The sequence below is a fragment of the Lacerta agilis genome, chromosome 15 (genome assembly GCF_009819535.1).
Source record: "Lacerta agilis isolate rLacAgi1 chromosome 15, rLacAgi1.pri, whole genome shotgun sequence".
NCBI lineage: Eukaryota > Metazoa > Chordata > Lepidosauria > Squamata > Lacertidae > Lacerta > Lacerta agilis.
The window spans coordinates 35476721-35619383 of record NC_046326.1 but is presented as its reverse complement, the minus strand read 5'-3'; the positions used below and the strand labels follow the sequence as shown (position 1 = coordinate 35619383).

At 43.7% G+C, this 142663-nt stretch overlaps 5 protein-coding genes, 1 non-coding gene and 1 pseudogene across 9 annotated transcripts in view; 4 read left to right on the top strand and 3 right to left on the bottom strand.

Annotated features, from left to right (window-relative positions):
• Positions 1-553: 553 nt before the first annotated feature.
• LYRM9 (LYR motif containing 9) lies at positions 554-8392 on the bottom strand. 2 transcript variants are annotated; one of them, XM_033172460.1, is made up of 4 exons: positions 8187-8392; positions 4049-4194; positions 1582-1674; positions 554-1074 (listed from the first exon to the last, which is right to left on the bottom strand). In XM_033172460.1, exons 2-4 carry the CDS (start codon positions 4172-4174, stop codon positions 1057-1059), a joined length of 237 nt encoding a protein of 78 aa, XP_033028351.1. In that variant the 5' UTR covers positions 4175-4194; positions 8187-8392; the 3' UTR covers positions 554-1056. The 2 variants fall into 2 exon arrangements, with proteins under 2 accessions (XP_033028351.1, XP_033028350.1); XM_033172459.1 differs by lacking the exon at positions 8187-8392 and adding an exon at positions 6923-6994.
• Positions 8393-20504: 12112 nt separating this feature from the next.
• Positions 20505-21039, bottom strand: LOC117060360 (annotated as a pseudogene).
• Positions 21040-30790: 9751 nt separating this feature from the next.
• NLK (nemo like kinase) lies at positions 30791-118744 on the top strand. Of its 2 annotated transcripts, none has more exons than XM_033172413.1 (11): positions 30791-32307; positions 78673-78802; positions 83127-83182; positions 99890-99996; positions 101283-101368; positions 102668-102877; positions 106717-106818; positions 112940-113026; positions 116130-116328; positions 117033-117126; positions 118204-118744. In XM_033172413.1, the coding sequence occupies exons 1-11, from the start codon at positions 31853-31855 to the stop codon at positions 118256-118258; spliced, it is 1581 nt and encodes a 526-aa protein (XP_033028304.1). In that variant the 5' UTR covers positions 30791-31852; the 3' UTR covers positions 118259-118744. The 2 variants fall into 2 exon arrangements, with proteins under 2 accessions (XP_033028304.1, XP_033028305.1); XM_033172414.1 differs by having other exon boundaries at positions 117033-117132.
• On the top strand, positions 44537-44610 carry TRNAN-GUU. Its single transcript has one exon. It is a non-coding gene; the product is annotated as a tRNA-Asn (tRNA).
• Positions 118745-122198: 3454 nt separating the features above from the next.
• TMEM97 (transmembrane protein 97) lies at positions 122199-126559 on the top strand. Its single transcript, XM_033172401.1, has 3 exons — positions 122199-122362; positions 123892-124036; positions 126212-126559. The coding sequence occupies exons 1-3, from the start codon at positions 122237-122239 to the stop codon at positions 126460-126462; spliced, it is 522 nt and encodes a 173-aa protein (XP_033028292.1). The 5' UTR covers positions 122199-122236; the 3' UTR covers positions 126463-126559.
• A 2376-nt stretch (positions 126560-128935) lies between these two features.
• On the bottom strand, positions 128936-134140 carry IFT20 (intraflagellar transport 20). Of its 2 annotated transcripts, XM_033171701.1 has the most exons (6): positions 134040-134140; positions 132400-132429; positions 132205-132321; positions 131858-131943; positions 130740-130843; positions 128936-129055 (listed from the first exon to the last, which is right to left on the bottom strand). In XM_033171701.1, exons 2-6 carry the CDS (start codon positions 132407-132409, stop codon positions 128974-128976), a joined length of 399 nt encoding a protein of 132 aa, XP_033027592.1. In that variant the 5' UTR covers positions 132410-132429; positions 134040-134140; the 3' UTR covers positions 128936-128973. The 2 variants fall into 2 exon arrangements, with proteins under 2 accessions (XP_033027592.1, XP_033027591.1); XM_033171700.1 differs by lacking the exon at positions 132400-132429 and having other exon boundaries at positions 132205-132351; positions 134040-134137.
• A 604-nt stretch (positions 134141-134744) lies between these two features.
• Positions 134745-142663, top strand: part of TNFAIP1 (TNF alpha induced protein 1) — a 14254-nt gene continuing 6335 nt past the window's right edge. Inside the window, exons 1-5 of the mRNA XM_033171699.1 lie at positions 134745-135009; positions 139075-139433; positions 140214-140383; positions 141400-141489; positions 142638-142663. The exon at positions 142638-142663 is cut by the window's right edge and continues 27 nt beyond it. Of these exons, the coding sequence (XP_033027590.1) occupies positions 139220-139433; positions 140214-140383; positions 141400-141489; positions 142638-142663 (500 nt within the window). The 5' untranslated portion in view covers positions 134745-135009; positions 139075-139219. The remainder of the gene's footprint in view (positions 135010-139074; positions 139434-140213; positions 140384-141399; positions 141490-142637) is intronic.

Sequence of the window (142663 nt, the reverse complement as noted above, 5' to 3'; positions counted from 1 at the left end):
CCACCCTAAATATTTTGTAGAAAACTGGAGTAAAAAAAGAAATAAATTACTCCCTCTAACAGCAAACTTGGGGGGGGGGGTGAGCGCCGACAGAAATGGGAGTCAAGGGGACACTGGGGAACATGCTCAGGAGAATCTTGTGGTTTGCAGAGTCACAAAAGAAAACACCCTTACTTTTAAAAACAACTTAGGAAACAAACCTCCCAGCCCAAAAAGGATTAAGGGAGATGGTGGACTCTGTTTTTAAACAGAGGTCAGGGATTCTTTAGCTGTGATTCTGGCATTGCAGGGGGTTGGACTAGATGACTCTTGGGGTTCCTACGTTTTATTCTTCAATGTTTTAGATCTTTGTAGGACACTTTGAGGCGCAGATGAAATGAAAAGCGAGGCATATCATTTTAAAGTAAATACGAATTCCTTGCCCTTTGGCTACCAAAAAACGCAATATCATGGAATGTAATCTGGCACACTTTATTAAGACTAAATTACAAATGGCACATACATTTTTTTGTGCAGCCTGTGGGTGTTTTAACTGAAATCAGCAAAGAGATCCTGAACGGCACCTGATTTATTGGTCGCAAGCAGAAGTGTGGCTACCATGCACTTGTTTTTAATGAAGATTTCAAAGCAAGCAGCAGTCTCCAATCCAAGGATGTCTCGTTTATCTGAATTCCAGCAAAACACAGCGACGTTCGTTATTCAGCCCTAAGCAGAATCCTGCAGACACAACTTTCCATCCTGAGATCTCAAATGGCTCCTTTTTTGAGATTCGATCATTCCCCATATTTCAGCTAAAAGCCTTGACTCCATTGTTAAGGGAGTTCAGCATTTAAGTCTGAATCCGAAATCTGGTAAATCGCGACAGCATCCTGCTTGTCTATGCCAATGGATGATCACTGAAAGCAAAGAGCTCAACTCTGGGAGGCCGAGGTAAGAGTTTGCCATCGTACATTTTGCAACCGGAGAAAGACGAGGGCTGCCGATCCACTTTGGTCCTCTCAAACCCAAATTGATTCAAGAAACGAGGTGTCTTCTCTCCATCTAACTCTTTCGTTTCTACTTTCGTTTCTTATACTAAAAGGGAAAGAGGGAAACAGGCAGGAATTAAGCAAAGCTTCTGGGACACAGGCTGGTTACCTGTGCTGGATGGGGTCGCAGCCCCTCTGAAGGAGCCAGTGCGTAGCTTGGGGGTGCTGCCAGATACGTCTTTGTCCCCATGGGCCCAATTGTCCTCTGTGGCTAGGAGTGACTTTGGCCAGCTTTGTCTCTCCTCAACTGGGAAGAGAGTAGAGTCCGGAATGGAGCGCGCTGGAAAAGGGCAAAGCTGGCTGGCTGGCATCCTGAACAGGAACAACCCTCCCCCCCCCCCCCGCCCATTGTAAGTCTTTGGTTGCAGGTCCTCCTTAGAATCCAGGCAGAAGAAGCCACCTTCAGACAGCTGTGGCTTACCCCCAAAGAATTATGGGAGCTGTAGTTTTAAGGGTGCCGAGAGTTGTGTTCTTCTCAGAGAGCTACAATTCCCAGACTGGTTTGGCAATCGGTCCCTCTTCACAGAACCAGAAAATTGCAAGGAATACTCACTTTTTCCATCACCCAATCAGCATCTTCAATGGACCTGTTGATGATCTGCCGGATCCGCTCCGGGTTATCTTCATCAGCATGGACTTGGAAACTCTGCGAAAACGATTTGCAGGGGAAGCGACCCGTTCAGTTAAGGACATTAGAGTACTCAGTCCATAGCACATTTACTAGAAAATAAGTATCTCTTAACGCCCAGTTCAGGCCTAATGATCTTCGTCCCTAGCTCAATCCCCGGTGGGGCCAGGAACGCTCCTTATCCGAAGTACCCTTATCGGAGAGATGCTGCCAGCCAGTATTGGCAATACTGAGCTAGAGGGACAAAGAGTCTGACTCTGTTTAAAGCAGCCTCCTCTGTTTCCCCAATGGCAGCTCTCAATGGCCTTGTAGCTGCTCTCAGCCAAGGTCTAGGTTAAGAATTCCTTACCAACAGTCTGACTCAGTACATAATAATAAGAAATAATAATAATAATAAATTTTTATTTATACCCCGCCCTTCCCCGCCAAACCGGGCTCAGGGTGGCTAACACCAATAAAATCACAACAAAAACATAAAACAATTCATTAAAATACAGATTAAAATACAATTTAAAATTTAATTTATACTGCAGCCTCATTTTTAAGTAGCCCACCAATCACCCCAAAAGAACGAAACATCAGGCTTTAACTAAAACCAACCCAAAGGCTAGGTGGAACAGCTCCGTCTTGCAGGCCCTGCGGAAAGATGCCAAATCCCGCAGGGCCCTGGTCTCTTGTGCCAGACCGTTCCACCAAGTCGGGGCCAGTACTGAGAAGGCCCTGGCCCTAGTTGAAGCCAACCTAGCATCCTTGTGGCTCGGGACCTCCAACAAATTATTATTTGAGGACCTTAAGGTCCTACCCGGGACATACCAGGAGAGGCGGTCCCTTAGGTATGAGGGTCCATGCACACAGGAAGCATCCAATCTTGCAAATTTCTCCACAAGCTGCACAAAGACCACCCAAAGTTTATAAGGAAACCAGTGGGATAAGCCCTTGAAGGAGGCTCGTGCAAGGCAAAACGTGTCAGGATAACATCATATCGGACACCCATCTTTTCCAGCCCCTCTGAGACACGCTGCTCCCTTTTACTGCTGACTCTGAATAAGACCGTTTCCTAGGTTCTTATTTAATCCAGTCCTTTATCTCGAGGCATGAGGACTAGAGCCTTGGAGTTGCATCCAACTAGGAGGAGACCCGCTGGAACTACGGGAGCCAAGTTAGCCCTATCCGAGATTTTCAATGGGTCTACTCCGAGTTGGACGGCAGCCCTGACTTTACGTTTAGGTGACAGGGCGATCAGGTTGGGCGTGTTCCCGGCCTGAAATCCTGGAGAGCTGCTGTGATACTGAGCTGGACTTGGTACAAATCAAGCTCCCCTCATTCAGCGTCCCGGGGAGACTTGCTGGGATAGCTCAGTCTGTAGGGATGACCCTTGCCTGGCCTGGGTAGGCCACAGCCTGTCCAGTGCTCCACACTCACGTTTGTGACCTTTACTGCCTTTGCAGAGGCATGGCTCGTTTTCCACCGGGTAGGAACATGACGTGGCGGAGCAGGTCTCGCAAATGTCAGAGGAAACATACGTGTCTGCTCATGATGTAAACTTGCTAAAGGTCAAAGTGTTCCTAAACGTGTGCATATTCTTGCTAATAAAAAGAATCAGCTTGCTCTGCCACAGCTCACCTGCAGCTGCTCCTAAGCGTGTCTCCACTTCATCAGTCAGTACAGCATGAGATGCTTAACCTCAGGGTCATCATGGGTTCGAGACCCACATTGAGCGAAAGATTCCTGCTGCATTGCAGGGCATTGGACTAGATAAGCCTCGTCCGCATAGCTGTCAAGTTTTGGATTTGAAAATAAGGGATCAGCAGTCTCACCTATCCCGGGGACAGTCACATGTCAGTGGTGGGCGGAGCCAGAAGCAAAAGTGGGAGGAGCAGCAATGTAAACTCCAAGTGGCCTCAGGCTCGGAGCGGAGCATAGAGGAGGGCAGCCAGCAAAGAGGAGGGCAGCCATGTGCTCTGCGCAATGGAGCCCCACCGTCTTCTTGTCTGATCCCATCAAAACAGGACAGGAAGCAGCAGCCGGGCTCCGCCCGCCAGCTAACCCTATTGGCCGGCTGAGGGGCTTGGCGGCAACTGATAGGGGCTGATGCAGGGGGAGGAATACACCCCCCTGTAAGCACGGGAAACAGCTCCCACTTGCTTTGAGGGCTGAGGCTTTTCTCTCCAAGTAGGCGAGGTCTTCCCACCCAGTCCCTGGCCAGCAGGGGAGGAGCTGCTTCCATTAAAAACGGGAAATTTAAGGGAAATAAAAAATAAGGGAGAGCAGCGGGAAACTGCTTGAAATAAGGGAGAATCCCGGGGGGAACGGGATACTTGACAGCACTGGCCTTGTGACCCCTTCCAACTCTACAAATCTATTAATCCTAGGTCTAAGTCTTCCTCCTTACCTGTCGGATTGCGTGCTTGTAGTGTTCCTGGACGTTCTTCCCTGGCAGCAACTTGCAGCAACGCAGCAGGTATCGGTACAGCTGCAAAGGGCTCCTCACCAGCTCCGCTCCCGGGAGGGGAGCCATCGCCTGAGATTGATCAACCCCTCAAAGAAAGCGCGGCAGAATTGCGGAAGTGTTAGTCAGGTTGCACAAGCGACCCCAAAGTCAAAGTTTGCATCCTTGAAGCGACAGCTAAAACAGTTGTCATTCAGCCTGCAATTTAGTCATTCATTAGCCTCGGCCCAGTATACCTGAAGGAGCGTCTCCACCCCCATCGTTCAGCCCGGACACTGAGGACCAGCTCCGAGGAGGGCCTTCTGGCGGTTCCCTCACCCTGAGAAGTGAGGTTACAGGGAACCAGGCAGAGGGCCTTCTCAGTAGCGGCGCCCACCCTGTGGAACGCCCTCCCATCAGATGTCAAGGAAATAAACATCTATCTGACTTTTAGAAGACATCTGAAGGCAGCCCTGTTTAGGGAACTTTTTAGTGTTTGGTGTTTTTAATATTCTGTTGGGAGCCGCCCAGAGTGGCTGGGGAAACCCAGCCGGTATACATACATACATAATTATTATTCATACATTTTCATATTCATGAGAATCAGCCACAAATTCGAGGACTTTCGACTGTGTGGCAGGAGCTGTCCTGTCCTTTTTGCCAGGACACTGTAAACAGCTCTGCTCCTGGATCTGATCTTAGAGGAGCTGCAGTTTTAAAAGCAAAATATTTACTCAGAGGTAAGTCCCACTGAGTTGCAGAGGCCTCGCTCCCTAGTAAAAGAGCACTTCGGATATGGTTCATTTCAGAAGGGTCAGCAATATCAGAGCAAAAAGAAATGGTGTCTTTGGCTGCTGATAGGAAACCTTTTGCAAAAATGTAGATATTGACTACACCACCACCTACGAATGAATGGATAGAAAGCTTTTGAGATTTCACAGCAGTGGCTAAACTGACTCACTACATTAGGGATTTATTTATTTTTTATTTTGTGCTAAAATGAGAACATTTTTATTGAGTACTGTACAGTAAAAATTTAAGCTTGATACTGGAAATAAATTCTTGGTTTATAATGCTCTGAATATAAGTATAGTGTTCTTTAAGAAAATATTGTCTTTAATTCAAAATACAATTGTGGTATTTATTATGGTATAAGTGGTTTTAATCATGCATCTCTAATCGAAAGGTGGAGGTGACTCCTTGTTTATGTATACCTCTATATCAATTTCTAAGATGTGTTACATTATGTATAACTGATTGATTAAAAGCTGTTTTATTTATATTTATGTACCGTATTTTCTGGCGTATGAGACGACTGGGCATATAAGGCGACCCCCAACTTTTACAGTTAAAATATAGAGTTTGAGATATACTTGACCGCAGATTCTCCACCCGGTGTATAAGACGACCCTCGACTTTTGAGAAGATTTTCCTGGATTAAAAAGTAGTCTTATACGCCAGAATATACAGTATTTAATAAAACTATTTGTACACTGCCCACTCATAAATTATCAGGGCGGGGTACAACAATACAAAAGCATGCTTATAAAATGATTAAAAGCAGTAGAAAATGATCATTGAAATGTCTGGTTATACAAGAACAGTTTAGACAACTGCAGTTGCGGCTGGTGGCCACTGAGACTGGTAGGGTGGAAGGGAAGGAGCCGGACAGTAGGTGGCGCCAGAGTCAATGACAAGCAGAGCCAACTAAATGACAGGCAAAGCCAATTCCTTTATTCCCCATCCTGTCCCTTGCTGAGTTCTACCAGGACAACACTGATGACATGGAGGAAGACGCCTGTTGGACAAAACAGCCTGCAAAACACATTCCAACTCTAAATGTATATGAATCCTGGAAAACAATAATTGTGAAATTCAAGATGTCCTGCAAACAAATAGCGTAAGTCCTGAGACATATGAGCTTCTGCTCTCTCTCTCCCACCTGTAGAAATCAGACGCACATATCTGCTGGGACTTGGAAGGGCTTACTTTCACCTAAAAAGCACCGATCAAAGCTTTAAATTTACCGCTTGGATTGCCACCTAAAAATTAATACATCAGTGAAGGCAGTTTTGTTTACGAGTCGCTCCGCCAATAAATCAGGAAAGCATGGAGGAGGAATGTTGGACACGGGGCCACAGGCTTGCACATGCTCACATTCCACGATGGTTGTTTACTGCACCTTGGGGCAATTCTGTGCGCTTCCATGCGCAATCTGCCTCCCGTGGTCCATGCTGCCTGAGGTTAAATTTGCCGTGCTGTTCTCACACCTTGAAACCGCAAGTCCAAAGGTGTGTTCCCACCCAAAGCCTCCCTCCACCCCCACCCCCAGGCAGCTGCGTTGCGCCCACCCGGCAGAGACACCCACCCGCACGTGTCAGGTTTGCAACCCCCACCCCTGCCTCCAGCATCGCTCAGTGGTTCTCAAGAGCATCAGCCTGGGAGACCCGAATTCAGATCCCTGCAAGGCCATGAAGCTAACGGGCTGACCTATTGCTCCCACTTTCTTGGACTCGCCCACCTCACAGGGTTGTTGTGCACCTGCAAGTAAGCAGGGAGCACTCTTTACACAGCCTCGTGCTCTCTGGAGTAAGAGAGGGGTAGAAACGCGCTCAGCCCGCATTGCCTTAACTTGGGGGCTGCCTCTGCCGTTTTGCACCATGTTAGAGACCCCCCTCTTGCATTCTGGGGTTTGCAACCTTTGCATTGCATTCCACCCTCTCCTTCACCTCCCGATCTGTTTTACAGGCCTTCCATAGTATACAGTCCTGTGCACGAAGCACCCCAGATCCCGCCCCACGCATATATGCACATTCCCTGTTGCAAAAGCTCCCTTACCAAGAAGCTGACCTCCTCCTGGCGCATGCGTAGTCCCTTTTCCCAGGACACCTCTGCCGTGAGTTCTCCGGGCAACGTAGAGATAAAATTTATAGAGGGACACATCCTATTTGCTGGATACGAAGCTTCCGGGTTCTCATTGGAAGCCGCCCTGCGCAGCACACGTTTACTCAGGAGTAACTGTGTTAAGCGTGGATTAATTCTAGGGAAGTGGGGTTAGACTGTTTTATCCTAACAAATCCGCAGCGTATATGTAAATCTTATTCAACACACATTCCAAGCAGAAAACCGGCAAAGAATCCAGGAACTGTAGTTTGCGAAGGGTGCTGAGGATTGTAGTTCTATAAGAAAGAGAGAGGACGACCATTTGATTATTGGAGGGAAATTGTGAGCTCTAAATGGATGCAGGAAAGCTTCCTACGCAGATCACTAAAGATATTCAGAATTTACAGTAGCTAATTGGGTTTGGGTCCCAGGCACCCATCAGCAATTACAGAATTATAGAATTGTACAGTTGGAAGGGACCACGAGGGTCATCTAGTCCAACCCTCTGCCACGCAGGAATCTCAACTAATGCATGCATGACGGAGGCCCAGCCAACCTCTGCTTTAAGTCGAGCCTGATTGTGGATAAAATATTATCATTATTATTATTATTATTATTATCCAGAATTAATTCTTTCTAACTCAGGTTTTATTTTGTATGGAATCATAATCACCATCAGTATTAATAATAATTAATATTATAGTAGTATTATTAATTATATTATTATTATTATTATTATTATTATTATTAACAGCAAAAACAACAAAATTCTTTCCAACGGGCCTTGTTTTGTATGGAAAAATTATTGCTATGATTATCATTCTGCAAAACAAAACCTTGCTTTTTGTATTGATTATTTATTGTGCATTCATGAAAGAAAGAAAGAAAGAAAAGAGAAATAGGTACACATAGAAGGGGTTAAGCAAAACAAAACCACCTGCTTCCTGCTATGTTTTTTGTTGTGGGTGGGTTGCAAAAGAAGTAACCGCTCCCATGCTGTTAACACACTGACTGCGCATTGCAGGAGTTTGGACCAGACGACCCCGTTCCAACTTTACAATTCTAAGATTCTGTTATCTATGATTCACTCAATGAGTTCGCATCATCAGCGAATGATCATGCTTACTCCGTGCAACGAAAAGCTTCGCCTCAATCACACCGAAATATTGGATGAAAATCCTCACTTCAACACGAATTTCAGTCCGCGCGTGACTCTAACCTTTTTCTATCTCTGTGGTACATAATCAGCGACGGGGAGATTGACGCAGGCGTGCTTCAGGCAGTGAAAGGGCGCCCTCTGGCGAGCAAGACGCAGGCCTTCTCCTGACAGCAGTTTCTGCAGGAAAATCCCGTGCTCTCTTGCTGCCACACCAAGGCTGTGTGATAAGCGGTAATCCAACAGGTGCAGTTTTTCCAGTAAAGCTTTGTCTGTTGGATATCTGCCTGCAATGCCATAGAAAAGGGACCTGTGAAATAGCAACTCCTGCTTTAATCCTATATGTGATGGGCAAAAGGCCCTCTAATATGGGATTCTATTGAGATATCTCAGTCAGTAGAGCACAAGACTCTTAATTTCAGGGTGATGAATTCAAGCCCCACATTGGGCAAAAGATTCCTGCATTGCACGGGGTTGGACTTGATGACCTTCAGGGTCCCTTCCAACCCTACAGTTCTATGATTCTATGTATTAGGAGGCTGTATGCATTAATTGGGTGTTCTTATTTCCCCTTTCTCTACAACAGAGCTTTCCAAACTTTTCATGCTGGTGACACACTTTTTAGACATACATCATTTCACGACATAGTAATGACACAGTTTGGAAAGCTCTGCTCTACAAGTTATGTGTTTTGTCAACACTCTTAAATTTGGGGATCAGTGACAAAATCTTGCAGTGCACTGGAGCAGAGCTCTTTTTTCTGAGATTGGTGGCCCGAAAACGAGCATTTTCTGCTGTTGCTCCTGATTTGTAATTTCCGATACGATACGCAACCCCGAAACTGGGCGCTGCTTCATGAATTTCAGCTTCTGGCCCGCAGCCCTTAGTTTGGGGAAGCCTGCAGTGGAGTGTCAGACTGTGATCTGGGAGAGACCAAGGTTCGAATCTCCACTCAGCCATGAAGTTTACTGCGTGGCCTTGTGCCCCGTCACTGCCTCTCAGCCTAACCTCTACCTCATAGGGTTGTTGTGGGGATTAAATGGGGAGGGTGCAATCCACGTACGCCTTCTTGAGCTCCTTGGAGAAATAGGTGGAGGCAGAAATGCAATAAATAAACAAAAAATTTTCTGTCTCAAAAGGCTCACTTGGGTCTAGCGCATAGCTGTCAACTTTCCCTCTTTTTTGGCGGGAAATTCCCTTATTCCAGCGCCGTTTCCCACTGCAAAAAAAGGGAAGGTTGACAGCTATGGCAACTCTAGCGGCAGCTTGTGCAGTTAACAGAGAACTCCATGGCTCCTGTTAATATAAACCAAGCAGGTTAATGATCCACACAGACTCGCCAATGATTAATTCGCATGATTTTGTGATTAAGAACGGCTATTCTAAAAATTAAGGACATTTCTGCTTCTTCCTTCCTTTCTAATGGTGCAAAACACCCCGATATAAGGTGGTGTGTGGATGGCATACCCTCCAACATTTCTCCGATGAAAATAGAGATGTCCTGAGGAAAAGCAGGACGTTCCGGGATTAAATCGGAAACTGAGACGGCTTCTATAAATCTGGGACTGTCCCTGGAAATAGGGAGACTCAGGTGGGTCCCACTCAGATGAAGAACATGGGGTCCATGTTGGTTCGTGTGGGGACAGGCAGTCGTTGAGGTATTCAGGTCCTGAGCTTCATAGGTCAAAACCAGCAGTTTGAATTGGGCCCAGAAACTAATTGTAAGCCAGTGTGGATGGGCTAGAATTTGTGTTATGTGCTCAGGCTGTCTTGCCCCGGTGAGCAACTAGGTTTCTGAATTCTGCGCCACCTGCAGGTTCCAAACTGTCTTCAATGGCAGCCCCATGTGTAACACACTGCAGTAATCTAGCCTAGAGGTTAGCAGAGCCTAGGCGACAGAAGTCAAGCTACCAAGGTCTCCTAACAATAGGGAATCCACTAAATAATAAAAAAGTAATCACTGGGGGTGGGGGTGGGGGGATAATCTGCCTGCATGTCATGTTCTAGTGACACAAGTTTCCTCGCTCCGACTAAAATAGCATTTGCACAGCGCCAAAGAACTTCCTAAGCAAAGCTCAGTAGACTCAGAGATTTTCTTTTTTAAAAAGAAAGAAAGAAATCTGCTAATTGCGCAGCTTGTGGAATAGATGACTGTATAATGATGCCCTCATCAGAGAGCTCAGATCACATTTGCATTTAGATAAAGAGCTCCTGATTCTTTTCTTTAGAGAGGCAGTAATGAAGGGAGCCAAGCTCTGGCTATTGCAACGCTCTTCTGCCTACTTCCATAGCAGTGTGCGCCCCTGATAAGGGATGCTCGGGGAGGGGCGCCAGGGAAAGCCTTGCCCAATTAATCTCCGCACGCTCTCAAGAGTTTGTCAATTGGCCGATTCAGGCCCAAGCGCAGGCAATGTGAGGGAGAGATGACATCGCATGACACCTCAGCTATCAGATGCTCTTGGGATTCATTCCTCTCCTCCAGCTGCGCCTGTTTTGCAGCCAAACAATCCCACCCTCCACCCCCAATTTCACAGTTTCATCTGAAAACACTTTCAACACTCTCACTTCAGTTGCCATTCAAATTCCTCTAGATGCTGAGCTCTTCAGAGATTTCACTTGTTGTAAGAATTTCAAGGTCTTTCATATATATAATAATAATTGTTATTAATTTACCAAACAAATAAGGCCACATGTCTGAAAACAGCACAGAAAGACAGGCCTCACTCCATTTTGACTCCTAGCTGGCCAAGTGTTTTCATCTGCAGGGAGGAGGTGAGAAGTCTCTGCCTGAGTGCCAGATATGGGCCATTTCCCTCACAAAGGACAGCCATTAGCCCTACCGGTCAGGGAGGAAACCTTTTGTTTTGCAGAAATGTGTGTCTGGGAGGGGTCAAGGAGAGATGGCACAGGTGTGGGAAATTCCCAAGTTACCTCCTCTGACCCTCCCCAATTTGTGATGTAGCTCTGATGTATGGGGGGTGGTTTTGGGTTACACCTCTTCTGTTGATTGGATGCTGTTTCTGGGGGTGGGCTAGACTCCAGGAGGGATTTTGAAATGTCTTTATAAGAGCATGCTTGCTTTGTTCTGGGTCTTTCCCCCTGAAAATCACCGCTGTTGCAACAGCTTCAATAAAGATCAAGCTTACTAGCTGCTTTGCTTCTCAATCTTCTCTGGTTGGCCTCTGTGTTTTTTTACTCCTACCAATGGAGAACCTGCAAAGGACTTTGCAAGGGCTCTTGTGTACCCCATAAGGGAATAAGGGCAGATTTTTCCTATTACAGTACACACTCAATGCAAAATTTTGGGTGCCAGATCTGCAGCCAAAAGCGAAGCTGGGTTGTTGTTGTTGTTGTTGCTGTTGCTGTTGTTGTTGTTGTTGTTGTTCTCCTCCTTTATTAAAAAATGGGAAAGGCCCCCAAATCCAATTCTCTCTGAGCAGGAAACCAGGAATCCCAACCACTTCGTTGGCAAGCCTTCTCCGCTCATAGCTTATAACACCAAAATTAAACTTGGCAAGCTAAATAATTGGGTTGGTCAGATTGGACAAGGAATCTCTCTCTTTTTGCAGGATTCTCTTGGGTTCAGGAAGGTAATGGTGAAGGAACAAACGGCCTGGTAGAAGAAACAAGTTCTTGCCAAATTGCCCCTGAAATCTGATCTATTGGCTGGGCTGGATTTTGTAGTTTTCTATCCACTGTTGAGCTGCATAAAAAAAAGCAAGGGCCCCTCCAAACCGGTGTCATACCCTCCAACATTTGTCTGGTGAAAATAGGGACGTCCCATTTCATAATAATAATTTTACTATTTATACCCCGCCCATCTGACTGGGTTGCCCCAGCCATTCTGGGCAGCTTCCAACATATATAAAAACACAATAAAACATCAAACATTGAAAAACCTTCCCTATACAGGGCTGCCTTCAGACAGCTCGGGGGTCGGATAACTCCATACCCCTCAACATTTCTCCAAAGAAAATAGGGACATCACAAGGAAAAGCGGAACGTTCTGGGATCAAATCAGAAACTTGGATGACTTTTGTAAATCTGGGACTGTCCCTGGAAAATAGGGGCTGTTGGAGGGTCTGGGGGTGTTTGCAGGTGTAGTCTCATCCCTATTTTCATCAGAGGGTTTGGAGTTATACAAGCTTTAGAGGACACCTGAAGGCAGCCCTGTATAGGGAAGTCTTTTTTTAAAGTTTAATGTTTTTTAATGGTTTATATATGTTGGAAGCCGCCCAGAGTGGCTGGGGCAACCCAGTCAGATGGGTGGGATATAAAAATTATCATTATCATTATTAAAACAAGACATCCCCTATTTTCATCAGAGAAATGTTGGGAGGGTGTGTAGTCTGCAAGATGTAACCAACACAGTAATCCTCTGCATTTGTGGTGGATTTATACAGGACCACCCGCACATCATTCAGCTTTATTAACAGTTCTGCAATACCTCCCAAATGTGACCACATTATTCCCCTCTCATACCCTCTGAGTGTCCCAATTTTCCAGGGATAGTCCCAGAATTTTTTATCCCGGAATGTCCCCGTTTTCTTTTTTTTCCTCCCCTCCACGTCTCGGAGAACAATTAAAAGTGGTGTGTGTGTGTGTGTGTGTGATTAAGTGCAAAAATTGAGTTCTGCACCCAATGAAGGAAATGGTGAAGCTGGGATCCGAAGGAAAAGGTCACCGATCCACTTTAATTACTTAAATTGTGATGCTTCAGCAGCCAGCCATTTCTTAGGGAACATGTGGAGTGTTTACTTCTTTATTGCAGATGGAGCCTTACACTGTCTACTGAGAAGTACGGCCCACTGTATTAAATGGAGGTTAGTCCCAAGTAAAGACTGTGCAGCCTTACACTGCAATCTGAAGCATTTTTACTTACTGGTGTGTTCCTGTTCAACCCCACAGTCTCCTCCTCCTCTCCTCCTCCTCCTCCTCCTCCTCCTCCTCCTCCTCCTCTTCTTCTTCTTCTTCTGTTGTTTCCCACCTTTTCCCCTGAAAGGGAACTTCAAGGCGGCTTACTGCTGAAATTTTATTCCATTCCATTATCTGCGGAAGGTGTTGTACATGATCCTTTCCCTCACACATTTTTTCCTTTACAACAATCCTGTGAGGTAGGATATGCTGAGAGGTTGTTGTGGGAATGTTCAGGGTGGCAGGAGAGGATATATTGTTTATTAATATCCTTCCTAACTTGCGCTAGCAAGTTCCTTCATGTAGCAGAGTTACATTCCCCTTTCTTACATGCACACAGCAGATAGCTGGTTGCAGGCTCGTGTAAGCCTTTCACTATTATACAATTCAGTCTGTGTCAGATTGAATTGTACGTTGCTGGTAAATCCAGTTTAATCCCTCTTAAAAGAATAAAGACACGACAATCTCATTTAAAGTCAATAAAAGAAGTTTACTGGCATCAGTTCACAGTTGGATTCCTGAAGGCAGACTTAGTTACAAATATGTGGATCTACCCCATATGGGGGAATAATCCCAGTGCTTCTGCTAGCTGAGAGCTAGCAGAGCATTCCTAGCTAAGAAGCTGGTCAAACGAAGAAGGAAGTGAAAAAGAGAGAGTGTGCTCCATGACTCGTCCTTTTGTTACGTGGAGAGGAAAGGTCACATCCACCTCTAGTCACATGCAAGGGGACGATGCTCCAGCTCAGGAGGAACAGGAAGTTTCAACTGGCTGGACCAACATCCCCTTGCATGTCCACTCTAGGAAAACAAGGAATGTTGCATTTGACTGCTCCCAGTGGATTACATCCCGCAGTTGCAAGTGGCTCAAGGCGACAGATGAAGATGCATATATGACATTTATGTGTGTGGGAGATCAATCATGGGAGATGTTTCCTGATGCAGAAAAGGATGTCCCTATTTTCATTGGACACTCTTGTGCTACAGCGCATTAAAAGCAGGGCAAAAGCAACGACCCAAAACATTCGCGGTCTGAAAAGTTACAGGATGCGTAGGAAGCATTGCGCTCATGTAGATCCTAATAAAAACTGGCAATTATGCTATGAATGTATTTTGCCGTGTGCGTATAATAATGGATCGACACAACCGCCTACATTTTTGGGTGCTTATGGGGGGGGCGTGGTTACGAAATCTGCTTGTGGGGGTGTGTGGCTATGGGAACTGTATTGAGGAACGTTTGCCCTTCCAAAGGTTTGCCACTATTCAGCTGCTGTTAACGTGGTGGCAGTTCGGCTTTCGGTTGTGGGGAGATCAGAAAGGGAGACAATTGAGCCTCAGAGAGTATAGAGATTCTAATTTCACACCCGGATATGCAAACAAGATGCATAACATTGACTTTAGCACTGCGACAATGTCATTGTGCTGTTTCCTAGGAGTGCATTTAAATGAAGAACTATCCTTGCCACATTCTCCCCTGTTGCCAAACGCTTCCCCCCCCCTTTCTTTAACCTTGCCTCCCTGCACAGTGAAACGTAAATGTTGTTACTGATATAGAGACATCTCCTCTTTTCACATTGAGAAACTCTTTTGCAAGAAAGGCATTTAAAGGAAAAGCGTTTGTGACGGAACTTCTGTCGGCTCTCAAAGGAGGGGGAGCTAAAAAAGACCAAAAGCAAAATCCGAAATAAAATCTGACATTGGGATGCAGTTTAATTAACTGGAGTTCTTGCAGAGCGGCAAATTCCAAAAGGGAACAGGGTGATGGAAACAGGAGTGGAAAGATCAGAATCTACACAGTCTGCAAAGTTGACGGCGGTAGGGGTATCTCCCAAAGAAGCGCATGAGGTTGCTAGAAAAGAACACAAACTTCTTTTTAACACACACAGTGTGCCTGGGTTTTGAAAACAGAGAGAGGGCTTGTTCTCATAATAGGTAAAGGTAAAGGACCCCTGGACGGTTAAGTCCAGTCAAAGGCGACTATGGGGTTGGGGCGCTCATCTTGCTTTTCAGTCCGAGCGAGCCGGTGTTTGTCCACAGACAGCTTTCTGGGTCATGTGGCCAGCATGACTAAACTGCTTCTGGTGCAACGGGACACTGTGATGGAAACCAGGGCACATGAAAACAGCGTTTTCCTTCCGCAACAGTCGTACCTCTTTGTCTACTTGCACTGGCGTGCTTTCAAGCTGCTAGGTTGGCAGAAGCTGGGACTGAGCAACGGAAACTCACCCCATTGTGGGGATTCGAACCGCCAGACTTCTGATTGGCAAGCCCAAGAGGCTCAGTGGTTTAGACCACAGTGCCACCCGTGTCCCTTTTCATAATACTAGAACCCAGGGGAGTCATCCATTGAAGCCAAATGCTGGAAGCAGTAGTGTACGGTCAGTGGACTAGGGGGACTAAGAGCCGGTGTGGTGTAGTAGTTAAGAGCGGTAGGCTCGTAATCCGGTGAACCGGGTTCGTGTCTCCGCTCCTCCACATGCAGCTGCTGGGTGACCTTGGGCTAGTCACACTTCTTTGAAGTCTCTCAGCCCCACTCACCTCACAGAGTGTTTGTTGTGAGGGAGGGAGGGAAAGGAGAATGTTAGCCGCTTTGAGACTCCTTCAGGTAGTGATAAAGCGGGATATCAAATCCAAACTCTTCTTCTTCCTCTTCCGTAATTGTTCCCCTGTTGCCTCCTTCCCAAATCCCGGGAAACTTGTGCCCAGCTTAAGGAGGGAGGCTTGATGCTCCAATGGGCCCAAGAGCTCCCCCACCACCTTCCCAAAGCCTGTCTGGCATAGGAAAGGGGGCACGATGTCCACGCAGTGCCGCCTCCCCATTGCCCTTGCAAGCTAGCGCCTCTGACCCGAACTGTTCCCCTTTGAAAAATTTCACCGCATGCCACTGGTTGGAAGATTTGGGACAGGGGGAAAAAGGAAGGAAGCCTTCACACAGCTCAGAGTTAAACTATGGGATCTGCTTCCGGAAGATGCGGGGAGGAGGACAGCTTGAAAAGAGGATTAAACAAATTCATGGGGGATAAGGCTCTCCATGGCATCTCATCGCGATGGTTATAGATTAGCTCAGAGGCAGTAGACCGGAGAAGTCGAGCAGGGAAGTGCCTAGTTGGACATTCTGAGAAACAGTCTCATGATCGGGTAGGGCTGCCATATTTCAAAAAGTAAAAACCAGCATTTTTTTTAAAGGAAACCCCCAAAATTGTTCAGTGTTGTGTTTTTTTTCTTTTTCTTTTTTACAATAATGCCCAAAGAAACACGATTTTTTGATTGACTTGGGTAAGTGCCACATTTCAGAAATAACACCCCCGCACCGTCAATTCTACCTTTGAAATCCCAGACGTATGGCATCCCTAGATCAGGCCAAGAGGGTGGTAGCATAAAAATGTATTTTGCCAGCATATTATCATTGACAATGGCCAGACCAAAATGTTCCATTGGATCCATCATCCTGCCTCCCCTCGTGGCAGCCCAGGTTTGCAATTGGAGTGTGAAGTCCATGGAGTTTTTGGTATGTACGTGGCAGCGGAGTTCAGAAACAAATAGGCTGGTAAGACTGCCGGTTGAAAGAATAAAGAAGCTTAAGGTTGATTACTCCTGGCGGACAACATTGTCTTGCAAGAAGGCATGACTGGGTGACACACTGAACAAGAGCATTCTGCACTGCAGCATTTTGTTGCAGCTCAAATTGCTACAGCATAAAGTCGACTTGTGGCTAACACAGACCCTCCCAGTGTCCTTGTTTTCCAGTGGTAGTCCCGGATTTACAGAAGTCGTCCCGGTTTCTGATTTGATACTGGAATGTTCCGCTTTTCCTTAGGACGTCCCTATTTTCATCAGAGAAATGTTGGAAGGTATGCCGTTATGCAAACCACCCCCCCCCCCACCGAGCCAAGGAGATAAGTAACTATACAACCTTTAGAAGACATCTGAAGGCAGCCCTGCACAGGGAAGTTTTTTAAATGTTTAATGTTTTATTATGTTTTTATATATGTTGGAAGCCGCCCACAGTGGCTAAGCTTGTTGTTGTTGTTGTTGAATAGGATGCTGCTATTTTCATCAGAGAAATGTCGAAGGCTATGCAAACATTAGCTTAGTTTTGCATAACCTATAACTGGGGCTGGTTTGGCAGAAACCAGCTAGGGACCTAAGAATCCTGAATTTAGGCATTGGGAGCTTGCACCTTGTACTGCAAAGTTGTTCCAGGAAAAAAAGTGTGGGCCTATGCCCCATAATCAAAAGGCACACAGTCATAAAGCACACTGCTGGGTAATTTGGCCAAGTGACATGTTCTTTTTACGATGTGGTAGGAGGGTCTCCATTTCAGATAAAAACAACAGGGGTTGTATGGGCGGAATAGCTCTCTCCTCAAGATCCAAGGTTCCACCTGCTTTACGACTCCATAATACTCACCTGAATTCCCTCCACCTTTTTATTAATTCGGTTCATAATGCGCTGCTATATAACATTTCATACTCTGTGTGCATGTTTGTACTTCTGGGAGTTTTATTATGAGAGATGTGCAAGAAAAGGCAGGTCTTTGCCTCGTCTCTGTCTTTCAAAGGAAGACCTCTGAATAGAACCAGCCGAGGTTCATTTTGAAAATCTAATGTCCCCATCTTGTCTGCTCTACCATAAGAACGGCATGCCATGTTGGACAACCCCACACCTTGGGCAACAAACCATATTTGCAATCACTTAAAAAAACAACACACACACAATAACATCTGTAGCACTATCCAATGCCTGTGTTCATTGGAACTTACTCCTAGGGAAGCATGCATAGGATTGCAACTAGTTGGGCACAAATATCCTCTTCTCTTTCTCCCTTCATGGGTGATGGAAATGGCCCGAAATCCCAATGACTCTTCACCTCGTCTGCACTTTGCATCTAAAGCGGTAAAGGTAGGGACCCCTAACCGTTAGGTTGCGGGCGACTCTGGGGTTACGGCGATCATCTCGCTTTACTGGCCGAGGGAGCCGGCGTACAGCTTCCGGGTCATGTGGCCAGCATGACTAAGCTGCTTCTGGCAAACCAGAGCAACGCACGGAAATGCTGTTTACCTTCCCGCCAGAGTGGTACCTATTTATCTACTTGCACTTTGACATGCTTTCGAACTGCTAGGTTGGCACGAGCAGGGACTGAGCAACAGGAGCTCACCCCGTCGCGGGGATTTGAACTGCCAACCTTCTGATCGGTAAGCCCTAGGCTCTGTGGTTTAGACCACAGTGCCACCCGCGTTATCACCCCACTTTAAACAACCATGGCTTCCCACAAAGCGTCCTGGAAACTGTAGGATGCTGAGAGTTGTTCGGAGATTTCTGTTCCCCTCCAACAGCTACAATTCCCAGAGTTCCCCCGCAAAGAGGGATTGGTTGTTAAAACCACTCCGGGAACTGTAGCTTTGAGGGGGGAACAGGAGTCTCCTAACACCTCTCAGCAGCCTTATGAAACCACACTTCCCAAAATTCTTTGGGGGAAGCCACAACTCTTTAAAGTGCTATCATGTTGCTTCCATTGCGTGGAACGGATGTGGCCAATATCTGCGGTGTGTTTGGGACAGACCGGGACCTGAGTATGCCGCTCAAAGCCAGGTGATCATTTTCAAAATGGATGCTAACCTTTCCCTCTTATTTCCTTGTGTGTGCAGGAGGGGGTGCACACCCACCAGCCGAGGATAGCTTTGACGCCTTTGTTTGCTGAACAAAGGCCTTGAAGAATAGGACTCTCGACAGGACCAAAAGTCCTCAGGAATAACAACAACCCAGCCACCGCCACCCTTGGCGCGTGGCAGATGGTTTCGGAGACAATCCTCGAGAGCCAGGATTAAAAAGCAATTTCCAGCAACTTCAAAATGGGTCTCCATATTTGGGTCACCAAATTAACTCTTTCGAGGGGAGGACAAGAGGACTTCTGCATTGGATTCCCCTGCCCTGCAGCCTCAGTCTGTTTAAAGCAGGAGGTATAAGAAACAGAGGCTGGTTCACCAGGGCAAATGGGGCTGTGCCCCACCAATCTGAGAGAGCTCAGGGACAGCCTCTCCTCTGCTTGCCTACTTACATCCAGCCCAAAGAGCTGCTGGTCAGCTTGCTCCTCCTTGGCCTCAGTACTGGACTTGTAGAGTTTAGCAGGGAGGAGAAGAAGAAGAAGAAGAAGAAGAAGAAGAAGAAGAAGAAGAAGAAGAAGAGTTTGGATTTGATATCCCACTTTTCACTACCCGAAGGAGTCTCAAAGCGGCTAACATTCTCCTTTCCCTTCCTCCCCCACAACAAACACTCTGTGAGGTGAGTGGGGCTGAGAGACTTCAGAGAAGTGTAACTAGCCCAAGGTCACCCAGCAGCTGCATGTGGAGGAGCGGAGACGCGAACCCGGTTCACCAGATTACGAGTCTACCACTCTTAACCACTACACCACACTAGAGGAGGAGGATGGGGACAAAACTAGGATCAGTTGCCTCTGCCTGTTGTTGGCTGTGGTGCCCCCCAGGCTGTTGGGCTCTCCACCTTCTTCCCAACCAGTCCTCAATGGGTGCTAGTCACCACATCCTAGTCTGGATGGATGCAGAGAAGTGGTGGGAGGCACCAGATGGGGAACCCCCAAGGGACACCCCAGGGGAAGATGGCTCAGAGCCAGGAGATTGGTGGTGGGAGGGTGATGCAGTGGGAGAAGAGGGGGGCAGACTGGGAGGAGGAGGTGTCAGAAGCTGAAGAGGCAACAGGGTTTAGTGAGCAGGAAGAGGCTGAGGCAGAGAGCAGTCCAGACTCAGGGGCAGAAGAGGAGGCTGAAGAGGACAAGGGCCAAAAGGCAGAGGTGAGGTTGGCTGCTGAAGAATCCAGGGAGTCTGCTCCTGCTGCTGCAACCAGCTCCCCTCCACCCTGAGCTCCCAGAACCAGAAGAGGTATGAAGAGGGTGGAGCAAAGAGAGACAAGACAAAGGAGCCTGAGATAGCTTGGGAAAGAGGGAGGACCTTCAGTTCTAGCATCTACCTCCTTGGAGCAAGATCTACTGGGAAGCGTTGCTGGGATCACTAGGCCTGCACTGTTCTGGTTTCTTTGAATAAAGAGTTAATTTCACTAACACCAGTGTTTTTGAATATCTTTCTTCTGTTGTTGTTTTTTAAAGCACAGCAGCATTTAATTTAAACGGATTAAAGAGACAGTAACATTTCCTCTGTCTTCATATAAGAATAGTTGTAAAATAAAATTCTTTAAAAGGTACCGCTTCCAATGTCTTTATTTTCCATAACCTTGTGAAATTAATCGCACGAAGCTACAAAATTAGCAAATGCTTTGAAATCTGTATACAAAATGTAAATGACCTCTACTTTTAAACTCAGGGTTTTTTTGTGCGCAACTTATAAACTTTTAAAAGTGGCACCCAAAATAGCCATACGCCATTCTAAAAAAAAGGGAAACTGTTCCTTTAATACCATACCCTCCCGCTTCTCCCAACACTCAGATCCCAATACACAACTAGTCGTTGTGTTCACAGACATTTCCAAGGTGAGATTTCATGTTCTGATCCTGTAACTTCTGGTTGTCAGAATACCCATGTTGATTTCCTTTGTTGAAAGAATCTGGTCCTCCTGAAATTGGGAGCATCCCTTCCAATGTTCATCATGTGCATTTTAGCTTCTGGTGGCCTCGCTATCTTCATCTCCGTTGAAGATTGCTGCTACAAAAAGTGTTTTTGGAGCTAGGCTTGGAGTAGGCTCTTCAAGTTCATTTGCTCCGAGCTTGATGGATATTGCAGGCAGTTGGTTCCTTCGAAACCTGTGTGCCAATGGCAAAACAGAACTCGGACATTTTGGCAGGAGCAGGCTTTGCGTCGAGGTCGTCAGTTCCTTCATCAGCTGCCGGCTTCTCCACACTGTGGCTCAAACTTTCCCCTCCATTACTGGAAGAAACATTCTTAGTTTTCACAGGTTTTTCTGCCTCCTTCTTCGGGTCTTCCGTCAAGAAGCGGCCGCTTCAGCTTCATTTCGCCTCCTTTGCCGTTCCGCCACATTGCCTCCAATGTTTTTTATTTCTGACCTTCACCCGATTCCGGCTCCTGACATCATACTTTCAGCTTTGTTGGCTCAGCTGTGAATTGAGCTTTGGGGCTACTACTATGTAGGCCAGGGGTTCCCAAACTAAGACCCGGGGGCCGGATGTGGCCCAATCACCTTCTCAATCCAGCCCGCGAACAGTCCGGGAATCAGCATGTTTTCACATGAGTAGAATGTGTCCCTTTATTTAAAATGCATCTCTGGGTTATTTGTGGGGCATAGGAATTAGTTCATTCCCCCCCCATATAGTCCAGCCCCCCCACAAGGTCTGAGGGACAGTGGACTGGCCCCCTGCTGAAAAAGTTTGCTGACCCCTGATGTAGGCTTTCATTATGTCACACTGATTTGCAGTGCCCTTCTATTGGTGGGCTAGGGGTGTTGTCAAGGCTGTTCTGAGTCCAGGTCTGTCCACACCCCATTTTTAACCTTTGGGGAAACCCACAGCTTTGTGTCCGTCTCAAGTTGATGTACCTATATACCCGAGTATAAGCCAACCCAAATATAAACCAAGGCACCTAATTTTCCTACAAAAACCTGGGAAAGCTTATTGACTCGAGTATAAGCCGGTTCACCTTTGCCGCTGTGGAGGAGGAGGAGGAACGAGCAGCCCGAAAGCAAACCCTTTGGGCTGCTCCTTCCTGTTCCTCCTTTGCCAAGTTTGTATTTATGCGAGCAGTTCAGGAATGGAACAAGCTGCCTGGGGAGAGTAAAGAACCGCTGTTCTTGTACGCTTCTTAAGGAATGGTTGACTGGGGAGAGCGGGTGGCGGCACGAGCGGAGAGAAAGGGCTTCTTTCTCGCCGCCCCCCACCGCCCGCCTCACTCAAGTATAAGCCGAGGGTAACTTTTTCAGCACAAAAAATGTGCTGAAAAACTAGGCTTATACTCAAGTATATACAGTAAGCATTTCCTTCTGGGGAATAGTCATGTGTCACATGACAACAGGGCCAGGGGCAAAGGTAGGTGGAGCAACACATCTATATTTTTATATTTTTATTGCAGGCTGGTTTCTATAAAAACACACACACACCCTCCAGCCAGCCATGTAGCCTCTCCAGCCAGGTGAAAACACCCAAGCTGGGTATAAAGTGTGGCTGGTGATCTGGGGAAGGTGTTCAGCATGGGGAGAACCCTGAAGGTCAGGAACAGGCTGGGGGAGGCACATTTGGCGACACCCACAAGGGCTGAGGTTCCTGGTTTCCAGTTTGTGGCTGGACCCACTGCCATCTTCACTGGCCCAGAAGCAAAATTTGTACCCAAGTAGAAATGGGTGAGAAATTCGATTCAACTTGCATTTAATGGCAGGTCTAACCTAAGAGGAAACGCCAGAAAAAAACAGAGAAAAAAAACAGAGAAAAATACAGCAAAACTTCTTCTAAGACGCTATATCCTCTTAGGAATCAAAGAAACAGACACCATTTTTATTTTTCACACACTTCTACCATAAAAAAACAAGCTGAAGAAGGCATCCATGCCGAAACGGGGCCCTGTCCTGGTCTCCCTGGTTTACACCTGACACGCATTGGAGAAGCCCTGACATCCATCTCTAAAAGACTTTAAGGAAAATTTTCATATGAAACTATTTGTTGTTTAAGACTGTAATTCTTTACAGAATTGATAATACGTTTGGAATTACTTATGAGTAAACGTATGTTTTTGTGTTAAAACTTTTGGCCAGAGTTCTTATTTGGATTCATTACAAGGTCTAACCTAAGCGGCACTTTCTGAAACAACACGCCGACCGAAACGCAGCCCTCATTCTAGATCTGCTCTTCCTGAGTTTTCCAGTGCAGTTCTCCTGTCTGCTAACGTGCACAAAAATGCACGCGCGAGGGCAAAGTGCGTGTATAAAAATACCTCTGTGGATGAAAATAACATGCAAAAAGGCAATGATTGGGGGAAATGGCTTGCAAAAAATGTGCAAAATTGCATATAAGCATTTGCATGTGAGGAGAGATTCACACTAAAGTCCTGATGAATTTTCATGAGGACAGGGTGGTGTGTGTGTGTGTGTGTGTGTGTTTTTAGCAAAAAGCAAAAATATATGAAAAGACGGAGAACAGAACTCGAGGCTGGAAAAATGAGAAACCGAGAGACACCAAACCTGATAGATTTGCCCCCCCCCCCCGCAACTATCAAGCAGTTCCCCCTTAATCAGACCCAGAAACAGACATATCTCATAACAGGAGAAAGGACATACATTTTAAAAATGCCCGTGCTGATTCCACCCCCCCCCCCCAATGTTGAAAACAAATTGTGTATGAGATGATTATGGAACGAAGGAGGCTGTTAAAGCAAAATGACAGAGTAGCTTCAATCTGGATGAAAGCTGAAAGAGCTGGTAATTTGCCATTGATTTCCAAGGCACATCCGCCTAATGACTTTTTTTTTTTTTGCATTAAAAGCAACACATCTGCTGGGTGCTGCCCGACCCCCACATCTGCTATTTGTTGAAACAAAATCATGTCCTCATCATACATTCGCCCCGCATTCTCCCAACATCTGCATGGATGTGTGTGCCCCTCCCTACCTTTGTCAGGGTCATTCTTTTCCCAGCATCAGTTGGTTTGTGTGTTGCAGGAGATGGGATTTGGGGCTGGTAGCTTATTTTCGTAGTTTGATTTTATCTCCAGCGGATGGGGGAGATGACTCCAGTGGGAAGCCTTAGAGCGAACAAGCAACCTCTGAAACTCCACTTCAACCACACCAACACACCACAAAGACGTAACTGGCTGTATCAAAATAATATTCATGCAATATATTTCTCTCTGTATCAAGAGTTCTTCACAGACATAGTCTACATGTGGAGATCAACAAAGTTCAGCAAAGTAACGTAATAGCAAAATGAATAAAAGTCCCAATGAACGATATCGATCACAAAGTCCCAGATACGAACTTATCCACATATGTCTCTGTGTTTGTGTGGTCCAAACAAAAGCTTGCACAATTCACAAGAAGAGCTTGCACAGTTCACAGACAAGGTTTTCCGGAATAGTAACCCTGTTTCGCCCTCCTGGGCTTCATCAGAGGTGCATGCTTCTAAATAATACAAATACAATATGGTAATACAACATCTGTGCACACAAAATCTAAATAATACAAATATAGACAATTGTAGTAGTAGTATACATACCATATAATGTGTATCAAAATATATGTGACTCTCGTGACATAGTGGTTTCTTGCATAAAGTAACAATAGTAAACTCAGGTTATATAGCTAGATACAATAATCGTTTTTGTACAGGTGATGGCAATCTACAGTTTCAAAGTTGCTTTCTTAAAGTGATCCACACTGCGCAAATAATGTAAAACAAACTTCAACCAGCAGCTGTGGCTAGGGCTACTATAGGAGGCCAGAGTATGTCAGGTGTCCTCCATGAGCATGGGTAGGCAAACTAAGGCCTAGGGGCTGGATCTGACCCAATCGCCTTCTGAATCCGGCCCCTGGACGGTCCAGGAATCAGCATGTTTTTTACATGAGTAGAATGTGTCCTTTTATTTAAAATGCATCTCTGAGTTATTTGTGGGGCCTGCCTGGTGCTTTTACATCAGTAGAATGTGTGCTTTTATTTAAAATGCACCTCTGGGTTATTTGTGGGGCATAGGAATTCATTCATCTCCCCCCCCCCCAAAAAAAATAAAGTCCGGCCCCCCACAAGGTCTGAGGGACAGTGGACCGGCCCCCCTGCTGAAAAAGTTTGCTGACCCCTGTCCTAGAGCCTTCTAATGCTTGGAAGCAACTCAGATCTTTTGAGTCGGGCATCCTTGGAAGAGAAATGGCAATGTGGGTAGAAAGAACTTTTGCTGAGCCTTTTGCGCTTGAAATTCATTGTACAATGAAAGTGCCTGGAGGAAATTAGAAGTTTATAGCCTTTCACCAGCGATGGGGGGAAAAGGAGTCCGGCCATTGGTCTACCTAGCAAAGTATTGCTTGCAATTTGTAGCAGCTCTCTAGGGTTTATGGCATGGGATACTTCTCAATGCTACCTGGAGATGCCGGGGATTGAGCCTGGGACCAGACAGATGCTTCAGCACTGAGCTATGAGCCTTCTCTTGCTCTCTCTTCCCCCTTAAAGCTGCATGCATAAGTTTGTGGCAGCTGAAGTTGGCATGAGGGCATCAGACGTAATCCATTAACTGATCCCGAGCTGACAGGTGGTGCAAAACCCAAGTGCATTGAAAAACATATATAATCTTTTTTTCCAGCAGGTGTCTTTTTGTCAAGATTCCTTCCTGTGTACAAAAACAAATTGGAACAAAAATGCAAATGAGCCGGTTATTTTTGTCAGTGACTGAAAGGCTGCTATCTTCTCAGACATTTGCGTTCTGCGTGATCATGATTATCACTGACGACGGCGGCTTTGCAAATAGGCTTTAAAAACAAAACAAAACAAAAAAACCTCTCCCCCTTTCCCTCCCTCCAACACCTCTTCATTTCCCATTCAGCATAATGGATTGTTCTGGGTACTTTGGCCATCTTCTATTTTATTTGTTGAATTCTTATTGAGAAAACCTGTAACGGAGAAAATTTGTAATAGAGAAAAATGGTAATAGAACAGCACAGTTCTTGCTTTTCAAAACAACCATCAGAGAAAATCTGGGTCAATTGCAATATGATCACATACTTTGAACAGGCCAGCAGCAAGGAACCTCGAAGCCCAAGGCTGAATGTGGCCCTCAAAGCCCCCCTATCTGGCCCTCTGAAATCTTCCCAGACCACACCCCTTGGGGGCCTCTTCTCTGAGCTAAAGTGTTAAACGTAATCTGGAACATGAACTTTGATAGTGCCTCTTGCTTGTCTGGTTGGAGGTTACAGAGGGCTGCATGTAGAAAGTAGAATAATAGAGTCATGGAGTGGGAGGGGAGACCCCTGAGGGTCATCTAGTCCAACCCCCTGCAATGCAGGAATCTCAACTAAAGCATCCCTGACAGATGGCCAACCAACCTCTGCTTTGAAGCCTCCAAGGAAGGAGAGCCCACCACCTCCCAAGGGAGACCGTTCCACTGGGAGGCAACACTACGAAGTAGCCAATCGTACAAAGGTTACATCAGCTGCCCCGCCCACTTTTGCCTCTGGCCCCGCCCACCAGTTTCATGTGACCCACGGGAGGTTACCCAGAGGGAAAAAGAAGACATTAGGGTGACAAAGGCCCCTCTCCCCTGGAACAGATGATATAGGGTGAGGGGCAATTGGTCAAGGAGGCAAAGGATGGGTTCGAAAGAAGATCCGACAAATTCATGGGGCAGAAGGCTGTTATTGGCAGCTACTAACCCTGATATGATTTTCATACCCTCCAACATTTCTCTGATGAAAATAGCGACATTCTAAACAGCAACAACAACAACACCTTGCCCATCTGGCTGGGTTTCCCCAGCCACTCTGGGCGGATTCCAACATATATGAAAACATAATAAAACATTAAAAATTAAAAACATGGCTCAGTGGTTGGATAACTCCATACAACATTTATCCAATGAAAATAAGAATGTCCTAAGGAAAAGTGGGACATTCCGGGATGAAATCAGAAACCAGGACAGCTTTGGTATATCTGGGACTATCCCTGGAAAATAGTCGGAGGTAGGAAATGCTTCTGAATTCCAGTTGCTGGAAACCACAAGAGCAGTGCTGTCAAGTATCCCGTTTTCCCTGTGATTTTCCCTTATTTCAAGCAGTTTCCCGCTGCTCTCCCTTATTTTTTATTTCCCTTAAATTTCCCGTTTTTAATGGAAGCAGTTCCTCCCCTGCTGGCCAGGGACTGGGTGGGAAGACCTTGCCTACTTGGAGAGAAAAGCCTCAGCCCGCAAAGCAAGGTGGAGCCGTTTCCCGTGCTTACAGGGGGGTGTATTCCTCCCCCTGCATCAGCCCCTATCCGTTGCCACCGAGCCCCTCAGCCGGCCAATAGGGTTAGCTGGCGGGCGGAGCCTGGCTGCCTTTGAGCAGCTGCTGCTTCCTGTCCTGTTTTGATGGGATCAGACAAGAAGACGATGGGGCTCCATTGCGTGGAGCACATGGCTGCCCTCCTCTTTGCTCCACTCCAAGCCTGAGCCCACTTGGAGTTTACATTGCTGCTCCGCCCACTTTTGCTTCTGGCTCCGCCCACCACTGACATGTGACTGTCCCCGGGATAGGTGAGACTGCTGATCCCTTATTTTCAAATCCGAAACTTGACAGCTATGCACAAGAGTGGAGAGTGCCACTCAAATCCTGCTTGTGGGCATCCCATAGACATCTGGCTGCTCGCAGCAATAGGAGCTTTGGGGAGTGGGTGGTGGTGTTTCTTTATATACTTCCAGGGAGGCTGATATTGATTTGGCTCCTGCGACTGACTTAACCCAGAAAGCATGCATGCAGAAATATTAGGCCCATTCATGACCGGCGGGAGGTCTCTCAATGCCACCCTTGGGATGTTTATAACGGCACCCGCATTTATGAATAAAATATGACCGAGGCATTTGAATGCCTGGATGCTGTGCTGTTTTGAAAAGAGAGGCTTGCTGGGAGGGGACGGGACAGCAGCCTCATGGTCCTCAAACACACACACACACACACACCGCCCCTGGCCAATCAATGGGTCCTGCTCAGCACACATTCTTGGTGTGACTTTTCTGTTCCTCTGCTCATCTGGCAAGTCTGCTTTTGTTTGCTTGCACATTATTAAAACATTGAGCTGGAAGCCCTGGTCAGAAAGAGTCAGTAGGCACCAGCAGTTTAAAAGGGCGCTCACTGCAGCTCGGATCTGAGAAGGTATTCTGGTCAAACCTTTGCTCTCATGACCAGTGGTTAAATTGCTCCCTGCCCCCATGCCCAGGGCTGTGGTGTAGTGGTTAGAGCAGAGGAGTTGTTGGTGAGAAACTTGTGGCCCACAAAGTGTCATTTCACTCCATCTTCCATCATCCCCTGCCAGATAGGACAATAGTTGGGAGGACCATTTATTTAATCGTTTTACAGCTCATCCTTCCTTCTTCAGCAAACACGTGACATCAATAATAAAAAGTGTTCTAGAAACACTTTAAAATATTAGACACATATACATACATACAGAGTACACACACACACACATACACTCTGTCCTAATCAGTGGTCTAAATCACAGGTTCAATGTAGCTTTGTGGTAGGAGGTAAAACAGCACCAGGTACTAATCAAGTGCAAAACAAACATATCAGTTCAACTGCCTGTCATGCTATGATACTTCAAATTACCGGTAAATGACAATCAGGCCAAAAATAAAAGGGTTTATTCTAAGGTTTTCCTTATATTTTATAGTAAAATATCTAAATATCTTTTCATATATAAAATATTCAAACCATTTTTAAAAACTGAAGAGCAGACCATGAATTAACAAGTTCTATAAATAAATAGGTCAAACCCACAAACCATTTTAAAAACCCAATAAAATAATATCTTGCTTATTCCTCTAAGGTGCATTAAAATTGAACCTTTTCTTTCCCACACAAACCTCTCCTCAATGAGGCCCTTCGCCTTGCCAAGCCTTCCTTCGCTGTCTCACTTAAACCTTAAGTCCCTCCTACGTTCGGAGACCCGAAGTTGACCCCCATCTCCTTCTTCCCCATTCATCCTGCAGTGTCCTCGTCTCACCCCGCCCCCATCACTTTTATTGGCTTCCTTCTCCGTTCATCAGGTCACAGTCCCGCCCTCTAATTAGTCAATTATCGGAATTCTGGTCCCTGTGGAAGACCGCTTCTCGATAGAGCCGCCTTTACGGTCGGAGATTGACCTTCCAATTCGTCAACTTGGCTGTCTATCTTCGCTTAGTGACCAATTGCCAGCCTCCCTCACCCTGCCGGTATTACGCTTTCTAAAGTCTTCGAGCACATTTTAAAAATTCTTCACTCATTAACTCGGAGACGAGAGAGCGACAGATTCGAAGCGTGTTCGTTCTTTGTGCGTGTTTAAAATTAAAAACAAAAACGAAACATGATTTCGAGCCCTACAAGAGCCGCGCTACCTAATTGGCTAGTGCCTTTTAAATCGCGGCGGTGCCAGCCAATCAGATCGATTGCTACCCGCCCCTTTTCCACCGGCTGAATATGTAGGTGAAGGTTGCGTGAGGTGAGAGAGTCTCGCGGGGTCTCATCGGCAAAAAAATAATAAAAAGGCGGGACCAGGGGCGGGGCAGAATCCTACAGGAGCGTTTGATTGGCCGGTGGGTGGTGCCTACTACCCCACCCACCAACCCACCCTCTTTGATCTCTTCAGAGGAGCGAGAGAGGAGTCGAATCCCAAGTCCCGCTTGTGGGCTGGGCGCTGCTCTGCTATTGGCCGCCGCGGCCTTCGAGGGGATGGGTCCCATTGGTTGGGGAGGAAGAGACGACGGGACGGAGAGGATGAGCGCGAGCGTGTTTCTGTGTATGAGAGTGTGCGAGTGAGTGAGAGAGAAAAAGAGAGAGAGGGAGGCGCGCGCGCACACACACACACACGGCCCCCGCCCGGCTATGGGAAGGCGGGTGAGAAAAAAAGAGTAAAGCGAAAGCAGGCCGGGGGTGCGCGCATGCGCGCCTCCGTCGCCGCCGCTCTTTCGCTCTGCGCTCCGCTCTGGGGCTCCCGTGAGGAGAAGGCGGAGGAGGTGGCGGCGGCGGCAAGGAGTCGCGGCCGGTCCGGCGGCCTGAGGGGACGACGGAGGAAGACGAGGAGGCGGCCACGGCTGCCGGAGGAGGAGGAGGAGGAAGAGGAGTGGGGGGGCGCCGTCGTCGTCGTCGACGTGGAGCGGCGCTGTGGGGCCTGAGTGACCCCCCCACCCGACCTCTCCCCTCATCCCTCCCGCCCCCCATCGGAAGAGACCCCGCCGAGGCGCCCCACACGCGACTCCCTCCCCCGGCCGTCGCCCGCCCCCCATCCCTCCTCATCTCTATCCCGCCTGTGGCTTCTCCACATTGCGGGGCGGGGGGGCCCTGTAGCTGCCGCCGCCGCCAACCCTGTACCTCCCCACCCCGCCCCGGTCCCTCAGCTTGCCTCGCCTTTCCCCCCCCCCCCCGTCCTCCCTCCCTATCTGTCTCTCTCTTCACCCCCCGCCCGCTCTGGGTCAGGCTGTCAAGGCAAGGGCGCCCACCTCAGACCCACCCAGGGAAGCAGTGGGGGTTGAGGAGTGGGTGGGAAGCGAACTGAAGCTGGCTGACTTGGCTCGCTAGCGTTGCTGCCTGCTGTCCCCCTTCACCGCCACCTTCCGCGTTCCCTTATTTTATCTCTTTTTCTATCACCTTCCATAGCCTCTCTCTCGTTTCTTGGCACCTGCCACATTCTCTCTCTTCATTCGACCTCCCTTATTCTCTCTTCTCGCTCTCTACCACATTCTCTTTCTCCCTCACTCCCAGCTTTTGCAGTCCTTACTCCTGCATCTTTTAATTATCTATTTGATAAATAAGTTTCACCCCCCCACACACACCTTTCAGTTCAGTTCCTCCTTTAGCTTTTCCTGTCAACACCCATTGGCATTTTTCTCTCTTCCAGAAACTCTTGTACATTAGTTGCTCCGTCTCTCCCTCTGTTTCTCTCATCATCCTTCATCTCAGCTTCCATAATCTTTTTAATTTAAGGGGGGGCGGGAGAACCCTTCACTTTGACACATTCACTCTTTATTTTGCTTCTTATTTCTTAACTTTTTATCGATCTACCCACAGTGTTTTCCTTTTTGTAAAATAAAAATATTCACATCCTTAAGCACTTTCCCCACTTTTTTAGGGCTCTCTCCACATTTATACGTTTGCTTTCCATCCTTACAGGAAAAGCATCCATTTCTTTCATTTACTGCTACGTGTTTGGATTCTCTCATCTCCTGTTTGTGGCTTGATCACACTTTTATTCTTTCCCCCGTATTGAAGTATCATTTCCAGCCCTGTTTTCATTCTTTCTCCATGTTCTTTCTCCTAATTTCCATATTCTTCTCCCTTAACTGCATTATTTTTAGCCTTCCCAGATTTTTTCTCCTTTAAACTACTTTTTCCTACCCCATTCTTCGCTTGATTATCTCTGCTTTCATTCTTCTTTTGTTTTTGTTTTTTCCCCTTCCAGAAGTTCTTGAAACCTTTTATTCCTTGTCCTTGATAACTTCTGTTACCTGACTGTTACCTGCACATCATTTTTAAGTCTCTTCTGTGAGCTTCATTTGTTCTTTTTTCACTCCCCCTCCCTGCCTCATTTTGAATATCGTTCACTGACTCTTCCTCCCACTTCCATCCCATCTTTTTCATCCTTTTTTCAATTTTTGGACTTATTCTCATTTTCCATTTATACAACTTTCCTTGATTTATATAGCCACTTTCCTTCCCCTTATAGTGGAGGTTGCTGATATCCACGTTTAATATTAAAGGTGGATGGATATATACACAGAACAGAGAGTAGAGTTGTAGAAGGCTTTGAAGACCTTCCTACACATTTTGAAGAGATAAATGAAAAGGATGTGGGAATGGAAGGGGTGGGGTTGTCAGTACTCCTAACATTTTCTAGGGGGGTGAAGTTGCATCCTTTTTCTGGGGGGGAAGGGGACTGACAAATTTCAAGGCTGGCACAGAGGAAACATAAGAAGGATGGCGTTCTAGTACCAGCTACACTGGCCATCTTGGGGGGTAGGGGGTTTATTGCATGCTCACATGCGCACTCCATTTTTCTTGACTTGATGAAGACATAAAGGCCTGTTGAGCTCCATGTTTTTGAAGGTGGGCAACTTGCTTGTGGTAGTGTAGCAAACTTCATTTTTTGTGGCCAAATGACAGCTTGACCCAGTTGTTATCCAACGAGAGGGCATCACCTTGAATGTCTCTTTGTAGTGCCACAGCCAGCGCAAAAATGATGGCGGCTTACAATGGCGGTACATCTGCAGCAGCAGCAGGTCACCACCACCACCACCACCACCACCTTCCTCATCTCCCCCCTCCTCATCTCCATCACCACCACCACTCTCAGCACCACTTGCACCCAGGCTCTGCGGCTGCAGTACATCCCGTACAGCAACATGCTTCTTCGGCTGCTGCAGCAGCCGCAGCTGCGGCTGCTGCAGCCATGTTAAACCCAGGTCAGCAGCAGCCATATTTTCCATCACCGGCACCAGGTCAAGCCCCTGGACCAGCAGCAGCAGCCCCAGCTCAGGTACAAGCTGCAGCAGCTGCTGCAGTCAAAGCGCACCATCATCAGCACTCACATCATCCACAACAGCAACTGGATATTGAACCAGACAGGCCTATTGGATATGGAGCCTTTGGTGTAGTTTGGTGAGTATGGGGAGCAAACAGCTCTTGCACTCTGGTGGCTTCCAAGCCACAGCATATTCCTGTTGCCATTTGAACTTGAATGCCAACACGCTGCTTTTCAACAGGTGCCTGTTCAAGTCTGTAGCAGATGGTGTCCACCCCCACCAGAAAAAGGAGATTAGAAAGTGCATTAGAAATGTATGAGCTGCGGAGCTTCAACTTGTTTGTGTGTTTAGTGGCAAATAGTTAACATGAATGAAATGTTTCTGTTATTGTGGCGGGTATCAAAACAAAATGTTGCCACCTTTTTGCTGTAATGATTGACATAAGGTCACTTGTGTACCTTGAAAAAATGGATCAGTTCCTGGAGAAATAGTAAGGTGAATTTGCACATCTGTATTTCATAACCTTAATTAATTTGGATTTCTTGGATTTTTACCATTTAGGGCCTTGTCTACATTTCCAAACTTTATTCCCCTCATCTTCTCCCCTATTGGAGGGCAAAAAAACTTATTTAAAAAGTGGAAGCTGGTATTCTTGGTACTTGCAGGTCCTTACCTACTCCTGTGCGGTAGGTGGTTTGCTCTTGCTTCTTCTATAGCTGCTGCTCAACAGTGCAATTCTATGCAAGTCAGTCCCATTGCATTCAGTGGGACTTATTTGCAGCCCCAGGTGAGTGAGTGTAAAATTGCAACCTAAATTGGCTTGGATTATGTCTGACATCATTACCTTGAGAAAATACAACCTGCTTAGATTTTCCAAAGCATTCTGTTGCTACTGCCGAAGCATTTATTACCTGTTTTAGAGGTCAGTAGCTTGGATTGCATCAGAATGCCATATAGTAATAGAATTTCATTCATGTGTGTCTTAAATGCAAATGGAGAAAAGTTGGTTTCTGAATCCAGCGACTGGAGTTAGAAGCAATTTCTTTTGGACACTTGGTTCTGGCAGGTGACTAGAGTCTGCATTTCTTCTGCAGTAGCGCACAATGTATTTCCTAAAAGTTATCTTAGGACTTTGAACTTCATTCAGATTTCCCCCCCCCCCATCTTGCTTTGCTTTGGCATGGGCCGTCACAGCTACAAAACCCTAGGAGCCTTGCGTAGGAAACAAAACGCTTTAATGACTCTGCTTGGCCTTTTTAAGAATGGCTTTAAAAGAGGGAAATTCTCCCTGTCTTGGTATCGAAGCAGAATGTTAACCAAAAATCTATGTAGACATTTATAAAATGGGTTTGGATTGTATTTGTAACTTTTCTTGCATTGAGCTAAACAGTCACGTGGCCCATTGAATGTAAGAGGCACAAAATGTATAAGGGGGAGTTTTTCATGTGTAGGAAATTGATCCAATAAAAAGCTACCCCCTGTTTGCATTGTATTCTTACCACCAGGATAACAATTCTTGAATCAGCAAAAAATCCTCTTTTGTACTTTAAGGAATGGTTTGCTTGCCTCAGCTGTCATGCTGTAGTTTTCACTTAGCTGAACTAAAATCATTGCATGTATTAATGCTATGATTCACTGGATTAATATGTGCCGTAATAGAGTGCTGTGGAGTAGAGTGGTTTTGACAGCTAAGGCACAGTTGGATTTAGACTGGTAACTGATAGTATCATACAAATGTATTGCTTAAACAGGTTTCAGCATAGAAGTGTTACTTAAGCAGGGAACGGCTAAGGGCCTAAGATGAATCTTTTTGTAATTAGTGAATGCTTCCAAATTAATGATTTGATTTCTGTCAAGTGTACATTCTGTGTTTCTTATACCACTTCTGGAATTAAAAATTAAGATTTATAGCTGTCTATCCTCTTCTTGGATTTACTGCAGATTATTTAATAAATGCTGTGAATGAGAATCTTAACAGTGAATCCTAGGGATGTCTGGTTGGAAGTAGCTCTCATTGAATTTAGTAAGACTTACTACCTGTGAATTGCATTTTTGCAGTTCTAGTTATATGCTATTTATTGAAAAAACATGATTGTATTATTTTTAGTGTAGATGCTTTGGGCAGGATCAAAATCTAGAATAATTGGCAAGGAGTGTGTTCAGGTTGACAGCAACAGAAATAAAACATTTTCAAATTGACGGGCTTTTCTTATAAGAGAGAATGATATAAAAATTACAGCAGCTCATTCATAGCATAATTCTAAGAAAGAAGTACTGAGTTGAATGGAACTTTAAATCTATTTAGGTTGCAGCCTTAGTTACACTTTCAGTCAGCACTTGGTTAAGGTAAAGTAATTGATGGAGGAGTGGAAGCCCATAAAAGATGTCTTGGTGGCTTTTTAAAAAATGCAGTGAATTTTCTTAAATGCAAAGTTAACACCACCAGTTTTTAAAATAAGTTATAAAAGGCCCTCATTATCTTACCGAGCATCTTTTCAGAGGCACAACACATGCTAAATCTTGAAGTGTATGTGGCTAGAAACTTGTAACTGAAATGCTGTGTAAGTGATAATTCTGAACTCTGTTGAGGTCTGTCATTTAAATTACTGGTAGATCTGAACACTGAAAGTTCAGCTGCAAAGATGTAAAGTTGGCTTGTTCATGTAAGCAAACAATTTTTGATGCTGGAAATTTCTGATCCAGTGTAGCCCACCCATGTAGAATGGTGTTTAAAAGGATATAACTGGTGAATCTGTCTGTTGCAGAATGTTATTTTATAGTGTAGAATTGTGGTAATTCTAAGCCAAATGAAGGGGTGCCAATTTATGCAGATACTTGGTCCATGCTGAATGCTTACTGTCTTATTAAGGAGTTTTGGAATGCCCAATATGATGCAAATTGTCTTTTTTCTTTGCTTCTTCCATTCTGCTACCAATTGGGGGAAGTGGAAATGTGGAAAATTAAATGAGAGGCTTGAGGGAATGTTCTTCCCCAATGAGCGATTTTAGGAAAATGTTGAACCCAACTAGGTATTTAGAATGTGGTCTGAGTGCTGGTATCCCTATTGTAGCCTTTTAGGTTGCAGTTGAAATGGCTGGTGTTCACAGCCTCTTTGATGCAGGCTGACTTCTGTTTTTCCAGTTCACTGATATAGTTCATCAGCCATAAGCTGTTAAAGCATGATGTCTTGGCAGACTTTCATACATAGTCTGCTGTTACTGTTGATTGTTCATGTGCCCCATTGTGTTCTCTTGCTCTTTCTGCTTGGCTTTGCAGGATAAGTTGGCTATCATTGACAAATATCACCTCCCTTTTGGCTACATGTGGATTTTGAGGCAATGGTAATTCAGTTGCTTAGGCAGTAAGAGAATCCCAGTGGATTTAACAGCATTATAAACTAGTCACTTACATTTTGTGTGGTTCAGAATAAACGGACAACAAGTAAGCATGTCTTGGGTTCATTTAGTAGCCACTGAATTTATAAAAGCTTGGTGAAAAGTGGGGAACTCTAATAATGTAGCAGCAAGAATTTAACAGTGCTGTAACTAAGGTCTCCACTGAATTGACAGACTTGAGTCCATCATTTACCGGTAATTGGCTCAGAATCCTCAATCTGAGTTGCTTGCTGAAAGTGAGGCAGAGAGTTCATGCTTGTGTCTTTTAAAAAGTGTTATTGGTAGCTTTCCCTGAATACCATGTTACTGTAAATCCTGACTCTTAACCAAAGCAGTCTAGTTTTGATAGCTAGACTGTGGAGAGCTTTTGAAAAACATATTCTCCAAAGTATTCCCATTTAAAAGAGGAGTCCTCCAGAGATTGGTAGGTTGGAAATGCTAATGGTTCTTGCGAAACTCTCCCGCAGACCTGCTTTAGTTATGTTACTGGTGGGCTTATGAAGAACCAGTGTTTGTTTTAGGGAGTCTTGTGGTTTCAGAAGGTGAGTTGTTCTCTGTTGGGAACAGAAAACAGGTTTTAAGCATTGTGCATGACACAATGGGCTGTACTGAAAGTTAGTCCTACTCAGAGTGGACCCACTGAAATTATTGGACACGCCTAACTTATACTCATTAATTTCAATGCTTTTTTCCAAATACAAGTTAGTTGGATACAGCCCAGTATTCTGTGGAGAGTAATAGTAACATATCCTTAGTCTAATCATGTAGTAAAAGCTCTGTAGCACATAAAGTTCCTTTCAGTACAGAGCTCCCTGTAGAGAACTGCCCTCTGATCTGGCACTTTAAAAGTCAGTATGGTTTAAAAATGCTGAATTTATAGCAAAGACACGTCAGTTCAGGATTCTGGGTAAACTTCTAATTGATTAAGTTGCAAAATGAAAGCATGGTTGCCATATTGCAGTATGGGAAGATTCCATGGTAGATTGGGCATTTAAAAACTTGCTGAAGTTTGATTTAATTTAAGGACCTAGCAAACTACCTTATATTAGGCCAGGCTATGTCCATCTAGCTGAATTTTTTCTGCTCTGATTGGTAGTGACTTTCCAGGATCGCAGGCAGGTCTTTTCTGTTACTTGCTCCCTGAATCCTTTTAACTTTACATGCTGGGTACCAAATTTGAGATCTTCCGCATGCAAAGTGTGTGTGTTCTACTATTCAGCTACGGTCTCCTCCCTAATATTGTTTGCAAAAACATGCTTGAGTAAGGGCAGATCATCAGATTTCATGGGTGTTAGTCAATATGTAAATAGTCTTTGAGAGGTAGTGTCAGGGAACTGCCAGTGGGGAGGAAGGGGAAGGGGCATCTGGTGGGGAGACGGCTTGGGGATGTTGCAGAGACCCTGCGTTCACCTCGCTCGGCTGGTCAGGAGGGAAGCACACCATTTCCGGTGCCCCAATTGCGCAGAGGGATGAAACACAAGGAGGGTAGGAGGAGATTTGGGGTGCCGAAGCTCTTATGCTGGGGAAGGAGCCAAACATGGCCAATCCCGGATTCTGCTAGTGACCGAGACAGACATGTACTTTGTAGCTCTGCACTGTAAATAGTTTGCACAATAAACCTGTAAACAGACAGGTTGGGCTCCTGCCTCATTACACGGACCTTACAGGTAGATTGGTGAAGAGTAGCTCCCCTTGCCTTGCAAGCATCTGCTAAACATATTTTTTGAATTAATTTAAGCAGCTAATTCCTCTTTTCTGACTAATAATATAGAATTCCCATGTGATGCTGATGTGATGATCATTAAAGGGTACTACTTGTCTTCTAAAGGTTTACATTGTAGAACTGATTTATGGTTAGCTTTAAAATGTCAGGTAATGTTAATAGTAAAGTAGGCAACTGATGGTACTAAAGTATTCTTGCATTGTTTGGCTCTTGAGTTCTGGTTTTTAATATACTTCTATATTTCAACGTAGTTCTTTCCTTTCACCTTTTTATTATTTGTCTATCTTGTATTATTTCAGTGGCTTATGAGTGTGACACTAATAATAAATTTTGTTTCTGCTGGAGATTGTCTCTTGCCTCTCAAAAGTGTGAAGAGGCCCTAGATTTTAAATTTAGTAGGCATTTCCTGTGCAGGATGCTAAGGAGAATGCATTTTCATTACCACCCCACAAATAATATACTAGCATGCATGGTTTCAGCTGTTGGCTAGTGATTTTTTGTGTATGAAAGCATATGTTAAACTGCAAGAACAATCCCAGATTAAATGCTTGAGCAAAAACAGAAGAAAACACTTTAGACAAAATGAGAAAGAACAAATAGATACTACATGCCTTCTAAACTGCAGTGTGGCTAACCAATATTCAACCCTTAACATGAGTAAATAGTACTTGCAATTCTCTGGCTGCTAATAGGAACAGACAGTAACATTGTTCAAATGTTAGCTACGGCATTCAAGCATTGCATTTTGCCCTCGGTCTGCACTTTTGCTTCCAGAATGAGTACGAAGGAGATCATAGGAATGGTGTCATTCACATTAGCAGAGACTTTGGGTGCTTGCAGAAAAGTTGCTCAGCATTACACACCTTTTAAAATATTATTATTACATGGACTTGGATTACAAAAAATAATAATATCCCAGCTTGATTTAGATTTTTAAATTGTTTTTATTAAAGGTTTTCTTGGTTTACAGAAATACATACATTGTCTCCACTTTCAGATTATAATTGCTTTAGATTTACAAGAAGAGGCAGTTGCAGCAAAGGAAAATGTAGCTATCCCAGAGTTCTTTTTCTTTTCTCAGCATATTTTCCCCCACCTTTACTGGAACCAAACACCTCCTGTGGAACTTTTGAGAAGTCATCCTTTCTATGGGTAGAAGACCCCTCGGGATGATGGGAAAAGGCAACTGAACAGTGGGTGAGAACATGCCAAGCATGGTATTCCTTCTAAGTGTCATCAAGTCAGCTACGTGTCTGTGGGAAAAACTGTGCCAGAAGCAGCATTGATTCCCAGACCTGAACATTCTCTGCCCTCAGATTAGTCCAGGGGAGTCTTTCCAGGGAGGGTTTGGTCTTTCTTTTGCTACTACTGTTGAAGCAGTGCTTCCTAATGGACATCATGCACATGTTGAGAGAATATGTTGGTTCCTTCTAGGGTGCAAGATCTACCTGTTGAGTAAAAATGAAAGTGAAAATGGCCATTGTTCTTTGTGGGTGCACAGAGAGCTGTATCAAGCATTAGTCATATTCAGCATAGACCAGGCATAGGCAAACTCGGCCCTCCAGATGTTTCGGGGACTACAACTCCCATCATCCCTAGCTAACAGGACCAGTGATCAGGGATGATGGGAGCTGTAGTCCCAAAACATCTGGAGGGCCGAGTGTGCCTATGCCTGGCATAGACCCATTACAAATAATGGCAGTGACTAACTTGGGTCCATTTGTTTTACTCTGAGTAAAACTTAGTTGGCCACAACTCATTTATGTGGTCCATAGCAAGGTTGTTGAACAGCTAAGATTAGCTACACTTGACCATGCTCTTGATTTTGACCACAGCCAGATTATTTAACAGCACAGCAAGCCTCTGGCCTAGAGCCAGATTTTCATAATATGGTGGTGGCTTTGATGACCGTGCCTACACTGCAGGGAGGAAAGTTGATAACATGAGTTATGTAGATGTTGTTATTTGTAGAATGTAAAAAACTAAACAAAAAAGACCCCTTAGTCTTCGAGGCTCCTAGAAACATTCAGGTCTGGGTTATGTAGGGTGGGAGTTTGAGAACTGCTGTCCCTAGCTTAAGCCGAGGTTTTCTGTCTCCTGAACCCAGTAGGCTTTGAGTGAAGCGGCAGCTTGTTGATCTTGCCTTCTTTTCTCTCAGCTGTCAGAGGCCTTGCAGAAAGATACAGACAATCTCATTGAACTGGAATGTCTGAGAGTTGCAAAGTTTGCCCCAGTTGCTGAGAAATAGAATTATTCAGTTTGTTCCATTGTAGTAATATTAATTCTAGCTATAAAATCCCAGTGCTAGTTTATTAAAGTACAGAAGCTCTATAGTTGAATGGTTAGAGGGCTGCCTTGTTTAAAGCTTTAACAGTAGGTTTGCCAGGTATGCAATTCCCACTCACCCCCATAAAATTGATCTATTTTATACAAAGTAGTTTTATACTTAGCATGCATTGCTAGGAAGAAATAGACTTGGGGGAGATAGGGTGTTTGTGGCAGCAAGAGTGTAGGCAACAAGGAGGTGCGGTGTTGGGGGAGAACTTAACTATAAACATGTTGCTTTGATTTCTTAGTGAGGATAAGGCTGGCTACTACAACAACTGGGAACTGAGCAACAAAACGATCAGTTTCAAAGCTTCCCATGAAGACTACAGTAACTATTTAAAGAGGTTGCATTGCAAAAGCAAAGAAGTCAAATTCAAAAAGGCTACATTAATAATTACTGATTTGCAAGCAGGGTGTCAGACTGGTTTTTGTTCAGGTTCAGCTTGTGCCACTATTTTGTTTCAGATGACCAAAAATATTGCATATATGCTCAAATTGGTTATTTCTCCTTGGTGCATTTCTTGAAGTTGTAACATGCAATTTCATATTGGGTGTTTGGAAAATGTTCTCCCTGTGACAGATTACTTGATTTTTAGATCTATTTTCTAACATGGTAAGAAGGGAATGACAAAACTGTCACTAAAGCTAGAGTGCAGTTACTGGTTTACTCATTGGTGACAGCTTTATTCAAAGCAGTTTTGAAATAGAACAGTGAACATGCTCTAAATTTATAGTTTCTTCTTGCTGTGGAAAACAATGATTTGATAGTGTTGTGTGGATTCTGTGTTGGGAAAAGATCAATTCTGTGCTATTGGCACAGAATTGGCATCAGAGACGATTTTGTATTCCCATCCCTCAACCTGGCACAATTCTTTCTCCATTTTCCCAGTTGTTAACTGTAAATTTTAAATAATGGGTAGAATCCTGGGTGTTTGTGTTCTATACCAGTAGTTTAATATTTTTCTTTTTTATCATTGCAGATAATATAGGAATATTGTCAGAATGAAGAAATTTAAAATTAGAGCAAAGCAGAAAATTTGAAGAAAAAATAAGTTTTATAGCACCCAAAGGAGTGATATAGCTATCAGAATGTAAGGGGACTTCTAATAACTAAATTATGCTCCTGTTACAGTCTTGCATTTCTGTGGTATTATGGAAAATCCAGCCTTCTGTTTTCAGTCAGATAAGTAGAAAGATAATGAATTAACTGGAAGAAGATGAAAAGGGAAGCAAAAGTGAGCAAGGAGAAGATATTTGGGTGTACATTTTTGAAAACAAATTGGGCAAGAAATCAGAATTATCAAGTCCAACATTGTGTTATAAAACAGCTGCACTGGATGCCAATTTATTTCTGAGCCCAGTTAAAGTTGCTTAATATTAGTGTTTAAAGCCTGTCTGAAAGACTGTCTGCATCCCTATCCACCTTCTCTGAAGCTGAGATCTTCAGAGGGGTTTCTGTTGATAGTTCCTCCAACCTCCAGAAGTACTGGGGATGGTGTCCTGGGAGAGGGCTTTCCCTGTGGCAGACTTTGCTTGTGGAATTTCTTGTACACACAGGTGTGTCTAGCATCCTCATTGTACAGTACAATTTTACTATATGCTGAAGATGCACATCTTTTTCTGGTTTTGACAGGCAAGGTGTTTTGTGGGGTTCAGTTATTTGTTGAATTTATACTGTTTTGATCCATTTGGAATGGTTTTCCTTGTTTTATACTTGAAATGGTTTTATTTGTTTTTATAGTTGTACATTATATTATTGTAACCTGCCTCTGGTGAAGGGCAGGTAAGAAAACTTATAAGAAAAAAAGCCATAGCTATTTGATATAGTTTTGCATTTTGAAAGTTTTGCATTAAAAAGCAGTGCAGATTTTCTGAAGCAATATTTCATCTGACAGCCCTATTAAGAACTTTGATACGTCAAAGTTGAAGACAGATCTTGCTGTGATGTCTTCATGAATTCCTGTGTTTAGTATAGATGCTACTAAATTTGAGGTTAGCACAGGTAGCAACTATTTAAATGCCTGCAGACAAACCCATGGAGTACTACTTTAAAACTAAATCGCTGTGTTGAATTTCTGTCTGTATGATGGTGTAGCAAGTACTTTTGTCTGGCACATCTAGTGCAGATGAACAGGGATTTCCTGACTAACTGAGTCTGTCAGCTTGATCCTCTGTTGCTTGGAGGGAAACCATGGGAGTGCCTGAGGCAAACGGTGCAGCGCCTCAATGAGCACATGATAAAGCAGTGTATATATTGAACCTAATTCTGATGGCTGTGCTATTTAAGATTTATTCATGCCACATTCTTATGAGGCTGTCCTGGTATTCAAGGAATGCCCTGTTTAAATTCCTTGGGGGCTGTGACTTCCATCATCATCCTACAAGGATAGATCAGAATCCCATTTAACATAAATGTGACCTAATTGAAAAGCTGTGTTTGCCTGTTTGCAAGTTTTTACTTAATGAACATTGGAAGCCTGATTCAGGTGCAGAAATTCAGTGTCCCCCACCAGCCTTGCTGAATAAATCAGCTATATAATGCCTTTAAGTATATAAGTGCAAACTGGAAAGGTATTCATTGCATGCCTTAATCCTAGAAAGAATCATTTTTGGGTTGGGGACACTGCAGCTTCTTAGACAATGGCATTAGTTGTTTGAGTCACGAACCAGTTTCAAACAACATTCATGCAAAAGGCTGAATAAGGAGCAGCATGATTTCTAGAGTCTCTCACAGCAGATGCTTAGATGCATTGTACTCAGAGTAGACTTAAAGAAATTAATGAACCTCAGCCATACCTATTAATTTCAGTGGGTCTGCTCTGAGTAGGGTTTACACTGAATACAACACACTGTACTTCTGCTACCCTGATTAATTGCAAACTGGCCTAAACAGAAGACAAATGCTGAAATATTTGGGTTTTTATGAACAAAGACTAGTATATTAGTTTACCGGTAAGTTACTTCATGTTACAAGCCCTTGCTGCCTACTGTCAAGTCATACTATGAAATGTTGATCTGTTAAACTGCAAGCATGTTATTCTAGTTGCAAACTTTAAGAATGAAGAAATGTGGAAGGCCTCATTTGTTTCTTCATTTCTCCCACCCCCACCCCCACCCCCTAAAATTCTTTCCAGGGGTTGTAGACAAGTCTCTTTTGATGAGTCAGTATTCGGGGGAAATTGTCCAGGTCAGTCTTATGACTAACCTGATTGTTTTGTTCTAGTACATCATTTTCAGGTCTTGATATTGTTTGTGTCTGGGTAATTGTATGTTGGCAGTACACACAGAAGTGAGACAGAATCCAATATTTGTTTCAGCTCTTCTGCAAATGTTATAGCTGAACAGCTTGTAACTATATTGGGAACCAAAATTAGTTTTTCATGTGGTATTTATATTTCAAATGTGATTTCCCCCTCCCTTTTGAGTTCATTCTTGTGCATTCTGTCCCCCTCCCCACAACATGTATCCTGATTGAAGTATTTAAATGTGCCCCATTCCCTCCTTGTGAAAACGTTTGGATAAACTGTATGGATATAGGTAAAGTTTTTATAGAGTTCCTGGTCAATAATTGACTTTAGGTGGTTTCTTTGAGGACGGAAAGAAGACAGTGGGCCTGCATGCACCGCACCATACCTCAAAGTAACTCCCATTGCCACAAGCACTAAATTTGGTACACAGCTCTCTGAGTTAGCAACTAGCACTTGCTGATCCCTTTTTTCATGACCCAGTGACTAATATACTGTACCGGTAGTTTCAAGCAGAGTGCTGTGGGCAGCAGGTGCTACATGACTGTGAACGACTCCCACAATGTTGGTTTTTATGTGTTGGGATTGGGATGATCCAGGGTTAGAAACGGTAGAAAAGCTAGGAGCCAAATGACTTCTGGGACCTGGGTTGTGGGCACCAAAACAGAATGTGTAGTCGCCAGTGGGGTGGGGTTCGGCAACACTCTATTCTTTATTGTTAAACTCCTTAACATATTTCTATCCCTAACATATACTTCAAGGCTTCAAATCACATACATTTCAGTAATCCTTGAGTGTCAGTCAGGTGCAAAAAAATGGCACCCAGACTTTTTGAGGTGCTCGCAAATGGAGAAACTTTAGGCGCAAAATGTGCCTGGCACTCTGCTAATTTCGAACCCTAGGATGATCTTGCTCAAGTTCAGGTGTGAGGAATACAAAAAGAATTTTGGACTGTTACAGTTTCTTTAAATGTCCTTTCCCCTGCCCAAGTTTGAACCATGTTCAGTTCCAGTATCATGGCCTAGTCCTGAATGTAAAAAGACAATGATAACTTGCGGTGGCTTCCATTGAGACCCCAACCTGGGGTCTTAGGGTCTCTGTATTTACTACACATTTGTATTAGTTACTTTGCATCTCTTTTGTTTTCAAATAAAATCAGTGATCCCCTAGCTTTACTTTGAACAGGGGCAGGGAACCTTAGGCTTGGGAACCAAATGCAGCCCTTGGGACCCTTCCTAGGCCGTTCCCCTTCTCCAGGCCACGCTTCTATCCTATGCCATTTTTGCCTGGCTCTCTGGCTTGGAACAAGAAAGGAAGTCTGTGACAGTAACTTATCTTGCTGGGGGTGGGGAGAAGGGGACCCAATACATTTGCACTGATTTTTTCTTAATGTGGATTACTCCTGTTTAATAATATTAAACCCTTTCTTAAAAGTTTCATTCTTGGTCCAAGCTATCTTAAATGAATGCTTTGCCAACAATAATTTACATCTCAGTCCTACTCATGTCTATTAAGAAGTATGTTCTGTTAAATTCAATGGGGCTTACTTCCAGGATTGCAACCCTTAGTCACTTTATTTTGTGGCATTTTATTGCACAATGACCTTATACAGTAAAATGAAATGTTCAAATTAAACTAATGGGCATCTTTAGAATTAGAAATAATTAACTGAGCCCTCCTGTAGCATATTGGGTCAGTGTTTCTGGCTGTTAACCAGAAGGTTGTTGGTTCGAGCCCACCCAGGGGGTTGGATTTGATGACTCTCAGGGTCCCTTCCAACTCTGCAATTCTATGATTCTGTCAGTGAAGATTGTGTGTTGGGCGGGGGGGGGGTGCAGTTTTGCAGCACCCTGGTAGATTTCACTTTCCCTGTCTAACCTACCTGAGGCTGAAATTGTAAGGAAGAGTTTGCTTAAAGGATTAGTCTGGGTACACATAAGGCAAAAAAATCAATTGGAAGAACTCTGGATTCTAATTTAAAACTCCATAGTACATGGAAGAACAAATATAGTAAATATCAGGCTGTGACATGAATAAGTCACTTTAAGCTAGTGGTGTGTGTATGTATCAACTAGTTCTTGTACTCAGTAATTCCATTGTTAAGCTCATTTTCCATAAATATACCATTGTGTAAGCATAATCCACACTTGAATATTTATTACTGAAGACAATGTCTCATCCAGAGATATGAATGCCACGTTATTTTGCATTGTATAAAAGTACTTATTAGGCTACACATTCAGTTTGCAAATTATGATTAAGACTGGCCTTATGATGTTAACATGTCTTCTGAAATTTATTGGGAAAGTGTTCAGTTGCTTGTGAGGAACATGATTAAATGTAGCTCCTCACTTATTCAGTCTGCAAGCTATGTACTGTGACCTGACAGGTACTTGACAAATCCTATTGTTTTTATAGTCCCTGGCAGCAAAAGCTAGACTTTGACTGAGCCTCTGTTAGACCACCATACATGGCTCTTGTGCTGCATTTGACTTGCTTGGTCTCAAGTTATACGGGACTCTGAGTGCTGAAAGTGTAGAAAAAGTTATTAGAAACCCTGTAAATTTGTTCTTGAAGTGATGTAGGTTTTACAGAATTTTTTTGAATTAGGCTAATTTGCATAGGAACAGTTCACACTAGAGAGTGATCTAATTTGGAATATTTATTTGACATGTATTTAGTAAACAATGCTAAAAATGTGGAAACTGCAATTGTTTTTTCAGTTGACACCTGCTCGTCGTTAACTAATGGACTTAAGAAATGGAAAAATAAAATAATGGATAATTTTCCATTTTGGAAAACATTCCTCTCCACATTACTGAGTTGTTGACACCTCTTGTAATATCCAAAGTAGTATGGAGTGGTGTTAATTCAAGTACAGCAGCAAGTGCCTTCTTGGAAGGACACTTGAGGGGGACTGCCTTACCCAAGCTAACTTATTGGGTCTTCATGGCTGAACTCGGTATTTCTCTGCTAGATTAGAGAGTAATCAAGGTAGGACATGTTGGAGTTTACCATATGTATATATAAGAATTTAATCTCTTGTCAGTAAAGAATTGTGCCTAAATAGCATATTAATGGCTGTAGACTTGCCTATTCATTGGGTAGGCCTTGCACCGCTTAATTTTGTCTGCTATTGCACCCTATCTTGCTCTTGTGTCGTGAATGTGAATTTACTGTTCTGATTGCTCAGTTCTTTGAGGTCTCCTCTTGTAAAAAGGTTGTAGCTTGCTGCTTTGGACGGGTTGTTCGCCTTTCTTGTGTGCTGAAGTGGCAATTAGATTCAATTTTGTGAAGTAGGTCCCCTGAGCTGAGGTACTTGCACTATAAACACAAGCTATTTATGTCAAGCAGGGTGAATTCACACAAAGAGTAGATGTCTGTGGCTAACATTCATAAAAATATATAACTTAAGCTCTAGCAAGCAGCAAGAATAAATTACAAGGAAAAGGTTGTAAAAGCGACTGAGTAATGGAGATGACTATCCACTGCTTTCCAATGTGGTATTGGGCTTATAATGGCTGAATTTTGCCAACTGTGCTCTTAAAAAGGAGAATGAGATCAAAATTTGTCAAGAGCAAGTTTAGGTGTCCTAGGAGAAATATGTGTGTCTGCTAACAGCAACCACTTTGTGTTGGGTTTCCCTAAGATGAAAACCCTCACAGAAGACTATGAAGATGTTCCAGGAGAATAGAAAGCTGGACAAGATAGAGGTAAGTGGGCTAAGTACATAGTAGGAAATGAAGTGAGGGAAATGTGGGAGAAAGTTCAGTAAACAATATACGGTAGTTTGGTGGGAGGAAGGGGCCTGAGGGAACAGAGAACTGAGTCAAATGGAGAGGCTTGCAGCAGGGCAACATTTTAAAAATCTGGAGGAGGGTGTGCTAAGTAGGCTGATCAAGAGACAACGAGTTAAACAAAGTGAGACCAAGTAGACCTTTGCTTTTAGCAACCAAAAACCGAGAAAATAATGGGTAGAGGAGGCATGAAGTTAGAGACCCAAGAGGCTATATGCAGGAAGAAAGCAGGTGGGCAAGGGGGCATTTGGAGGACTGCACGAAGGGGGCATAAGGTTTCTAGAGTTTAGATCCCCTGGGCCTGGAGTATTCTGCCAGAAGTGACTTCTGTTGATACTGCAACATTGTGACCCCAGCAACCCTAAGGGAACAGCAAGGATCAAAATACCCCCACAAAACTGTGGATGATGCTGAATTTCCTATATTGATTTGAACTAACAAGCCAGTACTTTGGCTGAAGGCTTCTAGTTGTTTGGAATTCTTCCCCTTAGGCTTGTTGTACTGATGCCCCTTAATTAATCACTAGCAAATGAATGCCTTGCTTAGTTTTTTTTTTTTTTTTTTGCTACTGTTCTCTGGGAATCTTATTTGTAAATGCAACGAGTCTTGTAAGGTACAACGAAACTGAAAGATGTATTGTGGTATAAAAGTCCATGGCCCAAAACCATCTTTTGAGATGACAGAGAAATGTTACTTTTATACTTTAAGAATCTGAATACTGACTCCCTAGCTTACAGAAGAGAGTGTGGGTTGAAGTATGGATGCATAAAGCCTAAACTAATGGTAAATTAGAACAGCACTCTTATCATTTTTATTTCTAAGAGCTGGGACCACAAACTGGCAGAGACTGCCAAAGGCTGGGCAAAGAGGTGCCTATTTCAACATAAAGCTGATATCAAAATACCAGGGAAGGTAACCCCAACTTCACAACAGCTGGAGAAAATATTTGGACTGGCTCCCTTCAGCTTTTTAATGTGACTTTGACCTTCACGGATTGGTGCAATGAAGGTGCATTACAACTATGATACCAGATACTGCAGTGATGTATGTGGACATTATCCTTAGATGGTTTGGGCAACAACCTAACAAAGTTGGTTGTGCCGTTCTCTTCTGTCCTCAAGTAACAGGCTTCTGTCGAATGCTGCACATTTCATTTGTAACTATGGGCCTAGTGGCAATTTTCCAACAAGACCATACAAAACGGGAACACCCTGCAGCGAGTGTGATGAAGAACCATGTGTAGACAAACTATGTGGTAAAGTCCAGAAGGAGTCAATTTGTGACCAGTACTGTATCACCATTCTAATATTGAGACCATCTTTTGCTTTAGGGACTTTAGCAGCAGTCTTCTTTGTGAAGCGACGTTATCCCACAATATTTTTTTTATGAATAAACTAGCAATGGAGATGAGAAAAAAAGAAAAGAATCTGAATACTAATCGCTATAAAAGTAACATCGCTTTGCCATCTCATCCTAGGAAGACAGGTTCCTGCTTTGTTTTACTTTAGAGGTCTAAATAACTGCAAACTGGTTTGAGTCCCTTATCTAATCATTACAACGGCTAAACTATGTCTGTGGTGAAATTTTTATGATTGGTGTGCCCCTGAGTCTACCTACAGCTCATTTTGCCCCCTTTTTGGGGAAGGACAAGCTAAGCACCAGAGTCCATGCCATACACGCACACATGAATTGTTAAAATCTTATGTTTGAGGCCCACAGAATGGCATCTGTAGACACCACAGGGACCTTAGACACCTTCCTTGCTGCTTGCCAAAGCCCCTTGTCCCTTCTGAATTTTATTTCCCCCCTAAAGGACACCTGTCTATCTTGTGATGTATTATAGTCATTGTATAACATGCTTTAGGAATCTGTCTTGACTGAAAAAATGGGGGGGGGGAGGTTTGTACGTGGAACTTGTCTGAACTTGGTCTCCATGGTTACTGATTTTAGAGGATCTTCAAATGAAATGCAGCCACTGTGCAACTAAGGTCAAATATCTAAACAGCCAAATATTGTCACTGCTCAGGGAATAGCGTGTAAGTCATATATATATATCAGAAGAATGGAGGCAGGAACTCGCCAAATGCGCAGTAATAATGCTGAAATGTATGTTATACCAAAGGTGATAACTTGGAAAACTGGCTACAGACATATCACGTTAAGGAGTGAAAACCGAGGTGCTGATGGTGAATGGGTGTACATATGGTGCTATTGTTCTTGAAGTTTATTATCACGAGTGGTAGTATTAAATACCTTTGGATCATGGGAATGTTGTCCCATGTGCAACAGGAGTTAAAACCACTACTGAGTGCTTGTCTGTGTATACCTTTGATAGGACTAAAAGGGTGTGTGAGAGAGATATACCACATGTATTTAAATCCAGTTTAAATACTACTGCACAAATGTAAACATAGGTGCTGGAGATGGCATGAACCTCCTGCTTGGAGTTAAATGTACCTGCTCTTTACTTGTTTTTGAGCTGTTGCCCAGTACTCTGTAAAAAATAAATTGTAATTGGTACTCTCAGTGGTGAAGCAACTAAACACAATTCTTAACTCAGTAACTTGTGCTTTGCCATCTCTGATTGCTTAATAGTTAAAACATAGTCAATTCTTAGCCCTGTGGTATGTGTTACCGCACATTGCCAAATTTGGCATGTTAACACTTTATGCTTTTTGAAGTACAGTACCACCATCTCCCCACCCCCTAGTATAGAGAGGTAGTGGCCCCATGAGGACAGCCTAGATGCCACATTTCTTTCTGACAGAAATTACTCTTGGAAACAGATGTTCCAGTTTAAGAACTTGAAAATTGCCTGCTTTCCAAATTGCCTGAATGAAAGACACTTCTAAGGACTACCATTTAAATTACAAATGGCTCCAGAAATTCATAGTGCGTGACTTGTAGAGAAAGCAGATCATGTTAATGTGTTACATTTTAATAGGGGAATCACTTACAGGTGTGTACCAGTGAGTGGAAAACTTTAATTAGGTGAATTGGCTGTTGGGATTGCCCTTCCAAACGTGGTGAAGTTTACTCTCCGCTAGGAGAAGATCAATTCTTCAAAAATTTCTCAGGAGTGGAGCTCCCTATTAGCAGTGGCAAGAACACAGCTTCTTCTCCACCCCCCCACCCCAAGTGGCAGAAGCTGTGTTGGCAATTCTGCTGGTCACCATTCTGCAATCTCCACAGTGTGCTGGGCATTATGGGCATTTTTGGGTGGTGAATGGTAACCTCTACACTTTATAAATACTGTAGCATATTTGCAGAAATTCTGCAGCGTCCTTATTTCTGTAGGGTGATGAAAGAGAGCTCAAATTTTCTCATGTCTCAGCTCTAGTTTTTTTTTTAAAATCTGGCGGTCATACTTCCAAGTTGATCTGTCCAACCGTAAGACCTAGAAATTTGCTCTTTTATTTATTTATATGAAAGCTGATGTTCTTCCAAACTTCCTCCATGTGTATGGCAAATACACAGCCCTGACATATGAAAAACCAGAAAGTCTTATTTGTAAAATCAACTGTCCTCATTATTACAACTATTCAAATCAACTGCTGGAATCTGTCATTATATTCAAGGCATGAATGCTCATCTATCCTTTATTTTAGCATTGCAGCTAAAAGGGCTCTCACTTGTTAAAAGTACTATGACTTACACTTGAAATGTCAAGCAGTAGGTCATGGCATCTCTCAATTCATTCTAGAGAGTTGGTATCTCTGAAGGATTTGAACAGTGAGTTGCTTGGAGTTCTAATACAAATTGTAACTCTTCCACTGCTTCCAGGAAAGCAGTAGGGTCTGAACTTCAGGTTTGGGCTATTAAATTCCTGGATATGTAATTGTTGACTTTTAATTCAGTGAAGCCCCATCTCTCAACTGTAGTCTTAATTTACTGGCCACTCTTCAGCCAAATGTACCTTTTGAAGACCTTGAAGATTTTCAAAAATTGGACGTACTGTAGCTCCTTACCTTGAAATTGATTTATCTGTGATGCACAGTGAGAAATTGTGTGGTTGCCTTTCCAGACTATCCTTTTATGAAGGTGGAAAATGATAACATCACGTTCCAAACATTGTCTTTGCATTTCAGGCTTTGCAAGTAATTCATAGGCTGTACTGTACCTTAGCTGTACCTTAGCTATCAGTACCTATTAGTACTGTGCAGTGTTTAGAAGCCTTATCCTAAACACAGTATGCTTCCTTGGAAATATTCTGTGAGGCCTCTAATAAAGAGATGAATAAGGAATGAAATCTGTTTGCTGAAGATTAATGCATCTGCTGAACAGCTGGCTCCTAGCTACTATATGCTTGTCCAGGGCTCATGTTTCTTTATCCTAGCAACCACACCAGGTAACTGCTGACTCTGGTCACCCAGATAGCTCCAATTTGTACAAGTACAAATCATGTGGTATCTCAGATAACTTCAATATCTCATGCTCTCATGCCAGAGCATCCTTTGACTGAAGCTGCCAGATCCAGGTAGCCTTAGGAAAACTTCTGCTGGTTTCTTGGTTTTTGCAGGGGAGTGGGGTTAGAATGGCGAAGGAATTGGTTGACAGTGTATACAGTTTTTTGTTTTTGTTTTTTTTAATCAAATTGCCTTGGTGTCTCATACAAAGTTAAATATGGGTTAGAATTCGAGTTTTCAACTGTGGAGGGGAAGAAGATGGTTGGGGAGTGTTCATTTAAGCTACTGTATTGGATTAAATAAATCAGTTGTCTTGAATTTGCAGCTGGCATAAAAAAATGTGAATCTGCAAATTATTGGATGGAGGGAATGGTAAAGGTATTGATGTCTGCAAATAAGGATTATTGGATCTTTAAAACTTCTCTGCTAGTGCATACATTGCAACAGGACTTCAAACTATTAAATAGCATGAGGATGGCAGTCTATGTTTGGAACGAGATTAATGTCATAGTTCCACCTCCAAACTACTTATCATTTAGGGATTCAAGTAAACAAATGCTTTGGGCAGAACATATTGTGCAGATCAAGCGTAGCCTAAAGCAAGTGACATCAGCTTGTATCTGTACTGTATTGTGGGGTGTCTCATATCCCTTTTGAAGTTGCTTTGACCTGTGATGCTATGGTACTTTCCAAACCACTTTGCCTACAAGTTTCAAACTATACTCTGCCCTGCCCAGAAATGAGATTCAGAAGCATCCAACCATACTGTATTTGGTAACCTGGAAAGAACTTCTGTTTCCCTTCTGCCACCCCAATTCAGATGAAGTCTGGGCAGATACAATACCCCTTTTTTCTCTCTTTTATGTCACTTCTTCCCTATGAGGGTCCCCTGGGGCATAAGGTTCTAGGTTCAATCCCTGGCATAATGATGTAAATAGAATATGGAGAAGCCTCTGTCAATGATAATGAACTATACTGGCCTAAATAGACCAACAGTCCGACTTGGAATAAGGTACCTTCATTTTGGATGAAGTCTCCCAGTATCATCTACTCTCATTGCCAGAGTCTTCCTTTTTATGTAAACCTGGGCTCTTCTGCATGGAGGGCCAATGCCCAAAAATAAGCAAAAAGTTGCTTTTAGTGGAGATATGGCTGGAAATAGGCATTTGAACATCCTGAGACTAGGCTTTGCCCTTCAACTGGGTTGTGACATTATCTATAATCAATGGGCAGGAGCCTTGACTAATCTCTGTAAGATACTGCCTTGTCCAACACTTATTCTTTTGTAAATGGGATGAACTGGAAACAAAATCTTAGGTTTGTGGTCCCCTGGCTCTCTAAAGTTTTGTTAAAATATGAAGTTAGCAAAGGAGGTTCAAAACTTCCTGGAAAGTTATTCTCTCCGCTGCTCCCCCAAAGTCTGGTGGGGGATACCACCCTAAAGGTCAGGTGTTGGACCTTAGGAATTTGAAATATAGTTTCAGCTGTGGGTTGTAGATAGCACCAATTCAAACAGTCATCATGCAGCACTCTTAAAATTTTGAGTGACTGCTTCTCTGTTTACTGCTTTCATTTCCATTGGAGGACCTTCACACTGCTTGCATATCAGATGGCAGATCTCGAAAGTGTGCCCACATCCAAATTATGCAGTATGTTTTGATGTGCTGTTGCAGGAACTGGTACACCCATTCTGAACAATTCCTTATTTGCCTACTGGGTCTCTCTAGGTGTGTGCCATTAACGAGTGGAAAGTCCGTTATTTGACTTTCAGAGCACAAAATATATTCAAGGAAAAAAGTAAAAGTCCAGTGAAATAACATACATAAAAATTGTATCTGTATCTGTTCACAGTAACTTGCTCTCTTAAGAGTTTCTGCTTTTAAAAAGATATAGTACTCAGTGTGTTGTGATTCATAAAGCAAATTAGAAAGCTTAGAATGAAAAGAGCTTTCTGAAAGAATAAATAAAATCTTGATTTAGAAAAGTTCTTCTGCTTTGAAGCTTCCTAGAACAAGAGCAAATGAAACATTTTTAGAAGATGTTGGCTGTGAGAGTATCACTTTAATTTCCTTTCCTTCCTAGAGTTAATAATCATTTTTGCTTTTAGCGTTGGTTTTTTTTTATTAAAAAAAGAATAACTGGTAATGGTGCAAAGCTTGCAAAGTTGATTAGAATGCATTCTAAAGGGCCTTTTAATGCTATCTTCAGTTGAAAAGAAGCTCTGGAGATGGCTGCAGTTGGCAGCTGAGTGAGATGTGAATGAAGGTTACCTTTGAAGTATAGTGTGCAGTGCAAGTTGCTTAACCCATTTATTTTGTGTTTCCTGTTAACACAGACTGATGATAGGAGATTTTTTTAAATGGTGTTATAGATTGGGGGATGGATCCCCCTACACCCTAGAAATTAATAAATGCTAGGATTTCTGTTACTTGTGATATGAAGGGAGAATGAAAGCTGCAAAGGAATTCCTGGGCTAGCTAATGCAAAACAACCTGGCTGTGCTGCGACTATCAAAAGAGCAGTTGTGGGACATTTAACAAGAGACCAGATCCAGGAGCTTGGAAGAAACTGATTTTCTGGATCCACTTCAATGAGGGGTGGGGTAGGAGGGGTTAGGCCTGGTCTTGGCTCAGAAACTGCTTTGTTTGCCCTGTATGATGACCTCTGTCTAGAGAGACACAAGGGAAACATGACCCCGTTAATTCTTCTTGATCTCTCAGTGGCTTTTGGTACCATCGACCATGGTATCCTTCTGGAGCAACTGTCTGAACTAGGGGTGGGTGGCACCACTTTGTGGTGGTTTCAGTCCTACTTGGATGGTCGTTCCCAGAGGGTGTTGCTTGGGGAATGCTTTTCAGTCCTGTGGAACCTTCAATATTGGGTTCCGCAGGGCTCAATCCTATCCCCTATGTTGTTTAACATCTACATGATGTTAATTGTGTATTTTGTGGTTTTATATTTTGATTTTATTATTTGAACCGCCCAGAGACCTGCGGGTATAGGGCGGTATATAAAGTCATTCGGTCAATGAACAAACAAACGCACTCCTTCCCCCTTGCCCCAGGTGCGAACAGAGACTGGGGATTTGGAAGGTTGCCAGGGTAACTCCTGGGGGGGAGGGTTGCTGGAAGGAAAGAGGAGGAAGAAAGACTGAGATTCATCTTGGACAGACAGGCTGAAGGCTGCCTCTTGAAATGACTATGCCATAAGATCTGGACTCCCTCCATGCAGACTGAATGTGTAAATAGGTGAATAAACCATATTTCTTAAAGTCCCAACAGTCTCCTCCGGGTCTTCCATTCTCCAAAGGGACACAGACCTTGTGTGGGTGCCTGCGACCCCATGGGCTCCTGCCACCGCTCGCCAGAGGGGCAAGCACCCAACTTTTGTAACAATATATTCACATGCATTAGACATCTTTCAGCTCTGTCAGTCCCAGCAGATCCTAAGTCCATGAATCAAATGGTGTGAACAGGTTGTATTAAAACTAATTCCAAGTTTTGAAGCTGTGAGCACTTGTGCATATTGTTGAAGATGATTTTTGCTTGTTGACCGCATGAAATACTTACTGGCGGATGCCAACCCCTTGATTTCACGTGGAGTGGCCATCTATACATTACAGGCCCTGAAACTCAGGACCACATTTTTGGCTAACTTGCCTTAGCCTTAGTCCTATGTATCTTCCTGACATAGAGACTGACGTCATGCCCTGCTATTGTTCTCTATTTTATCTGTATTATTCAGCACGATTTTACATCCAATGTTTTAACTGTATCTGTAGTATTCTTTGTATAATCGCGCCAGGCCACTGCCTGGTCTTTTACTATGTGCTATGGCCATATGGCTAATGCAATAAATTGATTGATTGATTGATTTTTGCTAAACAGACTAAAATCCTACTTTAGTATCAACTACCGTACTTTTCCATTTATAAGACTAGGGTGTTTTTTTAAAACTTTAAAATAAGGTTAAAAATCTGGGGGCGTCTTATACGTGAATAGTGTATATGCCCATTTTCTAAATTTGGGGTCCCCAAAAGTAGAGGGTGTCTTATACATGGTGGTGTCTTATACGATATTTTAAAACTAAAATACGGTATATTAAACTGTAATGCAATGTGTTAACTAGGTCTGCTTCCTTTTGGTAGGCAGCTTTTCTTTTAAGAAAAATACGGCTCTCTTTGTAGTTGCTTGTATGGCTACACTGCTAGTGATCAATCCAAAATCCTTGGATTTGCCACCTCAATGGCAAGGAAGAAAAATATTTAGCTGGGGAAATTGCAGCTTACAGGTCCCAGATGTCTAATTATAATTGTAAGACATGGGTTTTCTTTTGTTTTTGCCTTTGTCTGTTAATATATTCATCCCATTTCCACTCTATAGCCAGGATATAGAAAGAAATGGGTAAGGACAGTTTCTTGATGAACAACCTTCAGCTGGAATATGGTGTAAAGCTGCAGTGGAAATTAAGTTTTTTTTTTAAGTGACTAAGGTACTTGGATTCAGCATGATACAAAATCTGATTCCACAGGGCTTTGTGGTCTTAAGTCTCACTTAAAATTAGTATGAAGTAAACACTTGCCTCTATGTCTGAATGCTTATTTCTGTTGATTTAAAAATGGAATTTAAGTATGCTTTGGATTGTACTCACATTTAAAAGTGCCAAACTGTTAAACATCTGAAAATATTTTTGCAATAGCCAAAAGTAGTTGAACTGAAATACTGATTTTTTTTTGGGGGGGGAACTAACAGTAGTTTGTATTTAATTGATGTAATTGGTGTAAGTGTTATATTTTAGAGCTTTATTTTGACATTTTCCCTATTGGAATATTTTATTTGACCTTTTTATTTTATTACTCAACTTATATATCGCTTAATATATTAGAAATATCTCTAAGCAGTGTACAGAAAACTGAAGCAACAATAGTCAACTTAAACAAAATATTACAAAAATACACAGTTAAATATAAAAGTTAAATTAATATAGATTTACTAATATATATAAATCAATATCAATTCATTTTCCTTATGACACATTCTCCCTCAAAGCCTCCGGGTTCTCATCCAGGGTCCAAACACACGCTCAATTCACCTACAAAAGCCTCACAATGAAAAGAGCTCCTTCAAACCACTGACATCAATATTTGGGGGGCTGAGCCCCTTGCAAAGAATATTGAGGGGGCTGATGACACCTCCATCTACTAGAGTTGGCGCACCTGCCCCTAAGAGGGTGCAAGTGCCACAGCAGAAAAGGCCCATTTTACCCAGACTACTTTTCAGCTCTAAAGACCTATACATTTTACAGATGTGTTAATATGCATATCCTACCCCAGCTTCAGAACATAAAAGGTTATTATTCAGGAGTGGTTGTTCAAGGCAAGTTGTCTGCTATCATTCTGCTGAGAAGCATTTTCTGCATGGCATTCCTAGTATTGTAGAAAAAAGCCTATGTTCAATGAGATAGCTTTACCTATTGGTTTTTGTGTGGCAGGAAGTACAAATTGGCTATGACTACCTTGTGCACTGTACTGAGTCATAGAAAAGAGCATCTCTTTGGCAGTGACACCAGCTTAGAGTGCTTTTACAGAGCAAACAGCCATTCCTTACGTGGAGCAAGTAAATTCTGTCATAATGAAGGGGATTGCTTCAAATCTATGCTGACAAATTTAAAATGGCTCTTCCTTGCCTTTGAGGCAACATTTTCAACCCCTTCTGTCTACCATAACAAGATAGGAATATAATTTCATGAAATCAGGAGACTTGTATCCAAAAATCTTGATATGCCCCTGATATGTATGGTATGCCCCTCTCTCCCCACTGCACGTCCTACCACCTTCTGAAGTATGGTTGGCAGGAATATGTAAGGCAGTGTTAGAAACTCAGATATATAAGCTAGGTGCCAAATGGCTCCTTAAATCAGGGATACAGTCACCAAAACAGAATGCCTAGTTGCCATTTTGGGGCCAGACAGCTAAAAAGTCATATTTTCCAATACAATGTTTTGGTTCCTAAAATTCATTCTGATCGTGCAGATAAAATATAACGGATAGAATTCTATAGGATGTGTTGCTAGTGTGCGAAAACAATCAAGATCCAAGGATCCCCAGCCATGCAGCTCCAGATGGTGATGTCAGGTGGCATCCTGGCACTTGGGCACCTTCCCTTGGTCACAAGTGGCCAATTACCAGGTGCAAAATGTGCCTGACGACTGGCGAATTTTGAACACTGGTATGGAGGGCTTTTCCTGTCATAGCAACTAGAATGTAGAACTCTTTGTCCAGGGAAGTTAATTTGGCTTTTGGTATTTCTGATCAACTATTGATCCTGTTCCATCAAGTGTTTCTTATTTGCTTAAGGAAAATAGTTTGAGACTATTGTGACTCTTGATTGATTGATTGATTGATTGATTTTGAAAACCTGTGATCAGGAATTTGGAATGTTATGGGGTATTAGTTTGACTAGTGAGGATGCATGACAGTAAAGATGTCAGATCCCACATCTGGTATTTCACCCAATTTTATTGTAACCCAGCCCCTTCTCTCTCTCTCCCTGTCCCACATGCCCACATTTGTATATTTGGATAGCATATAGAGCTTTGTGCCTTGATCATGTGGAACAGGCTTTAGAAGCGGCAACAGGAGCATGATAGTGGTAATTACAGGTGAGGTTGAAGGGAACAATGAAGAAGCAGCAGGCTTTGGGAAGAATAAAAAAACTGTTTGGATAGAAAGATGGAATGGAAGCTGCTTTGAAGGAAAAACACTTTGAGGGTTTGAGGGTGTAGTTTCTAGGCCAGGGGTCAGCAAACTATTTCAGCAGGGGGCCGGTCCACTGTCCCTCAGACCTTGTGGGGGGCCGGACTGTATTTTGGGGGGGGAAATGAACAAATTCCTATGCCCCGCAAATAACCCAGAGATGCATTTTAAATAAAAGAACACATTCTACTCATGTAAAAACACGCTGATTCCCGGACCGTCTGCGGGCCGGATTTAGAAATCGATTGGGCCACATCCGGCCCCCGGGCCTTAAGTTTGGGGACCCCTATTCTAGGCTGATCCAAAACTTCTGTCCAGCCATCTGCATAGTCAAACCTTGTAAATGGCCTCTGGCTGAATACTTGTGGCAAAATTCCAAACTCCATCGCAGGGTGATTCTTTTATTGGGCCAACCAAAATGTTACAAAATAAGGAGCAAGCTTTCAAGTTTTCAAGAACTCTTCATCAGGCTAGGTGTTAACAAAAGCAGGGGGTCTGGAAGAGAAAGGGAGGGAGGGGAGCTGGCTTGTTGCAAAAAGCCATAAAGTCTGCATTAGCCTTGGTTTTAAGATGGATTGTGGAAAGAGATAGCTGACTTCATAGATTAGGTGTTATGCAGGTTTCAGGTTACGCCTGGGGATGTTGGAAAGAAGAAACATATCATTGCTGACTACCCATTTTTCAAAATATAAAATCCAGCAGTTCTCTGGATCTGTCTCCACCCTAAGGTGAAACGCACAAGATCCTTCAGGTAGAGAAAAGCAGTAAAGAGAACTATAACAATTGTTAGATTAGCAAAACCAGAGATTAATTTTAGGTGGTGTAATAGGTTTTTAAAAAAGGTCAGTAGAAGCTCAAAGAGATAGCTTTACCTATTGGTTTTTATGTGGCATGTTCTCCAGACAGAAGCTTCTGTAAATGTGAAATTTTTTATTTCCAAATAAATAACATTGCTATATGCTGTTACCCTACTAAAAGTATTGTGGGTTAGTAAATGTATTGGTTTAAAAAGGGAAAGGAGCTGGTCTAGTATCAAGAAAAATAAAGTCACCCAGTCTCTTTTGGTAAAGGGTTGTGGGGGATATCTATGGCACAAACTTTGATTGGTTTCATATTACTTCTGTTGCAACTTCTGGATCTTGGGAATTATTAATTGAAATAAATGTTGTTTTAATGTGCTCAAAGTTCTATTAACTTCTCCAACACAGAGTACATTTTCCAGTAGTTTCTGCAAGGTTGAAGTATTATTTAACCTAGAATGTATCTATATGGTGACCTAAAAGTAGTGTTTTTAATCTGTCTGTCTGTCTGTCTGTCTGTCTGTCTGTCTGTCATGATGAAAAGAGAGCAGTAGGGACTGTAGTCCAGATTATTGTTTTCTCTATGCACAAGAACTCTGCTTTGAACAATAATTATCTTACCATTCTGAAAAATATCAAATGGAAGGTCATTTCTGACCCTGGGTGTCAGGGAACTGCCACCTGGCCCGCTGAGGGGAACAGAAGGTGGAGGAGGGTAGAGGGTTTGTTAGCATACAGAGCCCCCTATGCCAATTGAGCAGCAGCACCTCTTCCAGTGGGGAAAGCCGCCACACCTCCAGTGGGGAGGAGAGGGAAGGAACCAGCCTGGCGGTGAGAGGGCTTAGGGATGCCACTGAGAGCCCCAGAGCCTCTTCTAGCCAGGAGCCACAAACAGGGAGCCTGGCAGGGAGAGGGCTTGGGGATGTTGCTGAGACCCTGCGCTCATCTCGCCTGGCTGGTCAGGAGGGAGGCACGCCATTTCCGGCAGCCCAGTTGCACAGAGGGGTGAAATGCAAGGAGGGTAGGAGGAGACTTGGGGTGCCGAAGTTATGCTGGGGGAGAAGCCGGAAGGGGCCACTTTCGGATTCTGCCAGTGACTGAGACAGACATGCTTTTTGTAGCTCTGCATTGTAAATAGTTTGCACAATAAAACTGCGAAAGACTGTTAGGGCGCCTGCTCCGTTACTCGGGAGGCACCATCACGCAAACCTTACACTGGGTTATACTGATTGCCTGGTTCTGATTTAAGGATTTGTCTGGGGAACAGGCAGGTGAGAGAGAAAGTATTTGATATCAAATTAGCATCTTAAAAACAATCCTGGCTAGGTAACTGTTTAATTGCTTTTGTTGTTTATCAAGTCCAATTTGTTTTAAAATGTTTTCTGTGTTCTGTTTCCTCGATATAAATGACCAGGTGTTGCCTATAAAAACACAAGGAGGCAGGCACTGAATCACATCTCTCCACTCTTTGAGAACATTCTTTATTTTTTGTGTTTTATAATTGTCATGAGGTGGTCATAAACTTGTTTTTTTAACTAATAGGTCAGGAATTTAAAGTACCAGTACTAAATGAAGTAGATTAGAAAGCAAGGAGGTGAGGGGAGGAGAGACTGCGAGGTGTAATCACTGGCTTGACATTTTCTCGTCAGCATGGTAGTCACTTGAGCCTCCTGGGAGACCAGTTGTTACTCAATATAAACCTGAGTTCTGAGTGTAGTAGGAGTCTGGGTTAACCCACTGACCCTGTTTTATTCAACTCCAAGGTTCCCTCCATGCAGTGTTATCTCTGAAGAGAGTATCAATGAAAGCTTGAAAAAGATGTTATAACAGACAGTCATTAAGACAGTTATGTTTCCTCCCCACTGTCAGGCACAACTATTTTGCTTCGCCCTGGAGAAATTGATTAGGATAGCAACTAATTCCTAGCAACATTCTACCCCTTGTTGGGTATAGGACAGTGTTCCTCATGTAGCCATTAGGCCACTTTCAGTCTCAGTGGCCTCCTTGCTTGCCCACCCCACCCTACCCTCTAGTCACCCCGTAGCCTTTTTGTTCCAGCAGTGCCGACACCAGCAACTCCTTGCTTGCTGACTAAAGGTGGCATGGCAAAAGGTTAAGTTTGAGGGTGTGTTTCCAAGTTTGGGAAACACTGGGATAAGAGAAGAAAGCTGTTGCCAAAAAGAAGTGAATGAAGAGGGACCACAGAGGATAGATCAAAGAAGCTGGCAGATTGGGGTAGCTGGGAATATGTACAAGTTAAGTGTGAAAGAAATGTCAGGAGACAGGTAAAAACGTTTTTGATGCATGGTGTAGGGAGGGAAATAATCAAATGAAAATATTTCTTCACTTAGAGCCTGTGAATCAGGAAATTCTGCCTAAAATGGGGAGGTGGAATATTTCCAGTGCCAATGTCTATACTTAGATTGAAGAAAAATGACTTACGGAACTCATTGACACAAGGAAATTGCTTTTGGTGAAGAACTTGGCAATTTCCAAAATGGTGTTGGATATTAGTAGAAAGTTATGTCTAGTTGCCAGCTGATTAGCCAAGCCTTACTCAGTGGCAGAGCTTCATGCTCCGGCACTGGGGGGGCGGAGAGCAGGTGGGGGCGGGGCTGGCGTGTGTCCCAGGGGCGTGGCGCTCGTCCTGGAGGCGTGGCACCCAGCGCAGGCTGGGGGGCAGCTGCGATGGCACCCCACCAGGATCGCGTTGCTGGGGGGTGGTGCGCTCCCCCCCACTCCTCTGCCAGTGGCCTTGCTGCCACCTGCCACTATTCTGTGACTGGTTCTGCCACTGCACTACTATTTTGTGGCTGGTGGGCCTCAATATTTTTAGCCATCTCAAGTGGGCCCTGGGTGTATAAAGTCTGAGAACCCCTGATCTGGAATTTGATGAATCTAACCAATCATGCAGTGATGCAAAGTTGGTTTAGAACAAAGCTGACCCAAACTCAAATCCCTGCTCAGCCATAAAGTTCACTTGGCAGCCTTGGGCTAATCATAATTTGTTTTACTAAATATTTTGCCTCATTGTAAGACTTCGTACAATATAAACATTTATACAACTATGCCAATAAAATAATAGCAAAACCAGTAAAACTAGCATCAAAACCATCAACAATAAAATAAAGCAGAAAATCTTCTGAAGGTAGAGGCAACCAGAGTGGGACACCTGCTGGATCAACTTAAGTCAGGGGTGGCCAACTTCTTGAGGTCCATCCAGTTTATCCATCAAACTGGATAAACTGTCATGCGCACCATGCTCTGAAACTTACTATATTGGATATGACATAATGCTACTTTAAAGTCTAATTTCATTTGGGTGGAAGAGTTACCCAGAGCACACCAGGGAGGTTTCTGTAGGCACATGTGCACCCTTGTCTTGACAACGTTTAAACATTGCAAGTAAAAGGATGGTGTGGTGGGAGTTGACATCCATCAGTGACTGGAGCATATGTTGAATCAGGCCAGATATGTTGAAGGTCTAATAAAAGGTGGTAGATGGGGTATGCTTAAAATCTCAGCCAAGGAGCAATGAATGCCTGTTTCTAGGAAGGCTTGTTAAAGTATTTCTGTGACCTATGATGCGGAGAGCCAGAGTGACAGCAATCGCTGATCTGATAAGAAAAAATCCTCATCTGCCCTCCAGGTGAACATACTTTAAATTGGATTGAGTATGTGGCCATATGTTAACCCAACAGTCCTGGTAAATGTATTACAGCTTACCAGATATGCCTTTCTAGAATAATCATTTGTCTTTTAGTAAAGATGGAAAAAGAGTGCCTATGTTTTGGAAAGTGAACTTTACATATAAGTTAGGGAAGGTTTACTAAGTAGTATACTACTAAGAAATTGTACTTCCTTTTTAGTACAACATAATATCCAGTAAGCATCATATCCAGGACTGCTATCTCTATTGCTGAAAATAAATTGATGTTCATTAGAACTGAGAGAGAATGCATAAATTCACAGTTGTAGCACCATTAATCAACAGGTGTTTTTTTAGAGCAGACCTACACTATACAGTTAAAGCATATCCAACATGCATTTAAAGCACAGGGTCTCATTCCCCCAAAGAATCCTGGGAATAGCAGCCCCCCCCCACAGAGTTACAGTTCCCAGCACCCTCGACAAACCACAGTTTTCAGGATTCTTTGTGGGAAGACATGCTTTAAATGTGCATTGAATGTGCTTTAAATGTACAATGTGGCTCTCTCCTCAGTATTATGTATTTGAAAAGCGGGGAATCAATCCAATCACTTTTCTTTTCTCATTCTAGTTACTCACTGAAGTCATTCCGGATCAGGCCAAAAAAAAAAGTTGCCAACAATTTCAGTTGTATCATGGAGACAAGAAGGCATTCGTTATTCTTTGAGGTTAGGATCAGTTACCAATTGACTCTTCTACAGGAAAACTCACCCAACTGCTCTTGACTGGCTCTGCCTACCGACCAAATTGCGGGGCTTCAGTTCTAGCTCAAGAGCCTGCTGATTTTTCCTGAGAACACTTCATGTTTTCTTTTGTTCTCTTCTATAAAAGGGATGGTCTCAAATGGGCTCTCCTGAGTTAGAGAAGTAGCTCAACACTGTATATTGAGTGGTATTGAGGGGGCTGCACTATATTTTTGCCCAGACCTCCTTTCATTGTTCCAGCCTCCAGGACCTGAAGAAAAGAGACCCAGAGCACCATGGGCTGCACTGAGCAACAGCCACTCATTGACTCCAGCTGCTAGGACATTAGCCTGTCTCCCAGCTTTAGCTAAATGGGGCATGTAAAAAGAGCAGGGTGCAAAACACTTGCAGAGCAGGGGGCTGTTCACACTGTGATCCTACTCCTGGCTCTTTAGGGCTGGAATTTATTGCAAGGGAACACAAAAGAAACAGGTGACAGGGCAACCACACGTTCTCCTCCAGATGTGCCTTTTACTAGCTGGACCAGCAGCATGTCACTGAACATTCTCATAGAGGAGTGTGTGCGTTTGTGTATCTGTGTAGTTGCAAATATTCTCCAGTGCCTACAGAAGGACAACCTTTTTCCAAAGATGTCCTGGAGCTGGTTACCTTTGTTCTTGGGAATGCAGCCTTTCTAATTTACCTGGCTGAGAACAAACCAGGATTTACAATGGTATTTTGAAACTGAAGTAACTGTGTGAATATGACTGAATTTCAGGGGGATATGTACTTTTGGGCTGCCTCTCTCTCATCCCCTCCAACTCTTGACCAAACCCAGGCTCTAACTTTCATACTTGAAGTTAGGGGTCATCTTTAATCATTGGAAACCAATAGATGAGGTGAGAGTTAAGTAAACTTCTAACACAATTTTCCATAAACAAGCCCACCCTCCTGCAGCAGTTTGTACATTTCATGGCTATAATTTTGCTGATTGTCATGAAAGAGTTCACTAAATAGTCTTCAAATAAAATTAGAGAGTCTTTGGCGTTATATCTCTTTCCTGGGCAGCACTGCTGAACTGTCTATTTTAAGCAAAAGATCTCATTGGTCTCTCTCTTTCTCTCTTAATCTTTGCTTAGCAGGCACAAGGCATGTCAGTCTGGATGGACCCTGTCTTGCTCTTTGATAAGCAGGTTTCTGAGGTCTCTAAAGCAGCTTTCTGTCAACTACATCTGCTGTGCAGCCTGTGTCCCCTCATGAAGAGCAGGGATTTTGCCACCCGGTTTTAACATATAGGCTTGAAAATTGAAATGTGGGGGTGCCCTCGAAGATGACTTGACAGCTTCAGCTGGTGCACAGTGCTACAGCCCATCTCCTGACGAATGACTTTTGATTTTTATTTATTATCTGCCCTGCACCCTAAGGTCTCACAGCGGGTAACAACAATTGCAGTTTTATCAAGTGCAACTGGCTGCAGGTGTGCTTTTGAAGCCAATTCAAAGTATTGATTTTAACTTATAAAACCTCTTCACAGCCCTGGGACCAACAAACTTTAGACAGAGATTGCCTCTCTATATTAATCATCCTGCCATCTTTGTTTGCATCCTTCAGTTCATGTAATCTGAACATCTGCCAGAAACAGTGGTCCAGAGACTGTGGAACAGCTTACCACTGGGGCTTATGTCCCACCTCACCAATTCTATATTATTGTAGCTTTTTTTCCCTCACTGTGTAGTAAGGTGCTTGGAACACATGCTAGAAAGTGTGATATAAATCTGTGGGGATTATGGTCTGATTGGCGCTGGCAAACCACGTCGATTCTGCTAAGGTGAGAAATACAGCCCTGGCAAGCCACGCGGACGGGTAATGTCAGGATGGGAAACACGTGTCAGCAAGGACAGGAGAACAAAGGAGTGGTTGGAAAAGTACTGGAAAGTCACAAGATGAGCAGCAGGAGGCGCGCATGTGAGAGAGGCATGGAGAAAGAGCACGTACGCAATGGAGATGTCATGTGAGGAGTTTGGGGGTGTCACCAAAGGAACCCAGGGCAGGAGCATTTCCTTATATGGTGTGGGTGTCCCACCCTTGGGTAAGGGGTTTCCTTATTTGGTTCGTGAAACTGTGTCCGAGGGCTAATCATTAACCACTATGTAAGATTGCCAATAAAAGGGAGCCCGCGGGCGCTGCCCATGGTTGCCTTCCCGTTGATACCATCCTGTCCATCGCGTCGTTCTTTGCCAGCGCAACATAAATCTTTAAAATGAAAAACATAAAAAATCTCTGAGAAAAGGATATGTATAACAGCCCATTATCCTGCATTCTGTTCAGTGTGCCACTTCTCTCCCTTGCTCGTGTTTCACCCTTCCAGTTGTTTTGCTGCTGCTATATTAGACTAAGCACATGGCTCTCGTATTCGTTCTGTCTTAGTGTGGTAGCCACCCTTAAGAGTTGACATGGTAATACTTAGGTTTACACTTTAGCTGTAACAGCAAAAGAGCAGAACTAGTGTCTGATCCTTGTGTTCTTTAAGCTGCAGAAACGGAGAATGGTGCTTGGTTTTTTGTTTATTTTATTTTATAAAATTTATATACCACTTGATTGTAAGAAAAAATAACTCAAAACAATATACAAAAAGAATGAAACCTTTTGACTGTCTCACATGTGCAGGAAGATGTATGTACATGAGCCTGAGGCTTTGCTGACTCGTTCCTACAAAAAGAAAGCATAGGTAAAGGTAAATCGACCCCTGACCATTAGGTCCAGTTGACAACTCTGGGGTAGCAGCGCTCATCTCGCTTTATTGTCCGAGGGAGCCGGCATACAGTTTCCGGGTCATGTGGCCAGCATGACTTAGCCGCTTCTGGCGAACCAGAGCAGTGCACGGAAACGCCATTTACCTTCCCGCCGGAGTGGTACTTATTTATCTACTTGCACTTTGATGTGCTTTCGAACTGCTAGGTTGGCAGGAGCAGGGACCGAACAACGGGAGCTTACCCCGTCGCAGGGATTCGATGCGCGAACCTTCTGATCGGCAAGCCCTAGGCCAGGGGTCCCCAAACTAGGGCCTGGGGCCAGATGCAGCCCAATCGCCTTCTAAATGCGGCCTGCGGATGGTCTGGGAATCAGCATGTTTTTACATGAGTAGAATGTGTCCTTTTATTTAATATGCATCTCTGGGTTATTTGTGGGGCATAGGAATTTGTTCAATTTTTTTTTGCAAAATACAGCTCGGCCCCCCACAAGGTCTGAGGGACAGTGGACCGGCCCCCTGCTGAAAAGGTTTGCTGACCCCTGCCCTAGGCTCTGTGGTTTAATCCACAGCGCCACCCACTTGTTGTTAAGTCTAAACTGTGTAAATTTTGAATGTGCCTAGGAAAGAATATGTGCTATTTTCTGCAGTTGTCTTGCTTTACCATATGTGAGTGTGTATGTCAAAAGCAAAGTTGCAATTGCAAAAGTGAAAAGGATTCTCCCCTCTTCTGATCAGTGTTAGAAACTGAGATATGAAAGCTATACTTCATTTGTGAAAACCTTTTGCAGGCTTCTGTAGTTGCTTAAAAGAGCACCCTTGTTGAGTCTGAACTAAGTGATGGATGGGTTCCCAGCCTGCTGCTCACTTTGTCGCTAGAGTCATGCAACATCCTAACAAAACTGGGTAGGGAATTGAAATGTTCTCTTCTGAGAACAACAGTAAGTAAAGTTACTCTCTCTGAATTAGCTCCTAGGAGATTTCATGCTTTCACAGGTTTCTTTTGGGTATTTTTGACCTGATTTTTGATGGTATCCATATATGTACTATATAAAAAGGCAAACATTTTCCTTCAGCCAGAGAACTTTTTTAAAAAAAAAACCTACCCTGTTACTTATAAGGGAATATCTGTTTATTTGTACTTCCAAAGTTGATTCTAACTCCACTTTGTTTCACTTTCCATGTTCGTATGATGACCACTTCTGTGCATCTGTGACCACTTGCTGCCTTTTGAGAGTGATTGACCACTGATCTTTTGGGATGGGGGCCCTGAACTGTGTCACACCTCTATCTGGGGTTAAATTGGTGAATGTGAGCTTTTCTCTACAGCAGCAACTGGTTTCTGAATTTCTCTTCCACAGTAGATGCAATTAGCTCTTTCTGTCTTTAAGCAAATGGCAAAGACTCTTCTGTTCTATTGAGCATCTTACAGCTTGTTTCATCCCACATTCCCCCACATTGCTTTAATGTAAATTAGTAGTGATAGCATGGGTGTAGCCAAGGGGGGCAGGGGGGCAGCTGTCCTCCCTAAATCATGTAAATAAATAAAAATACTTTACAAACTGGCAAACTGTGTCACAGAGAGCTCGGATCTCCCCCCCCCCCATCCTGCCTGCCTGCCTAATATAAATCTTGGCTACACCCATGGGTGGCTGATAGTAATATTGTTTTAAGACCACAGGTTGAAACATTATAAAATTAAGAATTAACAGCAATCAAATTACATAAAGCCCAATGTCAGACACCAAAGGTTTAAAGCACAACTTTAAAATTCATAATTAAAATGACAAATGAACAGAAATTTGTATCACTGTGACAGTCTACTGTGTGAGCCTTAAAAAACATTTGCTTACCAATAAAACTGTCACCTTATGACTTACTGTATACTGTTTAACAGGAAGGCAGCTCTCTGAAAAACTGACTAAGGGACTTTCTCTTTTAAAAGGGAAGTCAGATTATTATTACTAACTTCCTTTATTACGGATCATTAAAATATCAGGTCACCACTTGCACAGATACATTACTATTGTTGTGCTGTAGTTACTGGATATTATTATTATTAGTCTGTACAGTGGTTTAAAAAAGCTACCCAGTATGAAATGTATTTTGGACATCAAATTTTGAAAACCTTTATGTCACCTGGCCTTCCCTCATTTCAGCAGAAAGTTGCTATGAGCATGGTTTGTTTTGTCTAACACACAAATATAGTGTTATAAAAATTAGGTTCAACCCCAGAAGGGAGTCCATGAACCCGGGGGAGAGCCTTAGTAGGGCTCCCCTCCTCTCAAGAGCACTTATGAATAAAATAGAGACGATACAGAATCTCCCAAAGCAAGGCGATTGCCCTGTATTTTATTACTGCTGCAGCAGGGTGTCTTGCAAGCAAAAGACCCCGAACAAAGGTGTGCAAGCTCCTATATAGACTTTTGAAATTCCCCCCCTCCAGCTCAAGACCACCCCTCCATACATTAGAATTACATCACAAATTGGGAGGGTCTGGTGGCAACTTGGACCCTGCCCCCATGCCTCTTGCCCTCCACAAAAAACCCATCAAGTGAAACAAAAGATATTTACATTTCCCTATATCCCAGCCAAGTTAATCACACCTTTTTGTCTGACACTTAGATATCAGGATGCCAGAGATTATCACTCAGGCAGAGGTCTGCTGAGTAGCTGGAGGGGCAACCCCCCTTTGTTCCTGAGACAAAGAAATACTTGGTCAGTTGGGAGTGAAGTCTGTCTTCCTGTGCTGGTTTTCAGACATGTGGCCTTATTTGTTTTGGTACATTAATAACAATTAATATATAAATAAAATACCCTAAAATTCTTACAACAATAGAAACATTATTGATTTTTCCATTAGGCTTTAGAGCAGGAAGTACATTTTAAAGCTGCTTTTGTATCTGTTACAACATATGTGTTTTCACCTTAAATTTAATAGTATATATGTACATGTAATTGATTAAATGAGAAATAGAATAAATACTCTCTAACTAGGACTCACTCTGTCAAGGTTTTAATTGGCCAGTTGTCGTTCTCTCCCATGAATACAAATGCACTATTATCCACAAAAGAGGTTTCATTCTCATATCTGGGCATACACACATCTTTGCTTACAAGCTGGCCTTCTGTGCATCAGCTTCATCTTACCTTTTGAACCTTAAACTTGGCTGAAGCTTCCCATGGCTTTTGGATAGGCTGATATATCAGAGCCATAAGGAGATTGCAGAAGGCCAGATGGAGGAGGTGGGTGCACTGAAATTCAAGCCTGAGATTCCCCCTCCCTAAATTATTTTGTCATTCTGGAAAGTCTTGTTATCCTATTGGACACAGGCTGTTAATTCTAATATGACAAAGGCTGCTCACCTGTTCATAGCACGGTTCATTGCATGTGAACACTTCAGTTTTATAGAGGCACAGCGCAAGTACTACTACTCTGTGTCAGAGTAGGGGTCTTTGTTTGGAACTGCTCTCCATGTGTCTTTCTGCTTATTCCTTTTTAGTTCTTGCCATAGTGGGTGGTAAGCCTTGTCCATGGACCATAGGTCAGCCAAGACCATGCATGGCTTGGCACCACAGAGTCTGGGGGCATGCTTGTAAAGTGTGCAGCAGGAGCACATGTGAAGGAGGGGTAAACAGGCTGTTATACTGTAGCTGCATGTACCGATAGCCTTAATGGACTCTTCTGCCTTGCAAAGCACCTTTGGGAGGGAGACTTTTTTGCACCAGAAGATGCAAATGCACACATACAGTCAGGCACATGCCTGGGTCATTTCCAGCACTGGTAGGCTTGTAGTGACTGCATGTTACGCAGACCTTTTCCATGCAATAATCATTTGTGTGTTTGTGTACATGTTTTTAGCATGCTCATACCCAATTTTTTCATGTTTCATCTTACAAATGTTTTCCCAATGCTGTATTCTTTAAAAAAAAAAAATTAAACGGTGCTGCTCTGCTTCTGAATTACCAACCTTGTCCAAAATAATGACACATGATGTTTGTAGCTAGCAATTGCTGACCCATCTCCCTGCCTTCATTGTCTGTAAGGATATGTAGCTCTGTAGCCCAGAATCTATGGCCTAACATTTGATTGTTTCACCACATAAAAGGGTATGTACTTGGCAATACTCTTGCTAGCTCCCTTGCCAGTGCCACATGCTCATTCCCCTCTATCACTTCTTTGCTGTTTGTTTGTATCCTAGAATGCTGTGACTTGTCAGCTGCTTCAGCTGCCCTAAGGATACTAATGTAATATGTGCATATTTAAATACATCTTTCTAGGATGGAGGGACTATTTTTGATCTTCCAGATAGTTTTAGAAAGTGATTAGACAAAGTCATAGATCAATATAAGGCTTTCTTATTCTTATTTGTATACTGTCCTATACCCTTAGATCTCAGGGCAGTTCACAGCAGCTATTAACCAAATTGAACCTCCATATCTAGAGACAGGTTACCTCTGAATACTAGTTGGTGGGGTCAAACTGCAGAGGGCTGCTGCTCTCGTGCCCTGTTTTTGGACATGCTGGAAGCATCTCTCTGACTACTGTTGAGAGCAGGAGTCTGTGGACCTTTGGTCTGATTCTGCAGGATGACTTCAATGCTTTCCATTGGCTATGCAGGCTGGAGTTGATGGGATTTGGAGTCTGCAGTATCTAGAATGCAAAGGATGTTCCTAATTCCTGCTATAGAAAAAAGCCCTCACCCCATATTTTTGTGTAAAAGAGGAACCTCTTCATTCTTCGATGGGGAGGGGCTCTATTTTGGGGAGCTGGCCTGGAGGGCTGGGCATCCCACACCACAGTTTTGTTGTATCTGTTTGGTCACTGTGAGAACAGAATGCTTCACTAGGTGAACCATTTACCTGATCCAGCAGGCTCTTATGTTCTTCATTTTTGGAGTTCTAGAATGTAAATGAAATATTCCTGCGTAACTGTGAGAAGAACTTAGCCTGGATACAGCAGTGGAGGGAGACTAGATCTCACTTACTTTGAGAAACCACTTCTATTTAATATGAAAGAAACATAATACTGTATTGGAGTTTGCGTCAACTCTGCTCATGATTGTTTACTGAAACTTGATTGACTGATCCACTGTGGAGTGTGGAAATTGATGAATAATTCTGGGTGCGCTAGTTGGTGTCATTTTTTAATATAGCCAGCATACACTTCATTGGCTGCGTTTGCATATATTTGTTTTTATAACAGCACAAGCATCAAGCTGGCTGATTATTAAAGTACCTCTTTTGTTCTAATAAAGTTAATACTGGTCAAAGATTCACTGTTTAGTTTGTCAGTTGACCAAGTCTTTTTAAATGGTTCAGTAACCAGCTCTATATGCATTTTGTGACTTCGTTGAGGAATGCCTTTTCTCCATTTCTCTCTCTCACCTACGTACAATACTTTGCTGGATTTTTATTTTTTTGCACTGTATGCTGTGTTCATGTGGCAAGCTGTCAGTTCAGTGCTCAGCGTCGGAAATCCACAACCGAAGCTGTTAAAGTACTGTTGCAATGCATTAGCTATTACCGGTAAATGTCTCAATAGGAACGCTTTTTAACTGTCTCCCAAGTGTGGCAGCATGGGGACAGTATGTAAATACTTTCCTCAAATACATTAATGCTTGCAAAACTACAGATAAAATCTGAATGTTTCAAGCGGAACATAGCATATGGAATTGTTCTTGGGATTGGTAGTTTTTTCAGGCTTTATTAACAGCGTTTCTCCTAGGCGTAGTTCATGCTTCTAGGCCTCTCTTGCATACACACACACATAGGCACTGTGCATGCAGACACACTTGTGATAATTCTGTGCTGCCGCTTTTAAACCTGATTAAGAGCAAAATCCTAAACACACTTTGAAAATCTGATTGTATTTGGGGTCTCAGTGGTACATCTAAATTGCACACTGGTCCTAACTTTACATTTCCAGGAAATAGGTTTTACGTGCACTTTTTTCTTTCTTTTAAGGACCAGGTTCCCTGTCATTTTAAAGGCTCGGTTCTGGCTGAAATAATAGAAAAATTGTTGTGACTGTTTAGTATGCATATACTGCGAAATCTAGCACATAGTTGTTATTCCTGGGAGTGCACTACTTACGTTTACTTACTGACTGTTAAACTACCAAGACAAAAGAGAAATTGCTACTCCCAAATGTGGTTGCTTATCTCCTGAAGACAAATTGAACTTTGTGCAGTAATTAGACCGTGCTGATACTCTTCAGCCTTACATGCCGTAGTGAAAGCTGTAGTTTCATGCATATTGAAATGCATTAATAGTTTATGCCTACTGCTTATGTTGGAGGTAGTTTTTTTCCTTGACTGATACTAGATGGGCAGCCCCTCAAGATGGCTTAGCATTGATAGATGAAACAAAATAAAATAAAAAATTCTTTCCAGTAGCACCTTAGAGACCAACTAAGTTTGTTCTTGGTATGAGCTTTTGTGTGCTACCCACCTGTCATTGATAGATGATTTAACAGTTAGCTTAATCACTGTTATAACTGTTGGTCAAATAAGGTTGATATGATATTAGGTAAATATTTCTCCTCATTCCTCCAGTCCATACTTACTGGTTGCATGTGATTCTAAAGGTAGCAATGTATGTATCTAAATGAGGAGATGAAGCCAGAATAAACAAAGATATTATCATGTATGTCCTCTAGAAGAGTCAGATTTGGTTTCCTTTCTGTGCTCTCATTGAACTTTCAGACAAAGGAAATGTGACAATGATAATGCAAGGTTTTCTTTATATGTAGTGCTCTTATACTCAGAGATTACAGAAGTAAGGATGGAGGATGGATGGCTGCTAACAGATTGAGGTTGAATCCTGACAAGACAAAGTACTGTTCTTGGGGAACAGGAGGCGGGCAGGAGTAGAGGACTCCCTGGTCCTGAATGGGGTAACTGTGCCCCAAAGGACCAGGTGTGTAGCCTGGGAGTCATTTTGGACACAGCTATCCATGGAGGTGCAGGTTAATTCTGTGTCCAGGGCAGCTGTCTGCCAGCTCCATCTGGTACGCAGGCTGAGACCCTACCTGCCCGCGGACTGTCTTGCCAGAGTGGTGCATGCTCTAGTTATCTCTTGCTTGGATTACTGCAATGCGCTCTATGTGGGACTACCTTTGAAGGTGACCCGGAAACTACAACTAATCCAGAATGCGGCAGCTGGACTGGTGACTGGGAGCGGCCGCCGAGACCACATAACACCGGTCTTGAAAGACCTACATTGGCTCCCAGTATGTTTCCAAGCACAATTCAAAGTGTTGGTGCTGACCTTTAAAGTGCTAAACAGCCTCAGCCCAGTATACCTGAAGGAGCGTCTCCACCCCCATCGTTCTGCCCGGACACTGAGGTCCAGTGCCGAGGGCCTTCTGGTGGTTCCTTCACTGCGAGAAGCCAAGTTACAGGGAACCAGGCAGAGGGACTTTTCGTTAGTGGCACCCGTTCTGTGGAACACCCTCCCACCAGATGTCAAAGAGAAAATCAACTACCAGACTTTTAGAAGACTTCTGAAAGCAGCCCTGTTTAGGGAAGCTTTTAATGTTTAATAGATTACTGTATTTTAACATTCTGTTGGAAGCCGCCCAGAGTGGCTGGGGAAACCCAGCCAGATGGGCGAGGTATAAATTATTTATTTGTTTGTTTGTTTGTTTATTTATTTATTATTTCATATAACAGTTAAATGAACCTTGCTCTTATATGTTGTGGAAGAACACTTGGGATGTTATGTGAAGTTACTGAAATGTTTGTTAGCTGCAAGAATTATCAACACTGAACACAGTAAAGTGGCTCTGGTTTCCAACAGCTCAGAAGTGGCTGATAAATAGCCTGAAGTGGGCATACTGACTGGTCTGCATTGGTGAACAGTTATCCACTTTGGTAGATCTAATTCAAGGGTGGGAAACTTCTGGCCTTGAGGACAAGCATGGGCCACCTGACCTTTACACTTTTGTGTGTGTGGAGCCATGCCCATCTGCCCTACCCAACATCCTACATAACACCCCAAGTGTGGGGTGGGTAAGTGGGGGGCTTCAATGGAACATTGGGGAGCTTAAAGTGGGTTCCCAGTTATTCAGTTGATGGGTGTTGGGAGTGTGGCTTGGTTAAGGAGAGAGAAGCAGTTTCTATAGGAGATGGAAACTGCCACGCAGGAAGGATCGCAAAGCCCTTTCACACGCTTCCCCTTTCAACCCCCAATGTTGCAAGTTGAAAGAATTGGAGGTGGGTTGCCCTGCCTACCACCTGTCATAGTTGGCTTGCAGGCCCTGGAGCCAAAAACTGTCTCCCTTTATTGAGTACTGTATTGTAATTCTTATCAACTTGCAAGACACTGTAGCTACCAAGTAAAATTTAAAAACAATAATAAAAAACTTCTTTTCTGAGTATGGATTTTCTAGCTTTCCAAATGCTTATTATTTTTACAGAATTACAGTTTTACTGTTTGGAAAAGAGTAAAACCCAGAATACTTGAGAAACTTTGCCAAGATGGTTTATATTTCCAGAAGAACTATTTTCCATACTTTTGCCTTAATATATGGTTCTTTTTCTGACTTTATAAAATTTGGAGCTCCAAAATTATTTTTAGACTTTATGTTTCTAAATCATGGGCAGAGAGAAAGGTCCCACCACTCCTTTTGTGGGGCTATGGAATCAAAACACTGCATTTCTTTCTCTCATGCTTTCTGTTCAGTTAAATATAGGCTTAGTAACCAGTTTGGCATATGTCGAACAAATAGTCAAAACAAAATAAAAGATAAAAAAATTCCTTCCAGTAGCACCTTAGAGACCAACTAAGTTTGTTCTTGGTATTTTGTTTTGACTATAGCAGACCAACACGACTACCTACCTGTAAGTTGAACAAATAGTTATTTATGGCTTCCATGTAGTTACACATACCATATTTACTTGAAGGTAATGCACACTTTTTTTGGCCAAATTACGTTGCAAAAATTAGGGTGTGCATTAGATTTTATGGCGTATTTATATTCGCCAGCAAATACTTTTTTGGTGTCAACATTTTGAAGATCGAGGTGCACATTAGATGATTCAATGGTGCATTAGATTTGTGTAAATATGGACGTGTCTGCATCTGCATAAAGCAGGCTTTGAAACATCCTAGAACTCTAAATAGGAAGCTGGTGCTCAGGCACATTGCTGATGTCTAAGAATCTGCATGCCTTATGGTCCGTTGTGAACTCCTCCTTCTTTAGTTTTCAACTAATGTGTTTTGCAGCAATTAGATGAACATTCTCCTGTCTCTCACACTGCTTTAGCCTTTCTTATGTAGGTCAATGTGAGTGTGATCTCTTTGTGGACACTGTTCCTTATTCCTTTTTGTTGTATTCTTCCTCTTCACACCTGCATGTTTATGGCGCAGCAGGTTTCTTTTGTAAGAATTTTTTATATTCACATCATGATGAGGAGCTTATACTAAGTAGATTAATCTTTTGATACTATGTCCTAATTTTATAGTCTGTATGGTTAAACACTGTAGTTAAAATGTTTAATACATATGGCGTTGAAATGTAGGAGGGAGAGCAGAGGGAACTCTGACGGGAACAAAGGGAATACTATTTGCTGAAAGGTGTGATATAATTTACTCTTCATAATATTTTTCATAAATAAATAGGTTATTCCCATCTCATCACCCCCATTTTCCCCACAGTTTTACCCGTCTCAGAAGCCTGAAACAGGTGGAAAGTGGGATTGTGATCAGGATTTAACTTTATGTGTTGCAGCCCTTGGCTTTCTTGCTGCTGCAGACCATCATGACTAGTATTCTGAAATGTATAATTAAAAACCTCAAAACCCACCCTTTTCCAGGAATGTTTTGGTTTGAAATTGGCACATGTACTTCCCCAGTTGCCTTTGCCCCACTTCTTCTCTGTTGAAATTCATATTGTAGAGTCTTCTGTACAGGTGCCTGAGTCTGACCTTTTGCTTATGTTATTCTGTAAAAGGCCAATTGATGATGCTGTATAAATAGTCATGTAGCCTGAGTTTCCGTAGGCTTCAGTGTGTCATGGCAGATATATGAACATCTGATGATTCAGCCTGTTGCCTACGAAAGCTCATTCCCCTGTAAACCAATTAGCCTTTCAGGAGTCATGTTACTTTTTTGCCCCTTGAGTGCTGCTCAAATTAATTTTCTGTGCTCTAAAAAGTCAGTCATTTTCTTCTTCTTCTCTCCCCCCCCCCCCAACATAAGACCCACAGCCTGGTATTATTAGCAGTCTAATAGTCACATTTATGTTTTAGAACTCCTAACTTTTAAAGAAACTGCCCTGTTTAGACTTGTTAGAATGACCTCTTTCAAAAATGAGGCACTGAAAGGTGCTGTCAGAACTGGCTGTTATCTTTACCGCCTGTAACTCATTAGCTCATACAGATGGAGATAACTGGCCGAAGAGCTCAGCACAGCAAGCCTTTTCAGCAACAAAGAAAATAAAAGCATTCCTGTGTAACAGGCTTCAGCACTTATCTGTTTTCTGGTACTATTTGTGCTGAACCAAAGCAGCTGCTACCCCGAGTTAAGAGAGAACAAGCTCAACATGGCATGAAATTACTGCACTGCCATTCACATTCATTAGGTTATATTGCTACCAGCTACAAGCATGGTTGGTCTTTGTATGAATAATTAAAAGAAATGTTGCTTTGTGATTTTGTGTTAACTTTACAGTATTAACAAACTACAGCCTGATATTTGGGGAGCAGGTTTTGTGTCTGTTCAAAATTTAAAAGAAGAGTGATTTTGTGCTTGTTTGTTTTAAAGAAATAACTTCATTTATGTAAGATAACCCCAACATTAAACCATTTTTTTGGGGGGGGAAGTGTGTTAAGTTACTGTTTAAACATGGAACTGCTATTTAGAAAGTACAGACACTGGTTCTTGCATGTTGAAATTATCCCAATTTAAGTAGTCAGATGTCTTCTTTCATCAGTACGTAGCTATTCTTTGTAGAGCTTGGAGTTTTTCATAACTTTGAGTATGGCACTTCCTGCACACAAATTGCTAATCTACATCTGTACATTGGTACGGTATTATAAAAAAACTCTTGGGGAAGCTAGCCCTCAGATTTTTGAAGAGAAAAATATTTCAAATGTGTTAAGCATTAGCTTCTAGATACCTGGATGAAAAGGCAGCGTTCCAGCCAAGCTTCTGGATCTGTTTTCACATGCAAATATATTCACATGAAGATTTGGTTATCAAGGGGGAACCTGAGTATAAAATGTGGCACTTGCTGACATTTGTGTGTGGCTCATCTTTGATACACATATGAGCAAACTGCTGTTTTTCCTCAATATTTATAAATCATATGCTTTGCTGGCAGGAAATCCCAGGTTCTATCCTCTGCCTCTCCAGACTCTTACCCATGGGTAGGCAAACTAAGGCCCGGAGGCCGTATCTGGCCCAATCGCCTTCTAAATCCAGCCTGCGGACGGTCCGGGAATCAGCATGTTTTTACCTGAGTAGAATATGTTATTTTATTTAAAATGCATCTCTGGGTTATTTGTGGGGCCTGCCTGGTGTTTTTACACGAGTAGAATGTGTGCTTTTATTTAAAATGCATCTTGGCGTTATTTGTGGGGCATAGGAATTCATTCATTCCCCCCCCCAAAAAAGAATATATATTCCAGTCCCCCACAAGGTCTGAGGGACAGTGGACCAGCCCCCTGCTGAAAAAGTTTGCTGACCCCTGCTCTTACCAGAAACCCTGGAGAACTGCTGCCAATCACTGTGGACAGTACCCAAGCTCAGGGGTGTCGGTTTTCAGGGAGATTTTCCTGTGCAAATTAAGGTAGTCATTTTGGGAAATTTTCAGCTTGCGACAGAAAATTTTCTGATGCCCTAGAGCAGGTTTCCCCAAAAACTGGGGTCTCAAGCTATTTTTGGACTACAGTTCCCACTGGTCCTCCTAGGTAGAGATGATGGGAGTTGTAGTCCAAAAACAGCTGAAGGCCCAAGTTTGGGAAACCTGCCCTAGAGAGTGGTGTAATTTAGGATCTTGTCTAACACTGTATTTGAAGTTGATGTTGTTCATTGTTAACAATGAACTTACAAAATATTGGTCGATTTTTTTCCTGCAGAAAAGTATCACACTGGACTGAGCTAGATGGACTTGGTGTAAAGCAGCTTCCTATGTTCCAGCATAGTTAGCCTAAATTAGGAGTTGGGTGGCTTTCTTGTCTTGGGCCATTTCATATAGTTATTGGAAGTAGCAAGCCATATATTAGTGTCTATCCTCTTCCTGAAATATTTTGTAATCATTGTAGATAGGTAGAATTTTACTATGTTTTGCATGGGGGGACATTAGCTGCCATGAAGTATCAAGGAAGACAAGGGATTCAGTGTCTTCCCCTGGCCCTCTCTCACAATGTAGACCAGAAACTGCACGTAGAACACCCCACCAGAAGATATGCACTATGGTCTAATTTGATGCCAAGGGAGCAACTTTTTTCAGTAGTTCCATACAAAATTAATCTTGTTAGCAGGCAATGTTGAAAAGCAATGTACTGTGGCAATTTAATATTGAAAAGTCTTGTAATGGGAAAGGTGTCCTAGAACTAATAGAGTAATTAAAGAGAAGAAAATGTAAGTAATCAGATACTGCCATTTATTGACCAGACATTAAATAGTAGTGTACAGTTGAGGTGAATAGTTTTACTGATGGAAGACACAAGGACTTGAATGCATAGTAATCTCATTGCTGAATAACATGCAGAGTTGCCTGAAGCGTGTATTGAATTCACTTTGTATACAGAATAAAATGCAGTGAGACTTGTTTAAGAATTCTACATGCCTCTCTTGATTTTCTGCTTTGAGCATCCAGATTCATCTTGATTTTTTTTTTTAGCATAGGTGTTTGTTTAAAGTCAGATTATATGCTTAATTATCTTCTCCTCCTCTCCTTCAGGTCAGTAACAGATCCACGAGATGGAAAGAGAGTTGCACTCAAAAAGATGCCCAACGTCTTCCAAAATCTGGTCTCTTGCAAAAGGGTCTTCCGTGAATTGAAGATGTTGTGTTTTTTTAAGCATGACAATGTAAGTGGCCTGCAGCTTGCTTTGCATAAACACTACAATACAAAATTCAAATACCAATGAGACAGGTTCTTTTAAGGACTATGGTCATGCCTGTGCTATCAGGCTAAAAGCAGTTGAATTAGACTTTGCTGGCTTCCTCATTTATGGCAAGTAGCAAATGCCCCCAGCGAAGTGTGCAAATGGCACATTACACCCAGTCTCTTCTCTCCCACCTTTAGGAGAGGAATAATGCCAATATTAGTGTCTCGGCACCACCCAACAGAAAGACATTACTGAGACAAGGACATGGAGCATAGCTGTCAACTTTCCCCCTTTTTTAAGGGAGATTCCCTTATTCTGAATAGTATTCCTCGCAAGAAAAGGGAAAAGTTGACAGCTATGGCATGGAGCAGCCAGTGTCCTTCCACATCATGGGAAGGGAAGGAGGAGCAATGGTGGGCTAGTTGGGAAGAGCAGGGACTGATGTGTAGCACAAGTGTGTTGCAGACATTCAGTTAGCGGCACTTGCAGAATTGAGCCGAGCCGAGCCAGTGCAGTCCTGCAATTGCTCCCAGGCTTCAGCTGAATGTCTCTTCCTACTAGGGGTAGAACTGGAACTACTAATCCCTGAATCTCCAAGTGGGAAACATGATTTTTTTGAGTAAAAGCATTCTGTTTGGAATGCTCACAAAGGCTCAGCCCCTTCTGAGGCCAGCAGCAGGATGCTTATGCATCCCCAGTGTCATGGCTGGAACTGTGAGACAGGAAGTCTGGTTCAGGACTCACCTCAGCTATAAAATTTATGAATGGTCTTTGGCAAGCCACTATCTTTCTGGCTGCATTGCCTGGATAGGGTCAGAATTGCTACCTTAAACTGATAGGAATCAAGACCATAAATGAAATGCTAATCAATTATTGCCATTGGGCAATGACTCTTTATATAATTTTCAGGCTTTTTCTCAGGAAACCCTGGAAAGACTGTTTAATTTCTCACCATGCTTTTTTGGTGCTATGACACTGAGTGGTTCCTGGCCACAATCTTGGATGTGTCCCCCAATTTATGGGAGTTGCTACTGCAGACCCTTGCAGGGGATGATGGACACCACCATCTATTTGTTAAACAATGGCCATCAACACACACACCCCGACCCATGCTCTGACATGACTGAATTAGGGAGGCAATCCAAGATGTTGGGTGGAATCCATTTGCCACCTCAGCACTAGGAAAAAAAATATTTTAAAACAATTTAAATGGGTCGAAAAGCTGGTTCTGGTTGGGACCTCCTGGGGTACTTAGGTCCTGACAGCTACCTGTGTATTCCTTGTCATGACTTTGGGTCTGCCATCTGAATATACTTGCAACTGCTGTTTTTTCTAATAATAATTTAATAATTTTATTATTTATATGCCATCCATCTGACTGGGTTGCCTTAGCCACTCTGGATGGCTTCCAACAAAATATTAAAACACAAAAAAATTAAACTTCTGCCTCCAAATTACCAGTAGTGCTGGCTGGATCTTGAGCTGGAGTAGATCGATCACATTTTCTTTGCCTGAAGATCTTTGCCTCCCTTTTAAAGGTGACCTCTATGCTGAAGCAATATTTAACAGGGTGATAAGAGGATAAGTTTCCATGCTTAACATTAAAGCAGAGCTTCTGTTTTTGTGATGACTCTGAAATCATTACTTTAAGCTTTTTCTGAGCAAGGTGCCTAATTATGTTACCAGTGGAGATATTTTTGTTAATTTTTTAACCAGTAGGGACTGTGTGTAAAACTTTTTACCTTCTTGTTTATTTGTTAAATGCAAAATCAAGCATAAACAAAGTCACTACAGAAAACAGGTTAGATATATTAAATCAAGAGACAAAAAGGAGGGCAGAGACTTCAGCAATGCATTCCAGACTTTTGATGTAATAGAAATCATAGCAAACCTATAGAAATAAAAACACCATTAACATGGAAATGCCTTATTTTGGGGGCGGGGCGGGGAGGGGAGGGGTGAGCTGCATTTCCTGCAAACCTTAGCTTGTAAAGCTCTGCACATATTCCTATTTTATTGTATCATCAACTGCCACTTATAGGCTGGCAGGGATAGGTACTGCTCCGGCGGGAAGGTAAACGGCATTTCTGTGCGCTGCTCTGGTTCGCCAGAAGCGGCTTAGTCATGCTGGCCACATGACCTGGAAGCTGTATGCCGGCTCCCTCGGCCAGTAAAGTGAGATGAGCGCCGCAACCCCAGAGTCGTCCGCGACTGGGCCTAATGGTCAGGGGTCCCTTCACCTTTACCTTTACTATCCATTAGTGAAAAGCAGCCTCTTATATCCGTGCAATTGCCATAGAGAACTTGTACACTTCATTTGTGTTGAGTGAGATTGCCAGGTGTAAGAGCTGGTGTAGATGCAGCTCTGGTGCTCTGTGACAAATGTCACAGTTGACAAATGGGAGCCACTCCTTGGCAACATGCACCCTCACACACACTAGCCGAGATCAAGAGTTTGCTGTCGCCACATTAATCATGACTGAGACTGACTAGGATTACCACCTAAACTGAAAACATTTTTTTTGTTGACAAACTCGTTAATCATGGTGGAGAAGAAATGGGGAGTGAAGGTCTGGCAGGCCCTTATTCCTTACTCCAAGGGCTTTGCAAACCTTCAGCATTCTTCCTGAAATCTCCTAGCTTTGTGATATTTTAATCTGTGCAAAGAATGCTTGCATTCAGTCATTCCCAAAAGTAGGCATCATCATACTAGTCTTTTCAAATGGAGGGTGCATAACTAGAAATAATCTGTTAACCCCAAACGGTACTCAAATGCCTTATTATAAGGACCAACAAAACTCACCAGAATACCTGCTGTATTCAGTTCAGGTTGAATAGCACTCTCTTGAAAGAGCAGGTTTGTAGTCCAAGCTGTCATTGGAGGCCAAGCTACCTCAATGGTCAGGACCTGTACCCATCTATAGTTTGTTCGTCAGCTCCAGACCAGTATCAGCCATCTATGCTCTGATAACATTCCATAGATTCCCCATATTACAGTGCATTCCATGTGGCACTTTCCCCAAAAGCAGCTGCTGCAAGATTCTGCTGCCTGCTAGTTATTGGGTGCAGCCCGACAGGGTCATATCTCTGAAGGCACTGCACTGACAGCTGGTAAGCTACCAGGCCCAACACAAGGGATTGATGTCAGTCTGTAAAACCCTAGATTGCCTGGGACCTAGATACTTGGCAGTACACCTTCTCTAGTACCTGGTAATCCAAGCCCTAAGATCTGTCTGAAAGTCCCTGCTGGTGTCCCCACCAGCTAGTGTGCTGGGCAGGGCAGTCATGAATGATGGGGCATTTTTGGTGGTGGCACCCAATTTAAGGAACTTCCTCCTGATTGAGAGATGACAGTCCTCCACATTAGCAGTATTTAGATGACAAGTGGAAATATTTATCCAGGTCTTTGAAACCTGATGATTTTGATGCTGATTGGAGTTGCAATGGATTTATGGTTTTATTATATATTATATATTTTTCATTACCATGTACATTGCTTCCTCCTCCTCCTCCTCCTCCTCCTCCTCTTGTTTATACCCTGCTTTTTTCTCTGATGGGACTCAAGGCGGCTTACAGATAAAAAAAAAGATAAAAACAATTGCTAAAAACATAGAAAACCCAATCCTAAAAAATCAAACATTACTAGAATTAAAACTGTATACATGTATAAAATCTGTTAAAACATACAAATAATTACAATAAAATCAGCATGGTGTTTATTAAAAGCAGTCAGTTCCCAGGATCTTCACCTGCCAGCAGAATGACCAGGAGGGAGCCAGTCTAGCTTTTCTAGGGAGGGAGAATCTTGGAGGAGACACCAATAAGGCCCTTTTCCGTGTCTCCACGAAGCTACCTTGTGTTCTCATTTGGAGGAAAACTCTGAAATAAAATGAAGTAAATTTGTTGCAAAGAGGAAGAAGTTAAGTTGCAAATACTTAAGTGTAATAAAGTTGCAGGCTTTGGAGAAGACCTTGCCTAAGATGTTCTGAGCAAAGATATTGTGCATATAGAGTCTATGGGTTGAGAAAATCTGAATAAAGCAGACATAAAGAATTATGACATACAAAGCAGTACAAGGACCATCACTTGCTGGAAACGTCAGTTCTGCAAATTTTTCTTTGATCGGACATCAGTAGTACCCTTTTTCTTTGTGAAAACCTCTCAACTTTGCATCTCTCCCCTCAAATAAAGGTGGAGGCAGCGTAGTTGTGAGTTGAAAAGAAAGCCTTGTCTTTGATTTCACAGTTGCTTCTCTAAAGTGAGGATTTCTGGTAACCAAATCAGCTTCCCCCTTGTTTTGTAGGTGCTCTCTGCTCTCGACATACTCCAGCCACCACACATTGACTACTTTGAAGAAATGTATCCTAAACACTAAATAAACAGTCTTAAATGAGGTAGGTGTTGATTTGACAACAACCTATAAAAATGCCTGCTTCTTTTGAATTTCTTAATCTTTGAACTTTCTGACCTCTGGAAAGGTGGTAGGTAGCCAGCTGTCATAGCCCATATGGCAAGTGGTTGCCCATCAGAGGGGGGGGGGAAGGCGGGTGTGAGTGTAAGTATTTGTGGTCATCTTTAGATAACATGAATGAATAAATTCTAGTCCATTGGTAAGGGTTTAGACTGCACCACTCCCCCCTTATCTACTGAAAATGTGTAGGAGAGTTCCCCCAAAATGGCTGCAGCTAAATGATTTTGTAATGCATTGTTGATGACATAATAGTTTTGAAACGTGACTGTGCTTTGAAGCACATGCAGAGTGGAGTTAGTTACATCATCATTGGTTTTAAAGTGTTACGGTCAAAGTGTAGATTTCTTTTTCTTTACCCTTTTAATGCTTGCTTATGAGCAAAGAGTATTCTGATTTTCAATACTGTATGGAATAAAGGGGTGGTATTTAGTTCATATTGTATAAAAGAGCATAAGTCTGTAGTTGCCTGGCTTTGCAGTTTATGATACGTCACTTGGGCAGTGACCCAGTACTGTTAGTACTCTGGCTAGATTTTAGAGGTTTTCGGCAGCAGGTTATCTTGGGTTCACAAGATGCTTCTGGTTAAGATCATTGCCAAGAATTGGCTTTGGTTCAGTGCTGACCTTTAAAGGCTCAACTACACATGACACAAGAATTCTGTGATCAGGATCTCTTGCTGTCTTCTAAAAACTCAGAGCAGCTGAAGATAAACCGTTTATCTTTCCACTCCTTCCACCTTTGGTGGTGTTGGGGTGTGCGTGTGGGTGTGTATGGTTAAGCAACAAAATTGCTTGGTGGCATCACCTTTGATGTCAAGATACTGATCAGATTCATATTCTGTCACTTACACATGCTTACATGCTAACACAGCTGTCACCTACCCCTGCTAATCAGTGTGGGTTTTTAACCGACAGGAGATTTCTTGATTGGGTCTTGTTTAGTAATCACATTTAGTTTGGCGCCAAGCCTTATATATGAAGTTTTAGGTTCAAAATGGTACAATAAAAAAGGCTTGTGGGTCTTCCAGTGTAGAGGGGCTAAATGCTCAGATTTGATTCTCAGCTCCTCAAATTAAAATCTCCCAGGTGTCTGAGAACTTGGCCTTATAACAGATAATGTATATGGGCTGAGAGGACATGTAATTAACAAATTATGATCCTTGCTTCTTGTTGGCTTCAATAACTTTTTCTGTATTTGCATTATTTGTGGATATGCTGTGCATGTAGAAATGATATATTCCTAAGGACCTCACCCCCAATTTCTCATATACTTGCATCGTACAGAAAGTGAAATTGCTAATATTCCTTTTGTCAGTTCAAAAAGGATGTAGATGGTATCCACCTAGCCAAGGACAGTGATTTAAATAAGAATTGTTTTTTTCCCCTCTTAGGGAGTTTACCAGCTTACAGTGCTAAAGATCTTAATGGCAACAGTCTGCCTAGACTCATCCGGCTAATCTATTACTATATTTAGAGTTAACTTAAAACATTAGAGCAGATGAAAAGATAATTGCTGCAAAATGTTTGGAAAAGGCTTTGCCATGTCTTATTTGGGAAAGTAAAAGACACAAAGTAGACAGACAGAGCAGTGTTGGATATAATTTGTGCTCCCCCCCCCCCAAAAAAGCATTCATTTCTGGGTAGATTTTACAAATCTTTGAACAGTTAAGAATGCCAGGTTGATGACAAAGTGCCACATACTTTAAAATATAGTTTGGAGGGTTTAATGGTGGCTTGAGACTGTGACAATAAGCAATAACCATATTTTTTCCATTTATAAGACAATATTTTTTACTTAGAAATATTAGGCAAAAATTGTGGGTCATCTTATACATGGATAGCAGAGTGGGGATGGGCGATTGTTGGCAACAGCCAGCAGGAGATAATGGCAGCGGCGATTGGGCATGCGATTGGTTGCTGCTGCAAGGCCTGCTGACGATTTGCTGCGGCAATTGGGCGGTTGATTTATGGCAGCGGCAAGGCATGTGTGCAATCGTCTGTGGATTCATCAAGTGGGCAGGTGGGCTTTTGGCGTCGAGCGTGCTGATGAATGGTGTCCACGGCGATGCGTGTGATTTGCAGTGGTGGGCATGCTGTAGAGCGATTGGCGGTGGTGACCCCCCCCGAAAAAGCTCAACAACTTTGGTCAACCCCCCCCCAAAAAAAATCTTGTTGCAGTCCCTAAAAATAGGGGTCATCTTATACATGGGAGCGTCTTATACACAGGAAAATACGGTACCACAGTTGAATGCTGCACACAATACGAGTGCCACAGCTCCAATTCTGACCAGACTTGTTGGCATTCACGCTCTTCTAAAGCCAATACCTCTTCAGAGCAAGGGTCTTTCCCTTACTAGAGTAATAAAGGGGAGCTCAGAAATGGCTTGGGTGATTTATAGCTGACAGTAATTTACTAGTTTTATCTTTACTAGTTCTGTCATCTTTTATCTCTTACTCTTAAGACTTAACACTGGGAAAGGCATGGGTGGGGAAGAAAACCTCATTTTAAAATACATAATAAAAACACACATGTTGCTCGTATAAGCCCTGCTTGGAAGGAGATGAAAAGCTTGTATAAGATGACAACTCTGGAAATAAACAAGGTGGCAAAGAACATCCAGATGTTCCTGACTGTTGGAACTGTCCACATCACTATTGAGAGTATGCAGTGCAAAGCAAGGAGGCAGGTGGGCTGCGTTAAATGGCCAGAAGGTGTTTGAATGGGGCTGATCAAATGATTTGCTGCAGTTCAGACTTTTGCTACAAAGCAGGCTCTTGTGAAACTTTTCTTTTCATTCAGACCTAAAACTTATTACTGAGGCACACCGATTGTAGTGATGGAAAAACCATCTCTCTTTTAATATTTCCTTGAAAACCTAATTGCTAGATCCCTCTAAGTGGGAGTGGGTAACCCTTATAAAGGTCTAAAAATATATTCAAATTCCTAGGAGCCAAAATCAGATATTTGAATTCTTAGCAGCCCGAATACTTTGGCACCAAAAGAAGTAGGAACCAGCCCTATAAAAACTGGGTAAAATGGAAATGCAGTGCTGGTGCTTGGAGACTAGGTGTCAGGGATATTTCCAGCCGTGACCTTTGTTGTTGTTGTTCAGTCGTTCATTCGTGTCCGACTCTTGGTTGACCCCATGGACCAGAGCACGCCAGGCACGCCTATCTTTTACTGCCTCCCGCAGTTTGGCCAAACTCATGGTAGTCGCTTTGAGAACACTGTCCAACCATCTCATCCTCTGTCATCCCCTTCTCCTTGTGCCCTCCATCTTGGTGTACTGAAAGAGAGATACCGGTAATCTGTGCTTGTGAGCAACATACGCTGCATCAGAGAAGAATGCTGAAAAGGCACAAGTCCTAGATAATATAGGCAAACCCACCCATTGCTATACAGTACTTAATGCTTTTGGCACATACAGAAGTTACCTGTTCCTCAGTGTGATTCAGCACTGCATGCTTGAGGTATCCCTTGTTGGAGAAAGGCAAGGTCTGCTCATTTTGCTGTTAGCTGCTTTTACCACTAGATAGAGGCAGATGGTTGGGGCCCTACAGAATGTTAGAAAGGATCGCCTTCCCTGAGTCCTCTGTGATCTACCCAGTGCAGCTTTAGATAAGGACCTCTGAGTAGAAAATGCAAACTCTGTTGTACAGAGATATGTTCTTTCCCACAATGGACACTGGAAAATATGTCTAAAAAGATGGCGTTCTTAAGGGTGTTTTACCCTCCTCCACTATGAATCATTGCTTGACTCCCATTTGAGATGTTGGTTTGAGGTGATGGAAGTATTGTTCTGTTGCACTTAACTCATGATGAAAATCAAAGGTTTTGGGGTGAGTTTCTAATTTATGGAGCCTGGGAGGAAGAAACTAATATGATGAACAACCAGCTTCAACCCAGTGGAGCATGATTTGCTTTAGATCAGTCCCCAGCCCAGCCTCCACCCTTTGAGCCTGGGGAAAGATTTGGAATTTTAAGAAAATGTCACGGGTACTATAAAATACCCATTTATTTAATTAATTATATGGGAAGCTCCCCCCTCAAGCCTAATTGCAACAAGGGAAGGGGGATTTGGGGGTGGGGAGGTCACAGCTGGAAACCCCTTGAAATTGCTCTACTCTGTTGTAATTCAGGCTTCAAGAAAGCCTATTGTAGTTAGTAAAAAGGCTTCTTTGAAGCCTAATTATGGTGTGAGAGAGGTGTTTTCAGTGTGTTTAGGTGGGGGCAGAATAGCTGGGGAGGGGAGAGAGTAGCTTCTTCCTTCAGCTGCACTCCCTCCCTCTGAAAATGCCCCATGTGCTGTAATCGGGCAAGCTTAATTCCAGCAGGGAAAGAAGAGGTGGGCAGGATCTGGTGCGTGCCAGGGAAGGTCTCTATGGGCCTATGTGAGCCTGTGGCTACTGTGTCGGTGACCTATATTGATAAAACACTGTGTGCATGATGCCGTACAGAGCAACAGAAGACAGACCTCTGACTTAAGGAGCAAAGCCCAAAATTCAGGATAGGGAGGCCACAGAGGGATCAGGTAAAGATGAGGGTAAACCGGCTTTGTTTTAGTAGGGGATGAGCACCAAATATCATGCATTTTACATGCAAAAAGGACCCTGATTAGACCCCTGCAACTGCAGGTAGGGCTGCTCTCTACAACCTTGGAGAGATGCTTCCAGTCATCATCTTTCATTCAATATAAGGCAGCTTCCTATAACTCTACTGTGCCAAAGGCATCATAGAAAATATGGGCTCTATCCTCCCTCATAGGATCCAGTTACTTTTCTACCCTGGCCCTCTGTGTGTGGTTGCAGGTAGGTTCTCAGGGCTTTATAAAGTCATCTTGCAGGGGGAACGCAGTCCATGAGCAGCTACCAGTTGGCCATCTGCACTCTAGGCAAATGTTTGCCTGAGGCAGATGAATAAAATATTACCTGTATTGTCACGAATGCTTGCCTATAGGGTGTTGGGCAAGAATTTTTATTTTATTTTTTTAAGTGTAGGGAAATAGGCAGCCAGATGGAAGTAATGCATTTCCCAGAGACCCTGACATCTTACTGCCTTTTTGTTTTTCACTTCATTGAGCTGGCTTTGTCAACTAGTTTCGGCATGGTACAAAAAAGCAGTGCCTATGGTGTAATGAAGCTTGGCTTTCTTTTATTAACCACATGCACTAAGAGCTTGAGCAAGGAAGTTGAGCAATGATATGTTGTAAGCATGTCAGTGTACAAAATTGGAAATGCCAGTTTCCTCAATTTACAAGTTGGGTGGGGAAATCCTTTAAAGCTTTAATTATTTAAATCTTAGTTTGCGTAAGAGATCAAAACCTTAATCTGTTCAGGCATTTCCATCGTATTTAAAAGACTCTTCAAGTGATGTAGCAAAAGTGAAACTATTAGGATTCACTTTTAACAGTTCACACTGAAACACTGCTAGTTCTCTGTTGCTACATGTGTTATCGTCAACACAGTCCAATGAGAACAAGAGCTGCAATATAAGGTGTATATATTAGACAATTCTGAAGAAGTGTGCATGCACACGAAAGCTCATACCAGGAACAAACTCAGTTGGTCTCTAAGGTGCTACTAGAAAGAATTTTCGATATTAGACAATGTAAGCATTTCCCCCTCTGATTAAACCAACTACATGGAACTGTAAACTGAAATTAACTCACAACCTGGTACAAAGGAATAGTGTTAGGATCTTACAGCTTAGAAGGTGGTTCTATGTGGGTTTCAAACTCTTGACCAGAGTGAAAACAGCATTCATAAATTTAAATAAACAACCAGATATGTTCACTAGTTCCTTCTTTGGTTGTCAAGAGTTTCATGAGGTGGCTGTTCTGATTGTTAGAATGCATAAGGGAGTAGAGGAACTTATTTGCTTTTAAAAGTGAATCTACTTCTATTCCAGCTGTGTCTGTTTGGGCAACTAGACACTCTGAATTCTGGAAGTAATGCCATTGTGTGTTTTTTATGCTTCTGTCCCAACTCCATTCCATCCAACTTGCTCAGAGCTATTGTGAGAGCTTAAAAAGCAGAGGCAGCAAAATGTGGACTCCCAAGCAAAAGGGTCAGTGGCAACCATAAGTCCAGTAGTAAGTTAATGGCCATATGCTAGTGTAACACATCTCTGGGCTTGCAGGTGGCGAAACAGCACAACTCCCTGCACAATAATAAATAAGTTCATTATTTCCTTTGTGGCTTGCTTATGTCAGGTCCAACAGGTTTTTGTTGTACTTCAGAAACTTGTGAGAAGCATTTGCCCACAGTAGAGAAGACTGATGCAGCCCATCGTGGCATTATACTACAAACAAGTTAGGATGGAACTACCCCCCCCCTCCTGCAAATCAGTGGCTAATTTCCAGTCAATCCAGAAGCTCACAATAATTTTGGTTGCCCTTTTCCAACTCTGCAATTTCCCTTTTCAGCTGCGGCGACCAGAGCTGAAAACAGTATTCCAGAAATGAGCACGGTATTAAAAATGCAGTTACACCATAGTTTTGTATAACAGCATTATATTGGCAGTTTCAATCCTTTCTTAACAATCCTCAACATGGAATTAGCCTTTTTCACAGCTGCCAAACACGGGGTTAACATATGCATTGAGTTATCCACCACAAATCCTAAGATCTCCTTCCTTGGTCAGTCACTGCCAGTTCAGACCCCTTAAGCACATATGGGAAGTAAGGGATTTATTTGGCCCCACTGTGCATCATTTTACACTTTCTTACACTGAATTACATTTGCCATTTTACTACAGCCCAGTCATCCAGTTTGGAGATACCCTTTTGGAACTCCTCACGGTCCCTTTTTATTTTTGTTTATATCCCACCTTCCTTTCACCATGGAACCAAAGGCAGTGTATGTGTTGTTCCCAGGCAGTCACCTCCTTTGTTTCAGCAAGTTGGTGGCCTCAGGTGCCTTCAGGCTATACCCTGGGACTTCCTTAGTACTCCAAACAAATTGGTGTCATCAGTGAACTTGGGTACCTCACTTCTCACTCTCAACTTGTCATATGTCATATATGCACAAGTCATATACTTGTGACATATATGCACAAGTTAAAAAGCATAGTTTCCAACTTGAGGTTCCTCCGTACTTCTTACATCCCCCCATTGTGCATACTGTAAGTCTTCATAATTCTTTCTCCTTAGTAATCATGTTATTTATATGTGTTGGTATTATGATGCATACCGTTTGCTCTGTTGCTAAAAATACAAAAATAAGAACTGTTTGCCCAGAGATCGTAGCAGGACAAAAATAAACAAACAAATGAACATATGTATTGTAGGCATTGCTATCTCTGTTTCATTACCTTTCAAGTCAATCTGTACACAGCTTCAGTGTCTCTTCTTAGTGAGTGTGTCTCTTCTAGGGTTTGAAGCTCTGGCATGAATATGATACAATAAAATATTGGCAGGCTTTTCCCTTTTTAGCATCTCCCACGTGATAGAACTTGAAATGAGGCAATTGTAGAGAGCTTCAGATATTCTGTGAGGCACCTGCAAGGGTATGAGTTGAGTGCTTTGTCCTTCTGTCTTTTGTTCTTTCACACCCCTACTTTTTGTCAAGGTGAACTCCAGCAGGAAAGATGCTGAGGGCAGATATGCCAGCTGAATGTGTCTCTGAAGCATTGCCTTTCTCCCCTGCCCTCCTCCCAAGTTTCCCTTCTTTCATTTGGTTCAATGGAAACAAGAGGTGGTAGGGCGGCTGCTGGTTAGTGCTTCTTGTAACACAGTGCCAACAAACCTGCAGGCCTCTAGATACTGTTGGGACTCCAACTTCCATCAGCTCCAGGCAGCATTGGCAGTGGCTAGGGATGATAGGTGTTGTAGTTCAATAACCTCTGGAGAACCCTATGTTCCCCAACGCTGTTGTAACAGCTGATGTTGATCTATATATCAATTTATTTGCTTCAGTTGTTCGTCGTTCTTTTCCATTCCACTAGAAGAAACTGTAATGGAGAGACAGAAGAAACTGCACCCTTCCCCCACCCTGTAACATACTAAATATGTGTGCCTTTCTTTGTAATGCAGCTTCAATTAATGGATTTTTTTAATCATTTAAGTTGATTTGTATTCTAATACTAACAATTTTCAATAAGCTTTAAATATGTAAGTGCTTTTGAAAAAATGTGGTGGCATTGATCCCAACTGGGTTCTTGTACCATCATGATGTTTTTTGGATGTTACTCAGTTGCAGTTTAACCCTTTGTCTAAGACTTGGTTTCCCTAACAGCAGTAAGGTGCTTGAGTCTGAGGTCTTTGTAAGGTGACTTCCAGCTACTTCTTCAAAGGGCTGTCATTGCTTAGCAGGTTTGATAGTGCGTAATTAGTTCCAGCAGGAGCGCTTTGATTCACAGACAGGCATTTCTAATTGTCACAGAGCCTGAGTAAACTTAAAAAACAACAACCCTAAAAACTTGATAGTGGAATGAAGACACTTGCAAATCAATGTCAAAATATAAACTAGGCCAAGGGCATTCGTTTCTGTGGACTGTTATCTAACCTTAGCCACTTCTGTGTTAACAATTCTTCACATTTTTGTGCAACCCTCAGTAATGAAACTTGCAAGGTAGCTCGCTTCTAGTCTCCTTCCATGCACACAAGTTTGCAGTGTTCTGTTTGGGGCTATACAGGTGTTAAAGAGCCAGGCCAGAGGGTTTAATTTATATTGGAAGTAAAATGGATGTGGGTTGACAAGTGAGGATGAGGGTAGATTGGTGGGTGACAAATGGTGGTGGAAAGAAAACTAAGATGGGGGGGCATGGGTCATTGGTTTAGCACATGATTTGGATGCAAATGGTCCCTGGTTTAGTGCTCAACATCTCCAGCTAAAGGAACTCTACTTGAGGTGTTGAAGTCCCACTACCAGTCCAAATTAGACATAGCCAGAAAACATCAAGTTTATTGCTAGATGACAGGAGGGTTTCTAGTTGCATTTTACTGTTCTTCTTGGTGGTCTGAGGATCATTACATGTGGCAAACTGCATAGCTATAATGGGGCAGGAGGGGCTGCTCTTCTAAGCACCGTGAACATAATGATAGATGGCATAGGGGACAGCTCAGAGTCTGAGATAAAATTATTTGAACTGGAGGGAGAGATTGAGAAGTGTGGCACAAGAAAAGAAGAGAAGCTTTAGGTCAGGCATTATGAAGTACAAGGTTTAAAACTTAATGGCTAGAACTTTGAGATGTTCAGCTTAATGCCATCCAATAATACAGCAAGCATTCGAAAGAGAAATGGGCAAAGCTGTGGTTTGCGTGATCTGGTTGTTGGCAGAAGATCTTAGTCGGCCTGTGTGCTTGCACAAGTACAAGGGGTGTGCACCACTGACATGTTCATCAATCACTTGGTCAAGCTTCACAACAGGGCTCTACACCCAGCTTTTAAAAATCTGGGCTGCATATTGCTCATTGTTTGTCTTTACTTTTGAAATGGGGGGAATTGTTTTTGGTTTGTGTATGTGATTTTTATTATTATTATTTATTTGCAAGAGAATCTGTTTGGCAGCACAATTCTAGTTATATTCCACTCATTCACATTCTGTTCCCCATGATGTTAACCCTAATCGTAATACATTGGTTCTAGCAATTTGTCCTGCACAGTTGGAGAAGCTATTTTTGGATTTTTTCATCTCTTCTCCTGCCCCCACCTCCAGTTAATCCATCTCTGAGCTGGCATTGATGGCGCATTCCCCATTACCATAGGCATAGCCAAGCAATACAAAGAGCTTCTGGGCAGGATTCCAGCTGACTACAGATCCCTGCTCCCTAATATTTGAGCTTTTGATGTACACTCTGGTTCTGTGATACGCTTAAACTTGTAGCCAACTGTCAGGGTGGCCTGCTACCCATTTAGAAAGTGTGGTGCTTTCAGCTTAGCACTGTTGTCACTTGTTTACATGATTAGGACTACCTGAAGATGTATGTGGTGGGTTTTTTTGTTTGTTTAAAGCAATGAATACTTCTGCTTCTGCCTGATGGAAGCCAAGAGCTCCCATCGTCACCTGTTGATGGTTCCAGTGCATTTATCAACGGCCCAAAGGGAAACTGAGCTCTTGTGATAAAGTGAATCCCTTTATTTTGTTCCTTTTTCTGTCCATCTGTATGGAAAGAGGAAGCTATATTGAGGGCTCTATGGTGCTATCATAAAATAGCCTTTCCTGACAAGGCTTTTATTTCTGTAGAGGGAGATACTAAAAAACCATCCTCTTGCAAGATGGATGGGTTCATACTATTATTGTTGTTGAGAAAAGATGCTAGCGTATTAGTGTGTGCGCGCACGTACGCACACAAATAATAAAGGGATTGTGTTCTACTGAGTCGGTAAAAATCAATGATCTTTTTTAAAAATAGATGTATTTATTTTTTAGAAAACATTACTTTTATCTTAAAATATTTGGATGTAATAAAAGCATATACAAATTGAAGCCATGATCTTCTGTGAAACCAGTTTTCTTTGTAAAAGAATCAACCAGGAACAGAAATATGCAATTCTTGTGGTTAAACACTATAATATAGAATATGAACTATTTATAATTGTATCATGACAATTTAGACTTTCAGCCAGATACTATCTATATCATGTAGAAACACTGTACTAACTTGCATCTATTGGCCTTTGCTCCTGGAATGTTTTAGGGACCTTAGTCTTCATGTAAATGAACTTGCTCAGTCCCCTTGCATGAGTATGTACAGAGAACTACAGTTACAAGGTGTCATAGAGAGTCCATTAACAAATATAGAGACAGCCAAACAGAAATCCTTAATCTCACGATCCCACAAGCAGATATGAATTCTGTAGTGTAAAAGGCACGTGGGCTACTTGATTCAAATTTTTAGATGATGCCCCGGGTAGTGCAGCCACCTCAGTGGTTTAGACGACAGCACCACGGTTCGAATCCCCACGACGGGGTGAGCTCCCGTTGCTCAGTCCCAGCTCCAGCCCACCTAGCACTTTGAAAGCACGCCAAAAAGTGCAAGTAGATAAATAGGTATCGCTCCGGCGGGAAGGTAAATGGCGTTTCTGAGTGCTGCTCTGGTTTTGCCAGAAGCGCCTTAGTCATGCTGGCCACATGACCTGGAAAAACTGTCTGCAGAGCGGACAAACACCAGCTCCCTTGGCCTGTAAAGCGAGATGAGTGCCACAACCCCAGAGTCGTCTGCGACTGGACTTAGCTGTCAGGGGTCCTTTACTTTACCTTTAGGCAGCCACATTCCATTTCAAAAGTCCATTTTAATTTTTATAGTGCTCAGTTGGTATGTGCAGTTGTACAGTACATGAATTAGAAAGTTGGAAGCTTAATTTATGTACACTCTTTCATAATTATTGAAATTGCTCTACCCTGATTAATTATTGCCTCCTTGAAAAATATTGTATGAAGAGACCTAGGGTGATACAATCGTTCTGCCGGTGGTGGTTTTCACTCACAGTGTCTTGAGCATTGGATATTGCTTCAGGCCTCTGTGTTATCCCAGCTACATGATGTTTCACATCTAGAAGCACAGGATGTCTAACCGCAGTGGTACTGAAGTGGTATGGCTCTTCCTGTGATCATGCCATTTGAGAGTGGTTAAAAATTGCCTGAACCGCATGAGTGCTGGGCTTTACACAAAGTGCGCATTTCAGTAGCAATATGTATGGCTCAGTAGCCCGGCAGCAACCATATCATCAGGCTAAACCACAATCAACCCCTGAGCCTTCTACTTACTAAGCACAGGAGTCAGATCTGCACCGAAGCTCTTCGTATTCATGTAGGTTGTTTCGGGTGGCTTTCCTGTAACTTCTAATGTTTGAGGATGTAAATCTGGAGCATGGGGAAAAGTTAGGGGGCTGAACTGCTATATACATATACAAGCTGAAGTGGGTGAACAGGAGTCAGATCCCATGTATAATTTTTGTACGCGTGGATCTTCTGGAGCAGTGTCAAAAATATGACAAAACAAATGTGCTGGCTAGATTGCTTCTACATTACCAAATAGAAGCACTTCCCCATACACCAAGTTGAAAACAAATGCAACATGAGAATCAGTCCCAAGAGCCGCACAATGCTGATTTTACTGTTGTACTAAAGAGAACTGACAGGAACTGTTCGTCTTCGTGGTCTGCAGTCTGATACATGACAGCTATATTAGAGGGGGGGAAAGTTTCCCTCATGAACTTTTTCCTGTTATATTTCACATATATACAAAATTTATGATCCATAAAATTAGACTTTTAAGAACACGGTAGAGATGTATTTTCTACTCACAGCTGAAATTAGAGATGCATGAAGTGGATGCCATTGCACTCTGTAAGACAAGTAACATTCTTCAGGGTTTTGTATAGTCCACTGTCAGGGAATTGTCCCCGGCGTAGCGCAAGGTGGTGGAAGGGCTCTCGGGATGCCACAGAGATCCCCGGCCCCACCTGACCAGCAGCACCTCCTCTGGCAGCAGAGGGAGCAGCGAGGCTTCTAGCGGGGAGGGGCATGGGTTTCAGGGGACGGAGGGTTGAGGCTCTGGGGATGCCGGAGAGACCCCGCACTCCCCTAGCCCAAGGGGCGATGAAGGAAGCACGCAATTTCCGTCACCCCAAAGGCATCGAGGGGTGAAACGAAAGGATGGAAGGTGGGGTTTTCGTATACCGAAACTTTTTTGTTGGGGTCAGAACCGGAAGGGGCCATTCCCAGATTCTGCCGACGCTTGATACAGACATGAACTTGTTAGCTCTGCACTGTACATAGTATGCACAATAAAATTACTAAAGGAAAATTTGGAGTTTTGCCTGCTTACTCATGAGCAACTAACCAAGGACCTTACATCCACTCTTTTGGAGGGTGCATTGGGTCTTTCTGGGTAGTTGGCTGCTGGAATGAGAATTGCCCCATCTAAAGAAAGATGGAGCAGTTTTGCTTAGGTGGAATCTGTCACAATATGTCAGAAGGCTGCAAGCAACAGTTGTATATGGCAGGAGAGCTGATTTAGGATTTCTAAAGGCTAGTCTGACACTGCTATGAATCTGGAGCAGGCAGTGTGCTTGTATCTGCACGCCTGTGATAAAACGCCACATTTTGTAAAAAGGGAACATGTTTAGGGAATAATTTCTTTGAACTTTGCAGATCTCAGGGAAGGGGACTGCAAACAACACTGTTGTGATGTGCCAGGCTTGTACATTAGGGTTGCTTGTCAGTATGGCATAGTCTGTTAGCTTCAACAAGTCTCTCAGTCAGCACAAATTAAGGCCCTTCTCCTGTCCTCTGCTTTGTGCCTTTGATAATTGTTTTGAAGCAAATTGGTGTGTTTCGTACTTCTAATTTTATGCAGCTCCTTTACTAATTATTACTGTCAGCAGCATTTTCCATCCAGGAGTGCTGTTCTGTTTGGGGGTATGAAAACTAGAGCAACCTCGCAAGTCCTCTGGCCATGATATTTATGGCTCAACATTAAATTTAGAAAGACATTCACTGAAACTTGCTTCCATTAAATGCCCTGACTTTAGCTTTATGGAGGGGCGGTGGGGGGGAGCCTTACTAACAATTATAAGCACTGGAGAAGGCAAATGACATTGACCTATCCAGACACCAGCTGCTTAAAAGGTTGCTGTAGTTGTGAAACCGGAAAATCAAGCGAGGCCTGCTTTTGCTCTTGCTTAGAGGCCCTTGTTAAATTATCCAGAGACAATAATGAGATAGTTATTGTTGAAGCTAATAGCACCTCTGAGCCCTTATCAAAAGCTGTTTTTTGGAGGGGTTGTTTTTGTTTTAATGCACAGCAGACCTGGAGCTGTGCAGGTGCCATTCCAGGCCCTCGTTTAATTTAAGCTGCTTTAGTTGGCATGGCAACTAGTTGAGACATCTGGGAGACATTAATGCTCGGGATTGAGGTTGAGGAGGATTTAGGTGGGAGAACCAAACAAGGATGTTATACCATAATAAAGCTCAGAGTATTGTAACTGGTTTTCTAGAGTAGTGTGTGTATTGGCAGGCAGGGGGGACGGGGCTGGGTGGGGAAAATCTGTATGGAAAAGGGGGAAAATGCAATGGATGCTAATAGGGGTGGGGATTTTGCAATAGGATCATGTTTCCTGAGCAAATTCTGTAAGCCCTTCTTAAATATCTCCATAAGACCAGGCTTTGCGAAGATGGTTAAGAACATAAGAAGGGCCCTGCTAGATCAGACCAAAGGCTCCTGTTCCTCACAGTCACCAACTTATGAGAAACCCACAAGCAGGAAAGAAGGCAGTAGCTCTCTCCTACGGTGGTTTCCCAGCAATTGGTGTGCAGGGGCATGCTGCTTCTCATTCTGCAGATAGCATGCAGCCATCATTGGCAGAAGTAACAGCCAAGTAATTTTTTTTTTTATTATGGTCATTGGAAATGTCCAGAGTAGTGAGCAAGGAACAAAAAAGAGGGAGATACAAAACCTACTTTCCTGGGCTTGATGAAATGAATCATAGTCCTACAGTTTGTAAGTTAGGAACCAGGGAAGCAGTTTTGCAAGCTTAATTTGATGGGAGAGTGCTGCAGGTGAAACGGGATTTCCGTTTGCAGCAAAAGCCACGTGGGTGGTGTATGTGGATGCAGCCACTGCTCTCCCTTTGAAAATATAAAAGCCAACATGTAGTTGGATCTGTCATTCTGGCACTGACTGGACTACATGTAAAGAAGGGGTGCTTTATACAAAACTCCTAAAACAAGCATAGACAACTTGGCTCACTTCAAGGGTCGCATGAAATAGCGTGGGTGTGGTGTGTCAGGTAACATGCTGGACTTCTTCATCTAGAAAACTGTATGTGACTGTCATGTACCCTAAATTTCATTTGTGGAGGTTCACTCTGCTTTTGCTTAAGTGTGCAGTACAATGGCAAAGGAAGTGCTGCTTTTTATGTTGCATATCTATATCTGTATCTATAGATAGATATCCTGAATCATCCTGAATGCATGGTCCCAGGGCAGCTACAGAAAAGTAGTAAGAGACAATAAAAGTACAATGTTTAAAAATAGAATATAAGAAAAAGCATACAGATTCAGCCAACTAAAATACCAACAGTCCATTCAAATAAACAGTAAGATCAACACTTTGATTTTATATATATGGTAACACAAGCTGTTCATAAAAGCCTGGGAAAACAAACATTTTTTGCCTGGCATTCAGAAATGATTGGTAACCAAGTTGCTTCCTGGGGAGGGCATTCTAAAGATGAGGAGACACTGCTGATAAGGCTCTCTCTGGTCATGACCTGTAACATTTCAGATGGTGGGAGACCCTGGAGGAAGATGGTGATCTCAGTGGGCTGGCAGATTGATAGTCGAGCAGGTATTTGGGTTCTAAGCCCACATCGTTTTAAGCCACAAAGGTGAAGACCTTTTAAACCCAGAACAGATTTCTTCCATTTTGCTTCCCTTCCAGTTCTGTGACTCCAGGCATAACCTGTTACCTGAAAATCCTGATGCACTGGTTTTGCTGCAGGCAAAGAGTCTGTCCTCCCAGACTCTTGTCAACAGCCAAACTTGTAGATCAGAGAATTCACCTGACAATTACATTGGTATGGGAGGTGAAACTGGGATATCATCTTGCTCTTTTTCGTAGTTACATCTAAGCACTTTATTGCTGACAGTGGGGAAAATCAGACGGCTTAAGCAGGTATGACTCAGGCAAACAGGCAGCAGCTATCGGCTGTTCTCAGGTGCTTTTTTCAGCTGTGTTCCCACCCAGATGATGCATGAGAGAAGCAGGCGGGCTCCCTGATAACAATTTCAATTTAGTACATTTGGTTTTTTGCCATTCCTCTGTAAATGTCTGTGGTTCTTCCGATGCTCATTTGCATCTCCACCTTTAAATGTCAGCAGGAAGGGGGTGCTGATTTTTGTCATGCTGAACTACTGCCGTATATCGCCAACAAGCAGTTGCGTTTTCTGCAACTGTGCCAGTCTATTAAATGGTTGCTTTCTCTATGTGAGCCTGCCAATTTGAAAGAAACAAAACTGGAACTTTAAAGATGTGCACCCAGATTGTATTGTTTGCCTAGTTTCAGGGTGCCTCTACACACACGAAAGGGGTTGGTAGAGTTATTTATCGGCAAAAAGAATTACTGCTGATGGTTCTGAAAATAGGAGAAATTTAAAGAAATGAGCTCTGCATTGAAGTTACTTTAGTTGAAAAATGGGCTACATTTTTATTGTTCATTGGAATAACATCTCTGAATGTAAGCAATTTGAAAGCAGTGTGTGTGGGGTTTTTTTTTAAAGATTGCATCTTTCTTAGATTTTTCTTTATGGTCCATGTGTACATGAGGCAAAAATGTGTTTATTGTTTCAAAACAAGGAAACAATTTGGTTTGTCAGCTCATGGGGATCGTTTGAGTCCATATTGTAAGCCTAACTTTCCCTAAAATCAAGTTTGGTTTTTCCCATACCTGGGGAGTTAAGTAAGTAAATCAAAATAGCAATTACTGTGGAATAAAGTGCCACTAGCTGCTACTCTGGCCTCTGCTAACTCTCTAGCATGTAACATATGATAAAGAAAACGAGAAGAGAGAGCTGTTCGGACATCTCTTGCACCAAGTTGAGAAGCTGAAATGATTTGTCTGTACTTTCCTTAATGAGTGCAATTGAAGATATGTTGTTACAGAATTGATGCAGAGCGACCTCCATAAGATTATTGTCTCTCCTCAGCCACTCAGCTCGGATCATGTAAAGGTTTTTCTTTACCAGATTTTAAGAGGTAACATGTTTTTGGTTTTTTAATGCAGAATGAATGTGTTTGATCCTTACCCCACCCTATCCCCATTGCAACTTGTAAACTCACCTTCTCCATTACCACTGACAGTGGAATCCAGCTGTGGGACCATCCATAAGGTGGGGGGGGGGCAAGGATGGTGTATTGGTTAAAATGTGGCAAAGGGTGATGTACGGGAAGTCGGGAGATTTATAAGCCTTTAGCATTGGTGGTATACTTTATGGATCAGTCCTGCTCCATTTTTAATATGTTAATTCATTCCCTATTAATTATACTCCCAAAATTAAAATGTCCCAGCATTTAAACTTGGTGAAAATAATAGGTTATATCTGATGTTAGTGCTGCTCAGAGTTAGACCTATTGAAATGAATGGGCATGCCTAACTTTGGTTTATTATCGTCAGTGGGTCTACTTTGAGCAGAACGTAATTGAATACAGCTCCATTATCTTTTAATTTGGAGTTCAGTTCAGCTTGGAAGAATTTATTAAGTCAAACAAACCCAGTCTTTGGTGTTCAGAGGAAAAATAAAACTAAACCTGCTTAATCTTCAGCTATGCATACTCTGATGAAAACCACCAAGCCTGGGAATACTTAGAAAATATATGGTTTTGATTTCAACTTGCATCTCTCCCAAAGCTTCCAAAATATTTAAACAGCTGGAGTTAGTCTAGTAAGGGACCTTTTGTCCATGGTCAGTCTTAATAGTAGCACCTTGATATATATCTTAAACTCCTAACTTTGTATGCACAAATTTTAGGCCTTCATAAAAAAAGGTAAGGAGCGTTTTTTTTCCCAAGAAACAAAACTTTGCGTTAACTTTTAATGTGGGGGAAATGCTCGAGTGTTGACTGTGTTCCTTGATAACTTAACGTTCTCCTCCATATAGTCTGCTGGCCAAAAGAGAGCCTTCCAAACATATGTTAACTTGGAGATGCACTAAATAGAGTGTGCTAGTAAGCTGGAAATTCCTTATCAAATGCTACTATTACTGAGAACTGTAATTCTGCATTGAGAGCTTTGCAACAGATATCTGCCGCCTGGCTGGGTTATTAGTTTTGCATCCTAATGAAAGTCTGAAGAATGTAACTGCTCAACACCTTTATGACAAAAAGTTGTAAATATGATGTCATGTTTTGTATGTAGATGTAGCTCATGCCTTACGTCATGCAGTCACTCACACACCTTGCATGTCTTTCCAGGATCTATTATTTCCTTTATGCATAGTGTGCCTTTTTTTTTAACAGCTTCTCTTTTTTGTTTTTGTTTGCAGGTCTGAAATACTTACATTCGGCTGGTATTTTGCATCGAGACATTAAACCAGGGAACCTACTTGTGAACAGCAACTGTGTTCTTAAGGTGGTTTTTTCACACCTATATAAAAAATACTGCACATGCCATGCCCAGGTCCAAAAAGGTTTTGCTATTTCTTTCAAAAGTAGAAATAGAGGGTCGCTTCTATAATCCTCTTGTCTGTAGTTCTGAGATGCTTAAAGCAAAACCCAGGAACCCTGAACTTCCTAGGAAAAAGCCCTAGTGATAAGTATGAGTTGATTCTCTTCAAGTAGGTGCCTCTTCATTTGAAAAGTGTGTTTCCTTTCATTCGAGTACATTGTTACCATTATGAATGTGGCAGTGAACACAAGAGTTTTTGTCATCTGCTCTCACATTTGTACAATATTGGGAATTGCAGTGCGCTGCTTTGACTTGGCTTGAAGGAGAGAGAGGGCTATAATTTCTCCCCACCTCCTGCTCAGAAGCCAGGAGCATTTCTTCTCTGCAGATTAACAGCACAGTCTTGTGCATGTCTACTCATTCTGTTTCTCCTAAGTGAGTGGGTGTAGGAATGCAGCCTAGGAATCCGACAGGAGCCTGGTCCTTCCATCTGATCCAACATAAAAGCTAAATTGATCCCGATATTTATGAATCATACAATGATTTGACTTGATCTGCATACCCTTCTGCTTCTAAGATGCCTTATGTGCACAAAGGTGTCACTTACGTGTTTCCTCGTCCTCATTCTTATTGGGCAAAATACCTGTGTCTTGGATGTAGCAATTTATTCTGCAGATGGGGGCTTCCATGACCGAATGCTCCTCCATACAAAAATTTAAAAAATCATATGCAGGGAAAACTCTGTCAAAGTAAAGGCTAGGATAGAATCCTGCTCCCAAACAGTCTAGTTTACTTTGTAGAAGTTGGGACAGGGGTGTTGTATATAGAAACATAAACACAGCTAATACCTTTGGTAGGACAAACTCTTAATTGCACACAAAAAGTATCTCAAAAACACGAGAAACCTGAGCAGTCTGAACACAAAGAAGACTTAACAGTTAGTGAACCTTTCATCCCTATATTGAGAGAGCTAGATTTAGCATGAACGCAACGGTGAAATTTGAAAACTTGCCGCTAGATGAAGTTTCAGGCATTTGCTGAAATGTTTCAGATCCTGGTAATCCTGAACTGTTAAAAATTTAGCTAAACAAATGTGCATCCCATAGGTACATATGCCTGGTTTTCATATGTGTGTGGCCCAAACCAGGTTTTATGTAGACTATTTGGAGGAAGGCAGATTCAGATATCAGATATCAGCCACCATTCTTAAATCTGTATAAATATACCAAGTATTTACTCACCTCTTTCTTTCTTTTTTTCCAGATCTGTGATTTTGGCTTGGCCAGGGTGGAAGAATTAGATGAATCTCGTCACATGACTCAGGAAGTTGTCACTCAGTATTATCGAGCTCCGGAAATCCTGATGGGCAGCCGTCACTACAGCAATGCTATCGACATCTGGTCCGTGGGCTGTATATTTGCAGAATTGCTAGGACGGAGAATATTGTTTCAAGCGCAAAGTCCCATTCAACAGGTATGAAGGCATTTCAGTCTAACCCCGTCGATTAGCAAGTGATGCCTGGCTCTGTGACTCTTCTAGTGGATGGAATTCATTGTGTGTCAAATTCTGGTCATTCTTAACATCCTGAAATCTCCATTGGGGTGGACAGTTGTAATGAAGTTGTAGTGCTTTGAAGCAGCTTAGCCTGTCCATAATAAGGGAGAGTGCCCCATCTTTCTCTCTGGACTTTACAATGGATGGCTTCCTGATGCAATTCAGGTACTAGTTTGAAACTTCACAGTTCAAAATCTCAAACTAGCAGATCTGAAGGTATCACCTCCTCCCATTTGAGCTTGCCCTGCTCCAAGTTTCTCCACCTTCAGAGGTCAGGTGGGTGGCTCCCAGTGATGGTTCTTTTGTGTGGTCACACCAAGACTTGAAAAATTTCCTCCCCAGGTATATTTCTCAGGTTTCTTCCTTTTTTCTGTGCCAGGGACCATTGTTCAGCAGTAGATGGCATTCTTTGCTTTCAGAATGTCCCAGGTTCAATCCCCAATAAGCATCTCCAGCTAAGACTGGGGAGAGACCCCTGCCTGAAATCCTGGAAAGCCACTGCCAATCAATGTAAACAATACTGAGCTATATGGACTGTTGGTCTAATTCTGTACATATAAGGCAACTTCCCATGTTCCTAACTAAAAATGTCTTTGTTGGTTTAAGCGCTTGGCGGCATTTAATTGTGATAGGATTTTTAAAAAATGTATACATAGTTTTAATGGTGGCTGCCCCTTTGGCTTTGCATTTTTATTATAGTAAGGAATTCTGTTTAATTATTAGAGAGACCTAAACTGGTGGAAAGGCAGAATATAAATGTTTTAAAGAAACAGGGGTTCCTGAAAGTTTGTGCAATGGTTCTTCTGCCCATGTAGAACACTAAGCTGACAGCCTTGATTCCTATTTTTCCCGGGCCCTTTAGCTCCTGTCTGCAGATAACAAGTTTGCAGCTTGCTGATCTGATTCATGCTCACAGCAAACTTCTGAGGTAGATTGTCATCCTTCCTACAGTATATGACAGATGGGGAATGGAGGTTGAGAGAGAAGCTTGCCCAAGGCTGCCCATCTTGTCCAGGAGTTGCGAGGACAGGTGTGGGTGGTTGATAATTTGCAAACTAGAAGTGCTCATATATATATATATATATATATATATATATATATATATATATATATATATATTTAAAAAGTTGGTTTAGAAAAAGGGAAATGCTATTCCGAAGTTTTTCATGGAATATAAAAATGCTTGGGTAAATATACCGACAGTGTCACAGTGGTACCTCGGAAGTTGAATGGAATCTGTTTCGGAAGTCCATTCGACTTCCAAAACGTTCGGAAACCAAGGCATGGCTTCTGATTGGCTGCAGGAGCTTCCAGTTGGAAGCCACGGAAGCTGTGTCTAATGTTCAGGTTCCAAAGCACGTTCACAAACCGGAACACTCACTTGTGGGTTTGCGGCGTTCAGGAGCCAAAATGTTCGACTCGCAAGACGTATAACTGGATCTCATTCATATGAAGTCTACAATATCTACAAAGTATTCCCATTGCTTCAGACAACCTGCACGTGATAAGGAAGTGCAGTTCTTCAGATTAGAGTCCAGTTTGTCCCACCTCAGCAGTTGAGAGAAAAAAATCTGCACACAACATGAAGGAGTGAAAGACTTCATCCCCTTTGTGTCATCCCCTGCCTCATCAATCCACCTGCAGGATTGGAGGGCAGCAGAGCAGACCTTTGCACTCTATATCAAAACTTGTAGATCCAGCACTGAATCCCACACAATTTGAGAAGCTAAACCTACACCCCCCCCAAATGGTGACTTGGCTGCTGCCATTTGCATTCTGGTATATTCGGGCAAGTATCTGTAACACTGTGGTAGAAAGATTGCTGCCATAGCTCAGTGGTAGGATGCACACTCCGTATGCAAGAGGTCCAGACTCAATCATCATCATCCCCAGTTGAAAGATATTGAGTAGCAAGACTGGGAAAGACCAGTTCCTGAGCTGTTGCCAGTCAAAGTAGCAGGACTGGGCTACACAAACCTGCCCTAAATCAGTTTTTCAGACTGCATCCTGACTTTACTTGCACTCATCATAGCTATTAACCAGTCAAGCTCAGATGTAGCACGCTTAATGTGCAAAATGTTTTGAAGTCTGTTACCTTCACAGGAACACTTTGTGAGGTAGGTTGCTATGCCCATTATTATTTTCATTATTATTTTTATCCTTCACCAACAAGTCCCAGGGCAGTTTACAGCCATTTAAAATTCAGAATTATAATCGGTTAAAACAAACCACAGTCACAGGAATAGGGTGAGTCCTGTAAACACAGGTCAAAGGCCAGGGTGAACAGTTGCATCTTCATCATTCGCCAAGAGCTGTATAGCAAAAGTGCCAGATGCACCTCTGTGGGGAGGAAACTACAAACATAGGGGCTGCCAAAGAAAATGCCCTTTTCTGGGTCACCACCACCCAAACATCTGAGGACAGCAGAACCACCAGGAGGGGCCCCTCTGCTGATCTTAGCACTTGAGAGCATCTGTAGGGAAGGAGGCGGCCTTTCAAGTATTTGGCGCCTAAGTTGCTCACTATTTTGTAGATAGTAAACCAATGCAAAGAGTGGTAATTTTGCAAAGGTTTTGCAGAATGTGACTGTATTTGGCAGTTCTCCTTTATTGCCATTGCCCCAACAACGTATTGCACTGATTTCGGTTTTTCTCTTTCTTTTCTTTTGGGGTTTGCATCACTGTGGGTTGTATCACATGCTTGTTCCACTCAGAGAGACCCATTGAAATTAATGGAAATGACTAACTTAGGTCTATTAATTTCAAATAGTCTTGTATGAGTAGAATTTAGGTGGACGCAGCCCTGTGGGACTTATGGACATGTCAGCCCTACTGTTTTCAGAGAGTTTCAGATCCTAACCTTCCAGGCAATGGAGTCCTTGAAAGTTCTTTGAAGGGGCCTGAGGAATCCCTAACACAGGCATCCCCAAATTCGGCCCTCCAGCTGTTTTGGGACTACAACTCCCATCACCCCTAGCTAACAGGATCAGTGGTCAGGGATGATGGGAGCTGTAGTCCCAAAACAGCTGGAGGGCCGAGTTTGGGGATGCCTGCCCTAACAGATTGTTCACCCCCCTGTAAAGGTTACTATTTCCAGGATGCTCATTGGGCACCTAAAATAAACAGTGATGGCTGCAATACATCTCCAGGTGAATATGCCTGCCACTTAAGATAATCTTAAGGGGCCTTTCTTTGTTACGCAGCCTTCTGAGGCTAGGTGGATGTCTACCATAAAGAGAACTTCTCTGTGGCAATGCCCAAACCGTAGAACCGTCTGCTTGGATGTGTTTTCCTGGCACCATCTCTTGTCATATTTTAGGAGCCAGGTGAAGTCTCCCCTGTTCTCTCAGGCTTTTAATGGAAATTTATGTCCTCTTGTTGGCTTTTAATCTGCTGGTTTTACTGTCTTTTATCTTTGTGGTTTTATTTGTGGTTCTAAGGCAAGATATAAATCCCATATGTGTGTAAACATGTACACTTGCTGCAGTTTCAAATAGTACCAGAAAGTGGGGAATAGAAGGGAAGAGGCTGATTGTGCAAAGTTGTGTATTCATTTAGGAACATAGGAAGCTACCTTATACCAGAGTCAGACCATTGAGTTGATCTAGCTCAGTATTGTCTAAACTAACTGGCAGTGACTCTCTCCCAACCTTACCTGGAGATACTGAGAATTTGAATGTGTGTGTGTTTGCTCATTGTTTGAAAAGAATATGCTTCTATCCAAATTAAAATTGTGGACAATTTCTTCCATCTTTACAGTTGGATTTGATCACAGATCTCTTAGGAACACCGTCACTGGAAGCAATGAGGACGGCTTGTGAAGGCGCCAAGGCACACATACTCAGGGGTCCTCATAAACAGGTAGGATGGAAAACTATGACTCTGAATTTCCCAACAAGTCCCATTCTGCAAGCACATCATGGTGGTGCTAATCTGAGCCTATTCCAATGTAAGATTTTAATACTCGTGGCAATAAGTGGGCTCAAGATCAAATGATAAATAACTGACGGCCAGCCAGGAATCCTCTTTTGGGAATCATTTCATTACCGTAAATATTTTTTCAATGAAGCACAGTATGCTGTATCACTAATATATTTAGTGAAGTTGGACAAAAGGCAACACAGTTTAGAAAAGTGGGACATTGAAGTTCAGACATATTAATCATATAAATTATTTATCAAACATACATTCTTCAAAAACACTTTATCCTTCTACAAAACATTAGACAATTTAAGATACAACACTCTAAGTCAAGATAACAAGTTGAGTATTTTTAATCCAAACCATTACAATTTTAGTGTACTTTGTGGTAGTTTCGTTATAATAAAAGAAGCAGGTTTCCACTTGTTTAACCATGTTTATTATTTCAGAGTACTTTGAGTGACCCAGTTCCTGTTCAGTGCATTGACTTTATACCTACTCTATTTCACCAATAAAATGCACAAACATTTTATTCAGAATTGCTGACTCCCATATTTTGGTATACCGTTCTCTTAGCTGGTGGTATTTCCATTCTCTCTCAATATTTAGCTTATTTTTTATAAAGATTATAAAATAAGAAAGTATCCTAAAATAGAGTTTTAGGGTGTAGTTCAGTTAATTTACATTCTGCCTTATCTTCAGAGTGTTTCCCTAGCGCTTCTGTGCGGTTTCCCAGCCCAGCCACTGACGAGACCTTTTTAGATCTGCAGTTTTGCTGAAGCATAAACCAAGGGCACTTGAGGGGCAGGAAATTGATCCAGGCAGCAGTCACAAAGCAAATTACCTAAAATATATGGCACGAGAACTTATTGTGTAACTCTTTATTCCTGGATTCAAGACATAGTTGCCTGTTACAATAGGTTTCTGTTGGAGAAAGCAGGCAGGTCTGCTTGACCCTGGGGTATAGGTGTAGCTGGCAGTGTGTGGTTCTAGTGAACCATGCCTAGCACACCGTGAGAAAGTTCTGAGTTCGTGTGCATTGATGGTAGCATATGAACAATAACACTTAGGCTAAATTAGAATGAATACAATCCAATTACTTAAACAAGCCACTTAACCTCAATTTCTTTCACCATCTGTGTCTTGGGCATATCCGCAGAAGATATAAGGAAATTAAATATAATGCTTGGAGACTATAAAGTGACTTGTAAATCTGTAGAGCAGCAGCTGCCTCATTCAAGAAAATGTATTGCTTCAGCAGAGGATGTTAACTCACACAAGTAATTCTGATAAATGTGAAGCTCAAATGGAACATTCCCAGCTCACAAACAAGCTCTGTGTTCTTTAAAAAGAAAAAGAAAAACTTCAGTTCACTGAAATTCTGGTAGATTTGGGTATAGAGAGCTATGGTTTTGTACACGCAGGGCCATACGTAATACAGCTAAGGAATTATAAGTTTATTAGAGCTTTTGAAGAAAGAGGGGGCAGGAAAACTCTCTGTAGATGAAGACTTTGTTTTTTAGGCTACCACAATAGAACAGATCAATTACTGTATTGTGTATTACAGGTGGGTAGCCGTGTTGGTCTGCCATAGTCAAAACAAAATCGAAAATTCTTTCTAGTAGCACCTTAGAGACCAACTGAGTTTGTTCCTGGTATGAGCTTTCGTGTGCATGCACACTTCTTCAGGTATCTGAAGAAGTGTGCATGCACACGAAAGCTCATACCAGGAACAAACTCAGTTGGTCTCTAAGGTGCTACTAGAAAGAATTTTCGATTTTGTTTTGTATTGTGTATGTAAATAAAATGGAGGGGCAATGAATGGGAGCAGGTCAGCTTTGCAGTTCCTGAGATATGAGGCCTGCTAGCTGAGTGGTAAATCCCATTCTTTGCACACAATTGTTAAATAATTCTCTAAAAGGACAACTGGGCAAAAGGCCCTGCCTGAGACCCTGGAGAGCCACTGCCTGTCAGAGAAGGCAGTACCAGACTAAGTGGACTAGGAACATAGGAAGTTGCCTTATACTTAGTCAGACCCATTCGTCCCTCTTGGTCAGGGTTTTAGGCAGGGTCCCCGCCCAACTTTAACATGAGATGCCAGGGATTAAACCTGGGACTTCCTGCATGCAAAGCAGATTCTGTACCAGTGAGCTGTAACCTTTCTCTGCTACTTAACAATGCAGCTTCATATAAGACATGCTTCATTTTATAGCAGTTTGAATATGTGATATAAATCAATAGTCATCCTCTGTATCCTTGCACAGCATTCATTCTCACTTGGCTTTTCTTCCCCTTTTTGGCTTGAGGTGGGGATAAACTGTGGCAGGTGTAAGATGTCTTGCCCAGAGAGCATCCCCTACATCTTTCATGAAACATTTAATACAGTTTGCCAGCTTCTGTAAAGCTATTGTAGCACCTAACCTTTTCTATTAATGTTCTCCCATAAATAGATAAGGCAAAGGCTTGATTGCTTCATCATATTTCAGGCAGAGTATGTTTTAGTCCTTGGTTGGCATACAGCATATTCCTCCCACATACCAATAACAATTAATCATCTTCCATTAATAGGAAAACTCTTATATAATCCTCCCCTTTCTTTGCTCCTAATGGTTTTTTCCCCAGCACCTGCACACTCTAGACCTTTTGTAATAAGCTTTGCTTTTTATATTTGCATAGGAAAGCAGATGATTTCTTTAAAAAAAAGAAAAAGCACCATGCTAAGGAAATGATAGTGTAGGAAGTGCTGGAGAACAAACAGCTTCAAAGCCCAGAATTTTAGGCAATGTTCTTTTTTAAAAAAAGAAAATGGCAAGCCTTTTAGATTTGCATAAAGAGGTCAGGGCTATTTTTGTCTGTGAAAATTACTTTTAATTTTGGAGCTGTTTCCCCCACTCCCCCCTTGTGCTCTCATTCTAATTTTAAGATCAGGCACCCTCAGGCTGCAATCTCTCAGCATTCTTGATCCAATGCATAGTGACTCAGAAGAAGGACTTCAAGAGCATAGCTTCTACTAGTCTTTTTGTTGGACAATGGACACTGTTAGGATGAGCCACTGGAAAGTAAGGGCGAGAACGGAGGGCCAATGTCTAAAATGCTTCCACACCATAATCTCCAACCAGTAGTCCCTGATCTCCTGTAGTTCATATGGCCCTAATAGATGTTGGCCGTATTTAGTGAAACATCTTTCATTGTGCAGAAGAGTCTTCTGTTTCTAAGGAGGTCATTGAAATAATGACTTGGGTGTGTATGTGAGAGTTTGAAGGTTCAGCAGAAGGAATAAAGTATCCAAGTGGCTCTGGCAAGAGCAGATCAAAATCCAAGAGCCAAACATGAAGCTAGAACAGGGAGCTGCAAACTCTGCCCCGAGGGCTGCATTCTCTTTCCGCCATATGCACACAAGTCTCCACAAATAATTTTGATAGGGGCAAGCGACTCTGGCCCCCTAGCAAACAGGTTGCCTGGCCTTCTGCAGATCCCTGTCCCCAAAAATATTGGCAAAGTTGAAGAGAAGGTGGTAAGTAGCAGGAGTTTTTACACTGCTTGGAAAAGAGGCTCCTGCTGTTCCTTTTACACTTGTGATGTCACATCATGCCTCTCTCCCAAGCCCATTGTCTGCCAGAGGATGGTGGGCTGGGTGTGTTGGTGACCACAACTAATGGCTGTCTAGTAAACCAGCCACTGCCTTCCTCACCTCGTATACCTCTCCCCCAAACCATGTGCTTATATTGTACCTTAAATTGTGATGGGCTTTAACTAATACGTTGATGTGTGTCCATCTTGGTTGAAAATCAGTTTGTCAACGTAATAAATACAAAAAGAGGGCAGCATTACTTGCTTGTTCTGTGAATTGAATTTAGTATACATTAAGAAAGAAGCAAAAGTAACTTGACCCATAATGTGCATTTTTGCCCAAAACATGGTTCTGAGAATAGCAACTGTAGCTTTGGAGAGGTGCAGTGGTACCTTGGCTCTCGAACGGCTTGGCTCACGAACACCGCAAACCCAGAAGTAAATGTTCCAGTTTGCGAACGTTTTTTGGAAGCCAAACATCCGATGCAGCTGCCGCTTGAGTGCAGGAAGCTCCTGCAGCCAATCGGAAGCCGCACCTTGGTTTTCGAACGGTTTCGGGAGTCAAGCGGAGTCCCAGAACGGATTAAGTTGCAGAACCAAGGTACCACTGTACTTCATTTCCTGAGCTCATGCATGGGTCTGTAAAAAGGGGGGTGGGGAAGTAACCAAAACCCATTCTGAAGAAACTTATGAGTGACTAAGACAGTAAGCTTAAAATTAAAATAAATGAAAACCTGGGTTTTGTGGTCTAAATATACTACATAGCATAATCCTTGTTCTTATGTTTCTTAGGGAGATTCTAAGTAAGAATGTCTGTGTTCATTGGATGCTATGTGTGTGTATGCTTGAGTGCGCATGTGCGTGCATGGAGAGACTATGCTGACAATGAAGAATAGTATTGTCAATGGAAGGAGGAATGTCCTCCAAATGAACAATAATAATACTTAGCAGGTAGGTAGGTGGGTAAGTAGTAGATAGATAATGTTCTAAGGGGTTCGCGCAAGTTATTTCAGCGACCTTTTGACACCCCTGTAGGTTTGGCTCCGGTTATCTTCCCACTGAAGATGCGTGTCTGAGGGTGGGGGAGAAAGAGACTGTAAAAAGTTCACTCAGCAACTTGATGAGTTTACATACCTTCTTTAAATATATAGAATTTACCAATTATGTACAGCATTACTGCACAATATCAGTGACCTTCAAAATGAGGATATATATGAATACTTACATAGATTCTAAGCTTCAGGAATCCTTACTGAACAAAAATGGGAGGAGGAGATGCTCCAGACCTGACAGATTTCTGGAATGTAGGAATAACTGACCTTGGATTTTCAGCTAGCAGGGATGCTACTCAAAATAAAAAACAAAAAAACAAAACCATCTGACTGGCTTCTCCAGTCCATCTAACTCATTATAGAAATAGGGTCATTTTTGTTATAATGATTTCAGTTTTGTTCAACAGCCAACCTCAATTTCCCAATTTCTCACTTTTGTATTAATTCCAGTTTACCCTCACAATTCTAAGAGAACTGCAGTGATTAAATCTTGGAAATGCTGTCCTCTTTATCTCCTTTTGGGCACACATTTCCATAACCTAGAAAACCTAGAAACTTGCTTCATTGAATGAAACAAAATACTGAGGGGTTTTGAACCCACATTCTGCTCCAGATAATGAGTCTATTTTAACAATAGTTTTAAAAGATACAAGACGAGCTTTTCTGGGCTCTTTTCCTCCCCCCCCCCCCCGGTTTTAGCAGGGTTGTTGCCTGTATTTCTTCCCCTGCCTGCCTTCATTTAAGAAAGTTAAAATTGAGTCTTCTAGCAGCTCTGTGAAAAAGCAAATGCATCTTGCTACGAGAAAATGAAGGTGGGATTGGCCTGATGAGTTTTTTGAAATGAGACACTTGCTTTTATCCTGCTCTTCTTATATACCTGTGTGGATCCTAGCAGAGGGATGTGGAACATGTGGTCCTCCAGATGTTGCTGGAGTCTAGCTCCCATCAGCCCCAGACAGCATATCCATGGATGATGGGAGTTGTAGTATATCTGGATGGCTGCAAGTTAGCCACCCCTGCTCTAGGTGTCTGTAGGTGTTTTGTTCATATGTGAAACTTTCCTGTCAGCACAGAGAGCCAAAATTGGCATGCTAAGCTCTTCTCCCGCATTGCCCTCTCACTTGTGAAAGGGCAGGGTCTGAGCAGGGAGCCTCTACTTCCTGTACAAAGTTTCCCACATGAGTTACAATCTGCATGATTAAGGATCTGAGTTGCTTGATAAACCTTCATGGAGGTTTTCTGCTGCAGACCTCACCTCTCCCACATTTTGGAGGGTGACTGGGGACAGGAGCTTAGCACATTGTCCCATTTCTGTCCCTCTGTGCTCAGATTTAGGCTTCACACAAGTACCGTAGCACAGTTGCATGGGGTTTTTATGTTAAGGGTGAATTGCATGTATCAGATGAGCCTCAGTGCATTTTCTCTCTCTCTCTTCACAGCCATCCCTTCCTGTCCTGTATACATTATCCAGCCAAGCTACACATGAAGCCGTTCATCTCCTTTGTAGGATGTTGGTCTTTGATCCAGTGAGTTGGTGCTTTGTGTTCTGCATTTTGAATGGATGGAAATCAAAAAATATATTTGTGTGTGTGCATAGGGTTAAGGTTGCTCGGCTCCATAGCAATCTTGACACCACGTCCACATTCACTGAAGTCTCCGGTGGTCACGTGGACAAGGTGCTGGTGATGATGCGGCCAGCCATATGTTCTCTCAGCCCTTGCCCCTCTTGGATGATTAAAGCTTGCCCGAGGAGGTTTGCCCAGATGGCTCCAGGGCATGATCAGCACATCCTTGTGCGAAGGAGTGAGCCCAGCTATCTTGAAAGAGGCACACAAACAACTCTGCAAAAAGCCCACTCTGTAACCATTGGTTTGTGACAACTACTGTTTGGTCACAAGTATCCCCTTTCAAGGGAAGGTGAAGGGGGAAACTGCACCAATATCACTGAAAGGAGAATAGGAGACACTGGGCTTAAACAGAGCCTCACTCTGTGAACAACCATTTCAACGAAGCTGTGTGGACACAGTTCCCCACTTCATACTGAAACACAGATAGATTTCATGGGTCTCCATTTGTTCTTCTTCATTCTGCAAGCAAACACCGTTCTGTTGCCTGAGCTCATCTGAGCTCCTTTCAACTCATCTACCCGGCTGTGGATTTTCTATCTTTACAACCCGCCACCCTCGGAAGGGAAGTGGGATTCTATCATGCAAAGGTGTTTGGTGACTCATCCTGGGCTCCCTTCTTCAGCTTAAGTGTTGGTGGCAGAACACTTGATTGGCACCATGTGGGCGCTTGCCTTTCTGTAGCAAGTGGTTTCCCCCCCCCCCTTCCCTTTTGCCACTTGTGTGGGGGGCTCTGTGCCTTCCTCTTTGGCCTCGAGTCCTTTGTTCTGGGCTTCAACTTTTCACCTTGCATGAAGCATCCTTGGCATTCCTGCATTTTAGCAATACTGGAGAGGCAGCCTGTGGCTAGAGGACTCTTGAGGGTGGCTGTGGAATGCTGACAGCAGATGAGTTATTCCTTCCTCCAAAAAGCCCTATCTCTTTGCTCAGACCTTCCCGGAAGGAAGAGCATATTTGGCATGCCTGGGGTTTTTTGTTTTTTGTTTGCCTGGGGTGAGAGCTATGGCAGAGGCTCCCTAAAGAGGAATTCTGTTGCTGTTTTGGTTCACAACGCTCCAGAGTTAACAGGCCCTTAGGAAGCAGGACCCCCCCCCTCAAAACCAAGCAGTATGGGAAGCTCTGGGGCAAGAAGGCATACCAAACTCATCAGAGGCAGAAGAAGAGTTTGGATTTGATATCCCGCTTTATCACTACCCGAAGGAGTCTCAAAGCGGCTAACATTCTCCTTTCCCTCCCTCCCTCACAACAAACACTCTGTGAGGTGAGTGGGGCTGAGAGACTTCAGAGAAGTGTGACTAGCCCAAGATCACCCAGCAGCTGCATGTGGAGGAGCGGAGACGCGAACCCAGTTCACCAGATTACGAGTCTACCACTCTTAACCACAACACCACACTGGCTCTCCAGTGTGGGCTTGCTTTGCTTTGCTTTGCTTTGCTTTGCTTTTAATACTTTTACAATGGTTTTGCAACAACAACATTCAGCTCAAAGCAGCTCACAATATGAAAATAATAGCTTTAAAAAGTAGCAGTTGTTAAAATTGCTGTAATCGTACCAAAAAGACAATAGCATATAAGGCAAAAACAACAACCATATTCATCAAAACAGTTGATGCAGTTCAATACAAACTTGCAGTCACAATATCAGAAATGGCTGCTGAGCAACAACCCCTTGCTAGTTGGCATACTCTCTTTGGGAAGGGGCTTCTTTGCCCAGAGCAGCAGCTGCAGCACCGCACTCCCAGGCAGCAAGATCTTTCGTAGCTTTTAGTCTCCACTTCTTTCTCAGCCTCAGAGAAACGGATGCTTTCTGTGTTGTTTTCTGAGGGGTGGGGCATCAGGTTCCACAGAAGATCCAGATTGCCTAGGATGGTCTTTTCCCATATGGGATATTAAAGGCAACCTCTTTCCACACTCCCTTTGGAGGAGTGCACTTGGCGGGGAGGGGGGAGGGATCTCTCCTCTCAGGGGCTGCAGGCAAAAAGCCACAGGACAAGAGTGCTTTAGCTCTTGCACTCAGTGCCCCAAAGGATCACACCTGTGGCAAGGCATGAACTTTCAAAGTTTCCAAGAGGTAAGGAGAGTAGACAGGCCCGATGAGTTTAAGGTTTTCAGGTGGAACCTCACAGGTACAGACTCCCAAGAAAAAGCCTTCTTTCTCTGTAAAACGGATGTCTATGTCTCCCCATCTCTCGCTCTCTCTTTCTTTCCCATGTTAATCCAACCTATCTATAAACAGCTAGCGCTCTTAATAAGATGCCCTTTGGGTCCAGCGAGTCAATTTAGTCTTGGAAGCTGTTTGCAACAAAGTAATTTAGTATCAGAACTACTGTTCCAGAAGGCATTTCTGATGGGGTGGGGTTGGGTGCGGAAGAGTATATGGTTTAACTCAGGCGTCGGTAAGGTTATCTGGCCATGGGCTGGATCAAGCCCACGGAGAGCGTCCGTGGGCTGGACATGCGCAGCTCGATACCGGAAATTGCATCTGCGCATGTCCATGACCCTGGAAATCGTATCTGCATCTGGACATGCGCAGACGTGATTTCTGGCGACACAGACATGCGCAGAAACAATTTCTGGCATCTCGCTGCACATGTCCAGCGTCACGGACATGTGCAGATGCAATTTCTGGCGCCGCTCGGCAAGTCCCCCCACTGCACTGGTTTAGCGCAGCACGCAGGGGGCTTGCCGAGTGGGCGGCTCGGTTGTCGGGCGGCTCGTGGGCTGGTAAAACGGCCTTCGTGGGCTGCATCTGGCCCACGGGCCAGAGGTTGCCGACCTCTGGTTTAACTTATGAGCCACCTGTCACCACATGGGGAAAAGTTGAATTATTTGCAGTGCTGGCTATTTCAAGCAAACACTGCCTCCTAGTGGTTTTTGTAGTAGTACACAGAGGTTAGAAAAAATGCTTAGTTTTATATCTGCATGTTGTGAATACATGAGAGCAAATAAAAATCCGCCTTTAAAATAATTAATTGTGTTTTTCTCTCCCTCCCCTCATATTCCAGTCCAAAAGAATATCCGCTAAGGATGCCTTAGCTCATCCATATCTTGACGAAGGGCGTTTGCGATATCATACCTGTATGTGTAAATGTTGTTTTTCCACCTCTACTGGAAGAGTTTACACCAGTGATTTTGAACCCATCACGAATCCCAAATTCGATGATACTTTTGAAAAGAACCTCAGTTCTGTTCGGCAGGTTAAAGGTCAGTATTTTAGGTTAGGAATGTCTCGTTCCTCTTGGTTGTTGTTGACTGCTTTGTTGTTATGTCAGATTGATAAACATGCACACAGAGCTAGGTATGTATAATATTTGTGTATAAAGCAGAGCGTACATAATATGTGTGCACATTGTGCCTGGAGAGCATAATGTGGAGAGCATCCTTTACTACAGTATATGTTTGAGAAGTGCCCCTCTTTTCATCTGTGAGTTCTGAAATACATGCAAAATGGGGCAGTTTCTGCATTTTGCAGATTTCTGCCCCGCAAGATGTTGCTGCTGTTTTTCCTAGGCATGTTCAAAGCAAAGAGTTAGGTTTTTAAAATTACTGTAGAGATTTCCTTACTTAATTGACTATGGCTCATGGTGTTAATCAACTTAAGTTTCCTTTAAGCAGGTGACCACTCTAATTACACTTTGTGTGATTGTTCAGTAGTAAAAAGAAAGAAAGAAAGAACACAGTAGAACTCCTGCAGATTTTGAGAAAAACCAGACTGAGACAGGAGGTGGGGAGCTTTGGGCTCCTGCAGTACATCCTGATCTGATGAACGTTTGTGTTTCTCAAGTGGTGTTGCCTGACTTTCTTGCATGCTTCCCCACTGTACAACCCTAATGTACTATGCAGTTCTTATCAGGTTGTGTGAAGTCGGATTTTCTTCCTTTCATCTCTGATCACTTCTTGTTTTTCAGAAATAATCCATCAGTTCATTTTGGAACAGCAGAAAGGAAACAGAGTGCCTCTGTGCATCAACCCGCAATCTGCTGCTTTTAAGAGCTTTATTAGGTAACTGTATGTAATCACATCTGATATTCATTCACCTTTTTTTTTTTAGTGGTGCAGCCACTTTTAAAATGAAGCCTATATTTGAATTAAGGGCTCTGCAACAACTCTAGCCATTCACCTAATGTTTTATTTGAGTGCTTTAATGTTTACCATGATTAGGTTTTGTCCAGCAAGAGCTGCTGCCATGCAAAGCCTCACTGAACAGGAACAGAGAGCTCTTGGCGAGTTGTTCCCTTGGGGTTTTTTCATGGCACTACAATCTTCTTTGACTTGATCGGGTGTGCTAGAAGCATTCCATAAAGCGGTAATCAGCCACTCATCCAGGAGAAGGAATTGGTGTTAAGCAGAGAAGGGGATAGGAAGCCCGTGGAAGGAATTAAGTTACACACCTTGATCAACAAGGGGGTTGAATGCCTCTTGACCAGGCTTCCTCAACTTCGGCCCTCCAGATGTTTTGAGACTACAATTCCCATCATCCCTGACCACTGGTCCTGCTAGCTAGGGGTTATGGGAGTTGTAGGCCAAAAACATCTGGAGGGCCGAGGTTGAGGAAGCCTGCTCTTGACAAGAGAGTTATGAGGGGAACTGAGATGTGAGGGGAAGGTTGCAAGCGTCAAGATGGGAAATAGGTAAGGCAAGAGCACGTACAAAGGGACATTTAAAGTGCATTTCCCTTCTGAATAATCCTGACAATTATAATTTGCACCTCACCGAATTAAAATTCAGAAGAACCTTAACACACTGCAGTTAAGATGAATCTCTTGGTGGGGATGGATGTGCTTTCAGTGTATGGGATGTACACAGCCTAAGAGGCAGATCCTGCTTTGGCAACATATGGCCCTACTATCTCTCTCTCTCTGTCTCTGAGCAACCACAGTCATGCCTCTCGAATCAGGGGGCGATATTTCTTCCACAGTGTGTGCATTCTGGCTGCCAAGGCTCTCCTCCCTCCCCACACCTTGCCCCACAGACATGTGGCAAGTGCCACTGCCATGCTAGCATGCAGCGTGGCCTTCTCTTTGTTCCTGTGTCCTCTTGCAGGTGAACGCTGATCTTCTGTGTCTTTCTGCCTTCCAGTTCCACAGTCGCTCAGCCGTCCGAGATGCCGCCATCTCCACTGGTCTGGGAGTAAACGTGGAAGACGTACTACTGAAGACATAATGTAGCTTTCCACTGGATTCTGGGATTTGCAATTCTGGACATTTAATCATGCTTGTACTGTAATTTTACTAATGAAGTTTTAAATTAACAACCACTATCCTTGTATGATATATGAATAAGACTTAGAAATGTTAACTAGGCTTTTAAAATTCCTGTCACGGGTGGGGTTGTGCTTTTAGGAGAAAAAAAAAATATTTTATCCAGAGTTGCACATGTTTTGTTTTTAAAGTATGAATTGTAGCGCAGCTGTAATTTTGCTTGGCTCTGAGCAAACAGAGGGTTTGAACCAAATTGGTGGGAAAGTTGCTTTAAAAATAAATAAACGATGGGGCTTTTATTCTTCTTCTTTTTTTCCAAGTGGATAAGTCATTTTTGATATTGAGCCATTCCTGAAGATTAGGGATTTTTTTCTAAAACAAGAGAATAAAAAGTTTAGGGAGTACAGAAGTTTTAAAAACTGTGACCAATCATGAAACCCACCTGATGACAATAGCCCAGCTTCTGTGGACAAGTGTCATCCGGCGGTTTAGAAAAACCCTATTCATAGCTTCTCACTAGTGGGGGTGATTGTGTGCTGTTTTCCAATCAGATGTTGCAAGTAGAAAGAATGAGTTTGTGACTAGGGAGAGATGAGACTCCCCCCCCCTTTCTTTTTTAACCCCCCCTCTTCCTCTGGTATAAATAAATATATATAAATATATATATATTTAATCTATTTTTATTAGAAGTTTTTTCTGCTCTTTTCTTACATAAACCATCCCTTTCTACCCCCTCCCCCCAAACACGTGCATCTGCAAATGTGTGTAAATAATTCCATTTCCGGGGCTAATAATGTCAAAGAATCTTGCTATCCATTGCTGTGTAAAGAGAGAGAGAGAGAGAGAGAGAGAGAGAGAGAGAGAGAGAGAGAGAGGGAGGAAGTAGCTTGCACATTTTTAGGTCTGTGAAATTGTGGTTTTTTTTTTAATTCTGCACTGGACAGTCAGCGGGAAAAAAAGCAAAAAAAAAAAAAAGCAAAAAAAGCACATAGGGAATTACGTTAATTGTATTTGTGTCCATAGGCAAAGCTGTGGAAGTCTTGAAATGTCACAGTAGTAAATGACTTTTATTACGTTTTGGCTAACTCCTTTTTTTGTGTGTGTTCTGTTCAAACACTGAATTATTTTGTGCATATGTGTATATATATATATGAACACAAACTGAAGGCCTCTACCTCCTGGAGTATACAACTTGGTTTGTTTACCTCCACATGATTTTTATTTTTATTTTTAAGTTCAGTGTGGAGACTTGAAACTTGAATGTCCCTCCCAACTTTTATATTTAAAAAAGGCAAGAAAATTTGAAGACTGTTTTTCACCTGTACAAAGAAATAATGAATGGATGGTCTTAAATTTTGAACATTGGTCTGGGATATTTAAAAAGAGAGCGAGAGAGTGAGAGAGAGAGAAACCTTGGTGTTTGTCATGGACAATTAACTGTTAAAGTTATTGTAAGTTATCTGTATTTAGCAGAATATTTTCAAGAAGAGTGATCTGAGCTGGAACTGAATACTATTAGTTAAGTTATGTTTTTGGAAGTTTTAACTTCAATGAAGTAATTATTTTGCTGTGAAAGAGACAAACGTTGAATTTCTCGAACAAAGATGATGAAATATCTTTGTTTTTTATGTGGCTCCTGAGGAATTAAAAACAACAAGAAGAACAACAACAACCAACTGAAGCATTTCAATTCAATTGAATGAGAAAATGTGTTTTAACTTAAATATGAGCCCAAGAAGACACTGGTATGAAAGGTAAAATCTCAGAGGTTGGTCTGTTAAATGTGGCACACTTGCGGGTCACTTTGTACAATGTAGATTTTGAAGTACAGTGGTGGAAACATTAAATGTGACATTTGAAACAAACGAAAGACGCACCGTGACTAAGTCTTCTGTTCTCCATCTGGTTGAGGCGGGTTGTGGATTATCTTGCTGACTTCACCTTTATATTGAATCTACGTTCTTGGATGTGGGACTTGGGCTGTGTTTGCTACATGGAGTCGTCAAATGAACAGATCGTTCAGAGGCTGCATGTCAGCTACTGGAGACTTAGACAAGATGTGGACCTCTAGGGCAGGGGCGGGGACTTTCCTTCCTGTGGAGGGCTGCATTCTTCTTGGGGGTAAAGTTTATTTCTTAAAGGCCTCCTGGTTAGTTGGGGCTAATCTGGCCATAGGTAGAGCAGAAGCTGAAAGTGGGTGGGGCTACTACTATTCTGCATCCTCACTGCCCATCAGGCTACCATAGGGAGGGCAGATTTCTCTTGTCAGGGAGGTTTTGCTCTTGCTTGCTTCTGTCATATAAGGAAGCTTCCTTACACAGAGTCAGACCGTTGGACCATCTACCTCAGTATTGTCTACTCTGACTGGCGGCAGCAGTGGCAGTCTAGGATTTCATACCGGGAATGCTCTTGGCCTTACCTGGCAACGCCAGGGATTGCACCAAGGACCTTCTGCATACAAAGCAGATGTTCTGCCACTGAGCTGCAGCCCTTCAATGTGCTTTTCATATAAGAACCTGTACACAATTCCTCTGGCATGTGCATTGCCCCTACAGCACTTTGAAGCACATTCTACAGCACTTTCATTGCCTTGTCTTACCCCCCCCCCCATTTGAACAATCAGAACATTTTTACGCGCATCTCTTAGGGCTGATTTATTCTGAACTGGATTTATTCTAAACTGGCATTTATTTTAAGTGCCCCTCTCTGGCACCCTTTGGATTTGGAGTGCCAACAGCCTGGTTCAAAGTGGAGCTTGTCCCATTTTGCCTCACACATCCAAAAACCTCTTCCCAAACATCACCATCTCATCCATGCTCCAAGACTCTTCAACTTTGCCCGTCTGGTTGTATAACTAGAAACATGCAAATCATAGGAGGAAGAAGAATAATGCATCAAAGGATGGTTTGTGTGCCGTTAATAAAGGAACAATTGAGATTAAACACAGGTCGTTTAGGATTTGTTGCATCGTATTGGCAAAAAAACCATCCGGGGGGGTTGTATTTTCCTGCCACACACTTCCAATAAATTGTCAATATATTTGGGGTTGGTTATTGCTGTTGGCTGAGTAGTTGTATTGTCCATGTACTTCCCATAACTTTGCTATTCCAACCAGTAGTGACTACTGCCCATTGAATTTGGTGAGGCGGAAGGCAGGAAGCCCAAACAGCAGGTAAAGTCAGAACCAATTCTTATTTTGCCCCCATGCTAATCTTCTCTGTATCGTTCCAATTTTAGTATATCTGCTGCCGAAGCTAGAAAATAATGTCAAGTGCGTATTTAAGGAATCTAATTTGGGAACATAACGGGAAGATCGGAGGTCATGTCAAACTTAATTACAAAACAGAATAAGTAACAAACAAGGAATGAATGAGTGTTTGTTTTTTATTTTGTTTTTAATATTTGATTATTTTTGTTAAACAGTTTTAATACTAATAAAGCATTTAAAAAGGAAAGGAAAAAGACACGCTATCTCTTTAAAGAAAATTTCTTCCCTCCCCCAAAAGAATCCTGGGTACTGTAGTTTGTTAAGGGCTGCTGGGCATTGCAACTCTGCGGGAGGCGAACTACAGCCTTCCCTTATTCGTCGAGGGACAGGCTGCGCTTTAAAGGCACAGCGTCTTTTCGGGGAATTCCACGCGAGACCGCTTCCCTCCCTGCGCCGGGTTTGCTGCCTCCCGTGCCCTTTTCCGCGGCAGCTGCGCTGAGCTCCGTCTCCTTTTGCAAGAAGCGGCCCGGCCCCTTTGCATCCCCAGCCCTTTTAAAAATGGGCGGGCGCAAAGTGGGTCTAGAAACACCCCTCCCGCTCTTGGAGAAACCAATGGAGGAGGGAGAAAAGTGGGCCGATCTCGGATGGGAAGTTGCTGCTGGGGAGGAGAGCTCATTGATTTGCACCGAGAGAAAAAGACGCGATGGCGGCTGGGACAGCGACGCGCCTCCTGGAATGGATCTTCGCCTTGTATTTCCTCACTCACATCCCCATCACGCTGCTGGTGGATTTGCAAGCGCTCCCGGGGGCAGGATTTTACCCCCGCAGCGTAAGTCAACCGAGGACGGGTGGCTCAAGCTGCAATCCCCTCCCGTTAAACTTGGGGAATGGAGCTGTTATTGCTATTCTTGCAAGGGCGGGCGAGGGGGGGGGGGGTTGCTTCTGGGTATAAAATGCGAAGGGTCGCCCTTCTCTGCTGTGCTGTTTTTCTTTTCCGTGTGGCTTTTAAGACGGCAGCTGCCGTCTTGCAACACAGTCCAAAGGGGCAAGAGCAGCTGTACCTCAACGGCAGAGCATATGGTCGGCATGCAGAAGGCTTTCCTCTTTCCAGCTCAGTTGGTAGAGCGCAGGGCTGATAACGCCAAAGTTGCAGGTTTGATTCCCCATATGGGACGGCTGCATATTCCAGCGTTGCCGGGGGTTGGGCAGGGTTCCTTCCCTATCTACGATTCTATAATCCAGGGCCTATAAAGGCAAGTGGAGTGTTTGCTCTCTGCGCCTGTAGCTTTTTGCCCTCGGGTCAATGTGCCTGAATTTTTGACTCCAGTGCTTGCCAGGCATGAGTCTGACTGCTGAAAGATCCCCGAGATTATGCCGTTAATACCTTGCTGCTAAGATTATTATTGAGGGCGTTCTTCTGCAAGAAACAAAAAGCACACACATTGGCTCCATACGCACAATACATTCAAAGCAGTATCGTGCCGCTTTGAAAAGCGATGCCTTCCCCCCAAAGAATCCTGGGAGTTGTAGTTTCTTAAGGGTGCTGTTAGGGAGACCCCTTATTCCCGCACACCGAGGTACAATTCCTAGTTTCATGGGAAGAGAGCTTTGACCAGGCATAGGCAAACTCGGCCCTCCAGATGTTTTGGGACTACAACTCCCATCATCCCTGACCACATCTGGAGGGCCGAGTTTGCCTATGACTGGCTTTGACTGTTAAACCACTCTCTAAGAATTGTAGCTCTTTGGGAAGAATCAGGGGGAGTCTCCTAACAAATCTCAGCAACCTAAACAAACTGCAACTCCCATGGTTCTTTTAGGAATCCATCCCTGTTCAGTGGAACGATGCTGCTTTAAATGCATATTGCAGGTGGGGCCTTTGGCATTGCTGCCAATGTGGCCTGCAGAAGGATCTCGTCGCAGGGCCAAAAGTTGTCCCCCAGGTTACAATATAATTCCTTGTGATATGACATTGAATTGTAGTCCCAGATTAAACCACGGTTTCCCAGTCTCCAGTAATGTGGGTAATATCTCCCTCTTGCAGATTGGGCAGGTGGCTGATCTGATCCTGGTTTCATATCCTCGTTTGTAATCCAATTAAGTTCAAATGTAACAGGAAACTGTGGTTTAGCAAGCAGTAGGCAAGAAAAGAGGGGAAGGTCTAATAAACCGTGGCTTGTTAGATCGCTGTCACCTGCGCCTATGTGACTGTTTCCCCCCCATAATCTTTTTTGCGTATATTTATCTTTGAATAGTCATTTGTACTGATGGCATATTAACAGCGGTCAAAATAAGTGACGGGAGATTTTTATGTTTAGCTGCAGCTAACATTCCCCTTTCCCCCTCTCTCTCCTTAAGCTGAAAGAATTGACATCTTGGTACACGGTTGCATTTAAGGACCCCATGATGAAGGACCCCCCTGCCTGGTTCAGGTCGTTCGTATTCTGTGAAGCCTTCCTACAGTTGCCTTTCTTCCCTATCGCAGCCTATGCCTTCTGGAAAGGTTGGTGCGCCAATTGGGGTGGGGTGCGGGGGAAGCACTTGTGATTAGGAATGTAGGAAGCTTGGTCCATCTAGCCCAGTATTGTTTGCAATGACCGGCAGCAGCTCTTCAAGGTTTCTGGCAGGGGGCATTAGAACAGTGGGACGGTCTCACCCAGGAAGCTGTGGACTCTCCTTCGTTGGAGGTTTTTAAGCAGAGCTTGAAAGGCCATCTGTCATGGATGCTGTAGTCGAGATTCCTGCATTGCAGGGGGTTGGACTAGATGACCATAGGAGGTCCCTTCCAACTCTACGATTCTCTGACTTGATGGGCCTTTGGCCTGATCTCAACAGGGCTCTTCTAAGGTTCTCGTGAACATTATGGCCAATAGCTCAGCAGCTTTTGCTAATGTTACCCAAATAGCATTTTGATCTGCATTTTAACAGATAATATGTGTGTATGTGTGTGTGCACCAAACAAGTTGTCAATTCTTCAGTAGTTAATTTTAATGTGTTCTTATGCTATATGTAAACCACAAAGAGGTTTCGATAAGTGGAATACTGTACCATTTTTTAAAGAAAGATAAATACTACATTAAAAAAACACCAAATCTTTATGCATTATAGACATAGTAATTGAAGACTCTCCTCATGCAGCCTCTATGGGAGGATTTGTTGTGCCGCGTCACAATTTTGGATTTGCCTGCAGGGGGCAAAAGAGAAGGTGGGGCTCAAACTGGTGGTTTCAGACAACAGCAGAAGTTTGTATAAAGCAGGAGTGGAAGGACACAGAAGAGCTGTAAGCAGGGCCAGGTTTAGGTTTGATGAGGCCGTAAGCTACTGAAGGTAATGGGGCCCTTTATACCGTATATTTCGCTCCATAGGGTGCACCTCGTTTTTAGAGGAGGAAACAAGAAAAAAAAAATTCTGGTTTTCCTCCTCTAAAAGCCCTGTTTTATTTTTTTTGAGAATCAGCTCAAATTTGTGCAGCTTTTTTTGCAAAGGGAAAAGCCCTGGGTTTTTTTTAGGATCAGCTCAAAGTTTTGCAGCTTTTTTGCAAAGGGAAAAGCCCTGTTTTTTTGAGGATCAGCTCAGAGTTTTGCAGCTTTTTTTTGCAAAGGGGGAAAAGCAAAGCTTCTTTTGCAAAGGGGGAAAAGCAAAGAGGAAAAGCCCCGTTTTTATGGGGTTCAATTCACATTTCTGCAGCGTCTTAAGGAAAGGGAGCCTTTTCTACAGTTTCCAGACAGATAATCTAATCAGCCAGTCACATGTCGCTGGGGAAACAAACAACCTCCCTCTGCAGCACATTCAACAATGGAGGCCTGGGCAAGAGGGCTGGCCAAAAGGGAGCCAGGATTCTTATCTCTCTCCCAATTTCTTGCTGATCAGCTGCTGAGTGGGGTCCTTTCAACACCCCCTTTTCTCTTTGTAAAATAAAAAGCACAATCCTCTTTTGGCCCCTGGGCAACTCGGCTCCAGGGACCACCACCCGCTCCATAAGACGCACAGATATTTCCCCTTACTTTTTAGGAGGAAAAAAGTGCGTCTTATGGAGCGAAAAATACGGTATGTCCAGCTGTCCTTTGTCAACAACAAATTGACGCTGTTTTTTGTGTTGAATATATGCTCTCATAGGAGCCTACACAACACAAAACACTGTTGCTGTATGTAGGTTTTATTTTATTTGTTTTTTATATTAAATTTTGGAAATGTACATCCAGTTTTTTTTCCTTTGATTTTCTTTGGTGCCCCCAAAAGGGTGGGGCCCTAAGCTATAGCTTGTTTAGCTATCTGGCACTGGTTGTAAGGATATGGGGGCACTGCTGGAAGGAGCTGTGAGGGGATGGGGGCTTGGGTGAGATGCAAAGGAGGGCAGGGCTGTCTTAAATTGTTTTAAAATGTTATATGTTTATTTGGATATTTGTGGGTTGGGGGATTGGTTAGGGGCTTGTTGGGGAGTCTCCATTTTTTTAATTTGCATACATTAATATTGTTAATTGTTTTAATTATTTTTATTACGTATTTTGTGATTTTATTTTGGAACTTGTGTTGTGAACTGCCCTGAGTATACAAATTTTAATAATAATAATAATAATAATATAGGGAGAGTTGTTGAGCAGGATTAATGTATGTGTGTGCATGAGTGATGAGATTTGAAGAATATTTAATTTCTGCTCTTAAAAAAAAAAAAATCCAGGCAACTGCAAATGGATCCGAATCCCGGCCATCATTTACGCGACCCACGTCATGACCACGCTGCTCCCCATCTTCAGCCACATCCTGTTCAACGATTTCTCGCGGTCCAAGCACCCTGCGCCCCAGACGCTGCACGAACGCTTGACTCTCTGCGCCATTTACAGCCCCTACTTCCTGATTCCTTGCCTCATTCTTCTCACGATGCTCCTCAGCCCCCTGTATAACCAGGTGGATAAAAGGAAAAGGAAATAAGCCGGCGAGGATCCTTCCTAAGAGGGGGAAGGAGTTAAAACCTTGGATTCAGAAGCTTGCAAACTGGGCCAATAAATGGTTGTGTGTTTTTTTTTTTTTGTGTTGGTGTCCGTGAGGTGGATGGATGTATAGCTCAAGGAGTGTGGGGTGGGGGGACTTGCAGCACCAGGGCCACATTTTCTTCTGGGCAAGCTTCTGGGGGCCACATGCCGGCGGTGGCCGTGGCCTGAAGCCAAAATGGGTGGAGCAACAGGTGTGGGTTTTACCTTTGTGCAGTAGGCCAATTTCCGCACACAGTCACAAAAAAACCCTATCCATCTGGACAAGCAAGAAGCCTTTTCAGAGTGAAGGACATAGTCCAGTCAGGCAGCAACACTCGAGGAGGCTGTGTAGCAGGGCCAGTGAAGGACGTTTTCCAGGGAAGAATCCCAGGGCCAGATGGAGAGCTGCACTGGAAGTCTGGGATAGCTCACTGAGTCTTGTGCATGTGTCAATTGAGCATGTGACTCAATCTCAGGGTTATGGGTTCGATCCCCACATTGGGCAGAATGATTCCTGCATTGCAGCGGTTTCCACTAACTAGAGGACCCTCGTGGTCCCTTCCAACTGGGCAGTTCAATTATTCCGATTCTGTTTGGCCCCCAGGTTCTGCTTCCGTGACATAACTGAAGCCCCTCGTTATTTACCAAGGAGGAAGTGGAATTTGGGCATTTCCAAAAGGGGCCAGACAAACCTGTTCCAAAACGTCCTGCCCTTGAAACAACCTGCTGATCTGGTAAAAGAGGCTGTCGAAAGAGCATTGATGCTAATCTATTACATCCCCCTCTTGGTTCATTCTTATCCCAGGATATTCCAGAGGAAAAGGGCCGTGTGCTTCTATCCACCAGGGTGGGGGATTAAGAGCAGCTTTGTCGGAATGAGCTGTTGCTCTGCAAACCGAATACTGTAGACCAGGCATGTCCAACTCCCAAGAGACTGTGATCCACTCCCAGTATAAAAAAAAACTGGCAGTGATCTACCCATTGTCATTGGAGGGAGGAGGAACGTGCATGGGGTGGGTGGATTGCCCAGAGTTGTTGAGAAGAAGAAGAGGAGTTTGGATTTGATATCCCGCTTTTCACTACCCGAAGGAGTCTCAAAGCGGCTAACATTCTCCTTTCCCTTCCTCCCCCACAACAAACACTCTGTGAGGTGAGTGGGGCTGAGAGACTTCAGAGAAGTGTGACTAGCCCAAGGTCACCCAGCAGCTGCATGTGGAGGAGTGGAGACACGAACCCGGTTCCCCAGATTACGAGTCTACCACTCTTAACCACTACACCACACTGGCATTTGGGGGGGGGGAGGATTCCACAGTCTTTTAGTTTCCCCCCCCCCCTTTAACTTTTTGTACACGATAAGGATCCTGCGATCTACCAGGATCAGGCAGGGACCTCCTGGTAGATTGCGATCTACTGGTTGGACACCCCTGCTGTAGACAAGGGGTTGTATCAAAGTCACTTGGTACTATACTTCTTGGACTGGCAAAATGATGTTCCACAAGGGGAAAACGCGAGTACATTACGGAAGGATAGAATCGGGGAACTGTAGTTTTGGAAGGTGCCACAAGGGGCAACCCCCCCCCCTGCATTGCAGGAACCACAGCTGCAGAATCCCTGGCAGATGGTCAACCTCTGCTTAAAGACCCCCCCAACGAAGGGGAATCCACCACCATCTGAGGTAGTCCCTTTCCACTGTCAAACAGCTCTTGCCCTCATAAAGTTGTCCTGGTGTTTATTGGGGGTCTTCCTTCTTGTCATTTGAACCCATTGGTTGGGGTTCTGCTTTCCGGAGCAGTAGATATGATGGCCACCTTGATCATCTTGGTCGCCCTCCTCTGCATACGTCCCACCCAGTCAATCTCCTCCTCAAAAGTGCAGTGACCAGAAATGGACAGTTGTGCGGCAGATTGCACAAGATTCAAGTGTTGTGTCACAAGGACCACAAGTGATGCCTACTTTTTCCATGCCAGGCTAATTTTACATGCTCTCCCAGTCATGTTTCCAGCCCACACCCCAAATGTACTAAGGGCAACTTAAAAAGGAAATGAGGCGTCTTTAAAAACAATAATTTATTTCCTGATTTCCTTGAAAGTATTTTACAGGGCTTTTTATATATATTTATAAAAAAAGAACAATGGGAAGTTGTGTAAAACACAGAACAGTCTGATGACTATATAAATGACCGGCCAATTTAAAAAAATCTTTAAAAAATACAATAGCTGTAGCTGTCCCCAAATTCCTTTTAGAAATATGTTATTGCCAGACCTAAAGTAAGTCCAAAGTGTATTTAAGATCTTCTTTTGTTTTGTTTTTGAGAGGTGATCTTGGTCAATTTAAAAAATAAAAAGGTCAAAATTGCCCCCTCCCAATTCCCCCCCCTAAAAAAAACCCATTAGACTAATAGGAATGGTTCAAGATTTCCCAGTGTGTTTGGTGCTGGTCATAAATTCTCTCTCTCATTCTCTCTCTCTCTCTACTTCTGGAAAATGAATTGGTCGATGAATTCGTTCTGGTCCGCTTCTATTTTACACAATGTTTGATATTCGATGCGGTACCTGGAGAAAAAGCAGAGCAAATGTGTTAGTTCGGCCATCTTCCGAGTCGCATCAGCCATGGCTGGCCAAAGTGGCTGAAGGGTCAAGAGATGACAGGAATTGCCTACTTAGCATGTCTGAATAAGTGGGCTGGAGTCAGGACTCGCTAACTTTTGACAGCCCTGGCAGCTTTCCATCAGTGTGCTCAATGACCAAATCTATGTCCCTCCTTTGGGGAAGGTTTCAAGAATGCTGCTATAGGAGAAATCCCTTTTCAGCTGGGGCTCCACATCTATGGAACACTCTCCCCAATGAGGTCCACCTGGCATCTTCACCAACCTCTTTCTTGGCGCAAGGTAAAAGCTTCCCCTTTTTGCCAAGCTCCTGATGAACAAGGAAAGGTAAGGGATATTGCTGAACTACAACCTCCCTCCCATCATGCCGGGAATGATGGGAGTTGTAGTTCAGCAATGCCTGGAAGGCTGCAGATTAGGGACCCGGGCTTTCTGCTTCATGAAAGCTTTTGCCACGAAGGGATTTCAAGTCTCGAAAGTGTGTAATAAGCAAGACTCAAATACATACCAACAGTATCTCTTATTATATGGACACAAAAGGCTGGCATTGGAGTTTTACAAGCACATGTAAAAGCCTACCCAGATAAGGAATACTATTGGCCACCTGCTACAGATCACAGCCTAAAAGCTCCCTTCCCAAGTTTGGTTTTTCTCATATTTCAGCCGGAATTAGGAAACCACCAGGCGACTGTATGAATGTGGGACTAGATTACTTCATCCCCTATATATATGCCCATTTGATACATTTCGATCTGCAGAACCGGCACGGCTACAGATGCCACAAAACACTTGTTACGCCAGTGCAAGAAATCGATCTTTTAGTGTAGCAGCACCTTTGGAACTCCCTGCTGTTTGACCAAAAACAAAATAAAACCCCCAAGAATTAGAGGCTGTCAGTCAGTTGCATGAACCTGAAAAAGGGACTTCTTATAAACCAGTGATCTGCAACAGGTGGTTAGCAGTATTAGTTGTTTTGAGGGATTCTGTATGTTTTTCTGCAGCTGTCAAGCTCTTGATCTTTCCTCTCTCTCTATAATATAAATACTATTTGTATCAATTTGTGCTTATTTATTGAGCAGGTAGTGGCAGGACACAATAGCTCAGTTGGCTAGAGTGTGGTTCAGATAATGCCAAGGTTCAATCCCTTTATGGGGACAGCTGAATATTCCTGCATTGCAGGGGGGTTGGACTCGGTGATCCTCCTTCCAACTCTTACGATTCTATGACCGGCTGCTGGATCAGGCCAATGGCCCATCTAGTCCAGCATCCTGTTCCCACAGTGGCCAACCAGATGCCTGTTGGGAAACCCGTAAGAAGGCCCCAAGCACGAGAGAGCTCTCCTCCTCTTCCTGAAACTGGTATTCAGAGCGCACTGCCTCTGACAGAGGAGGCAGAACAAAGCCATTGAGAGCCTTGTGGTCTACGAATCCTCTTCTAAAACCATCCAGATTGGTGGCCATCACTGCCTCCAATGGGAGGGAGTGCCATGGTTTAACCCTGCGCTGTGTGAAGCAGTACTTTCTTTTGTCTGTCCTGATTCTTCCGACATTCAGCTTCTTTGGAGGTCCAAGGGTTCTGGTGTTAATGAGAGATGGGGGAAAACCTTTCCTGTATCCCTTTTCTTTTCGCACCTTTCCAGCTGTGTTGTCTTCTCGGCTATCAGCGCCTGGAGCTGCTGCTGCTGGGCTTCTCTCTGCTTCGCTATGGACTTCAGCAAGTTGCGGGCGCCAATTGCCTGCGGAAAGAGGGATTTTATTCCGGGCGACGCCGGAGCACATTAGCAGCCCTCCAATTTGGGGACGGGGACTGATTCTTAGTGATGCGACGCAATGAAATAAATCTTACCTACAATGAATGGAGCTTCAATGGAAAATAAAATTAAAAATTCCTTCCAGTAGCACCTTAGAGACCAACTAAGTTTGTTCTTGGTATGAGCTTTCTTGTGCATGCAACTTAGTTGGTCTCTAAGGTGCTACTGGAAGGAATTTTTTATTTTGTTTTGTTTTGACTATGGCAGACCAACACGGCTACCTACCTGTAACTGGAGCTTCAATGGATTAAAGAAGTGATTGCTTTTAATCTGCGCATATATTGCAGGTGGAGAAAACTTTTTTTTTAAGTGTCTTTACACACACCCCACTTTAATGATGCCTTCCAGCGATCACAACCAAGCACCCTTTTACAAGATGCTTGCCAGCCACGGACTTGCAAGTCTCTCAGCCCCAGTACAGCAAGAGACTCTTTAATCTCAGGGTTGTGGGTTCGAGCCCCCCGTTGGGAAAAAAGATTCCTGCATTGCAGGGGTCCCTCGCAACTCTACAATTCTATGATTTGAAAATAGCAGGGCCGCCACCCGAAATTGTATTGACGTAATCGTACGTTCATCACTTCAACGGTCAATTGTGCATAAATACTCTGAATAATAATAATAATGGGTAACTGGTTTTTTAAACAATGCATGTTTTGCAGAAGGCATCATCTTAAGAGAGGTATCCTCTTCTTGCTCTCTCAGGAGGGAAAGCCTCCTCTTCAGTTATGAATCTGTGCTTCAAAAGGACCTTGGATAATTCCCAACCGGGAAACCCAACTACTGTCCAGTTTTAACAGTAGTCGCACGATGCTGCATGTCTGTTGGGGGACAAAAAAATTACTGGAGAAAGGGGGCATTCAACAAAGGGCTAGCCTAATATTTCGACGTCTGGAGTAGAGAGAAAAAACACAGGCTCGTCACTTTGCCCCGTCGGGTTACCTTAATCTTCTCATTTTCGGTTGCTTTTGCTAGCTGATCTACAAGTTCGATGAGGCTGCCCACTATTTTCTTAAATTCTGCAATTTCTGGAAAATAGGAACAGAAACAATCAAGACCAATATTCTCTCTCTCTCCCACCACAGTTATTAAACAAACATAGGCAAGTTAGGAAGATGTTGTCATTGCTAATCGCTGTTCTTGATTTCTGAACCAGAATTCACCAGTAAACGGGAGACATTCCAAGCAGTGAACAGTCAAGCAATGTGTGGGAACCAGCCCTTTGACCAAACATGGTTGCCCCAAAGAGTGAGAGATGCAGGCCTGTGCTCGACAGAGAGGGAACTTACTGTCTACAAATACTTTGCATTCCTCTTTCAGCTCAGTCGTTTGCTGGGACACCTCCGGGTCCAAAACCCTCAGTTTGTTCAGTTCGTCAAAGTGAAACCCTGCTTCGCCTAGGATATCTTTGGCCATGATGGATCCTTTTTAGGATTCTGTGCAAAATAACCAAACACAATAAACTTTTTTTAAAAAAAGGATATCTTTGGCCATGATGGATCCTTTTTAGGCTTCTGTGCAAAATAACCAAACACAATAAACTTTTTTTTAAAAAAGGAGAGAAGGGAAAGAGAGAAAGATTGTATCCCTCTATATTGGGATGCTTGGGTTCCTAATAGGCTTTGATGCTTGGGCTCCTAATAGGCTTTGATGTTTGGGTTCCTAATAGGCTTTGATACTTGGGTTCCCAATAGGTTTGTCGCCCATTTCCTTATTTCAATGTATCCTTTTGTGGTGTGAAGCTTTCCTTAAGGTTGGTTCAGAAGCCGCAGCCAACGCAGAATGGATCAGCAAGACTGTTGAAGGGGGTGCCTTATTGACAGCACATAACTCTGCTGAAAGAACTTCCAATGCGCTATCAGGTGAAGTATTAGTCTGTGCTATTAGCATATAAAGCCCTGAATAAGGCCTCATCTGTACTATACAGTTAAAACAGTATCACCCCACTTTAAAAGCTGTGCCTTCCTCCAAAGGATCGTGGGAACTGTAGTTTGGTAAGGAGTTGTTTGAGAGTTGTTTGGTGATGCCTATTCCTCTCACAGAGCTACGCTTCCCAGAGAGATTTACTTTTCAGCTACTCTGAGAATATTTTTGCCACATTTTGACTCACTTCACCAGTCAGGATGTGGTTTTAAACTCAATTTAACAATTGTAACGAAGGCCTACCATTCTTCTGCCCTTCAGATGAATCAAATATGGGGAACCTTTAGCTTTCTAGATGTTGCTGCCTAGCAGGGGAGGAAGGAAGCTTTTTTTTGGTGGCACCTGTGGAACTCCCTCCAAAGGGACACACCGACGGGCCCCTCTTTGGCTATGTAATTATGCATATTTATGGGAAATAAATAACATAAATAAATAGAAGCTGGTCTTGTGGCAGGGATCGTCAAAACTTTTATGTGTTTAGAAGGATGGGAGGGAGTGTCTTTACTTTATTAAAGTATTCTTGGACAACATCTCAAGGTTGAATAAAATCAAGACAACTCTTTAAACACACACACACACACACACACACACACAAATTGCCAGCTGATGAAATCTTCCTTTTACAGCTCAGCTCTGTTGTGTTTCTACTGATGATAAATCACACTGGGGCTGGGGCACCCCTGCCAAACAGCCGATTCATGGCTCTACCCAATGGTCCACTCCCCATGAACATGGATACTCAATTATTCCCACCTGTGGCTGCGACCCAACCTAACCCTTCCTACAAAGCCGGCTTCCCCGGACCACCTAGCTCGGCATCCTGTTCCATCACAGCCGCGAAACCTTCGGCAATCGGAAGCCCACACAAAAAAGCCACCCCAAAACCGCTGGCCCCGTGAGATAGACTGCCTCTGAACAAGGAGGCTCCTCTCTAGCTACTGCAACTGCTAAAGGCGAGCCTTTGCTGGTTCATATTCCACCCCAAGCTCCACCCGAAGCCCCATCAATTGCTGGCCAAGCAAGGCAGATGCCCCTGGGAAGCCCACGAGGAGGAGCACAAAGGCAGGTAAGCAGCCCTGGCGGACGGGCTGCCTGCTGTCCCCCCAGCAACTGGCACTCAGAGGCATGGGCTACCTGCCTGCCATCCTCCTCGCCCCGCCACCCAATTCCATCCCTATGGGGTCCTCGTCGCCCGGCTCACCTGCAGCCCCTGCGGACGCGCCAGGTGGCTCCCGGCTGCCCCTCCCTCCCTCCTCCACCGCGGCCTTCCGCTGCCACGGCGACAGCAGCAGCAGCAGCCGCCACTGGCTCCGCCTCCTCCACCACCTGCCGCCCCGCCCACAAGGAACGCACCACTTAGCGGGGCAGGGGGGTGGAGGAGAGAGAGAGAAGGCATCACGGGAAATTTAGTTTCTCTAGGAATCATCCAAAAGCAAGGAGGGGGAGCGTGAGGGATGGTGCCAGAGACGTCTGCAGAGAAACGGGGAGCCATGGTTGTAGGCGTGTAGCCAAGGGGCGAAGGGGGTGCAGTTGCCTTTCCGATCAAGTAAATCAATAAAATACTTAAATATTTAACTTAACTTAAAATATTTAAGATTCTACCCCCCCCCCAAAAAAAAACCCCCACATAAATCCTGGCTACTCCCATGGCGGCCCCTGAGATGCACAAGGCTCCCCACTCCTGATTTTAAGCTGCTTCCAGGCCATGCTTGTCCCTTGCATTAGAAACAAACCTCAATTGCACATTTATGAGAGCGCCGCGTGGGGAGTTTCATGGTCTAATTTGGAATTTAAAAAAAATAAAAAAATTTTTTTTAAGGTGATCGACAGCTCTGGACTCAAAGCTTTTGCCTGGCGAGAGAGAGCGTGGGAAAATTAGATGGGCAGTGCATGCTGGGAAATGTAGTCCCGTCCGCGGGCGGCTGCCGGCGCGCGCTGCACGCTGGGATTTGTAGGCCAAGGCGCCTGACTGGGAAGGGCGGCTTGTCGCTGGAGCTGCTCGTTCCTGAGCTCCGCCTTTCGGCCGGGTCCGGGAAGCTTGAGGGGCGCGCCGACTCGCTCGTTTCGCTCGCAGCCGGTTCTGCTCAGCCCCCATCCTGCCGCCGCCGCCGCCTCCCGGTGCGAGGTGGAGGCCTTAGTGGAGCAGCAGCGCCGGTTGACTCGCGAGTTGGGTAAGGTAAACAGGCGGGGGTTGGAGGGGCCAATGGGGAGGCGGGCGGGCCCGCTTGAGAAAGTGGTGTTGTGTTTGCGTTTAGTGGGCAAGGAAGTGGGGCGGGAGGGCGGAAAGTTGGCTCGTGAGTGGGTGGGAGGGGGACTAAATTTGGCCGAGAGAGCTGATTGGCTGTAGAAAGAGAGGGGGGGTCAGAAGTAGGTCAGCCATGGAGGGAAAGGGAGGTACCCTGTAAATATTTGGGGAGGCGGAAATAAAGAATGGCTGCTGCTCCCTCTTTCTCCGGCGTGGTTGCTCCTTTAAACAGGGGCAAGTGGAGGTGGGAGCAGGAAGTTCCACAGGTGGTGCGGTGATAGAGAAAGGCTACACCGGTTTCTTTCCTGCTGGCTGTTTAAACCAGCAAGAGAGCCGGGTGGCTGCAGAGCTGGGGTCGATGGAAATCCACAGTGTGGCCGAGAGAGGTGGGGAAAGCAGCACCTGTTGGATTTCTACTGGCTGTTACCGACCTTCAAGAGAGCCAAATAAATATGGAGCGCTGGAGGGAAAGATTTGCCATTCACCCTCCCTTTTGAAACCATCACGATGAAGAGATTTTGCATTTAGGCACCTTATTGCAATTCATTCCCACTCCCTGACCTCCGTTTTTTTAAAACTTGTAAACCTCAGCCCTGAGATCCATCTACTGTATATGACCCTCCAGGCCTCTCTTTCTGGCCCTCGAAACTTTCTCGGGGCTGCATGCATCCTCGACCAGCCCTGCTTCACCCCAACTTGTAAGTGTTTTTGCTGGGCTGGGGTGTGTGTCCTTGAACTCTGAGAATGCCTCTTGCTTCCCTGACTGGAGGATAAAGAGAGGGTGTGTGTATGGAAATGAGAGCTGGACCATAAAGAAGGCTGATCGCTGAAGAATTGATGCTTTTGAATTATGGTACTGGAGGAGACTCTTGAGAGGCCCATGGACTGCAAGAAGATCAAACCTATCCATTCTGAAGGAAATCAGCCCTGAGTGCTCACTAGGAGGACAGATCCTGGAGCTGAGGCTCCAGTACTTTGGCCACCTCATGAGAAGAGAAGACTCCCTGGGAAAGACCCCGATGTTCGGGAAGATGGAGGGCACAAGGAGAAGGGGGTGACCGAGGACGAGATGGTTGGACAGTGTTCTCGAAGCTACCAACATGAGTTTGACTAAACTGCTGGAGGCAGTGGAAGACAGGAGTGCCTGGTGTACTCTGGTCCATGGGGTCGGACATGACTAAACAACAACAAGTGTGCACACAGTACAAATTTATATTGCTTGCTCCTCCCACTTTTGCATTTGGGTCCGCAGCCCACCCACGCTGCCATGTGGACTTCTGAGGATTGCCCACATAGGGATGCGGCCCTTGACTTTAAAAAAACACCATTTAATTGATTAAATTGATTAAATTATTTAATTGAATAAATTAAATTAAAAAACACCATTTAATTTATTTAATTGATTTAATAATAAGTTTTCGCATGTTCTTTTCCTACAGCATGTAACCATAACCCCCTTGGTTCTTCCCAGCCCACCCCCTCAACTGACTGACCTTTTTTACAGTGTTAGTCTTACATCTGCACCTCCCCTTCAGCCATTCATTAAATCACATGAATGAATGGGTCAATGATAGTTAAGTAAATAGGGAACAATGCAGAATGGGAAAATCCGGTGTGTAGAAAGTAAGTTTGAAAGGTTCCGATTTCCCTTTTCAACATGGGTGTGTGAGATAAAGCCCAGTTTTGTTCTGTTTTTCCTACATGAGCATTGGCACTTGGTGAATGAAGCTACTATTGGTATAGAATTTTTGCCTTCCTTGCTGCCTTGGCTGAGATTCTTTCCCCTCAAGGGAGGGTGATGTTGGGTCAGAAGGCTGAAGCCCAATATTTAAAATCAACCCATCAATATGTTCTGTACCAACTACATCAGCTCTTGGACATGCCAAGCGTCTCAGTGCAATGCTTACTTATTTCAGTCCTTTATCCAGAGGCATGAGAACTACTGTAGACTCTTTTTAGGGAAAGGACCACAGCTCAGTGACAGGACACCTGCTTTGCATACAGAAGGCCCTAGGTTCAATCCCCAATAGGGATTGTAACTCTGGAGAGCCACTGCCAGTCAGTGTAAACAATACTGTGCTAGATGGACCAGTGGTCTACCTCTGTACAGAGCAACTTCCTGTGCTCATAAGAGGAATGTCTGGTGTTGGGCCGCGTAATTGTATTATTGGCCCCTGGACCCACTCATGACTCAGTTTGTTGGAGGACACAGCACACAGACTGTTTATTATAACCACTGCATTCTCCCAAAGGTCACTTATCTCTGCATTCCCTTGCAATCGAATATTTCCGTGGCCGTTCTTGGTACAGCAGGCTTCTCACGCCCTTTCCCAAATGCCATCTGCATGCCACGTTTGGATATGGAAACGGGGCTGCTGGAAATAGAAGCTTGTTAAGCCTTCGGTCATTTCCAGTTTGTGTGCGTGTGTCACAAATGCAAAAATGCACTCGACGACCAGGGGAAGCACAGGAAATGCTTCTATTGTGTGGGACAGTCTTGAGTCAGGCCCATCACGTCATCCTGGAGGGCTGGGAAGGGGCCCCCAGGTTCCTGCCACTGTTGGAGATGTGAGGGTTGAGTTGCGGACTTTGGTCTCATCCAGAGGGCAGTTTACTGTTCTGGCGGCTGGCTGGCGCTCTGCACCATTGCAGCTTAGAAAAGGCAGGTATACCTTTCCCCCTATTCCCCTCCCTCTTTGGTTAGCGCTAGCTTTTACAGTATAGAACTTTCGCAGCTGCTTAGGTATTACACATCTCAGTTTGTCCTTACGGTACCCCTGTAAGGTTTTTATTCAAAGTATTGTTCTATTTGTTCAAAATGTTTTTGCTCTCCTGAAAAGGGCTGCTGCCTCTCAGGTTTCCAATCCCAGAGACTCAGCATCAAAGGGAAAGAAAGGGATTGGGCTGGAGGAGGGGGGCGGAAAGCAAAAGCAAGTGCTAGTTCTTAGGCAGAAAGTTCTTATCAGTGGTCCTGGTGGGAAGAGGGGAAACTGCTGCTGCTGCTGCTTGGCCACTGGATGGGCTTGAACTGCTCTTCCTCTGCGGTTACAGCCTCCCAGTGGGAATTAGACCCCTGGCTGATGGCAGAAGCCAGAATATGCTGCCCATCCGCTCTGCAGTCCCTGGGCAACAAATACATGGAGATTGCCGGGGCACCAATTCCTCTGCCCTCTTCTTACATTCTCTGCTGGCGAAACGACACTGTCCTTTTCTTGGGTGGCAGGGAACTTGGAGCTAGTGGGCTCATTGCCCTCATTGTAATCACAAGGACTAGCAACTTGGTTTTGTGAGAAACTTGGCTTTAGCAAATGTTCTAGGTGGCTCTTGGATAAGGCTTGAGAATGGTGCCCTGCTAGGAAGCTTTGCCTTTGGAGAACTCAACGAGCGTTGTCTGCACTTTTCCGAGCCTCGTCCTCTTGCAGTCCTTGAGGGCCAGCCACTTGCTTTTTGCAAGTGCTGCATGGAATGAGGCTGATGTGCCATTTGGTTTCCAGCCTCACATTCAAGGCACTGCCATTAACCGGCAAAGTCCCAAACGGTTTGGGATCTGGGTCCCTTGGGGACAATCTCCTTCTGTTCATTTCTCCTGGCAGGCTCTGGTCATCCTCACCTGAGCCCCAGATTCCATCAACCTTGTGGGCCATGGCTGGTAGCAACCAGGCGGGAGCATTTTCTGTAGTGCCTTAGCAACCCATCTGTCAATCATCTGACACCATAATGAGGTCAGGCGACTGACAGGTGGGTTCTGCCACCACCCACCTTTTAATATTGGCTCCCAGGGTTGTGGACAGATAACAGTCTCATCCATTGAGCCAGAAAGATAGGTCACTAGGCTGGCCGGACCTACTGACCAAGCCTCGGCACCTGCGTGGGCTCATATCAGAATTATCGGAGTCCTGCTTGTTTTCCCTGTGCAAAGGGGAATAAAGTTCTGTTCTGGACCATCTACATATGTCTCTCATTCTCTCTCCCTCTCCCTTTCTCTGTTCAGTTTCTTGGCTTCAGGGGCAAACTGCTTCTGGGAATACTCTCCTTGCCCAGCCAGTGACCTCGTGGCTCTCCAACATCTCCCCACAACCACGGCGGAGTCGGTCAAGCCTACCCTCTGCAGAGTTGTCATCTACTTGCAGAAGGAGATGTCCGGAGACACCTGCCTGGCGGCCTCCTGCCCCTCACCGGGAGCCAAGCCCAAGGGCTGCGGCTTCAAAGGCGGCACCCTAGGCAACAAGTACGTGCGGCTCAACGTCGGCGGGTCCCTCTACTACACCACGGTGCAGGTGCTGACGCGGCACGACACCATGCTGAAGGCCATGTTCAGCGGCAGGATGGAGGTGCTTTCGGACAAAGAAGGTGAGCCAGGGGCCAGTGCTGGCAGCCAGTGTTAGAACCTCGTGTACCAAAGCTAAACCTAGCTTGTGGTTGCCACAACGAAATGTCTTAAGCAGCTTTTGTTTTGGCGATGAAATTTAGTATTACTTGTGTTGTTATTGTTCATTTCATTTCTATGCCGCTTTATATTTTAAATATAAAAAAAATCTCAAAGTGGTTTACAACACATTAAAACATCAGATAGAATATAACAAATTCAACCTGCCCAGGGTTTGAGATATTCAGCGAAGGCCATTGTCTCAGTCTTGCCACCCCCACAGGCATGCTTCGTGGGGGTGCAGGAGAGGGCCTTCTCGGTAGCTGCTCCCATACTCTGGAAGTCCCTCCCTAGAGAAGCCAGACTGGCTCCCTCCTTGCTGTCCTTCTGCCAGCAGGTAAAGACTTTATTGCTCCAGCAGGATTTTGGAAACTGCTTTTAATGAAAGGGCTGGTGCTGTGCTGTTTTTATTGTAATTATTGGTATGTTTTTAAACAGATTTTATATACGTATATAGTCTGAATTCTGTCGACACTTGTTTTCTAGATTTTTCTGTGTTTTTAGCTGGTCTTGTTTTTATCTGTAAGCAGCCTTGAGTACTGCTAGGGGGAAAGGTGGAGTATAAATAAATATAATAATGAAGAAGCATTTGGACCAGGGGTGGGGCGGGTGCAAGCTTTTTCTTGCCTGCTGTCGAGCAGCTTCCACTCCCTACATGATGCCAGCTCAAATTGCACCTCTCTTGTCTTCACCTGCTCTCACAGGCTGGATCCTCATTGATCGCTGCGGGAAGCATTTTGGGACTATTTTAAGTTACCTCCGAGACAACACGGTTGCCCTCCCGAAGAACCGGCAGGAGGTCAAAGAGCTAATGGCGGAAGCCAAATATTACCTCATCCAGGGCTTGGTAGACCTCTGCCAGGCTGCCCTGCAGGTGAGAGAGCCGCATGCGCGTAGCATTAGGGGGACCCTTGGAGGTCACAGAATCATAGAGCTGTAGGGTCAGAAGGTGTACCCAAGGGCCATCTAGTCCAACCCCCCGAAATGCAGAAATCTTAGCTAAAGCCTCCATGACAGATGGCCATCCAACCTCTGCTTAAAAACCTCCAAGGAAGGAGAGTCCACCACCTCCCGAGGGAGACCATTCAACTGTTCTTACTAGGCATCTAGTCAGTGCAGGAATCCCCCAACTCCAGCATCCCTGACAGGTGGCTGCCCAGCCTCTGCCATGGGAAAGGGCCATAGAGCACCTGGGTCCCAGGGTGAATCCCCAGCATCTCCTGGTATGGCTGAAATCCTGGAGGGCCACTGCCAGTCAGTGTAGACAGTACTAGACTAGGTGGATCAATAGTCTGACTCAGTAGAAGCCAGCTTCCTAAGGTCCTAAATATCTCCTGCAGATACTTCCTACGTCTCCCTGTGGACCGGCTCCTGCACTGATTTTGAGGGCCACCGACATTGTGAGAGACCTGTGGGTGCAGTCCCAGTCCCCCACTCCTCTTTTACACCAGCTGCAGGGAACCTTAGGCCCTCCAGTTGTTGCCAAACTACAGCTCACATCAGCCCCTGCAAACAACCAGTGATCAGGGATGGTGGGAGTTGTAGTTCAGCAGGGCATAGGTCCCCCCGCACCTGTTTTACACAGTCGGCAACTGTGTGGGGAGGGCGATGAAGTACATTTTTAACCACCGTCTTCAACTGAGTTCTAACTTTTGAAACTCCCATCCCCTCGCAAGTGTGCTTAGCTTGGTTTTCAGGCTAGGTATTGACTTCTGCATTTTTCGGGCTCATCTGTCCTGGGTGCTTTTAAGTTGAGATTCCTGCCTTGCAGGGAGTTGGGCTAGATGACACTTGGGGGTCCCTTCCGACTCTACGGTTCTGTGATCCCCCAAAGAAGGGGACACCGAACCTGCACTCACCTGCCTGTGTGCCTGCAATTCTCTTCCGCAGGACAAGAAAGATTCGTACAAGCCCGTCTGCAACATCCCGGTCATCACGTCACCCAAAGAAGAGGAAAGGCTCATCGAATCCGCAATGAAAGTGGGTGCTTTTCCTTCCAGGTCTTGTTCTTGAATTTCCAGAGATGGGGAATTCGTGGGTTGGGGTGCCCCAGGAAGACCCAGAAAGGGGAGAGAGGAGGCATGTGCAGAGCCCTTCACTGACAAGATGCTGCTGAACCACAGCTCCCATCAGCCTCAGCAAGTGTTTCTCCAGTGGCCAAGGATGATGGGAGTTGTAGTTCAGCAGCATCTGGAGGGTCAAAAGGATTCCCACCATTTTAACTTTCCACAGTGCTCTGGAGCCAGGGGTGGGGAACCCCAGACCCCGGAGCCAGATGACACCCTACGGACACCTCCAGACATCCCTCACCACCCCTACTTCACACCCCCAAGTGTTTTTTCCTGGCTGGAATGTGTCTTTGAAGTCCAAAAATGCTCCTTGCGGGAGACTACAGGGAGGGGCAAGTTAGTGTGTGTTGAAACTAACCTACTGCACAAAGGCAAAATTTGCATGTGTGGCCCTGCCTACTTTTGCCTCTGGCCCCGCCCCCTGCTGGCATGTGGCCCCCAGTGTGGTGCAGTGGTTAAGAGCGATAGACTCGTAATCTGGGGAACCGGGTTCGTGTCTCCACTCCTCCACATGCAGCTGCTGGGTGACCTTGGGCTAGTCACACTTCTCTGAAGTCTCTCAGCCCCACTCACTTCACAGAGTGTTTGTTGTGGAGGAGGAAGGGAAAGGAGAATGTTAGCCGCTTTGAGACTCCTTCGGGTAGTGAAAAGCGGGATATCAAATCCAAACTCTTCTTCTTCTCAGGAGGTTAGCTAGGAGGGAATGTGGCCCTCAGACAAAAAAACGGTTCCCTTTTACTGTTTCTGGAGAAACAGGGAGCCTCCTGGCTGCTCTTGGGTGTGTTTGCTGCTGCTGCTGCTGCTATTAACAAACAGGCTCAAGAAAGTGCCATATGAAGGGGGCTCACCAGAGACCCCTTTGCCCAGGAGAGGCCCTGACTGGGCAGTGTGACCTAGCCATCTTCTTCCTCATTCAGTAGAGCCTGAGACTTAATCTCAGGGTCGTGGGTTTGAGCCCCACGTTGGGCGAATGATTCCTGCATTGCAGGGGGTTGGGTTGGATGACCCTTGTGGTCCCTTCCAGCTCTATATTTCTGACACTTCCCCTCTTCCTTCCAGCCTGCGGTGAAGCTGCTGTATAACAG

Excerpts from the sequence above, each read along its gene's own strand:
- LYRM9 (XM_033172460.1), bottom strand. The coding sequence starts at position 4,174 with ATGGCTCCCCTCCCGGGAGCGGAGCTGGTGAGGAGCCCTTTGCAGCTG. Across the intron at positions 1,675-4,048 it reads ACAAGCACGCAATCCGACAG|AGTTTCCAAGTCCATGCTGA; the intron begins GTAAGGAGGAAG and ends TCGTTTTCGCAG.
- NLK (XM_033172413.1), top strand. The coding sequence starts at position 31,853 with ATGTCTCTTTGTAGTGCCACAGCCAGCGCAAAAATGATGGCGGCTTAC. Across the intron at positions 78,803-83,126 it reads GTTTTTTTAAGCATGACAAT|GTGCTCTCTGCTCTCGACAT; the intron begins GTAAGTGGCCTG and ends CTTGTTTTGTAG. Across the intron at positions 113,027-116,129 it reads GGATGTTGGTCTTTGATCCA|TCCAAAAGAATATCCGCTAA; the intron begins GTGAGTTGGTGC and ends CTCATATTCCAG.
- TMEM97 (XM_033172401.1), top strand. The coding sequence starts at position 122,237 with ATGGCGGCTGGGACAGCGACGCGCCTCCTGGAATGGATCTTCGCCTTG. Across the intron at positions 122,363-123,891 it reads CAGGATTTTACCCCCGCAGC|CTGAAAGAATTGACATCTTG; the intron begins GTAAGTCAACCG and ends TCTCTCCTTAAG. Across the intron at positions 124,037-126,211 it reads AGCCTATGCCTTCTGGAAAG|GCAACTGCAAATGGATCCGA; the intron begins GTTGGTGCGCCA and ends AAAAAAATCCAG.
- IFT20 (XM_033171701.1), bottom strand. Across the intron at positions 130,844-131,857 it reads CCGAAAATGAGAAGATTAAG|GCAATTGGCGCCCGCAACTT; the intron begins GTAACCCGACGG and ends CTCTTTCCGCAG. Across the intron at positions 129,056-130,739 it reads AAGACAACACAGCTGGAAAG|GTACCGCATCGAATATCAAA; the intron begins GTGCGAAAAGAA and ends CTTTTTCTCCAG.